Source organism: Alosa pseudoharengus, unplaced genomic scaffold, assembly GCF_046254945.1.
Source record: "Alosa pseudoharengus isolate Yale_2024_CS ecotype anadromous, Long Island Sound unplaced genomic scaffold, YU_APseudo_1.1 YU_APseudo_1.1_scf_18, whole genome shotgun sequence".
Classification (NCBI taxonomy): Eukaryota; Metazoa; Chordata; class Actinopteri; order Clupeiformes; family Clupeidae; genus Alosa; species Alosa pseudoharengus.
The window spans coordinates 18,954,354-19,098,532 of NW_027468650.1; the positions used below are offsets into that span (position 1 = coordinate 18,954,354).

Sequence of the window (144,179 nt, forward strand, 5' to 3'; positions counted from 1 at the left end):
TGTTGGCTTAGTTAGTAGCCTACATTACGTCGAGCTGTTACAAACGCGAGAGACGTCCTGTAGGCTACTGCTGATATACCCTAGCCTCTCGGGTACCAGCAATCAGAATTACACGTCCTCCATGCAAAACGTTTGACCATGGTTATCCGTCGAGGTTTTTTGAGTTAATAAACTCCATAAATAACCATTAATTTGTCATTTTATGCCTGCTCCCTGTTGTTTCCTATGGAGTTGTCCGAGCTGATGTCCGCTGAGGTCCCATTGAGGCTGGACTGTCATTGGCTCATCAGCGTTCTAAAGGTTAGCGACAGGTCAATAGAGTGTGCCAGTGACTTCCGTTTTACTTCCGCTACAAGGGACCTGTCTTTCAAAAAAATGTGAACGGGAGTTAATGGAGAGATAACAATTATTTTTTGGTCCCATTTGAATTGTGCCACGAATTTCACATATGATGTGTGTGAATTTAAAAGATAATTTTTCACGTCAAGAAAGTACTGTTGTTCGATAGACTTCAAAAGTTATGTTGGTTTTGTACGAATCCGCTCAGTGGACTACATCTCTCGTCTCGAACGATGTACGTCACCAACATAATGAAACGATAAGATTAGAAGCTAGCTGATAGCTGTTATGCTAGTTAACGTTGCATCTTGCTGCCTGCTATGTCACTTAACAGTATCTAAGGTACAGTCTATGGACGAATACAACTTACCTGATGTGTTTAATCCTCTGACTCATGGTATTTTCATCGGCAAGGAAAGCCCAATTAAGACCTGTTGCTGGTATGCTTGTACAATCTAGTGTGGCTGTGAATGAGCTAACGTCACTAGCGCGACTGATGGGTTTGTAGTCGTTGGAATTACGATCTTTCACAATGTTGTAATTCAGTAGTTACGAAACAAACTGCAAATGTCTTTACATGAAAAATTGTCTTTAAAATTGACAAACATCATATGGGAATACTTCGTGCATTTAATGAACATTTTGTGTAATAATTCACGGCAAATTAATAAACTGAATATGGTGGTCCAAGAGCAGACCATGCACCAGTCCATGCATCAGCCCGACTGAGCAGTGATGACAGCATAGGATGAGTCAGGTAACGTTACAAAGCACTGCCGTTAACGTTAACCGCTTTCACACACAATATATAAAATACACGATGATATATATAAAATTCAATATCAAAACACTATTATTTACACGATTACTCCTGAAATAACTGCTATTAACTGCACATTCACTATATAAAAATCACTGTTTGGAGGAAAGGGTTCGCGTGCTGTAGCCGGTTTTGAAATGATTTCGCGCGGTTCGTGCATTGCTTATATATTATTCAGTGAGGAGCGGTGGTTTATGGGATGAGTTCCTTTGCTCGGAAATGAAAATATGTACACAGTCTTGTACCTTTGACTTTTTTGGGATTTTCTCTTCGTTTTTTCACTCGAAATGATATGATATGTTGTATGCTTATGAGTTATGCCGTAGCTGGTTAGGCTAAGACATGCTGTAAAACTCTTTAGATACGGATTTTCCAAACGTCAATGGGACAAATGAATGGGAATCTTACATCTGGCACCTAACCGCGTTTTGGCTGTGGGCGGGACTGTGCAGCTCTATAGACCTCTCCAGAATATATCCCGCCTCCTAACTTCCGTATCCATCCAACTTCCGGGCGTGGATTGTCTATGAGAAATAACATGGCGTTTTGAAAGATCGTACCTGTCAAACTCTGTAGGTGACAAAGTATAAAAAGCTGCTGGGCAGATTGGCCTACACACTTCTGCCATCTAGTTTCCACTGGATTTTTTGATTTTCGGTGCCGTTTGAGTAGTATAGTCTATCGTATACTCCTTAAACGGCACCGACAATCAAAAAATCCAGTGGAAACTATATGGCAGAAGTGTGTAGGTCAATCTGCCCACCAGCTTTTTCAACTTCGCTACCTACAGATGTTTTACCGGTATGATATTTCGAAACGCCATGTTATTCCCCATAGACAATCCACGCCCGGAAGTTGGATGATACGGAAGTTACGGAGGCGGGACTTATTCTGGAGAGGTCTATTGGTGTAGACTAAATGTGTAGACTAAACCTAAATACACCTGTGAGCAAACAAATCTGATAAACCAAGACCTCCTAATTCGGACCGCCTTCACTCGCCACCTCAAGCCTCCACCCCCAAAGAAAACATAGGCCTACATTTTAGCCCCCAACTTTTCATCACCAACATTTACAGCCACACTTCAGCACCCACCAATCCCCTGAACATAATCACCCCAAACTTGGTTTATGCAAAGGTTCACCTTTCACCTTACTTTCACAAACTCTACATGGGTGAAAATGGTAACACATCACGCACACGACTGAAACAACACTTTTACTACACAACATAATAAATATAACAGACATATCGTACAACATTTTCAAACACACAACATTACTTACCTGTAGGTTGTGCCCTTGATGGGAATCAGGCTGGACCACCCTACAAAGAGAGCAGAACCTTTGTGCATTTTAATAACACTTTTTCCGACAGGATTGAATAAGAAATTAAATTAATAAAGACAACAATATGTTTTCAGTCTTCATGGGCATTTTATCTAAAATAACAATATATTTTACTGACCTACTTACTCCTTTTATAGACTTCACAGTCTAGAGAATCACCTTTTTATCCTCTATTTCTATCTTTATTCATTATTTATTTATTTATTTCTGGCACAGTACTATGTTTTAGGACCAGTACCTTCCTTTTTTTTTTACTTACTTTAATTAATAAATATTTGACCCACCTCACACGACTTGTATCCATGGTTGCAGTGTTTGTGTTACTGCCTTTTGTTGTGACTTTTTATGCACTTTATGACTTCTTAGCACTCATTCACTTCATAATTATAGCACTTAAGTACTGGCTGGCCCACACATTTCACTGAGTAAAGACTGCTTATGAATTTCCCTGGACCCCACCTCCTAACCCACCCCCCCCCCCCCCCCCCCCACACACACACACACACACACACACACACACAGACACATTCCTCATCTGTCCCTTCCATGCCACTGACCCTTACTATTAAAGCAAGGGGAATCAGATGGGGTACCAATCGGCTAGTGCACTTAAAGGACAATATTCAACCCATTCAAAACTATCCTTTACTAAACCTAACCCATTTACATACATTTCCACCAGAGATGTAGTGGAGGCTAAACGCAAGTAAACTCAGTTTGTCCACCTCTGAAATGTCAGAAATAGAGTTTATCCACCTCTTATTAGAGTTTATCCACCTCTCAAAAGAATTTATTTACCAATTGCAACATTTAACATTCAAAATTCCCACATTCACAATATGTACACTCATCAACACTCTAGAAGCCATTACCCCTGGTATTGTTATAAACATTGGACAATAACCTTCACCATCATCAAACATGTTCTGAATGCCTTTTTTAAAAATTCGAGACCGCAATGACGCATGCAGTCCACCTCACCGAGATCACAGAATTCATAGTTTACCCACCTCTTATTTTACCACTTTCCCTGATTTCGCCAACCCTAACTCTTTGATTGACTGGAGCTGAATAGGATACAGGTGTCAGTGAGGCTGATTACTATGTAGAAACTAAATTTGGTCTCAGTTAAACAACTTTACAATTTACATAGATTTTACAATTGACATCACTATCATTGGACTACTAACCACACTGTCAGTATCAATTAAAGACTAAACATCTGTTGAATTACCATTTGTTCCTAAGGTCAGACTTTGGACATTTTTATACATTTTGACTTTGACAAAACCCAGGGACTCTTGTTAATAGAAATGTGTATCTGCACTGTGCTGTACCTTGGTTTGTTTTTTTGGGCGATTTTGTAAAATGAATGCAAAGGTAACAATAGAGATAGTCTATGTGAGTATCATAGGATATTTACAATCAGAAATATGTCAGTTAAAGCAAAGATTCTGGAAAAAATATGCATGAGAAGGATCTGATTGATTTCACCATTCTTTGTTCAAAGCTTTGATGGTAGTCTGCAAATGTTTGATGTGGGTGAAGGAGAGAACTTTTCACTTTGTTTGTATATGAAAGCACTTCAGAATTTGATGGCTACAAGACACCTTCGATGAAAAATGCTTATTCTTTGATTCAGGCTTTGTGCTGTGTGTGACAAACGTTCCCAGATTTAATTGTATTCATGCATTAATTGTCTCTTTTCATCTGCCAGATTTCATTTTGCAGTTTGTTAATGAATGACAGTGACTTCTCACTGAAAAGGGATTGTAGATACACTGCACTCAACCAAACAGAATCTTGACAGAGCTAAGTAGCAATTTATGCTGATCAGGGGAAATCATCGGAAAACATCAGAAAAAAAGAATAATCTATAACAGCTTTTCATTAACATGCACTGAGTTTTTCATAAGTGAATAGTTTTTTTGTCAAAATTCTAGAGCTGGAAGAAATTAATCTGTTCAATTACAAAATATTTTGGAGGTTGATATGTGTGATAACAGGTTATGGATCAGCACCATCAAAACAGCTATTTGTTTTATGTTACTTTAGATATAAAATACAGTACCTCTCTACTCTAGAGAAAGAAATGCAATCAGGTATGGTCAACTTGTCTCCATAAATAACGGAGAATCCTCTAATGAGTTGATCTTTGGCTGTGTCTCCATCCAACTTGTTCACATATTTATGCGGATTCATGGAAATTCAGCCAAAGGAAATGCCTGTGCACGTTTTTTCATCAACTATGAACTGATTAATTAACAGGCACTCAAATCAAGGGAGAGTGGAGAACAGCAATGGGTCAAAACATGAGCTGTCCAGGGCAACATTAACAGAAACAGTGCTGATACAAATGAACCCGTTTCTGTTTACTATTACCATATGCCAGTCAGGTATGAATCCACCTGCATGCTTCTAGTATATAATTATTAAATATAAAAATATTAAGTTTTATGCAAATTTCAAGCATTTTCACTTTGCATTCAATAGAAATTATTTCAATGTATCATTAGGTATGATAACAAGATATTTATGGTATATGCTAAAAATGTATGAGAATTACAGAGATCATGTATGGTGACCTAACCTTTTTTTTATCAATAAAGCATCTAATTTTCACACATCAATATGTATTATTTTATTTTGGTTCTACCTTACCTCAGTCTTTCCTAGGCTTACTGTTAATTAGTCCCGAGTCATACTCGAATCAGATTCTTGGTGACACTGTAGAAAGGATCCATCTTCAGTGAACCCCCATGGCAGAGAACCTGGGAACGTTAGCAGAACCCAGAACAGCACTGGAAAGCAGCACACACCAGCATAGAATTAAGGCAATTGGGCAAAGGCCATTTGGGCAGTTTTACTCATCTCCAATTAGCTGGAAAAGGCCTTTAATTAAAATGCAGCCCTATATGTGTCCCTTCCCCTCATTATCCACAAGCCTAATTTTCCAATAGAGCTTGTAGGATCTCCCAAGATATGAGTCTGGGATTTTAATTGCCACCACAGTGCCTTTGCCAGATAATTTTTGAAGGACAGGAAAACAGAGGATGGATGTTTCAACCTGGGATGTAGAACATAAAAAGGTAAGAATGAAGCAGACAAACTCTCTTATACCTTTGTATTATTCTGTTTAAAGAATAAAGCGTGTGCATGATGAAAATGAAATGGCACATAATGAACAAAACACAAGGTCAGGGCATAATGAAAATATCTTGCTGTTTTTTCTTTGAGGTATAAAGGCTTCAGGAAGGGAGGGAAAATTGAATGTTAGCCTTACAGATAATCATAAGGACTGTCATTTGCTTTTACCAAATAATAGGGAAAGTAAACTGTATTCTTTATCAGTCTGTTTCAGTTGATTTAGGTTCTCATACAGCTGAAAGTCGAGAAACTACTCTATTATCAGGATAACAAAGACTGTTTGCAATGTTTTTCTTACAGGGACAATAGTGTCTATGCCACAAAATGTATTAATTGAACACTAAACACAGCAGAGTCTTCCTTTTTAAGTGAATGCATTTGTGTTGAAAGGCTTCTGAAGAATGTTTTTGGATCAATTTTGCAAAAAAAAAAAAAAAAAAAGCTCAAGCAATCAACCTCTTACAAATGCAATAGCTTAGTTATGTCATTTAAAATTTCATCACAGAGACATCAGAGAAGTGATGAGACCTCATGGTGACAGGTGGATGTGACAGGCAAACAAGATATTTTGGCAACCAGGCCCCTGAGACTTCTGTGGGTATGCCCTGTCTATATAACTGAATAATGAAACATTTGAGTACATTTTCTGGATTGGAGGGTTCTTGGGAAAATTATGGCTTCTGTGGATCCCAATACCCCATCCCTTGTGACAAGGTGTTGTCCTAAAGAGGGAACATAACCTGGAGACCAGGATATAAGGATGCTTGTAAGGTGTGCCAAGAATAAGGTGGTAAGCCTGGTCTTCAGGTCAATGTTGTCCCAATTGGCTCTTTCCCAATCAAGCCCCTGTGAAATGACTACTGATTAACTTCTACAAAATGAAAATCTGTGCTGTCATATAGGTTGCCCTTGCAGAATTGAACTTGGTGCTTTAAGGCGGGGATCACATTAGTCAGCGGAACGGTGGCAACGCTGGCATAATGCTAGCATTGAACAAGCTGAGTATTGAACTTGGTTCAACTTTCAAAGCGCAACGCGAGCGTATTCAATTGACAATTTGTTTGTGTTGCTTAGGAGCAAGATTATGGTCTTATTACGGTGTGAGCGTTACATTACGTTTGCCGCTGTCACTTGCCGCTGGCTAATGTGATCCCCGCCTAAGTGGTGAAAAGATGAGGCATCCTATTAAATTAATTGCTGTAGTATAGTCAGTGTCTCAATGTTTATTCTGTAATGTTGTTTTACCCATATTTACCCATATGTAATCTGACATCACATAACTTTCCTCAGTTAGATGTCAGATAGGAACATGAACTCTATCTTCTTAGAATATGTCTTATCTGTTGAATTATGTCTTCCAGTCATTTAAGAGTGTTATGAATGTTGTGTGTGATTTCTGTATGCTACTGAGACCTTGAATTTTCCCTTGGGGATCAATAAAGTATCTATCTATCAACAGAGACCAAAGCAGTTGCCCGCCTAGGGATTAATAAAGTTACCTATCTGATCTGTTTTACATATACACACTTACACACACATATGCACACATAATGACCTTAACGAACTAGTAATTTCATTCAAGCACTAGTAAAGTCATTTCAATATATAAGTAATTGCACAAGTCATTTTGCAGTCATGGACTCCTTAATCTTTTTAGTTTTTACAGCAACACTGCAGGATTTTGTTTTCATCCTCTTCACTCTGAGCGAAGACTGCCTCTATACTTGTTAAAGGGAATCGTTGTCCAGAAATGACTGACAGTCTCCCTGGCCCTACTGGGAATAGGTGTTTCGCTGTTGGACGTGGAACTGCTAGGAGGCATCATGGTTTGACTTGCATAATTTAGATCAAAAACAGGTGGTGTACAAGAGAGGCTAGACTTTGTGATCCACTGTCTGCATCACAAGGTAATCAGGCTCTGCTTCCCAGTTGATATTGTAGCAACCAACCTCAGACCCGAACTTGTGCTGTGGTTGGTCTCACTGTGTCTCATTTGCATTATCGGAGGATGCAGTGGAGAAGGCCCTCTATGAATCTGAGGTACACTGAGCTTATAGTTGATGCCCAACAGCTGGCTGGACGGCAAAGGTCTGACTGGTTGACAAAGGCTGCAGTGGATTTGTGTAGCCACATCAACATCAAGTCTACTCTACTAGTGGTGGGAGTTCAAGGGAAGGCCCTGCCCCCAGCTGTCAGTCTCTGCTCAGCTGCTGAAAAGGTCAGTGGTCAACCTGGACCCTCACATGTGTAAATGGCAGCTTCAGTCCTGTAGCTTTGATGAGGGTCCCACAGAATAAACTTTAATACCATGAGAAAGATCCTCAGCACAAACATCAGCTAAAAGCTGTCTCACACCAACTTTTCTCATAGACTGCACTTTTCCCATTCAAATTAGGGCCCAATAAGCAACTTCACTTTGTGCATCACCCTGAGAAGGGATGCAATGAGTGTGACAGTGACAGATATGTATATTTGTGTCTCACAGTCACAGCAGTCTGAATATTAGCAATAGGGATGAACATTTGAATTGTTTAGAATAAAATTACTATTGTGCATGGTTCAAAACATGCCTGACAGATTCAGACATGCAGTTTGAGTCCTTCCTGCAAGTTACAAAGAATGCTACTAACAGTAGCTGTGCATGCAGTCCTGGACATAGACGTTAGAGGAACGGTCAGTGAGCAAGAACAGCAGATACAGTGACTTTGTGAGTCACCAAATTGCAATCGTAAGGTAATAACACCAAGCTCTATTCCTGTGAAGATGATAGGAGTTAGTTAAACAGTTTGAGAACAAACGCTGTGAAAGTAAAGAAAGGAGTACCCCTGCACACTTGTCAGGTTGAAATGGCATACTGCTTCCCTCAGAAGAATGCTTTTCCATATTTCATGTGGAGCTGTCTCGCAACAGCACCCAATCCGCATCTTGACGGGAGGAGACTTTTTAGATGTTCTTTTTCACGGTGCCCCTACTTTGCCAACTATGTCAGATGAACAATGTCACTCATGCATACAGAGTTTATTTTTTCACTGTATAGGACATCTACTCTGTCACCTGAGTAGACATCAATATTAATGTGCGTGAAATACAGAAAAAAAGTATGAATAATTAAATAAATGTTTCAATGGGACCCCAAGCTTGCCCCGTGTCGTCTAATGGGTGAGTGTGTGTGGATGAGTATTACCATAAACATGATGTTCCATGGGCATATGCAAAACACTACACCCCTGCATAAACACCTCTAACCCCAAGAGAGTTTTCATTTTTATCACACACACACACACACACTTACATATTTTTTCACATTTCATTATTTCATTCAAGTCCTCTCTTTACATAACATCAAAGGTGGCATATGATTCAAACATATGATTCATATATATTAATATAAATTAATGGTTTTACTGTATCTAGTTAAAATAATGAATACTGGGGAGAAATCATAAAATGTTCATTTCTCTAGTTCACAGACGGAGAAAGTACATGGTATGTCATGTCAGAACTTGACCATGACATGATAAGAACTGTACCATGGACAGAATTCTCAAACAGAGGAGACTGTTTCAGTTGTCTGACCCATTGAGCCCTAATGTGTCAGGATGGATACATTTCAGCTATCAGATGTCTGAGCTGATGTAATTTTTTATCTTTATTTTAACCAGTCCACATTATGAAAAGGCAAGAGTCTAGTAGCCTTTGAGCAGTTGCATCACCTGTGCACAATGTCAGAGCCTGAAAGACAGTCTAATGTTACACATTGTCTAGCCTACAAATGTCACATAGCCTTACATCTTTACACAAAGACTATTGCTTAAGCTCTACATTATGACAAGCACAATTTTTATCATTCTGCCTTGCTCCAGCAGTTTTATTCAAACTTAATCAAACTATCTTGTATCAAACGCAACATAGAATAGAAATTTCTTATTGTCTACTGGGGGAATGCTGTGCAATCAGAAGCATTCAAATACAAGCTTTGGCATTTTGCCAGAACTTACCAAATAGTTGACAGAAGGCCTTAGTATAGTTTGTAGACCATAACTGCAGCTGCTAGGGCAGGTTTCAATGGTGATCTTTGTATGGCAGTACAGCTCACACTTCTATAAAACATAGGTAACATGTAATGAATTAATAGGCCACCTTATTGGACCTAATTAATCCATACTGTTTGGTGGTATATGTTATTCATGTTATATACACATAGATCTCAGTACAAATTTCAAGTTTTTGCCTGAAATTGCACTGTGCCTACAAGGGCATTGTTCCCACCTCTTTTGGGGCCTACTATCAAATAATGTTGGACCTCTATAGAAAGCTGAGAACCTCTAGTTTTCGTAGGAAACAGTCAAAATAACTGTGTGATGTACTAACACAGAGTTAGAGAGGCTAGAATATAGTTTTTTTTATTTCTGCCGGATTACAAGCATCTCTGAACTGACCACATTTTAGCCCTCTAGGTCACTTGATATCACTTAGAAACACAACTGAGCCCTAGCACTAGGTCTTGTGAAGTTGTGTGCCAAAGTAGATCAATATAGAATGAAAATATGAGTGCTTTAGACTATTATTTGCCAAGGTATGCTCATGTGTTTTGTAAAATGCTTATGGAAACTCCCCATAGGACTTTTTGTTATCTAAAATGCATACTGATAATCAAATGCTTACTGCACATGAACTCCTTTGTGTAGAAGCATAATCCTGGTCTCAAATGAAAGGTAACACCCCGAGGTTTCTTGTGGACTATTTAGATTGTATGTCAGCTGTTCTGATATAGACTGACTACACAAAATATGGAATAATTACAAAAAAGTCTCTATTTTTGCATTTACTTTGTTGGTTCAATGAGTGTGTATAAGATAAACTATACATCTGTACAACTAATATTGGATAATAGAACATGAAGATTCAATTTCTATGGATTCTTGTAAATATTTCAGTACCCAATATGTTGCATCTACTTATGGTGCTGCAGCTACACTGCAGTCAGAAGTCAGGGTAGCACCAAAAGAGGAGGAGGGGGGCATTTTGGATCAAATTTAATTGAGGCATAACAAAATGAATCTGAAAATGTAAAGCACTATACAGATTGTACATGAAAAACGTTGTCATTTTTGGATTCCCAAGAGCCAAAGCTTTGAAATGGTGTATAACATTACTATGCTACATAGCAATATGGTGCATACAATTGATTTAGAATGTTGGGGGGAGGTGGGGAAAGGGGGTAACCGTCCCGCCGGCGGGATATGAGGTTTAAACTGTTAATAGTCAGATTATTTAGCTATCTATTTTTGAATAGTGTTGGAATTATTTTAGATGCCTCTGGCGGAATACCTAATAAAAAGGCAGATACTTGCACCCAGGTATTTATACCAGAATAGCCTATGTGGCCATTTACACCCAGAAGTATAGGAGACATGCAGAGGCATGACAGAGACAGAGACATGAACTTGGGTGTCCATAGCCATCAATGTTACACCTGGGCACAAAGATAAACATTTAGTGCATATCTGTGCATTAAATGCATGCATAAATCTATACATATATAATGTAAAAGCAATTATGAAAATTCCTGTCTTTGATGTTACTGTAAGTCCTCCTCACTTACAGTAGTGCTAATAACTGGACATGCTTATTCGACCACTTCTACCACAACCTTCTTCCTTATCCTGACTATCCCTTTTCACCTTCCCTTGACTTGCATGAACTTTCTTGTGATTCTTTCTTTGTGAGTATAGTAGTACTTATTGCTGCACTAACATGTCCTAGTTGCACTGTACCTTGGTTGTACATTGATTTTGTAAGTAACTATGGATAAAAGCTTCAGCTAAATTACTATGTAAATGTTAATGTAAATGTAAGTACAGTCCCAGGCGCCTGATTGAGATGCTCTTGAAGGCTGCTCTGTTGGCGATGTTTTTGTCCACAAAGGTTGCTTTATTGGTGATTTTGTGTTTGATGGTAAATAGACCTAGCTGTTGATTGGCTGTGGGAAATCCCCTACCTATAGAACAATACATTGAATGGGTGTAGATAGCCTCACTGTGTGTCAAGTGCTATTGGTACCTGGGTGCAAATTTCATCACTTGACACCAGGCTCGGACTGGTAATCTGTACAACCGGGCAAATGCCCGGTGGGCCGGTGACCTCCAGGATTTTTTGCTGCCTGTCATGTAGACCTAGGCTATAAATGCAGTTGCATCCATTTGGATTGGGGGGGGGGTGACAGGTCAATCATTTTGGCCTCTTCATGACAGGTTCAGTGTGTGTTACGATCGCGCCCCCCTGCCCCACCCCTCAAGTGGATTTGTCCAAGCAGCCGCTTGGTTTGTGGGTAAATATAGCCTACGAGTCCATGCATGGTAGCCTAGGCTATATAAGTGCCCTCCGCTGGCTGGTGTTCACATCATCGCAGTTTAACCGTAAACAGCAATCAGAGGTGTCTAGTTTTATTCCATAAATATATTGTTTTTATAGACGTTAGTTGCACGCGCTACGAAGAGCTTCCATTTACTGCACCATGTAGGCTACTGTAGTGCGGTTTGTCTGTCAACATAAAAAAAAAACTCCGGGTAGCCTACAATCTTCGCACAACTGGGTGAAAACCTATTTATGTTTGGACTCAAAAGGAACTTCAAAGTATTTCCCATATAGTAGCCTTTTAGCTCACAACGACAGTGAAAGTGAAACTTGGAAAGTGGAAGTCTCTCCACCGAGTGTTACATTAGATGCACAATCAATCGCGAGTCGATGCAGGTAAAAAGTATCAACTGGTAGGTTAGTAACGAAGGTAGCCTAATTTTGCAAAATGCGATGACAGCCAAACTTGGGCAAAAACGTTTAGTAGCCTGTACACTTGTGGTGATAGCCTACAGTTAATGTGAATCGCTGACTAACCAAAGTAAAGGAGAAGATTTGCACCAAATAGGCCTAAAGGCTGTGGTTGTGTTTCTACAACATGTTGGCACAAATCGTAATTTCTGTCAACTATGACGATCTCCATGCATGTTCAGTAGCCTATATTTTTCATTTAGTCAAGCAGTGTGGTTTAATGCATGGGGTAACATGACGTGAGACAGACAGAAGATGAGCCTGTCTTTAGTAGCCTATCCTTGAATCCCTCTCAAAACACTTTAAAATGGTGTGATTAGCAACCAGAATTAAAAAAAAAAAAAATCCCGGAGAGACACCCCCGGACCCCCGTGTTATTGTCATTATAATTAACCTATAGGTCCAAATCTAAATGTTTCGGTTCAGTTTATGAAGTGTTGCTACAGCATGATACTGTGTGTTTGTTATTTATGGGGGGGGATCGGGGGGATTTTGGTATCGGTGGGCTTGTGTGTGTGTGTGTGGGGGGGGGTCGTCGGTCCAGTAGTGGGCCGGTCCAGGAGAAAATTGCCAGGGCCGAATTTTGTTCCCAGTCCGACCCTGCTTGACACTCTGTAATAAAAACCTAACTGAGGTGTGAGAGTGCTGTGGTGAAAGTTGGTGAATACATTGGTCAGTTTTATTGCACTATGAATGTAATGTAGTGCAGTAGAATGTGTTACATGTGTCAGTGAAAAACGTTAAGTCCTATTCCTTCTTGTGACATGCATCTTGTCTAGCTGTGCAAATATCACAATTGAGCTGAGAGGCAATCTGTGCCAAAATGAAAGCAACTTGCAAACACATTCTAAGCCAAAACACACACATAGCAAATCACCACAAGAATGGGATAAATACATATTTCACTCAATATATCTCCTTTATCAGGTCATGGGTCACCTAAAATATATTTTCAGAGACAGTATAACACAATGTGAGAATGATGGAAATGTTGAATAATGCAGGAGAAAGCACCAGTGTCTCCCTTCAGCTGTTTATGTGCAAATCACTGTACCTCCAAAACCCAGATTACTGCTGAAAAATCTTTGAATTTATGAATATGTCTTGGACACATGAGCAAATGTTGAAAAGAAAAACTCTTGCCAAATAAGTGTTTCAACAACATACAAACACACACACACAGAGAGAGAGAGAGAGAGAGAGAGAGAGAGAGAGAGAGAGAGATAATTCATCTAAAAACAAACAGATAATAAAACAGCCAATTGAAAGTTTAATATATTAATTTATCAACTGCATCTATTACGAACTGGAAACATGCCATTTTGATTTCATTATATTCATCTTATATTGATCAATACATAACTTACAAAAACATTTTTTGCATTTAATACAGCTTCAATAAAATGTGTTGATAGGAGACATATGAGACCATGAGATGAGATATACTGTACATGAAAATCTCTCCTTTTCCAAAAATAGCCAAGAGATGCCCCTAAACCCTGCACCCTGTGGGTCAGGTATTCAGTTTCTAGCAGGCATTGTCTACATATTGTAGAGATTAGAATCTGTCCATCAAAGTGTGTTGTGCAGCTCACTGGCGATTAAACAGGATGAAGCTGTTGGAGTAGAGGCTTGATTTATTTCCTCTGAGGACACTAGCAGATGTTTCATAATTACAGTTACATGGGTCCTACGGTTAGCATAATCCACCAGCAGCAGCATGCATCCCAGGGTGCTCCAGCACTAGGATATTAGCTATGGTCCCCTGGGAAAGAGAACAACACAAATACATGTGTATGCTTCAGGAATGGACCACACAGGGATGGGAGAGGAAGAGCAATGTTGTGCTCTGCAGTTCAGGTATTCTAAGAAAAAGAAAATAATATTTTCCAATGCAATAGAAAGATGTAGAGGTTTTTTCTTATGAGCAAAGATTGCGAATAATATTTATTGATCTCTCAATGAGTTGATATACCAGACTGGAAAACATGGATGAGTGCAATTGTGCTTCTGAATGTGGTTTCAGCTGTGAATGATATCAACTATTTTACACATGAACACACATTTCCATTTCCATTCGTTCATTTAGCTGAGGCTTTTGTCCAAAGCAACTTACAAAAAAAGAGAGAAATAAAATAGAGAACAAGGTACAATGTGAACAAAAATTTAATAATAAGTATTACCTTGAATAAGAAATAGAATGACAGTTCAGAGTCAAGTTAAGACAAGTTCAGAGTTAAGTTAAGACAAGGAATGTAGATAAAATGGACAGACAGGATAGAGAAGAAGGTCATAGTAAATGTAAGTTAAGTGTGTTATAAGTGTGTTAATACATGAACACACATTTATCTGTAGTCTTGATTTTATATGTGTTGCTGCAGCATGTTGAACAAATATCTTTGCAAGTCAGATGCAGGCCAGTTCAGGCTTGAACATCTCATTTTATGATGGTACTCCTAACCTCTGTGACTGTGGGAATAGCTGCAGTAGTACAGTTAGAAGATTGGAAAAGACCATTGTTTTTTTGTCATTGGTATCCTTCAGTTAACTATATTGGGTTTGTCATAACATTACCCTCAATAATGACCTCTTTTATTTATTTGGACAGCCAAAAGTCAACAGCACCAGCAAAGGTATAGCTGTGAAGCACCCCTGAGTCTCAAAATCATTAAGTTCCTCAACTTTCAGAGTTCAATAGACTACACAGACATGAAACAGCAGCCCATATAAAAGTGGGCATGCATTTAATGTAGCGCACAGTGCGATCTTACTTTCACCAGTGATACCTCAGCCACCCATCCCCAACCATGATATTATTTTTAAGTCCTCCGTCACTTTGAAAATTACGGAGGGTGATTAGCGGCAGTTCGTTGGGAGATCTGCCGCTCCCCTCTCTGCAAATGCCACCCGTTTGATGTTGTTGTTTTTCACTTTCTGCACCTCCCCATCATTTGAATATCACAGGCAGAGGGGGGCTCTCGCCCGGCCACTCGCTGCGCCTTTGTTGCCGTGATTAAAGCAGGTGTCGCAGAGGGTTGTGTTTGTTAATGACAGTTTGCATTTAAATAGCTGTCACTTGCCTGTCAAAGGAGAGGGAAAGTGTTTGTTTCTAGGCCTCAGAAGAACTCGGAGCGCATCTCTTTTACATAAGCTTAACCCAGCTTTGCAAACGAGCCAGGCTAGTTTGTTTGTTTTTCTTTCTTGATGCATTTTCTTTTCCACACAGTTCGCTTTCTTCCTGGATGATTCTTGGAGGAGTTGTGGGGAGTTATCGAGTGCCAAGTGATGAAGATGATGTAATACTACAGTACAATTCAGTTAAGGTTTTTAGAAATGACTCTTAAGGAGCACCGCAGCAAAGCGTGCTCGAGCACATCCCAGGCCAGAAGAGTTTTAGGTACATACGGTTCATAGCTGTCCCCTCTCTATGAGATAGGTAGGCTATACTACTCCATTCAGCATTCTGTTAAGGTCTCAAACAGAGATCCAAGGAGAGTCCATTTCACCTCTCTGACATCCGTGGAATAATCAGTTCATCTCCCTCCTCTCTCTCCAGGCGTGACACCAACACAGCATTTCTAGATCTGTCTCGCCAACTTCAAAAAAGGATTGTCCGTGGCCCCTTTGATGGCTCGAGTTGCTTGAAGTTGCAGGCAGTTAGTGGGTTTGCCCTCAGCGCAGTCTGCTTTTCATGAACTTTGCCAGCAGTGAAGAAGTTGGTGAAAAATAAATAAGGGAGGCAGACTTGCCTTCAGATGGCAATTAGCTCCAATCACGCTGTTCCATGGCCATTGGTGGCTTTCCTCCTAATTACTGCTTGCATAATAATAATACAAAAAACCCAAGGGTATGCAGAACACCCTCATGATTAAGGGTAGTGGCAGACATTAGCTTTGTTTTCAGAAATTCCAGGAACGGGAGAGGGAAAAATCACATCATGTAACCTTGGATGACATATAATTTGTTTCTGACTTTGAAATTAGTTTAGCAGGCCTGTTGTAGCAGGCCTGTTGAGGTTGACTGACCCACGTCTGTGGCCTAGGTACTCCCACTGCAAAAAGTATCTGAATTTGGGCATTCTCTTATTCATTTATGTACCCAGTTCTGATTCCATTTTATTATCTGTAAACAACCTGTGCTACTCATTATGCTGGCCTATTGATCGGCTGTTTCCTGCCAGAAAGGAGATTAGTGGTTAACTCTTAAGACCCAAATCAATAATAATCTCCCTAATTGGGTATTAGCAGCTGGGAAAACATCCACAGCAGCCTGACAAACAAACTCAGACAGCCCCCAAAGTTTACCAGTGAGACTGCCTGGGGCTAGACTGTTATGAGGCCACCTCCAATTTTTTGCCATTTGATGTAAATTACAGTCCTTGTGTTTGTTGTGCTTGTTCTAACCTGTTTAAAAATGCAAGCCCAGGGATCAAGGACAACTATTAAACATGTTCAACAGCAAAATAGCTGAAGCTTTATGTATACAAAATAATAGATTTGTGTGTGAAGATGATATGAACAAATATCATGCACATTTCACCAAAGAGAAGATGCAAGATAGCTGCAAAAGTATATTTGAAACTAATACTTATTTTACAACATCTACGTTTCTGACATGATCTGCAGTATCTTTCAAATTCAATGTTAATATTTAATAGAAATTAATACTGTAAAAATAATTTGTATAGATGTGCTGAGAACTGTGTTGGAATAAACCCTCTTCAATGCTGAGAGAACATTCCTGAAAATCTATTTTTACAGAAGCAGCACTTTCAACATTTTTGCCTTAGGTTCAAAATCAGCAGAGCACAGAGATTTGAAATGTTTTTTTTTAGGAATGTTTTACATCACCCAGCAAATTCTGTTTACTACTACCAACCGTGTATATGAGGTGTAGGAAAGGATCCATCATGTAATTCTAGCTTTATTATTACGAAAATGGATACTGTTTTTTTGTCCTTATGTGTCAAAAACAGGTAAAAACCATCATGGAAATATTCTGTTTAATCAGCCCTCTCCGTGGTGTTTTCCTTGCCTTGACTGCATCCGTACTGAGGGACATAAACAGAGCTAAATTGCAGAACTGGGGTGGACCACTGATTGCCTTAACAATAACACCTTTTCCCAGGATGCTTTCTAAACCTTGGCCCTCACCTGACCCACAGAGTAGAAGAAACTCCCAAACAGAAAGGCAAAGTGAATTGAAATCAGGGGGCTGAACCGGGAGTTCATTCTCGCTAATTACCACCGCAAGCCGGCCTGGTCGGAGCATCTTCTCAAGAAGGAAGTGAGAATAGGCCATGCTATTATCCTGCTGGGCAACCATCTAAAGCCTCCGCTTGGGTAATTACTATACTGAATTATCTTTTTACTATACTGTGTATCTTATGAAACAAAAAAGAAATCAATATTAGTCTCTTATCTGTTATTTGTTTTTGGTTGAGGGCATAAAGTGGTGCTACTGTCATGGGAAGCTCTGCGATAATCTCATTTCTCTTGATCCAGGCTGCAAATGAGGCCTGTGAACTTTTGACTGTTTCTTTTTCGGTGTGGCACCAATGAACTATATGCTTGGAAATGATGGCAGTGAGCATGTGGATCACAGAATTGCTCATTACAACTGGCTCTGTTTCCAAGCAACAGCAATGTGGCACAAACTGAGATTAGCGGCAAGGGGATAGCCGTCCCCCACTGTCTGATCTGATCTGGGAGTACGGTTGGAGATCCTTGCTCCACTGTGACATCCCCATGGCTGACACAGCTGCTAAACTGACTCCCACCTTCTGCTGTTGTTGTGCAAATGCATTGAGGTCAAGTTATTAGTGTGTGTGTGTGTGTGTGTGTGTGTGTGTGAGGATGATAGTAGTTTGTGGTAAATGCAGTCATTATAACACTACCATGGTCTTAGATGGCATTTGTTCCAATATTTTGGTAGAATCTGGTCAAAATATTGTAACATCTGGTCAAAAATTGTAATAGCAATTAGGTTCTATGGCACTGCATTACTCAAATTGAAAGTGATCCTCAAAAGATATGCACTTTTATTCAATCCATCAACATCTGAAGGGTGCATGTCTATGGGTAATCATTGTGTAAGACAAATAAAAGCCTTCAAGGTCTCCTTTTAAACATAAATTATCGGTCATATCTAAGGATGTTATAAACAACTTTTCAACATTCCGAGCATAAGTGTCCATGACAAGTCTTTAGCCAACACTGTAATTTGCTTTGAATACTTATGTTTGACCCACTACTTACAATAAAACAAATATGAATAGAACAAATTGATTGAACATTCTATTAGAATGAGCTATCTCTGTAACACACAATGGTTGCTTAATGCAGATCTAGCCTAGTTCAGTTATTAATTTAATAATTGAGTTATCAAGAAAGAATTTACAGCTGAAAACTTGTTTACAAAAACAGTTGAGGCCTCTGATACCTCAAATTCAAAAAAGAAAAGCTCAATGCACACACGATTACATGCTGGTTATATGTATAACATTCCACAATCCCACATTTTAATATGCTTTCTGTGAAGAAGTGAATGCTTTTTAGTTTTTCCACCTTGAAATGCTTGCCGTGGAGGTTTGTATTCTAAATTAGCAAGCTTACTGGAACTTTGCAGCAGTTAACTTTCCTTCATTTCATTGGAGGCATGAACCATGACAGTTAACAAGTCTGAGGTGTGCATGGTGCTAGTTGTCCCACTAGATTCTTAGCTAGAAGTGCAGCTTTTTGTTTCAGAAACGTTGCACTGCCACTCTGACACTCAGTCTCCAAGGATTCCAGTGTTCACTGCTCTTCACTAGTGACCAGCAGAAAGGCAGACTCATTTTGTGACAGGCTGCCAAGCCCTTCACTACAGAGTGGATATTCTTTGTCCCTGTCTAAATGAAGCAAAATTATTTTGTATTGGTTTTGTTACATCCCAACAGGACCCCTGCCAGCACATGTTATGGTAGAACACCCAGTGTCTGACTTTCACCAGCTTTATTTATTTATCATTATTAAGGGTTACAGCCCGCTGGTCCTTTTATACAAAAACTGTTGACTCTGACCTGGATCTTGGTGTCTTGGTGTGTGTGTGTGTGTGTGTGTGTGTGTGTGTGTGTGTGTGTGTGTGTGTCTCTGTGTGTGTGTGTGTGTGTGTGTGTCTGTGTGTGTATCTGTGTGTGTGTTGATCTCTTGTCAGACTCACTTGAATAAACCCAGGCCGACAGAATAACAAGAGCTCCATGGCCTGAGGGTGAACATGGATGGGAGAACAGAGAGGCTCGGATAGTCATTATGGCAGGCCTTATTTAACAGGTGAGCAGCTCTTTCAATCCACAAAGGTACTCGCTTAGAGGAAAAATAAATCGTAAAGCATGGCAGTAACAGAAGGCTAGTGAAAGATGAGCTTTTGAATCATTATCACAAACATAATTATACATTTATAAGTCAATTAAAAGTCAAAGAAGAAGTTGAAAAGAAATATAGATGACAACCATTTACCACTTATAATGTGTTGTGTGTGGTGTCTTTCACAAAGTGTAGCCAGATCAAATGGTCAAATGACTGAATTGTGTAAAAGGTTTGACAAGCACCCTTCGACAGCTTTTATGTGATGAAGAAAGTCAAGGCTCCATGATTCCATGTTGACATCCTGGTCTTGTCGGGTCTGATGTGGTCCTGGTATTGCAGAACTTGTGTAGCCTATCAAAATATGTACAGTTCAATGGTCTACGTCAAAGGACTTTCAATTTGACACACTCTCGGATGACAAACAAATGTATAACACATCATACCCCTGAGAGAGTTAAACATTATATAAATGATATTGCTGAAATTTTGGTAATTTTTTTTCCAGCTATTAACATTTTAGTTTAATTGGATAGTATAATTAATAATAGTCCATTACCACTAAATGCATCAGGTGCGAAAGTATTGATTCGAAATTCTTGTTGGATGGATCTAGGATGCATTGTGCATTCTATGGTCCATTTAATGTAATTTTAGGAAATGTTATCCCCTGTTTATGTTGTCAATTAGCATGCTGTCGGAGAAAGAGACCAGACAGTTTTCTGTGCTAATTGCTAAAGCTTCCATGAACATTGGTGGGAGATTGATTTCTCTGCCTAAGACTTTAAACAGGTTGAACGACACATAGAAATCAATAGAATATTGTCTCCTCAGGTGCATTTCCAACTCTGAAAAAATGTTGAAATTGTTCCATTTGCTGGTTTTCACTTGTTGGCCTTTGATGAACAACACCCCATTTTTACTGCTGGAGAGAGAGACAGAACCCTCACCATGCTCCACTTAAAATAATCAAATAAATGAAAAAATGCATAAATAAATAAATAAACTCCAGTAAATGTAATTAAATGAGGAGTTTAAAATGCGAGCTGGCAACGTTTTTGGGATCAATTTCAGTAGATTGACAAGATGGAGGTGAACAATTCATCACCTTACATATTGACTGGCCCTGCTGCAGGAAACCAAACTTGTCATCTATCACATTAGTCTAACGATGGAGATGGGGATCAGAAACAGGCACAAACAAACACAAAGCTTTTATGTTGCGTGTGTCCAACACATTTGCATACCCAGTGACATATAATGGAGTCTGGCAATTGCTGTACATTAAAAGGACTGTCTTCTCTCTCCAGACAATCATATGAACCATCATTTTGGTAAGATTTGCTTATGAAAAGAACAGAATTAGGCCTACACTTTCAGTTCAGTACATTTGGCAGCTTGCATCTGTAGCTAAATGAGAAGATTGTTCCCATATTGGTGAGATAGATGACAGTGAAGTTGATATCAGCCAGGATGTACACTTTTGTTATCCTGATCCCACACGCTTGATTTAAAAACAAAAAAAACTTGATCACTGTCTATGTGTAATTCTATTTAAGATAATTATTCAATATGCTCTAGCAAGCTGCGATTAAAATCTCCATGTCTCCATATCAATGCGCAGGTGCTTCATATATCATTTTGCACGGAACAATTGCTTTAATCAAGGAGATAGAGTTACCAGACCACAATCTCCATCTTTGCAATATAATTCTCACATCAAACACCTGCTCTACTCGCTTAAGTGATCATATGAGTCTCAGATGCATACTTTAGCTTCCTCTCCACCATCAACACAGGGCCACTTGCAGTTGGCAGAGAACAGTTTCACATGTGAGGTTTAGGCTATTTTGTTGAAGCACTAGCAGCAGCCTACTTATTTATTATTCATTAAGATTTGTAGGATGTTTGATGTGAAGTACGATGCTTATTATTAAATTATCTGTAGCTGTCAATAGCATATTTAACCATATTCAAATACCCAGTCACTTTTAAACCAGTGTCTGTCCTATTCAGTGAGGTTTTTAATCAGGACCTTTATTGTGAATAGCTGTGTGTGTGTGTGTGTGGGGGGGGGGCCTGCATGTGTGTGTGTGTGTGTGTGTGTGCGTGCGTGCGTGCGTGCGTGCATGTGTGTGTGTGTGTGTTATATACTGTATCTCTCTGTTGTAAGTTAATCATAATGGTAACAAAATAATGGCATATGACATTGTCTGTTTTATATCTCGGCAAAAAGAAATTAAACATAAAAAAGAGTGGCACACAACTGCACACATAAACTTCAAAGAATTGCACTTTTCTTCAATAGAACACCATGTGTTGTGCAACACTCCCCCCTGCTGGCTGAATCTGCACAGCATGCAGTAATTATATGCATTCATTCCTTCAACTCAGGCTTCAGCATTGCTCATTTGACCAACTGTGGAGGCCAGCTAGGGTTCAAAAGGCGTTGTTCCGCATTGGCACAGAAGACAGAATTCACAATGACTACTCGAAGATGCCATGCTGGCAACAGAAAAAGGATACTGACAAGAAAATTAGTGCAGTACAAGAGTGAAATAAGATCCTTTCAAAGTATTTGTCCCCCCTTTGCTCCAAATGAGGCCATGTTAATGGAAAATGTATTGAACAGTTCTTTTTTTTAGAAAAGGAGACAATTGCTTGCCAGTTTATCGTTGTTTTTGATGATTAGGGCAATTACGTGTTCAAGATGTAGTTGTCAGGGTGAAGTAGGCGGGAATAGGAAGACTGAGAATACAAAGCTTTTTTATTATTATTATTTCTGTTGCCCATAATATATCTAAGACTAAGGTGGGTGTACACCAAAAAATATAAAAATGCAGAGAAATGATTGCATTGTTTGAAATATATTGGGTTAATATGTCAATCAAAAATATTTATCAAGACCCTTATGGCACTGATAAATGATTTTTGGCAAAAGATGTAGCATGTATCATCTGATTTCAAGTCTTTGCTACAACTAATTTGGTGGTTTATTTGATGCATCCTGGACAAGCAGGGTGGTACTATTTGTAAATGTCTGAGGATATACTTTTACACAAGGAAAAAGTTCTGATGTGACAAAATCAATAACATAGGAACATAAGAACTGCTTTATCATTTATTTTTAGAACACTCAATGTCATATCAACATTACAGGTTTTTTTTTCTAATTGCTAATGCCCAGTTAAACATTATTTGTATGCAGTAAAAAAAAAAATTTGGCAAACAGTAAAAAATAAAATAAAATAACATTCAACAATGCATGGTCTGCCGTGAAATGCAGAGGACAAAACTTCTTTACGTTTCCTCATCTAACTTACGACGTCACAGGGCTTCAAAGCACCAACAGTAGTTGTGAAAGTCTATAAAAAGTGGCAGTGATAAAGGAGACATGGCATTAAGCCTTCACTTCTTTTTGGGTGCATCATCCCTCTCTGCAGGAAAAATTTCGATCTCTTTGACGATCCTCTCAGCAATTGTTTTATTATTTGCTGAAACCATTCTTCTTGACATCAAGTCAAATGGTCCTCCTAGACAAAAAAAAAGGGATTTATGAAACTTTCATTAGAACAGCTGAATGCACTTCAAGAGACAACTCAACAGTTCTATTTATGAACATATTTGTATGAACAAAAAGCAACAGAAAAAAGTTTAAAAAATCACTTTGGAGACACTGATTAGACATATCACCAAATGCCGTCGTATACTAAACATATTTAATCATTTAATCAATATTGTCTTAATGTTGACAGCTGCCCTACCATCCACATCCATGAGGACGCCACCAGCCTCTGTCACGATCACTGCCCCGGCAGCGATGTCCCAACAGTGGATCCCAATCTCAAAGAAGGCCTCAACTGCCCCTGATGCAACCATACACATGTTGGTGGCAGCAGTGCCTGAACCACGTATCCTGGACAGACAGGAACATGAAAGAATTGTTTTTAAAATGTTTATATCATAGGAATAGATGATATTTACCATATACATCTCAATGAATATGTGTTTGCCAATGGGGCTCGGAATCAATGGTGCATGTGGTTACGTAAATAAGGTTTATGGCTTTTTAAAATAAAAGAGATACCTTGTTCTTTACCTGTTTAGCTTTACAACTCATCAACAGAACAATGACACACCCCATGTGGCTTTTAGCTAAAAAATGATCTATACTTAAGAATAACTCTACATGCTCTGACAATCTAATGTCAAAGGAGAAAGAACTCACCCGTGCACTGGGATGCAGAGGATTTTCTGCATGGTGGAAAATATCTTGCTGACCACCGCAGGGTCTCTGTTTGACCCAAGCTCACTGATGATTATAGTTTTTCTCATGTCTGGTAAACATACAAAAAAGCAGTGTTCAACTCTGTTCTGTGCAATACTTGTTCTAAGAAGAGCGGAAACACATACCGGTACATAAAATGTGGCTTACCTGTTTGGTCAGACACCTGCAGCCTCTCTCCATCACAGAAGGCACCTTTGCCTTTTCTACCTGTGTACATTTTATCCTCCAAACAGCTGTATACCACACCAAACTCAAGCTAGAAAACACATATTACAGAGACTTTAAGACATGACACTACATCAGTGAAATGTGATGTTTAGGTAATGCTATTTTCAGTTTACATTTGACTAAGATAAATCAGGTTTGGCATACAATGTTGCTTGGACATACCTCTTTGTTGACAGCAAAGCCAATTGACACAGCTACAAAGGGAAACCTGTCAGAGATGGGCAAATGTTGGGCACATTTAGTGTCATTATCTGCATGTGAAAAGTATTGTCAATGTAACTGCACATTAGTACATGACTAGATATGGGATGGGTCAAGTGGCATGACGACCTATTACGGACTTCTGATCGGCAATAGATAGATAGTTAGATAGATAGATAGATAGATAGATAGATAGATAGATAGATAGATAGATACTTTATTGATCCCTAGGGGAAATTCAAGAATATAATATAATATAATATAATAGAATAGAATAGAATAGAATAGAATAGAATAGAATAGAATAGAATTCAATAGAGATCTGACCACCATTGACAATGTTTCCATAAATGACCAGATGACAGAGCGTTATCCCAGACATAAATTGTGCTACCATTGTGCTAGTCCTCCTTAGAGGACAGGCAAGCATACTTTTTTCCAGTTGTCCATCTGTGCATGCCTGATTCTGTCTGTTATTGCAATGCATCATATCTCCCATTCTGGATTGCAGGATCATCATCAAACTTTGCACATTTAAGTAAGGGTATATGGACTCATTAGATAATCAAGGTCATGGGGTCAGGGGTCACAGAAACATGGGTTGAAAACAGAGGGTTGAAGAATCTTCTTCAAACTTTGTACAGTACAGTTAATCACAATTTGGCTACAGGGGATTCAAGGTTGTGGTGTCAAAGCTAAAGGTGACATGGTGTCCTATACAGTGTGTGAGATACCAGAGAATGTCTAATAGGTAGAGAATTGGCACTGTCTAGTTACTTCCGGTTTCTGGACTGGTTGCAGTTCCACCTCAGATTCCACTTGAGGGCGCTCGCAGGCGAGCGCAGAATGCATGGAGGTCTTTGGAGCTTTACCCCTCAATATCCACTTTTCTCTGGATATAATTTTTTGAGTAGTAATTTGAATGTTGCATTCGATAGGAGAGGCAAAGAAAATACACACTGTTGATTATTATATTTTTTATAGTCACATAATACTTATAAAAAGCCTTTCAAATATGTCAATGACGTCATTCATTAGCACAATGCTAGCGTGTTATGGGCAACAACGACCCAATCTGTAAGAAATGAAAAGGACATAAGTACTCGTTCATTCAACTTTAGATCTAAAATCTACATTGAACTTGCATAAACTACAATAAAATATGGGATTCTTCCACGACAAGCAGGTGAAAGAGATAAATTTAGCCGTCTAGCTCCAAAGACCCCCATTCAATCTGCGCTCGCCCGCGATCACCCCCAGTGGAATTATAATGGAACTGCAACCAATTTCGATACAATGGGGCTTAATAGGAAGTGCCAAGGCCCTCCGTAGAGGGGCTCTGGAGATACACAAGTGATATATCACAGGTGGCTTGAGTGATGTTCATCAAACCTTGCATGTGACCTCTGTGAAGTTGGCACCCCATATGATGAAAACATGAATACAAGTTGTTAGTGCATTGTTTGTGCACGTTTGTGCAGGCAAAATAAAAAAAATTGTGCTCAAATCATGTTAAAGAAGTTAACCTTTAATGTTGCATAAATGTTTATTTTGACTGCACAAATGTGCACAAACAATGTACAAATGTATTACGGAGTCGTTTTGGCGTCAATGGGGTGCTAAGTGACACCAGGTCAATAAGCAAGTTAAAGTTACATTTCTTTACGACGGTAGGGGCCCAAATTTTTATTTTGCCTGCTCAAACGTGCTCAAATGATGCACAAACAAATCAAAATACTTTCATCAAATGGGGTGCCAACTTCACAGAGGTTGGCATGTGGCTCGCATGTCCAACCTTGTCCCTACAGCTGACTCACATCCATGGCGATATCTGCTACCAACGCTACTCTCACACATATGTAAGGGATAATGGACGACACGGTGGTCTGTTCACAGAAATGAATGCACGGTTGAGGTTGTAAAACGGCCCTGACGCGAAGCGGAGCACCCAGCCAGCCAATCAGAAAAGAGCATTGCTTCTCTCCAGGTGATAATGCTTAATTAGGTGCACTAGGCCAAAGGACCCAGGGGTCACATGTACAACAATGTTTGAGGCTAGATACACTGACAAGGTACTCAAGGTTGTGGGTTCAAAGATGGGGGTCACATTTGTTCAGAGGTCAAGATCAAGTTCATTTCAGGGCCACGCAGTTTACAGTAGGTGGAGGCCAGCTCAACCACATTGTGTTGAGTTTTATTTCATTATAAATGTATCGATTCAAATAGTGCATTAAACAAAACTTACACACTACAAATCTGGCTGGAAATTATCTGAATTGATGTTAACAGAATTACCTACCCATGTACAAAGTTTGTCGTTCCATCCACAGGATCGACAATCCAGGTGGGGTTGTCCGTTAGAATGCAAGGTTCTCCTGCAGATACTGACTCTTCTCCAATAAAGCTGGGTAGGAGATCAATACACAGGCATTCAATTGAAGCCAGTAAGCTAACAGACATCAGGATACAGTGAGGGCATAGTGTAGCAATGTCCTCTCTCTCTCTCTCTCTCTCTATTTTTCTCTCGGTCACATGGTTTGCATGTTACGTGTAGATTGGTTGTATTAACACAGAGAGAGAGAGAGAGAGAGAGAGATAGAGAGAGAAAGAGAATCTGCAAGTTTGTTTCTATGTGCAATGAATGTGTGGCAGTGGTCGCACCTATGCGTGGGGAATTTTTCTTTGACAGATTCAATTATGATCTTCTCCACCCTTTGATCAGTTTTGGTGACCAGGTCCACAGATGAGCTCTTTGTCATAATCTTAACCTCATTCTGAAGTGCATCTCGGATAACCTGGACAAGATACATGGAGAAACATTGTTAAACACAACTAAAACTCTCGCCCAAATGATCTACTTTCACTTTGTTCTATAATGCAACCTGAGAATGAATACAGTATGTGTCGATATATTTAGGCACTTACTGCTCCAGCTTTCCTGGCCACAACAACTGCATGGTCCATTGATTCTTGCCAAGGATCTGCCATTTTGTTCTTCAAGTATTCCTGCTAAAAGGGTTCATGTCAGGTGTCAAAAATTATATGAAATGATATGAAAATAGTTATGAAGTCAAGAATAAGACATGTTTACAAATGTTCCCCATAACCACATAAAAAAACCAAAATCTTTAATGGACATATAGTAGAAGCAAGTTAACCCAAAAACCGACTATAAAAACGGTACACTGTAGGCTATGCAGCCACACCTGTTTCGCAGGTATAACAATAAGAAGTGTTTGAACATTGTTATTGTATGCAAAACAGGGGGGGGGGGAAACTCAGGCACTCTCTTTATTAAACAGATAAAAACCATTATTTTCACTGCTTGGTCGTTTTAAACTCTCGTGCATTTCAGAAACCCTTCATCAGGGAGTCAACTTTCAATGATTAAACACATCAGTTTTTAAAGGTGTAGTGGCCAAACCAGGAAAACAAATTCTAAGGAATCATAAAAGTTGTTCCAGAGCTTTTTTCCCTAACAATAAAATAAAGTCTCATGGGGTAGCCAGAAGGAAAGGAAATGTTACGTAATCTATTTGTCTGCAATCCTGTTTGTGACGTATGCTTCAGTTTCTTTTAGCTGGTCTTCCCAAGATGAACCACAAAAAGACAACTTAAACCTCATTTTGTTTTTCAGTTGTACAATAACAATCACAAAATGTTGAAAATTAGCCCTTCCTGGACTCCAAAGATTTATATTTCAGCTCTTTGGGCGGGGAACACTGAATATCCAAAACAAGAAAAAAAATATCCAAGGGTGTTTTTTGTTTTAACAATTAAAAAGCCTTTACATTCTCTCAAGAGCAATGAAATGTCAAAATAATGCCTGCACACTTCCGTATCAAAACGTGATCAAAATCAGTGGTTCCATGTTGGTGGAATGAGTTGCCCAGTGCTCTCCGTTCCTGTGATAGTTTTGGGTCGTTTAAGCGGGGTCTAAAGACATTTCTGTTCAACATGCACTTAGTTCTTTAAGCGCTTCTTATGCATTATGGTTTGTATAATATTGCTTTATTTTCATTAGGCTGTTGAATAATTTGACATTATTGTTTATTATTGATATTCTCCTTAATGTAGTCTTAGTATTGTTTATTATTGATTGAATGGACATTATTGCTTATTATTGCTATTCTCCTTATTATAGTTTGACCAACATTCTAATCTGTTTTAAATATTATATTGTTTTTGTATTTGTATGTCGCTTGGACAAAAGCGTCTGCCAAATCCCATAACCATAACCAAAACACTGGTGAGAGTCAAAGCTGATAGCCATTAGACTTAGTAAAATAAGATATGTGCACCAGTTTCAATATATGGCCAAAGAACAACACATCAACATAGCATAAATATATAATCACCATTAACAGAGAATAGAATGTGCAACAATGCTCCTCTAATCCCCTCACTTAGGCTTATGGGCAAAAGGGCTGCACTGGTACTTCTTATATTGCCCCATTCTCCGTGCATCTGCACATACATTTTTTCTATTTGAATAAATATTTTACTGACAAAAATGGTGCTCACGACTGTTCACATGAGAAAATCCGTATCGGTACAATCACACTTGATCGTATGAAATGGACCAGAGCAACGCCAGCATCGTTTCCGTCCTCAAATGAACTTTGACGCTGAACAGAAACTTTACAGTAGATAGCAACCAACTGGATTTATGTTCATCTACTTACCTCTGTCAGTGTCGGCGGGCTTCGTACTTCAAGATCCTCCAAAATGTAATGCAACTGAACCAAGAGGAGAGGAAATAAATAGCTGGCACGAAACGATAAAAAGGAAAAGTACCAGTACCGCCCTAAATATTTCCACACCATACCAACCTAACTGCATGCACATGTGCCTGGGATATGAGTCAACATGTTGCGTGGAAAAATACTCTTAAATAAACTAACACATATTTGTTTCGAAATCATTGCAATAGTTTATTTCTGACGTGTTATCACTTTAGGAGACATGCTATAGATCTCCATCGCTGATAAGAGACAGGAAATGTGATGCACAGTAGGCCTTAGTGGTCAAAAAAAGTGGGTGTTTGAGTATGAACCAACAACATAAGCACACCGTGCTCCATCGTCGGGGTAGCCATTATTATCCTCATGGTAAACTAATCAATCTATTAAACAACTACCAAAATAGGTAGGTTATTGGCTATGCCCACTGCCTATGGCAATCTACTAATTATTATGACCGCCGCTATCATATAGGGATTGTCAAATTTTTTTCTTTTTTTTTTTTTTTTTTTTTCTTCGTCATCTACTTCCTGAATTTTTGGTCAACGATACCCGGGACACCGAACCACCGGGGCACATGAACTTTGGTGGGTATGTAGCCCCACTAGACTTTTACGGAAAAATTTCGTTTCGTCCCTGGGGGCCACTCCCTCCCCGTGCTGGGCCCCCCGAACCGCAAAAAAAGCAGTTTTTCCTAAATAACTGTCTGAACCGTGGCACTGAGGATGAAGAATCTTTTATGGTATAGTATGTTGGTCTCAAGGGCCCACATCAACCTGGCCCATAATCACTCATTTGTGATTTGCACCCCCCCGGTAAAAAATGAAAATGCAATATTATTCTGCTTTAATCGCCCCTATCTTCAGTTAAGATGTTCAGAACTGCACCAAATTGTATGTGTATGATTGACCTGGCATTCTCTGGGGGTATGCCAAGTTTCATAGAATTTCATCCATGGGGGGGTCCTAAAAAAATTAGGTTATGTGTACATTTAGTGACTGTACACTCATTGGCCTGTAGATGGCGGTGCACACATATACACATGCACACACACACAGGCACCCACATACTATCGGTATTAGAACGGCCGATACATAATTACAAATTCAGTAGGATTAAAAGAAAGCCAAAATAAATATTCATCATCATCATCATGGCTGCATTTCCAGTATTGGCGATAAGTAGTCGTTTGTCCACTAGATGGCGCATTGTTGCAGTGAGACGTAATTTTGTTGGAAGTTAAAAATGGGTTGGAAAAACAATGGACGCTTCCTACAAGGACTGTTCACCGCAGAGAACGTCTAATAAGGATAGGACAATGTTCACATGAAATGTAATTCCCATTTCTTCTTGAAGCCGAAATAAATCTGAGGATGTTTATCGGACATGCTTGGTTTTTACTGCAGGTACGTTAATCTTATAATATCAATAAGGACCTAGGTAATGTTACCGTTAGTGTTGGTTGAGTGATGGAGGCCAATTTGATTGATTGCATTTGTAGAAAACTATAAATGCGGTTATACCAAGCAAATTGATAGCAGCACTGTAATTGTATCTTTCGACTGTCATTTGTTGCACGTGCTACAAAAATCATTCTGTGCAATGGAAGATTTACCAACGTTACACCGGTCTGATACAGTTTTGCCTATACATGCGTGAGACTGAGAAGCCTGTTTATTTTGTTTTAAGTGCGTGCAGGGTGTGAGAGGGGAATCGATGTGCTTTGATTCCAGCTTGGTAGTTGTAGTCTGTGAAATTAAAAAGCACGTGTGTGTGAAGTATCCAAACAATGACACCTTCATTTCATTATGGCTGCTTTAGCAACACACCTTAAAGGAATTATCCGGAGTAAAATGCACTTTAGATCCAGGGGCGTCACTAGACCTTATTCACTGGGGCACGTGCCTTAGTAAAAGTCTCCAGTGCCCCAGTAAAATTCTAGCGCGGCTCTCGCTGGAAACGGCATTCATGAGCGCATCTCCGTGCATGCTTTAGTCATGACTCGAGCCTGTCACTTACCAGTCAATAAAAAAAAAAAACAAGGAATAAAGAAAGGGGCCATAATAGCCAATCAGGAAATAGCACCTCCGTAGCTGGGTAAGATTGAACGCAACAACCAATGAAAATCGTTCACATGATTCTTCCGAGTGTTTTGTTGTAGGCCTACTGCACACACATACACTGTGGAATCCGCTGGAGCGCGTTACATCACTTTGAGCAGAGTAAGTCGTCCCCTGTTTAATGTTACAACAAATTCACAACTTGTTTGCTGTTAGAGAGTGTTGCCCACATAACTAGCATCTGTTTTTCAATGCTTAGCGTCATTGTAGCCTAAATTTAGCAACAGTTTACCTACCAGATTGTGCTCTATCCCTCACACACACACACCATGCTACAGTAGGCTGCATGCACACATGCGGACAATTAATAATGATTTATACGTATACTGTAGAGAGTCCTGTAAAAGTAGCCTATACTGTTTGTGAAGCTGTCCTACTGTAAAACTAAACATAGCCTTCTGATAAACTATTCAGAGATGGACATCAGAAAATTCTTCCTGAACAGAGGCAGAGGGAGAGGAACAGTGAGGAGGATGAAGGAGGTATGACAATTTTGCCCACATTAACGGTAACATTAACATTTATGCTGGTAATGGCCAGTGCTGTGATTTGATTAATTGTTTAATGGCAAACTTAAATAAGTTTACTGCATTTGCAAATGTAGCCTAAGAATCAGAATAGACATCTGTGTAGATTATTATAGGCTACATTTGCTAATTATCACCAAAAGTCAGTATGAAGGCTTTAGTAGGCTATTTAAGCTACAAAGAACTGCAGTATTGCCAGGATGTCTATAGGACCCTTGCCTGGGAGGGAAGTATCTCAATTTTGACTAAAAATAAGCTTCCCTTGTGTTAGTAGGAAAGCCTATTAAATTCATGCAGTGAGTATAGGCCTACTTATGCCTATGTGTTTGGATGTTGCTGGATAGTGGCTGCTACAACAATTGAGGGAGAGAGTGCTGGAGGAGGAGAAGGTCGAAGAGAGGGAGAAGAGAGGGGAGAGAGAGCACAGGCTGGGCAGTCCAGTACCAGGCAGGGGGAGGAGGAGGAGGAGGAGGAGAGACATGCAAGAGACGGATGAGGACATGATGGGGGCTAGACGTAAAACTATTCAGAGTATGGAGGAGGATGTCTGTGACCTAGGGGAGATATATGATGGTCCAAATCAGGCTAGCCATTTATTTCATATTGCGCACACAGTTAATTTTTTTGTTTTTTAATGTATTGGGAGTTGGGGGCCTATGCCCCAGCAAAGCTCTAGGTCTAGAATCGCCCCTGTTTAGATCAATTTACGGATGATTGGGAGTACATACGTTGAGTTGACATCCAAATCATGTCATTTGGATGTGTTTTGAGAAAGTTCGATGTTACCGTTTTTAGTCAAAACTCGTTAGCGTGGAAGTGAGAAGGGCATATTATTATTTCGCCGCTACAAAACGCTATTTTTATACCTCTTCTACAGTTCCAAACAACATTACACTTACGTGGTAGTGAGTAGAGGGTCCCTAAAGCCAAACCGAAGTATCGTTTAAAAAAAAAAAAAAAAACATAGTCCAGTCCATACAACTTCATTTCAATTTCAAAAGAAATACTGGACTATGTTTTTTTTTTTTTTTTTTAAACGGCGACGAAATTGTGAATTTCCAGAGCACACTTGGCAATCGACCCCTACGGACTTTCCCCTAAAGATGACAGCAAAGATGGCAACAAAGATGGCAACATTTCCGGAAAGGTACTGGCTTGATGAAATTCATTCTGGACTCTCTATCCGACCACATAAAGACCTCGGGATACTTCGGTTTGGCTTTAGGGACCCTCTACTCACTACCACGTAAGTGCAATGTTGTTTGGAACTGTAGAAGAGGTATAAAAATAGCGTTTTGTAGGCGAAATAATATGCCCTTCTCACTTCCACTCTAGAGCTTTGACTAAAAACGGTAACATCGAACTTTCTCAAAACACATCCGAATGACATGATTCAACGTATGTACTCCCAATCATCCGTAAATCGATCTAAAGTGCATTTTACTCCGGATAATTCCTTTAAGCTACTGTGTAGTGGGTCCCATTTAGAAGTGGCTACTTCATTCGCGCTTTCCTTGACTCATGGAGCTGCGATTTTATTACAACTTTTCGCCACGATATGGCAGTTTAAGTCCGCTTGATACTGTAAGGCGTAAGCCATTGGTTTCCAAAGGAGATTTTATTTGTGTCGCCAGCATAGCCTATTGACAATTTATGTTGTAAATAGGCCTACCTTATAAGCCTACCTGTAGCTTAGGGAAGCTAACAGCTTTCTATTAGGTTCTAGTTTGTTAGTTACAGTTTTGTCATAACTCCCTGATGCATTTTTGCATTTAGAATAGCCAGAGCGTGGATATCTCAATCGAAAAATTAACCAATATCGGGTGCCTATGGACTAGGCTGGGTGAACCCAGCCTGATCGGCCCGCTATTTATTTTTTGATTTCTTAAAAGATTGAGCTTGGTCTGGTGAAAGCCAGACTAGCCATGGACCTCAGTTACACAATGCAAGGGAACATGAATCAGCCTATATTTGCACGAACAATAACGGACAACAGCTCTTCAACTTTGGCCCGTTAAAATGTGTATGAACAGTCTAGCAACGCATTTCATCAAGGCCCATTTGGACATGTCAGTTATTTGCACCACTGGTTAGATGTAAAACAGCATTTCGTTTCAGACTACTGTTACTTAATTTGTGCATTAACAATAACGTTTCAGACTAGGCTACTGTTACTTAATTTGGGCATTGACAATAAAGTATTACATGAACTAAAGATGACTAAAATCTTATGTAGAAGAAGAAACATTCACAAAAAATCCATCCATCCAAAAATGACCTTTGTTTTTGATAGCTGTTGAAAACGGCATGGAACTGACAGAGATGTTTTTGTTTATTTATAAATAAATAAATAAATAAATAAAATTATGCTGATACCTTTTGCTTTTCCCAAATACAATGTAGCCTACAGGTGTAAGTGACCTTTCATCAATCCAGTTGCAATGGATGAACTGTGATGAACTGCCCTACTTGTGATTGTTTAGAGATTTTAAAGGTTTTATAACAATGCTACATCTTCTTTGGCTATTCTACAATCTATTCACCTTTTCAGCACCAGTAGGCTACTTTCTGTGCAGCCACACACACACACTCAGGCATGCCAAACAAGCATACACAAAAGTTTCAAGAGTGGGGGATGGAGTAAAATATGGAGACACATTGAAGTGTGATTTATTATCGCGGAACGGATGTAAAGGACTGAGCGGCGGTCATATTTTGTACCGCTATGTGGTACATCTAGTTTATTAAGGATTAACTAGAAAGTATATGGTCTTCAAGAAGCAAATAGGCCTACATGAAATGGCAAATAACCATAAATGTAAAAATGTAAACTAAGATGAAAGCACACACCATTTTCATTGTGTCCTGCTGAGAATAGAGCATGCAAGCCCACACATTTGCATGGCATTGCATTTGCATTCAAAATAAACTAAGGATGGATGCCCCTAATAGTCAGTCAATGTCTATTGAAGAAAACCTTACAGATTACATCCTTAGCAAGCAAATATTTGACAAAAAGAAACTCTAACTAGGCAGTCTGATAAAAATGTTTTTTTTTTAATACCGTAGCATTGTGTGCACAGCTAGTGACAAGGGAAGTATGTTTGGGTAACATACATACTGTATGGTATGCTTGAGGAAATGTTGCCAATAGTTTCTTAAGAAGACTAACCACTTCCTAACAGGTTTTGTGTCATTTACAAGCATTTCAAATGGCTCAGTAAGATAGACTCTCACTGGTTTTTGATCATTGCATGTCTTTGGTTATGCATTACATAGACTGTCTTCTCTATTAGCACTCTTGTCATAGAGTAATAGAGAAGACAGTCCTTCATGACATTCTCATAGTTCATACTTTAGCAGCACATTTCAAAAGACAGCAGAAGAGTGTGGACAGGTTCAGGCACAACACATCATACCTTACAAAACCCTGCCCTCAGCATGCTGTAACAGACTTCTCGATTCCCTCTCAAGGTATTGTGCACTTACTGTAAGAGCATACTGCACATGCAACCACACCGGCTTCACAATGCACATTTTCTGACACGATTTATTTTGTCTTTCTGTTCAAGATTGTTCAATCTATGAAACATTACCAGAATTCCCATTATAAGCTTGACTAAGAGGGGGAAATACATTCCCATAACAGCATGGAAAAATCACAAAAAATAGCTTTAACCCTTATTTGTGGTTTAGGTTATTGAGGTTATTGGGTTAGCAGCAAGAAAAGAAACATACAGTACTTGCAAGTTTCACACACAAACAATTAAATAAAGCAGGACAACTTTAAGGGGCTTTATTATAACTTTGGCAACATGACACAGCCTGTTCACAGTGTGTCACACAGGACATGGTAAGCAGTAATCCAAACATCCCTATGGGAGATACCAACATTAAACATTACTAAGTTAAAACAAGGCTTACTTCATCATGATACTGTAAGAGTGCAAAACAAAGTGCATCATAATCACATTTATACAAACTAGAACTCATGAGGTATAAACTCAGAGTGTGATTTAAATAAAAAAACTCTTACGTGGCATTTTTGATAAAGACTGCAATAAGTTAGCAGTCGGAACATCTGAAGGTAAAAATCTAAGAATTTCTTAGCCTGCACATAAGAACATGTAAGATAAAATTTAACTAAACTGCGCAAAATTCACTTGGATTAGGTCTCCCACTTATTCTAACATATCTTGAGGTCAATATACTCAGAAACAAGACAGTCCTACAACTGTGTTTGGAATACAGACAAAAACAGCCTTAGTCATATTATCTGCTAGTTCACTTCAGGCAATGGAAATGCAGTTAAGGCTAGCAAAAACATGGCTTTATCAAGGAAAATTCTTACTTATTTGCACTTCAACATACTGGGCCCTAATTTAAACAGTGGGCAAAGTGCAAAGTCTATCAACAAGCCAAGCTCTCAAGCATTAGCTATAACTATGGAGTGGCATGTGGGGGCATTCAGCTGATTGAGTGCAATATTTGCTGTTAAGGTCCTAGTCCATTTTGATTTAGCCTAGTTCTTAAATTAGCTGGTTAAACAGACTTTGAACTTTGCCCATCATTCAAATTAGACCTACTGTGTGTGTAATGTATGTGTGTGTGTGTGTGTGTGTGTGATTGGGGGGGGGGGGGGGGTAGAGGTGGATGGACTAGTTTTCGGTGTCATCTCTTCCACATGGGAATGGCTGTATTTTCTGAGTGATGTGCTCTGCTATGGCCTTACTGCTGGCTGTGATTAACCTCCGTGACATCAGGTCAAACGCTCCTCCTGAAAGATCAGAAGTGATTACTGTGCAGAAGTCCAAGATTTAGGACATTCCATGCTAAACAAGTAATAAAAACACTTGAACATGTAAGTAATAATAAAAGATGTAAGAGTTCTTCTATGCAAACAAAAGGCTTATTTCATTCCAATTTTGTTCTCAAATGTGTTGCTTCATGCAGTGCACACTTGAGTTGATGAGGTTATTGATTGTGCACTGCACAATATTAGTTCACCCTCATTACCCCCTTAGTTATTGTTGCTACGCCTGACAAACATTGCAGAACTACCCAGAAGTTAACCTGACTCTCGCCAGATGAATTTCGCTCCGCCTAGCTCCACTCACATCCATCTGGGATCGGTTCCGTTGAGAGTGATTTCAGCACAAGATTGTATGGTAGAGCCAATCAGGACGCAGGGCGGGAGTTTCATAGATGTGACGTAGCGTAGAAGCGACTGTGAGACTGTTCTCAGCGTCACGGGTTGGCTTCGATGTGAGTGGTTGATGTAGCACGTCAATAGATGACGGACAAGTGGCTTATCCAATCTTATGCAAGAAGGCCCAGCCTTCTGAAGCACCACTCCAATGGATCGATCCCAGATGGATGAGTGGAGCTAGGCGGAACGAAATTCATCTGGCGAGAGTCAAGTTACCCAGAAGTAGCCATAGACAGTAAAAGTTACCAGCTGGAAAACAGACCATGTTCAATTTTCCAGAGAAGATAGGCTGGATGAGATTGGACTGACACATCTTTAATATCATCCCGTGCAAGGCAGAAGGGATTGTGCTGAGACATGCATTGGCGTTTGTAAAACGTGAGGTGCACTATGTTTTCTTAAAAACGTGAATGACATTGGGCACTTTTTCGGCTTTGAGTTGAATTTTTTTTACATTTTCAATTCGAGACGCTCAGGGCGCCTCTGCATGAACACATGAGGCATTCAGGGCGCATCAGCAGCACGCAAACTTACTGCCAATACGAAACAACATTAAAAAGGCGACTCCCACTGCAAAAACCGCATCCTGTCTGATGGTGGCTTTATAGTGCCCATATTGGGGACACCTCTCTGCTATACTGTTAGCGTGAATTTGGGTAATCTGGGACATTGGGTAATGTGGGACACTTAAGCTTCAGCATGTTTAATTCCTGTTCTAACTAAATGTAGTCATCAAAACTCTTACTATAAGTTTACCATAGATATCATGTGACTGAAATTGCATGACTTCATGGTAGTGAGGTCACAGAAATATGCAGGGCAAGTGTCTTTCAGAGCCTCGCCCCCTGGAATGATATGACAAGTCCAGTGACTTACAATTTTGACTAGATTAATGTTAAGGATCTAAATCTGTCAGAAAATAAAACAAGGTTCCTAGGCGAGGATCACATCAGCCAGCGGCAAGCGGCAGCGGCAAACGTAACGCAACGCTCAAACCATAATAAGTTTTATCTTGTTCCTAAGCAACACAAAGGGTTTGTCAATTGAATACGCTCGCGTTGCACTTTGAAAGATGAACCAAGTTCAACACTCAACACTCGCTTGTTCAATGCTAGCGTTACGCCAGATTTGCCACCGTTCCGCTGCCGAACCATAGAGAACAATAGGAAACCTGCCACTTGCCGCTGGCTAATGTGACCCCCGCCTTATTGTTATTGATTTATGTGGGTGATCTGTTCAAGAGACAATATGGCGGGGATCACATTAGGCAGCGGAAAGCGGCAGGTTTCCTTTTGTTCTCAATGGTTCGGCAGCGGAACGCTGGCAACGCTGGTGTAACGCTAGCGTTGAGCAAGCTAAGCGTTGAACTTGGTTCAACTTTCAAGCGCAACGCTCGGCTCATCAATGTTCAGGTATTTTGACCAATCAGATTCATCTAAGGGCGGGACGTTTGAAACATCAACGAGACCGTTTATTCAACTATATGGACATCACCGAGAAACCGATTGTCTCTGTCTCAAACCACCCGGTGTTGTATGACATGTCGTCTAAGGACTATCACAACATAATAAAAAAAATTGGAGTTTGTGAGCCATGTTGTGGGAATTTCTGGTTAGTGATTTTAAGTCTGTTCTGTTGATTTAACCAATGTAGCCTACTTGCTAAGCTTACTTGCTAAGCTCGTTAGCCTAGCTAAATAACGAACTAAACAAAAGTCAGCTGATGTGCCTAGCAACTGTTACAGTATGTATCTACATTGGTAACGTTAACATGTTATTCTGATATGTATGTTCATGATAGAAAAGGTGTGTAAGACTAAATGGAAATCTCTCAGGGATCGCTATAAGAAAGAGAAAAATGCGGAGAAGGAATTAAAAAAGAGTGGGTCAGGTGCCAGTTACAACACCAAATGGCAGTTCATGAGTATCCGGTCATTTCTGAAGCCTTATCTGCAGGACAGGCAAACCACATCCAATATGTTGAAGAGCCAACCAAATACAGTAGAAAGCCTTCTACTCCCTATCATCACCACAGAAAGAGAGGTTTGATTGCTTTTGATGCTACATTAGTTTCTTTATTTGTCCTTGTGTAGTTTTTGTGCTAGATATTACTTATTAACTTATTATTATGACCGCCGCTAGCGAAGCTAGCGAAGCGGTCATATAGGGATTGTCAAAGTTTTTTTTTTGTTTGTTTTTTTTTACCCCGTCATCTACTTCCTGAAATTTTGGTCAACGATACCCGGGGCACCGAAACACCGGGGCACATGAAATTTGGTGGGTATGTAGCCCCACTAGACTTTTACGGAAAAATTTCGTTTGGTCCCCGGGGGCCACTCCTCCTCCGCGCTGGGCCCCCCGAAACCCAAAAAATGCAGTTTTTCCTAAATAACTACCTGAACCGTGGCACCGAGGATGAAGAAATTTTTATGGTATGTTGGTCTCAAGGGCCCACATAAACCTAGCCCATAATCACTCATTTGTGATTTGCACCCCCCCGGTAAAAAATGAAAATGCAATATAATTCTGCTTTAATCGCCCCTCTCTTCAGTTAAGAAGTTCAGAACTGCACCAAATTTTATGTGTATGATTAACCTGACATTCTCTGGGGGTATGCCACGTTTCGTAGAATTTCATCCATGGGGGGGTCTAAAAAATGAAGTTATGTGTACATTTAGTGACTGTACTGTACACTCATTGGCCTGTAGATGGTCGTGCACACATATACACACGCACACACACACACAGGCACGTATACCATCAGTATTGGCAATTAGAACGGCCGATACATAATTACAAATTTAGTAGGATTAAAGGAAAACCAAATATTCATCATAATAATTTGGCTGCATTTCCAGTATTGGCGTCCCGTAGTCGTTTGTCCACTAGATGGCGCATCGTTGCAGTGAGACGTAATTTTGTTGGAAGTTAATCTAAAGTGGGTTGGAAAGACACGCTTCCTACAAGGACAAGACAGTAGGCCTACAGTAGTTTACCGCAGAGAACGTCTAAGGGTAGGATGATTTCTGCATGACATGTAATTCCCATTTCCTCTTGAAGCCGAAATAAATCTGAAAATGTTTATCGGACATGCTTGTTTTTTACTGCAGGTAGGCTACGTTAATCCTATCAATAGCAGAACGTAGGTAAAATAATGTTACCATTAGCATGGTTGAGTGATGGAGGCCAATTTTCAAGGATACAAGGATACAAGGAAGTTTATTGTCACATGCATATAGTTACTGGAAGTAAGAAATGCAGTGAAATTAAGTATGGTGTCAGCCTATTTGTGCATTTATGGGGGGGGGTAAAAAGTGCAGTAGAAGAGGGGTTTAGTAGATTAAGTGGCAAGGGCTGCATAAGAAAGGTGGGGGAGGATTGCGATTGGGGGGGGGGGGGGGGCACCAACAAGGAGCACCCAAGAGCAACAGGGGCAAGGAAAAACTCCCTTACCAAGGAAGAAACCTTGGGCATATCCACGGCTCAAGGGGCTAACCCAACTGCCAAGGGTCTTGGTGTGTGTGTTGGGGGGATGACAAGGGAGATGGGATAGTGTGCTGTGTATGTGGGGAGAGGGCAGTGTGCAATATGTGTGTTGGAGAAGCTTCCTCATGAGACAATGTGCTGTGTATTGGGGGGCGGGGGCAGTGTGCTGTAAGTATGTTGAGGATGTGTGTTGGAGAAGCTTCCTGATGAAATAATGTGCTGTGTATGTAGGGGAGAGGGGGGGGGGCAGTGTACTGCAAGTATGATGTATGTGAGTGATGACAGTGAAGATGTGTGTGTGGGCGGGAGGGGAGTGGAGCAGTGACTGTGTGTGTGTGTGTGTAGTGTGTGTGTGGGTAGGTGGGGGCAGTATGCTGTAAGTATGTAGAGGATGTGTCTTGGAGAAGATCCTGAAGACAATGATTTGATTATTGATGTATTTGTAGAAAACCATAAATGCGTTTATAGGCTACCAAGCAAATTGATAACAGCACTAATTGTATCTTTCGACTGTCATCTCATTTGCTTATGACCATAACCAAGGCTACTAACAGGAGCTAAGTGAGTTAGCCACAATATGTTCGCTACGTGATGGTTTTTAAATGGAAAATATATAGGCCTGAAAGATAACCTGTCTATGATGCATCCTAAACACCGGCCTGGGACATTTCTGCTCGAAGTCTCAAAAAGCAGTCAACGTTCATTCCCAAACACCCATATAGGCTACTTCAATCCTCTATTTTCAAAGGTGATTCAAGTAAGGAAGAGCATGGCTCAAAGTAAAGTAACTGAAACTACATAAATTCGTCAAAGTGAATAATTTGTGTCAACTCGCGGCAATGTAGATTTATTAACGCACCCGTGATGATCTACATCTCCATTTAAACCAGATGTTTTAGAGCGCACGTTGAGATGTATTCAGGGCAGGGCTGTACCTACACATATTTGTTGCACGTGCTACAAAAATCATTCTTTGCGATGAATGATTTAGTACCAACGTTACACCGGTCAGATACAGTTTTGCCTATGGCTATATCGTGAGACTGAGGCGCTTTTTGTTTGTTCGAAGTGCGTGTTTAGGGTGTGAGAGAGGAGTCGATGTGCTTTGATTCCAGCTTGGTAGTTGTAGTATATGCGATTAAAAAACACGTGTGTGTGAAGTATCCAAACAATGATAACGCTTTCATTATGGCTGCTTTAGCCACAGACCTTGAGCTACTGTACAGTGGGTTGTGTTCCATTTAGAAGTGTCCACTTCATTCGCCCTTTCGGTGATTCACACAGCTACTTGAAATGTATTACTACTGATATGCATAACTTTTCGCCAAGAGGTGGCAGCTTGATACTGTAAGGTGTAAGCCATTGGTTCCAAAGGAGATTTTATTTGGGTCGCCAGCATAGGCTGGTGACAACTTGTGTTGTGTAATAGGCCTAGCATAGGGCCTACCTTATGTTTGTTAACAGTCACGGTTTTGTCATAACTCCCTCTATGCATTTTTGCATTTACAACAGCTCTGAAACCGGGGGGCGAACACGTCGCAGGGGGGGGGGGGGGGGGGGGGGGCGCCAGTGCGTGGATATCTCAATCGCAAAATTAAACAATATTTCTATCGGGTGCCTAGCATGGACTAGGCTGGGTGAAAATCAAAAGATTGCGTCAAAAGATTGAGCTTGGTCTGGCGAAAGCCAGACTAACCATGGACCTCATAGTTGCAAAATCCAAGGGAACATGAATCAGCATATTATTTGCACAAACAATAACGGACAGTAGCTCTTCAACTTTGCCCGTTAAAATGTGTAACAGTCTCGCAACGCATTTCATGAAGGCCCTTTTGGACATGTCAGTTATTTGCTCCACTGGGTAAAACGGCATTTTGTTTTAGACTACTGGTATTTCATTTGTGCATTGACAATAAAGCTGAATATCATATGAACTACATGACTAAACTTGAATGTAGAAGAAACATTCACAAAAATCCTTGACATGACCTCTCTTCTTGATAGCTGTTGAAAACTGCATGGAACTGACATGGATTGTTTTGTTTAATAATAAATAAATGAATACATTATGCTGCTACCTTCTGCTTTTCCCAAATACAATGTAGCCTACAGGTGTACCTTTCATCAGTCTAGTTGTAAGGACTGTGATGAACTGTTCTACTTGTGATTGTTTAGAGATTTTAAAGGTTTTATAACAATGCTACAAATGTTTTGGCCCAGAAACAAATCTATTCATCTTTGCAGCGCCAGTAGGCTACTTTGTGTGCCAAACAAGCATACACAAAAGTTTCAAGAGTGGGCGATGGAGTAGAAGATGGAGACAAATTCATTAATATGATTTATTTTCGCGGAATGGATGTACAGGACTGAGCGGCGGTCATATTTTGTACCGCTATGCGGTACATCTAGTTAATAACCACCAAATGCTTTTTTTTACCCCAACTTGACACAGTGATATGAAATGTTCAAGTGCGAGTTACAAAACCTACAGTCAGAGGATGGCCCACTTGAGTCCTCAAGGGTTGGTCACACATCCAGTGAGACCCAGGACAGCACCTGCTTCTCTCTAGTTTCAATTGCAATCTTTGTGGCATTGTTGCTGCTGAGTCTTGAGATGTTTAGCCATGATAGCTGGTGGTAAGTTTGCAGATACGAACTTGGAGGCATCTACATCCTTTCTATCTGAGTGCCATCAAAGGAAGTTGTGAAGCATGTATGTTGCTTTAACTACTGATTCAGCGACCTTTGGTGATACCCCTAACATTCTTCTGTACACTCGCCACTGGTTTGCAAGAATGCCAAATGCACATTCAACCATTCTCCTGGCACCAGAGAAACTATAGTTGTACATGCGCCTCTCTCCCTTAAGCCGTTTCACAGGAAATGGTCTCATCAGATGTCGCTGAAGAGGGAAGGCTTCATCCCCTATAAAGACATATGGCATTGCTCGAAGTTCTTCGGCACCGGGAAGAGGTGCATCTTCGAGAGTAAGGTTCCCTGACGCAGTGCCCTTCCAAAGATCGATGCTGATAGGATCCCAGAATCGCTGGTCTTTCCATAAGCACCAACATCTATCATGCGGAAACGATAGTGGGCATCCACAACTGCCAACAATACAATTGAAAATGTTCCCTTATAATTAAAGTATAAGGAACCACTGTTAGCAGGGGCCAGGATTACTACATGCTTTCCGGCAATTGCACCAACACAATTAGGAAAGTCACAGAGCCTCCCATAATCCTCAGCAATAGCTTTCCACTCTTCTTTCCCTGGTGGTGGCATGTACTCCTGCACCAAACAGGTCCAGATAGCCTCACAGACCTCCTTCGCAATTCCCACCACAGTGGAAATTAATTAATTAAGGGGAAATTAATTAAATTTAATAACATGATAATTTAATACCATGTAGTCTAAATTATATTCGTAGCCTACATTGTATTCAAACTTTTATGGATAGGCTACTGAGGTTCTTCTTTAGAAATGATGAACATGTAATGCCTATATCATTGAAACATGATCTTATTTTGCATTTCACTTTATGTTTTAAGACTTACCTTAGACAAATGTAAAGACGTTCAGCTGGGCTGATGGCTTCTCTAAATTTGGTGTCTGCTTTTTGTATCTTTGGTGCAATCATTTGCTTGTTCAGTCGAACATGCATGCGAAAACAGTCGTCAGCTAGGCGGAGCTGCACCACTAGTTAATGGTATTCCCCATAATACTTTCGTGATAGCAGCGTGTCATGAACCGAAACTGAATGCTTTTTTCTTTCTTTCTCCCTTTCCTCTCCTTCCATTCCTAAAGCAATCAAGAGCAAATTTCTATTGCTAGCATCCATTTTGCCAGCTAGGAACGTAACAATGTTGACCGCTAGTGTAACTTAGAAACGAGATAGAACGTCTTGGATTATTATTATGGTCTGAGTGTTGTGTTACGCTTGCCGCTGCCTAAAGTGATCCTCGCCTATATGCACCAATGTGTTGAAAATCAGTTTTAATGTATTGTTTTAAGACATTTTTTTGGCTGTCCCACTTTATCATGTGTTTGATAATGTGGGACAGCATGTTTTGGGTAATCTGGGACAGTCAATTAAACTGTTTAATTTAGGGAAATATGCATTAGGGACTTCATGAAGTTGCAGTAGTATAAACTAAAACATAATTTATGGCAGACATTGTCTAACAGTCTGTTACTGTCTATATACACTAAAAGTTAGTGCTAGGCTAGCTAGCTTTTCCCATTATAAATTAGCATCAACTAATATTCCATTGGATTTGAATGTCCCAGATTAGCAAACAACCGGTCCCAAATTATCAAATTCTTCTCATTTTTGTTTTGTTGGTGCAAGGAACACTAAAAGGTGTGTAATGTCTCCTCTGGTATGACATCTATTTTTTGTCTTCTGATTTGTGTAGAAAACATCTTGGGGATTACAGAAAGGTATAGGATGTTGATCTCTTTCATTAGATATAGGCTATATTGTAATTAGGCGCAGAAGTAAAATTTGCAAAAATTGTCCCAGATTACCCGAATTCACCCTTAGTTTGGGAAAAGGGAAAAACACACACCTGCCTCCAATCTCTATGAATATCAAGTGTTTGAATTACATATGCACACCTTTTTGGCATGTTGCCGATTGTCCAATAATGACATAGTTTCCCTGCATAGAGGCCGTTGGTTATGCAGGATTAGACACAAAACGTTTTGGGGCAGAGTCCTGCAAAAGGTCAATTAGAACCCTATCGTACACAAGGGGGTAGGCAAACGTTCGGCGAGCATACGCTCCAGTGTTTCCCATAAATTGACTAATCTGTGGCGGGGCGCCTCAAAATAAAAATCGGCCGCCACAGATTAATATTCTATGTTTAATTTAATTTAATTTAAATTAAATATAAGGTCAAATCCTTGCATTGCCATTGAGCTGCGCTTTTTACGCACGCAGCCTTTCCTTGCCCCGGCCCGCTCTCTCTTGTAGCCGGCTGCCACTCCTCTGTATGTGCATTAACAAAATATTCACGATTGTTGAAGGATTGTTGTTGCAACATAGAAGCATTGCATAGAAGACGTCAGGCTAAATTGCTATTAAATCCGCTTAGCATCGTGACCATGCTGTGCAAATTTGTTCAAAACTGCTGCATTGAAGTGAACTCTGCTAAGGTCTTATCACAACATAGTAGGCTACATTGAAGAGACTAAACTAAGTTAAGTTATGAAATCAAGCAGTATCTCAAAGCTAACGTTATATTACTGTTTGGATGTTGAATTTAGCATGCTTAGCCTACTTACAGCTGCTTGTCAATTTTGTTGAAGGGCTCATTTTATTGACTCTGACACTGAATGTTTGCAAAATCCCGATCTAAATGGAACAGTGTTTTCCAAAATTCAAAAGTGCTTGTCCCAAGGAGAAGTACGATCCTTTATTTTAACTATGTAGAAAACGTTATGAATTGCATCCACACATCAGCAGCCTTTCAACTGTTACAATTGCAAGGGTTCCCTCAAACGTCTTAAAGTGACAGGCACTCAATTAGACCTATACACTACCAAGACGATCTTAACCAACGCTGAGTAATAAACTTTCTTCCGAAAACAATGCTAAAATTATGTAATGGGCATGTGACTTTGCGTCGTACAGGACAGAAGTAACCGTATTCTATGGATAAGAAACTCGAAGGCAGCCGGAGGGAAGACTGCAGGTAAGATATTAAGGAAAGCATCGAGGGGTTAAAAACAATTAAGTTTTGGCAACTATGTCAGAACAAATCATCACCAAGAGTTGCATTCGAACTCGGAGCACATTATCAATTTTTATAGCACAGCTACCAGATGACTTACTGTGTTTCAGTCTGTTTCTTATAACGTCACATGTTTCTTACTCGCCTGGACTGAGGATGCGCAGAAACAAAGTCGACCAGTCGGGTTCAAATTGACTTCACTTGCCTCTACCGAAGTCTATGGGGCGACTCTGTCCATTTATTTTACTGTCTTTGGTCATACAACACTGACATTTGGAAACCCCTCACTCCCTGGACACCATTGTCTGTCATCTGCCCGATACTGTGTAAACCGGGATACATCTGTGAAGAGAACACTTTTCCAAAGTGCAACACGCCATCGAAGGTGAACATTTGTCCAATCAAGTCAGTTACGACTGCAGTCAGGCCAACAAGCACTCAGATGGCCTTCCCCGAGATGGTTTCTGACCACTTGTGCAGAAATTCTGCCCTTGAGCAAACCGACTATTTCATCAGCTGTCTGGGTGGCTGATCTCAGATACTATAATCTCTCAGATAAAAACAATGTGACTGTCCTGGTCTGGCGTGGTTACAGTTACATTGTTCAGAAGCAATGTTAGAGGCAGCTTATGGTAGTGAAATGAACACTCATTTCATGAACAGCTCTCTAAGACATTCCTGCTGTTAGCTTGCTAATTGCCTACTCCCTCAAAACTGTGGCATTGTGTTGCATGAGAGAACGACATATAGTTTATAGTGTCCTTTTAATGTGACCATTAAACACCATATCATCATTGATATGCCTCACCTGCCTGGTGGATGGATTATTTTATTGAAGGTGAAGTGCTCACTAATAGACTTTCAAATAAAAGTAAATAAAATCTGAGAGAAATAAGGCTTTTGTGTGCATAGAATACAGTGTTTCCCACATAGTTGAATTCTATTTGTGGTGGTAAGTTAGCAGAATTAACTGGAATGCAACATTTTTTAACAAATTAGCGCAGCGTGGTTATGATGCTAATCAGATTTAAGCACAATTTAGTACAACCTGGAAAATCATTGTGTGGTGGTCAATGTTGATATTGTGGTGGGCCGCCACAAATAAGTCAATGTATGGGAAACACTGGAATAAATCTTTAGATTTGGACAAAAATAGGAATATAAATAAATATGAAAATAAAAAAAGACTGTTGGGTTTATATTTTTGTTGAGTGGGAAACTGGGATTGTTGAGGAGGGCCGGACCCAAAATACCGAACTCAAGTCTGAACTCAATTCTGTTCAATTCTATTCTGTTCTTGTATAACATTAAGTAAATCATATGGTTTTGTTTACTAGTCGTAAGAACAGATGAAAATGTGAGGGAGACAATATTTAATCTATGTCCAGTATTTAATCCTCATTCTCGAAAATTATTTTTTGACATGACATTTTTTTTCAGTTTTCAAAGACTGATATAAAAAAGTACTACAATATCTATATAATTATTCTAGGTCATAAAAATGTGAAGGAGTCAGTACAACCGATAGGCCAGTGCCACCATTTCATCAACACTCAGCAATATTTCATCATTAAATCATTACCATCATTAAATTAACTCTATGCAGAATTAGACTACGAAAATGTGGAGCAGACAATAATAGGCTGTCATTAGTTAATCAACATGCACAAAGAAAACTATTTTAAAAATGTAGGCTATGTTTTTGCTTTAACTTTATGCACATAACTGTGATTGGTCAACTCGCTCTGTGTGTTGAGCCGGCTGCTTCAAGCAACCTGTGGGTAGTAGCATCATACTAGTTCGCTAACATAAGCTTTGCAAATAAACTCAGACATTTGGTTACAATTACGGGGTTATCCAATTGTAAACTGTCTATCTGCCAGTAACGTTTTGAAATGAACACTTCGTATCGCCAACGAGCAGCAGTAGGAGTTCGTTCTAACAACCTTTGCGGTGGTGAGCGACGCAGACATAAGAGACACAAAACTTTGAAAGGTTTACGCCGACGTATGCATGCATTATCTCTATGCTAGGCTCTTGACTATTGTTCTTTCACAGACCTTACGCGGGCCGGTCAGGGAAAGCCCACGGGCCGGATGTGGCCCGCGGGCCGTATGTTGCCCATGTATGCATTAATGTATTCATTTATTATGTATATACTTCCAAACTTGACTGCATTCTACAATACAATGCCCATTCTGAAAACACACACATTTTTACTAGCTGCCTCCATACAGCAGGTGTTCTGCTGACTCACCTGTGATATCCATGATTACTCCCCCTGCCTCTCTGATAATAGCTGCACCCCCTGCCATGTCCCAGCAGTGGATGCCAATGTGATAGTACGCATCAGCTGCTCCACACGCCACCAAGCACATATTCACAGCAGCACTGCCTGGGGCCCGAATCCTACCGTGATGATTTACAATCAGTAATGTTAGCTCATACAAGCTCATAAGAAATGTAAAATAGTAGTAGTACAATAGTATATGATTCTGTGGTTGACATGATCTGAAGTCGTGACTCCTTATACTGACAGACTAATTTTGTTGAGTTCACTTTGAAACACATTCTTCTTTCAAATGATGTATGGTATTGTAAGGGATGTCATGTTCAGACCAAATGCACTTAATGTTAGCACTCACCCATGCACAGGGATTGTGAGGATAGACTCCATGTTGGTCATCATTGCTCTAAAGTTCTGTGCATCTGGTTTGAAGCCCATTTCTGTTAGCACCAGGGACTTTGTGATATCTGAGTATAGAGGAGAGGATACATGGCATTATTAAAAACCAATTGACATGTTTCAAGGCGCACATCTGCCCAACAGAGCTCAAGGCCTGATGGAACTGAACAATCCCTGTGTCACACCAATAAGCAAATTAATTAGTCTTGAAATGTACAGCCATTCAGTAAGTCTTCCCTATTTGTCACAACCTTACAGTTTGGACAAATGTACAAAAGCTGACTGCACTATGCAAATATTTGCTTCTGGACAAATATGTCCCTCTTGTTAAATGTCGCATCAGTATAGCATATGCTAAACTTACAGTATAACTGAGCAATAGTGTGAAAGCAAAACTACAGACTAAACCTCAGATGGTCTTAAGCAGTAAGACAGTCATCACAGAGGACCCCTGACCATAGCTGAAATCAACCTGTGTAGACTGACTGACCTTGTTGACCAGACACTTTGATGGGGACTCCGTTGCAGAATGCTCCTTTTCCTTTGCGAGCTGTGTACATCTTCTCCTCAACACAGCTGTAGACCACTCCAAATTCTATCTGAAATGTAGGTTAAAAAAACTATTCAGATTGAAAACATTGTGTCCTAATTAAATGTTTACATTAAAACTTTTAGGATTATTAAAATGTTTTTTTTTTAACAGTTATTCTGTAAGTATCAGAACTTACATAAATCACCTGATTCATGCTGTATTAGGAATTATCTATCACTCCATCTATCTAGCCATGTACACTGTAAACTTTAGATATCAATAGGTAGTAACAAAAGAAGCATACCTCTTTGTTCACTGTGAAACCAACTGATACAGAGACAAAAGGAAACCTTGGCAGAATGGGGGAAAAGACAAAAAGAGGAATAAAGGCACTTAACATGTTTCTGCTGCTGCTGTGTAAGATGCAGTGCAGTGACTGTTTGATGGATTGTACCTCAAGGTCAACTTCTCTTTACAGTAAAAGACACCAAGGTACAAGGAAACTATCAATTTCAGAACAGATCAAGTGTTGACAATGCGGGCATAATATATGCTAAACATCAACCATGTGTGATTTCAGTCTGTTGAGAAGCTACAGTCAAGGTTAAGTTAAAGGTTGTATCAACGATTTCAGGCCCAAAAAAGGCCCACACATAAATTATCACATTAATTTAATCTTTCGCAACGATCTGCTAGCTGTCTGTCCCATAAGCAGGCCGTCAAAAAAATGTGTCTCTGTAGGCAGCCTAGGCTCCAAGATCTGTACACATAAACAATTGCTACCAACAAGGGTTGGCAACCCACTCAAAGCCAAAATAAAGTGTTTCAACCAATAAACGACGAGATGCGAGTTTAGGAGTTTTAATTGCACGGGAGGGAAGGGGAGGGAGTAGCGAGCTAGCTCTCTGTTTTGTTTGAACATCAACAGAAGTGACGTATCCCCGCTATCGCTGATACAACCTTTAAGTTATTAAGAATGTACATGCCTAGCAAAAAGACTGACATACGTGCATACAGAACTTTAATTACGTGTATGCCAGTGGAACAGTGAATATGCAAGAGACGAAGCATGGGTTCCAGCCCCCCTGCTAACACACCGACCCCCCTGTATCTGTAGTGGTGAGTTTGAGCCTAGGATTTGCTTTCTCACAATGGAGGTTACATGGATGATAGTTCACATACATATAAATAAAATCTCAATTCATTAGTTCCACAGCTGTGATTTTGGCTTCATCTCTCAGCCATATACTATATCCTGACTAAAATGAGTGAAATTCTAAAAACCCCATCCCCTCCCCACCTGTGAACAAAGTTGGTTGTTCCATCGATGGGGTCAATGATCCAAGTAGGATTGTCTGTTAGAATACTGGGAGCCCCTGCAGCAACAGACTCCTCCCCTATGAAGCTGTAGTAGACCAAATGCAGATAAGATAGAAAGTAAGGCTATTTAAATGAGAGGAGAGAATATTGTCAAATTATGATCTTTTTATACAGTAGTGTTACAAATTTTGGAATCACCCACAAATGTTTCTGAAAGGAAATGATAGTTTCACTCACCATCCTGATTAAACATTGATCTGATCATGATTGGTACCTTATGGTATAGAATAGTGTGTTTTTTATATGACCGTTATATGAATCGATTTCACCATCTAACGGCCTGGTATGGGAACAGTACACAGCAAGACCGTAAAGCCCTGCAGAGTGTGGTGAAGTCAGCAGTGAACACAACTAGGAGTACACTACCCTGTCTTCAGGACATTTACACCAGGAGATGTCAGCTCAGAGCCAAGAAAATAATCAGAGACTCCAGTCATCTCAACTTTAGCCTCTTCTCTATTAATTAACCGAACCAACGGTTCAAATGAAACTGGTCCGGACCAAAGGGTCTGGTGTGAATGTGCCCTAACACCATGCTTTAAGTAGTGGAGTTCTTTGCCTGCACTTCATCCTGTATTTAAAAATATCAAAACACCCTCTGGCAAGTAGACTGGGCTGTGTGAAAATGCAAATTCTAACTGTGACTGGCTGACAAGCCACACCACATCAAGTCACACCACCACATGCATGCAGAAAAACACAACGAGATGGACATTGGACCCACAATGGCCGCCTGCACCACTCCACTTGCACACTTGTACACTTTGCAACTTGTTGCTGTTGTCCTGAAAACACAACACTTCTGCTGCTCTTACATAACTTGCACCACTATGCCACTTTATTTCTTACTTAGGTCAAACAGAACTACCTCAGCCTCTTATTGGCCTGACTTTGCACTAGTATTTTATTTTATTGACTGTCTATGCACAATTTCAACCAAATTTTGCTGCTCTTATTTTTTCATTATATGTGCCCTCTTATTTACTTATTTACTTACTTTTTTGTTTACTTGAATGTTATGTTTGTCTGTGGACTTAAAATTGGTAAAATATGTCTTGTCTCCACCGTGGGATAGTGAGAAACGTAATTTCGATCTCTTTGTATGTCTGGAACATGTGAAGAAATTGACAATAAAGCTGACTTTGACTTTGACTTTGACTTTGAACAGGCTGAGCAAGAAGCCTGGCTCTGTACAAGGGACTTCTTGAGAGCTCTTTGAGTTGGTTATGAAGAGAAGGATGTTGCACAATGTGGACAATGTGTATCCTCCACAGACTATTGGTCAGACAACACAGTTTGAGGATCTTTAAAGATGATGGTATATGGGGCAACTTGTTGAGCAATGTTGCTGTGCAACCACATAACCAGTTCCATTTATTCTGACTGGATGATAATAATGATTTGTCTACTGATAATTTCTTAATTTCTCCAGAAAGACAGTCTTCTTCTGAGTTCATGTACAAAGTAAAATGCATATTTAATACACATTTAACTCATTGAATGCCAAGCTGTTTTCGGGAGCTTTGTCCTAGAGTGCCAGCAATCTAGACCATTGTTGATGATTTTTGTACAGCCACAGCATATTCTGTGTTATATATGTGTATTTCTACACGCCTCTGTTCCTGAGAAATCCCAAGCTAAACAGTGGCTAGTTTTCATCAAAATCGCTGTTTTTTTCTAGAAATGGAGATATAACGTCTTTCATGAAATATGAAGTGTTGCCTGTTACTTACTTGTGTAAACTTTCCGGGAAGTGATCAGCGAGACCTGGCGAGACTGCCACCTAGTGATAGACCCACGAAAATGTCCTGGTTTTGACCTGACGTGCATGCGTCACTGATTCGACCCAAAGTGGCAACCGAGTTATGATAAAATGTCCAGATAAAATGTCCAGATTGTGCGTTTTCATGAGTTTCACGATTGTCATATATTTCATTTCCATTCATCACAGAGTTCCCAAAATCACATATAAGGTGTGTTAGAGTGTCTAGTTTCGCAATTTAAAAAAAAAGCTAAAAACGTAATATTACGTTTTTGGCACTCAATGAGTTAAGTGTGCCCAGTGTTTTTTGCAAGTCCATTTCTATTTTTAGTTCATTGTGCACTGTAGTTATTTTAGACCAAGTTGGTCTTATTCTCTAAAGATAATATTGATCATAAATGAATGTAATTAATTTCTGGAGGATTCCTAAAATTTAAGTAAGCACCATCAACATAATACATCAATTAAGCAGTCTCAACATGGTACCTGTGGTTTGGGTACTTCTTTTTAATAGAAGATATTATCAGGGTTTCCACCTTCTGGTCTGTCTCTGTGACAAGATCGACAGGAGAACTCTTCTGCATGATGGAGATGTCCTTTAGCAACGCCTCACGGATCACCTATGCAACAGTAGAACAGTGAAAAACAGAGGCACACTATTTCCTATGAAACACAGCACACTATCATGATATTAAGTAAGCATACAAAAGCTACATTTGTTATTGTCCCCCACCACAAAAAAACATTGGTATTTTGACGCATAAATGTCAGGAATCTATGCATGAACCGATCCAAGCATTATTGTAGCCATACTGTCTGTCTGTCTGTCTTAATTTTCTTTTTTCTGCATGACAAAAGGTGTGGGTAAGGTTCAGGCATCCTTTTTAAGTATCTGTACAGATTTTGTCAATGCCTTTCAGCTATACAGCATGGTACAGCAGACAACCTTTAGCTAATTCTGTCAGTAACACTTTACTTGAAGGTATCTACATTAGAGTGACATGACACTGTCATAACCCGACCACTAACCACCACTAAACCGAATGACACTTGACAGAAGAGAGTGACAGAAGCGTTATGTCATAAACATTTATGACTTGTTTATAATCTGTATGACACGTTCATGACAGTTTCATGTCACTTTTATGTAGATACCTTCAAGTAGAGTGTAACCCTTGTGTCTATGTTGTGCCGTGTTTGAGGTGTGATTGGTTGCATGTGATTTTAACATCCCTTCACCAATATTGTATCAAGTAAGATGGACGAATGTGCAGCTTAATACACTTTGGCTTAGAAGGATTTTTAAGAAATAGGATTTCAATAGTACGGAGACCCTAAAGGGACATGTGCAAAAAATAGTTTTTTTCTTCAAGTTTGGCATGCACGCCATATACTTTCTCCTGTTCACCAGGAACTCAAAGCACATAAGAGGACATGGGTAAAACATTTCTAGTGCACACCAGATAGTTTCTCATGCTCACCAGAACCTTTGCACATGTCTCTTTAGGGGCCCCTTACAATGATCTACTAGCTACTATTTTGGGCAAATTGTTAATTGTTAATGACAATTTGTTACAGCTAATGGCCTTGGCCTATTGGCTATAATTTAGTGTATTGTATAGGCAATAGGCTACAGTCTGTCAACTTACCTTCCCCGCCTCTTTTGTCACAGCAATGCAGTGGTCCATACACTCCATCCATGGATCATCCATGATGATTTTAGTCTATGCTATACCCTATAAAAATAAAACATATTTAACAGGCTTCATGTTTGGGACACATGAATCAGGCTCACTGTTTTATTGCTCAGGAAGCAGTAAGGAAACATAATCATTTTTATGACTTTATGTAATTTTATGTTCTGATGAGTTCTAGATATTGTTTGCTTTGGCAACACTTTCTTTATGAATTGTCATGCCAATAAAGCTTTTTGAATTTTGAACATAGAGCTATATTTCAAAGTCATAAAGCCTACCTACACTAGCAATCAGGACCCGTGTTAGGCTATCCAACAATATTTTCCTTGGTCACCACTAGTCTTCGATTTACCGTATTCGTTGACTTCCAGCCAGATCTGTGGAGATGTGAACTTCTGAGTGACCTGCTGCAACTGAGGTCTGGTGGGAGTGTCCTACTTTCAGGCTCGACGTACCGCCCCCCAGTTGGTGGGGCAGAGTATCACAGTTAATTTGTAGTGCGCAGGCGCTAACTTTAATCATCTAGCATGCATTCAGGACAACAGAAATTGGAGTATGCTTCGTGTACGCGTCAAAAATGACGCATGTCTTCGACACGCGCAAATGTGACGGAGGAGTATACAGTACCATTTCCTTCAAGGCAGAGCTGCAAGAACTACCTGTCCATTACTGACATGCTGCCAATCATCCGTGTTGTGTCACTCAAATCCTGCCGGTGCTTGGCTGTCCCAATGAGATCTGCTTTTCTCTGACATGACCAACGACAGACTGATAGATACAACACGGACAACCCGATGAATGGCAGCATGTCAGCAATGGACAGGTTGCCTAGTTCTACCAATTACCTCAATTGCCTCAAACAGAAGGTCACTGTGATCATACACACCTACCAAATATTGTGTGGCGGTGAATTGCAGGCAGGGTGGATCAGACCATACGGACCAGTCCACATGTGCATCAATGAGCCTTGGTCACCCATAACCCCACTGTTAGTTCACCACTTTTCCTTCTTTGGACCACTTTTGATAAGTTCTGACCACTACAGACTGGGAACGCCCCACAAGGAGCTGAAGTTTTGGAGATGGGCTGACCCAGTCATCTATCACAATTTGGCCCTGGACGAAGTCAGTCAAATCCTTATGCTTACCCATTTTTCCTATTTCTAACACATAAACTTTGAGGACACAATTTTCTTACTGCCTAGGCTATAGTATATCCCATTCAGTGACAGCCTTAATAACAACATAGGCTAATCAGTGTTCTTCACTTCACATATCAATGCTCATACTGTAATGGCTGATCTGTGCGTCTGCATAGGGAAATCAAGTAATTTTCTCGAAATCCATTCAATATACATTTGATTTATTCATTTGGACTTGTGTATATCAAGGTGAAAACAGAGAATATGAAACTGTTGATAGAATATATGCCTGCCTATCGTGAGATATTAGAAGTTCACATTTCCAGGACCAGGATGTAAAACTCGGCTGGAGAAGGTAAAAGTCCTAGGTCATAGTTCTACCTGTGCAACTAAAACAGGTGATTTCACAAAGTAGCTCATCTACCTGGCTGAAGAGTTCAGCTGATAAGAATCAACAAATTACGTGATATAACTAAAATAGTCAACGACGAACACGGTAAAACGAAGACAAAGCTACCTAACTACTAAAATGCCGATGGCACCATGTCAGCTTTTAACTTTCTAATGACGGAAACTGCCAATCTCTGCTGCCCACTTTATTTCGTAGCCTAACATCTGATGACCTGACAGGACTTCTATGCTACTTGAACAAGCCGCTCCTATGTGGACAACGTAGCCTACTAACACAGGCTTCAAAACAAGCTGTTTCTGTAAACTTTTAACAGTCTACTACCGTAGCCGAACCTTTAACATTATTGTGAAAGCACAAAGCTTCTATCCGCCAGCAAGTAGATTCTGACACTAAAGCAGGCTCCAGACTTAGCTATGGCGAGCTAGCAATGACTGCTATGAGATGTGGTTAATTTAGCCCATACGATTGACAAATATGAGAATTGACATTAGACGGTTAGACGTATCTTCAGCAAAGTAGAGGTGTTACATAGATAAGGAACAGCTGCCGTTCCTATTCATTTTCAAATCTTACCTGAGGAAATTAATTCTACGAGAGTCACTGGGTTTTGTAGGCTAAGCTGTCAACTCATTCACACATGCGCACTGGCTCCAATGTTAGTGTTGCCGATGTGTCAAATGCTGGTTACAAAGATGCAGGTTGTGGTAGTTTACACTTAGGCTACAATAGCCCATGTCATCCTGAAGCCTTATTACAGAAAAATATCCTAATTGCTTCTCCTATCTTAACTTAAAGCAACACCAAAGAGTTTTTTGTACCTTAAAATAATGTTTCCAAAATCGTTTCAGTGGTTCATCAACTCGTAACAGGGTGAACGGCAATTCTGCATTCGCTTTCGCGGCCCTCTATCGGCTATAACCGCACTATGTAAGTTTGCCAGGGGGCATGCCCCCCTGCAAGAAAACTTAACTAGCGTTTAAATTCATCAATCTGGTGCACTTTGAAAAGAAATTCAGAGGTTAGATTGGCTTATATCTATCTATCTATATCTTTCTCTCTCTCTCTCTCTCACTCTCATCAATCTGGTGCACTTTTTTCAGAATTTTAGCCATACACACACAGGTGCAATAATTATGATGATACTGCAATAAGTTCACAGCCACCACATTTCAGCACTCCATGAAATTATGCAGAAGTGGTCGCCTGTGTTGTTCAGCTAGTTAATCCAGAGACTTTCTTATGAGGAGACACAGCACTCAGAAATCCTGCATAATGCATGGGGCTAGTTTGCAGTTGCCTATAGGCTACACCAGTGGTCCCCAAACTTTTTCTTCCGAGGGCCAGCTCATGCAGTCAGCAGAGGCCTCTTACATTGTTTGCAGGTAGGCCTACTATTAATTTCATTCCGTTTTCGATGGCAAACGCGAAACAGCGCCAAAATAACCACCAGTGGACAAAAATAGTATTACACGTGTCATCATCATGTGGTGTGTTGTGAATACATCGTGCCAATCATGTGTTGTGATCTCGCCGCTGGAGCAAGGTTGGTGTTGTGAAGTCTTGCATGCGCATTTCTGCCGAAATCGATGCCTGATAAGTGCCCCAAAAGCGTTGCAATATGGCCGCCGAGTGGAGGGACTTGCTTAAAAGAACTTTGGTTAATCTAATTATTATGTGATTGCCATCTATACATGCTATATCTTCCTTTTTCAGGACAGTCTGGGCTACACATATATGTGTAAGTGAAATTGTCTGGAATCTGGCAATATAAGATCCATGACATGGTGGTGTATGGCTAAGCAATTTACAAAGATGTAGACTACCGGTCAAAAGTTCGGGGTCACTTAGAAATGTCCATTTCACTCCATTATATACAGAATACCAGCTGAGATCAGGTGCATTGTTTAAAAAAAAAAAACACAGGACAGCACTTTTTATATTAGCCTACATAATGTGCTTACATAATTGCAAAAGGGTTCTCCAATGTTTTATCAGTTAGCCTTTTAAAATAATATCAGATTAGTAAACAGAATGTGTGTTTGGAACATTGGATGAATGGTTGCTAATAGGCAATGTAGATATTGCATTAAAGATCAGTCATTTCTCTCTACAACAGTCGTGAATCCTTTTGCATATATATTCTCATAGCTTATTGCTTGTCCAAGTTTTCACTTAATTAACCTATTTAGTGAAATATGCTTTATGCAAACAGCCATGTTCCTCATCTTGTCATAGGCTAGGCAACAACTGTTGCAGTCAGTTTTGGCAGTTATTTTGAATTTAGGACAGGGTCTGTGCCATCTTAAGTTAGGAAGTTCTTGAGTTATGGTTCTTTAATGGCCAAATTCCTATCTTAAGTTGAGATAGGATTTTTTCTTAAATGCAGTTAGGAACATGCTTCTGTAATACCAAAAATCCTAAATGCCATTGTAAACTGAGATAATATAAGATTTCAGAATTACGAAGTTTCTGTAATGAGGCCCCTGATATCTTCTGATGATTATTAATTTTAGGCTGTAGATGTTGCTATCATTTGGTGTTATGCAAGCAAAAAGCAAAAGGCTTATATTTGAATTATATATGTTTAGTATAAGAACTTTTAGTTTTCTTCCATTAATATATTTTAGGACATAAATAGGCCTAGGTCTTGTTTATAATCAGCCAAATATAACGCATAGTACATTCACCTGCAGGCTACGCACAGCAAGAATCTTGGCACCGCCTGGTGGTGGGTGGCACACGTTACAGCAAGAAAACCACACCCACAAACAAGCTTCAAAGAAAACGAAACTTAATTGTCTAGTTGTCTAGTTTATCATCAATGATGGCAGCAGATGCCTCTGTTGCGGCCATTCTGCATCGGTTCAACTGTTCGGTCTGCTTTAATCTGCTGAAAAACCCAGTTACTATAGCTTGTGGACATAGCTACTGTGAAATCTGTATCAGTGGGCACTGGGATCAGGAGGACGAGGGCAATGTCTACAGCTGCCCACAGTGTAAACAAACCTTCTCAACGCGGCCTGTTCTCAACAGAAATGTAATTTTCTCTGAGGTAATAGAGGAGTTGAGGAAGACACATCTTCAGTCTGCAGGCCAGGAATGTGATGTAGAGTGTGATGTCTGTACTGGAGGAAGACACAAAGCTGTGAAGTCCTGTCTTCAATGCCTGGCCTCTTTCTGTGAAATCCATCTACAGCCTCACCATGGATCATCTGCATTTAAAAAGCACAAATTGATCAAGGCCTCCAACCAGCTCCAGGAGAAGATCTGTTCAACACACAATAAACTAATGGAGATTTACTGCTGCACAGATCAGAAGTGCATCTGTTACCTTTGCACAATGGATGAGCACAAAGACCATGCCATTGTCTCAGTTGCAGCACAGAGAGCTGAAAAGCAGGTATGATAGACTATATGCGATTAGGATAACTAGGCTAGGCATTAGGCCTAGGCATCAGGCTTCTGCTGATATTAATGAATGAAAGTAGGGAGAAATAAAGACTAAATATCTTTGCATTCCTCTTTGCTTTGGTTACATTTTTTGTACAGAAAGAGCTACAGAAGACACAGCAATCATCTCAACAGAAAATCCAGGCAAAAGAAAATAGAAAAACAGAATTTAAACAAGCTATGGAGTCCTTGACAGTAAGTTTCAAAATTATACATACAGTATGTATTACTGTTAATGTAAATGCTGCAGCACTCCAATATTTGTGTGTTTTCAACAGAATTCAGAGCAGGTAGTGATGGAAGACACTGAAAAGGTCTTTGAGGAGCTGGTCCGTATGGTTAAGGAGAGGTGCTCTGAAGTGAAAGAAGTTATCAGAACCCAGAAGAAAGCTGAACTAAGTCAGGCAAGAACACTTTCAGATCAGCTTCATCAGGAGATCGCAGAGCTAAGGAAAAATAACTCAGAACTGGAAGAGCTTTCACAGATCGAAGATCACCTAGATTTCCTGCAGGTAATTGGCTATATGGATAATCTAAATTCAAACATATACAGTATGTCTGATTGTGAGAACCCCCCTCCCCCTCAATTCAATTCAAAAGGTGCTTTATTGGCATGACAAATAATTAGCAATTGTTACATAAATGTATCTGGACATAAACAATTACGCAATTAATTAATATCTCTCTCTCTCCTGTCTTTGTGTCTGTGTGTAGACAAGCCTGTCATTCCGTGTTCCCTATGAGCCTAAAGATGTACCTGGGACAAACATTAACCCCCAAGCTTCATTTGAGAAGATCCAGCCATGTCTCGCTGAACTGAGGAAAAACATGGAGGGTCTTTTGACTATGGAGTTTAGGAACATATCTGATATCAGTGGGTATTTTGAAGTTTATAAAACAGGTTGACATCACATGTATATTTTCCAGTAATTGTTTACAGAGGGATGTTTTTTTTTTTTCAGTAAAGAGAGACCATATTGTACAAGCAGCACCAAAAGAAGGTAAGTGTATGTTTGCACACTTTTGCACACATTTCATGGCAAATATTACATGCATTGTTGATAACTGAGACTTTAGGTTGTTTTTTTGACCAAGTACACAGTTTATTTAACTGTCATCATTCCTTCTATTACACTTTAGAGCCATATGCAGTACCCACAACGAGAGAGAGCCTGTTGAGATGTGAGTGTGTAATATTTCTCTCTCTCTTTCTCTCTCTCTCTCTCTCTCTCTCTCTCTCCTAAATGTAAAATGTAAATCAGGTTTATAGGCCAAATTTGCGTAGACAAGGAATTTGATCTCTACATTTATCCCATCCGTGAATTAGTGAGACACACTGACAGAGCACACAGTGAACACACAGTGAGGTGAAGCCCACACTAACCTGGAGCAGTGAGCTGCCTTGCAACAGTGGCGCTCGGGGAGCAGGAGTATAAAAGTTCTAAAGAAACTTTGTTGTCATGTTATAGTTGAATGTAAAATAAATGAGCAAAAAAGTACAATATATATATATATTGTATATATATATATATATATATATATACATATAGAAACTAAAAACATATGTTTATATGCTGGAGTTAGATAGCAGGATGACAACCGACAGAAAGTAGAAAGCATTAATCTGCTCCTCCCAAGAGAGGAGCCTCTCATCCGTATTATGTTGGCAAGAGTATACTGTAGGAAGGACTTCTCAGAATAAGTTTTTGCATATTTTTTCCAATGTTTCTACAAGTTTCAATGGTTACTTGGTTTGTTTTCCACAGATGCCTCTCACCTTATACTGGACTCAAATACAATTCAAGGACAAGTCTGCCTGGTGAATATAGGAAGAGGCATATCATCTAATTTTGTACAGTCATCAAGCCATCCCTTTTCAGGAAATGTTGGTTTCAGCTTTGGGAGTTCTGCCTTCGGGACAGGTGGACTGAGTAAAGGGAGTGCCGTTGATCAGATGTTAACCTATAAAAACTATGGCCATGTGTTATGTGCAGGGAGGTTGTCTTGTCACAGTTATTGGGAGGCTGAGTGGTCTGAAAGTAATGCCGAGGTAATCATGGCTGTCACATACACAGGCTCCGGCAGGCTCGGAGAAGACTTAATGTCCTGGGCCTTGCTGTGCTCTCACTCAGGCTATAGCTTCCAGCACAACAATGTAAAAACTCAACTTACTACCTTACCAGGTGGGATATCCCTTTTTGGAGCAAAACAGTTCACCAAAGTTGGTATATATCTGGATTTTGATGCAGGAATTCTGGCTTTTTATACAGTCTCTGATATAATTTCCCTTCTCCATAAAGTTCAGACCTCTTTCACTCAGGCTGTCTACCCTGCTTTTGGTATGACGGGGACTGGCAGTGGCACCTGTACTCTCAGTTCAACTGTCCCAAGTATGTTTGGGGTGGGTGGGTTATTCGGCAATTAAGCAAAATCATTGTTTATAAATTGAGTTGACAACAGTCAAATAAAGCCACAGATCTTGGAAAATATCTCATGACATAAAATTGTATTCATTCATTCATTCATTCACTCATTCATTCATTCATCTATCTCGTTGGTTCTTAACCCCCAGAGGGGTCGCCAAAAATATTGGCTTCTGATACGTTTTCAACCCTGCATTGTGCATACATAGTTGAAAACATATCAGATTCTCAGAAATAATCACGTTATGCAGTCAGCTTAAGATGGCTGCAGGTGGCTACATGAAGTCAAATCCCCCTAATGTGATGTATAAAAGGGAAATAGTTACATACAGTGATGGCCAAAAGTGTTGGCACCCATGCTAAAGTTACCTTGGCCTTTGGAATTAAAATAGCCCCACATCATCACATGCCCTTCACCATACCTAGAGATTGGCATGGGTGTTAATTTCAGTTAGCCTATTAGCTGGTTTGATACTATTTTAATTCCAAAGGCCAAGGTAACTTTATCAGGATGCACAGTATTCTGGATCCATGAAATAACTGGCCTTTAAAAATAAAAATCTGCCTGTCTCTATGGGAATTTAACATAGGGGTGTCAATACTTATTACCCTGTATTTTAAGGAAGAACATTTATTTATTTATGATACATTATTCATTCACTAAGAAAATTGGTGTCCTTAAAGGTTACAGTAGATATTTCCTCATTTTTCACTTAAGGCATTAAGATCAATTTCCAAAAGATGATTTTATATTCCTCTTTTCAGTCAACTTTAGCATGGGTGCCAACACTTTTGGCCATCACTGTATGTCTGAAGTAGTTAAGTTGTGTTACACATTCTGTTCTTTCACCAGTAGAGGGCACCTTTGTTTTTCTCTACATGATCTCCATGTGGGTTCTTCAAATAGTTACAGAATTTATTTTTCCTCTTTGTAGGTGATCATATACAAAATGTAAAAAAATGATTGTGTCTAGTACTGTATATATATATTTATCATAACCACTGTTGTCCCACATGTCCTTCTCCTTCAACCATACAGTATATCTTCTTCACATCAATGCAGAATTTATCTGACATATCTGGGACGTGATAAACAGATCACTCCCTGCATTACATTCCTACAGGAAATAGGTGCAGTCTCAAATTTGAATGAATGATGAACACTGTACTCTTCATTACCATTCCCCATCTAGCCTATCTGTCTTTGTTCCCATTGTATGAGGGGTGCACTCTTGACTTGAGAGGAGCTGGAGAGGATTGACTAGTCACATATAACCATCAGCTGTTGTAGATGATAGCGTACTGTGCATCAACATTAACCTGTTCATTCATATTCTGGTTGTCTTGTCTACAACAGTCACAAATACAAGTGGACAAAAACTATGCCAACAAGCATTGCAGCCAGAGCTCAATTTCACAGTTCACATTGATTGGGTTATTACTGTTTATTAGTACAATTTTGTGGGTCATCATCAGCTTTCTTAATAAAATATAAAGAAGCAGACCACCAGCAACATTCTAAAATGGTAAATGGGCTAAAATCTAATTCCAGCAAAACAAAAGTCTTGTGTTTATCTCTTGGTAACATAAAATGAGAGTCATGTGAACCTGGAATTAGTGACAGGAGGCTTTCTGTTTGTGTGTGTGTGTGTGTGTCTGTGTTTATCAGAGTGGTTGTGTGCATGGAGGCACATGCTTTGTATGTCTCTTGCTCTCTCTCTCTCTCTCTTCTAATCTTGGTTTGCTTAAAGGAGCTTGATGTCTACAACTCCTTCAGATGAAGCAACTGATGAGGCTATGGACAAGACTGCCTTTACTTTTGTCCGGATGCTGAGTTTTTTATCGTCATGAATGTGTTTGCCAACTGTCATCATGGAGTAATGGGTGAAGTTTTGTTTCTGATTTCAACACATGCTATAGGGTAAGAAACTGGATTGTTTACTGTTTTATAGTATTCTGTATGACGTTCATACAAGAGTTAACTGGTTATCTATTTACTTACGAATCTGAATTGGTATAATGTATTTTCTTTATGTAACATGATTTGAGAGTGTGAATGTTGGGGGTAGCCTACCAGCAGAGTATAAGAGATTAGTATGTCCCTCAGAGACAACTGCTATAGTTTGCATTCCTGTTTCTGATGAATTGAACAGCATGCAGTTGTACCAAACCCACTTAGTATTTCCTGAAACAAGCCTGGTCAGTTACACACTGTCATACCACTGCACAGTCTCTCTCTCTCTCTCCCCCTCTCTCTCTCTCTCTCTCTCTCTCTCTCTCTCTTTCTCTCTCTCATATATATACACATACATAAACACAAACACAGGACAGGAAACACACAGGACAACATACATGAACTGCATTCACAATAATGGTTTTAATGAGGTTGCTATTCTACAGTCAGGCCACTGGGTGGAGACAACACCTTTTCAATCTAATCAACAACCCATCATGATATTAGGTGAGTTAACTCTTAACAATTTTAAGTTTTTCATGCTCTGGGCAATTTCTGATGTGCTTGATGTATGCACAGTTCTCAGCTCTATGTGTATCTGTCGTTTAGGACTGGTTGCTGTGCTTTTCCTCGTGGAGGAATTGAATGCAGAGTTGGGCACAACCCCGAACTTGAAGCACATTGTCATTGGGCGATGCTACAATTATATCACCTTAATCAATCCCAGTTCCAGGTAAGGCTAAAACAAGATTTTTTCTTAAAAAAAGAGAAACAATGTGTAAATATGTTCCATACCCTTATCCAAATTTAAAAATAACACTCACTACTTTTCAAAAGTTTGGAGTCACCCAAAATGACAGCGAAAACAGCAAAGACAAAGTAATGTGAAGAAGATCCTAAAATTAAATTTATGAAACATTGTACAGCAAAACAATAAACAAAAACAACAATAATAATCTTCAACAAAGACACCCTTATCTCTAGCTCAGGCATGCACAGGGGTCATCTCAAAACTCTATTTGCAAACGGCCTCTCTCCTCGGTCCTCCTGCTCATGCCCCGGAAATCTTTCAAAGCTCGACGTCATCGAGGATGTCTCATTTATCTAATTGCAACCAGAGGAGGCAAGACCGAGGAGAGAGTCGGAATTGTGCGATCATTGGTCCAAGCTGCCAAGGTAAAATATTCCCTCCCATGTCTTGACGTGTGAGTGAGCATCTCATCTCTCATCTGTCTCTCCTTCGTTCCTCCATCCAAGGAAGGAAGGGAGGGAGGATAGAGAAAAAGACAAATGATAAGAACCCACAGTGTAGCTGTCAACAAAGGGACATAGACAAAGAGAGGAGAGAGAAATCATCTACACTTCTGTCAGGAGAGGAAAGGGAGAGGAACATGACTCCAGAAAACTAACTCTCAATGTTCAAACGCACAACCATCACACACATACACTTCTCAACTGGTGTGCTGTGGGCAAAGCAATGTGTCTCTCAACTGAACACTGCATAGAAAAAATATGGACATAAGAATGAACGCCCCTGCTATAGCCTATAATAAAGGTTGGGAACCCTTTGACCTTTAGGCCTACTTTCCAGTTATGGTTCACGGTCACCTCAATGCGCTGTTTTTTTTTCTTTTTCTTCTTAGATATGACCTTTGACCTTTAGGCCTACTTTCCAGTTATGGTCCACGGTCAGCTCAATGCTCTGTTTTTTTTTCTTCTTAGATATGATTGTGAAGGGATCTGGAGAGAGTTTGAGGAGGCAGTGGTAAGAAGGACTCCCTGTAGTGTGCGTGTAAAAGACTACCAACGCATGTTCCGAGCAACTCCACAAACGCTGCCCTGTGACAAGGTAGGTGCCATGGTATGGATATAACTAACACTAACACATGGTCATTAAATATAATAATAATAATAATAATAATAATAATACATTTTATTTAAAACGCTTTTCAGGAGCAATACTGCAATACACTCTTATGGAATCCTTTTTGGAAGTAGAGCATCTTTATTTTAAACAAAAGTTTTAAATGCAGTAGTTTTCAAGGTTGTGACTGGTTTCTGAGATTTTGAAAATTGGGAAGAAGGAGCAAGATTCGTCTGGTCCCCAGGTAGTGCATAATGCAGTTATGAGTAGAATTAACCTATCATCAGTCAAAATAATGCAATTATTAAACAGAATTCACCTATCATCTTTTAATGTGTCAGTTTTGACCATTAAAATGCTACCAACAACGGAAAACATCTGTCGGGAAGGTTCATATGTGTCTTTATGGGACAGTAGATGCATTAGATTTGTGAATATTGCAGAAAATATAAGTAATATGACTCCATTTAATAAGTTAATGACCGACACTATTACTAAACAGTTTATTAACCAAATAGCAGCAATGGCTGCAATACATAGAAATGTATCAGGTTCCTTTGTAACACCAGTATGGCACACATCTATGGAGTCAAAATAGGGTCTTTAATATTGAGAGCTTGTGAAAAGATGTTCACATGTGTAATAAAGTTTTGCAGCTGTGCAAAAGGAGTTCTGCATGTGAAAAGAAATTTCGTACCTGTAGAAATATTTTGTACATGTGTGAAAAAATTATGTACCTGTAGAAATATTACGTACTTGTGTGAAAGAAATGTGTATCTGTAGAAATGTTTTGTACATATGTGGGGGGAAAATGCGGATCTGTAAAAATATTTTGTACACGTGTAGAAAAAATATGTACCTGCACAAATACTTTGTACGTGTGTGAATCTCCTACGCGATGCTTTCCTGCGCAACACTGAAAGTACGAGTGTGAAACTGAGATACAAGCTTACGGACTTTTGACCCTAATTTTACTGCCTTTCTGAAGAGCCAATCAACACATTGCTTACTGCCAACCAATCAGCGTTCCCCACCGACCACCCAGATTTTGCCGCTAACCCACAGATCTAGTTATTAAAACTGGTGGTAACAGCAAGGGCAGATAGGTGGTAACATTACTGTAAATTAACACCCATAAGTATTTCTGGACTAAAATATTGCAAAGCGATTTGGTTACTTTATTTGTCATGCTTTTATCAGTTGTAACATAGTCAAAACGTTAAGAATATCATACCAGAACCTGAAATAATAACTGTATGATAGCTGCCATAGCTATCCTAGCTGACGTTTATCGTAGCTCATAGTGCAAGGGCTAATGTAACTCGTCAGTTTTTTACGTTGCCCAGCGAATAAGTAGGCTTAATTCTTACATGTCTTAAGTTAAAGAATTGAAAGAAATAGGAAATAAAGAAAACGCTTGAACGGGTTTATCCATTTACATTCAGATCTTGCCATAGACTTTGCCTAAGCGCTTGCTTGCTTGGTAGTCTACCGTCCTGTTCAGTCTATGGTTGCTATAGCAACCGCTGCTGTGCTTCATAAACTGACGAGATAACCGTGTGGTTAACATACTCCCCAAACACAAAGAAAACAAAACTATGTAAGAAAATGGGATGTTGTATTCCAAACAACAAACCAACAGTCCTGGAAGGGCATTACTATAATCTCACTCACTATAATCTCCTAGCTGTGGATGTCCCATTACAACCCATTCATTTGATTCGTCTTTTTGCCGTCCACTAGGCTATTATTATAGGCTTGCAAAGGGTGATAAAATAAACGTGTTCTCATATCAAATAATAATAGCAGATAAACATAAATGTGAATGACACCACTGAATCACCCTTTCGGAAATGGAATGAATAATTCAACTATTTCGTCAACATTACTGCTAGCTAGAAGCTAACCTATAACGTTACAGTCTAAAAAGCGGATGGGATAGCTAACGTTAACATTACGGCTCCGCTTCAACCCTTTTTGCGATCACAGTATAAATTGAGCTACCACGTCACTCTTAATTAAGTTATAATTTTGCAACCCCAATCAAAGAGTATACCAGAGAATTTCTAATAAGACATTATAGACGGGCTCTGAGTATACTCTTCGATATGAAGCCAATCTGTTTAGCACCAAAATCTAGGTGGTCGGTGGGAAACGCTGATTGGTTGGCAGTAAGCAATGTGTTGATTGGCTCTTCAGAAAGGCAGTAAAATTAGGGTCAAAAGTCCGTAAGCTTGTATCTCAGTTTCACACTCGTACTTTCAGTGTTGCGCAGGAAAGCATCGCGTAGGAGATTCACACACGTACAAAGTATTTGTGCAGGTACATATTTTTTCCACACGTGTACAAAATATTTTTACAGATCCGCATTTTCCCCCCACATATGTACAAAACATTTCTACAGATACACATTTCTTTCACACAAGTACGTAATATTTCTACAGGTACATAATTTTTTCACACATGTACAAAATATTTCTACAGGTACGAAATTTCTTTTCACATGCAGAACTCCTTTTGCACAGCTGCAAAACTTTATTACACATGTGAACATCTTTTCACAAGCTCTCAATATTAAAGACCCTATTTTGACTCCATACACATCCCGCCCCTTCCTGTAATGTAAGTAACCAACCGCATTTTTGTTTTTTTAGCCTTGGCAGTGTTTGTTGTGGGTTCAATTCCCAGCTTACCCCATTAATCAAGGCCCAGCAGAGATTGCATGGGACTAGTTGGGTTATAAAACTATTTATAACCTTTTCATTACAACTCAGGTGATCAGATCATGATCAGACTGCTGCCCATATAACAAGGATCAATTAAAGACCAAACATGAATATGTTTCATTAATACACTGTACAATTGCTCACCAATACACTGTACAATTGCTCACCTTGAAGCTTTCTGTGACCCTGGTGCATAGAACCAGATCAAAGGATGCAGAAGATGCCATTCAGATAGATAGATAGATAGATAGATACTTTATTGATCCCTAGGGATCCCTCCCTATCAATTCACAGCACTGTGACCAGGCCTTGGGTACTTGATATAGACTAATCAGTCCATGGATGCAAACAGTTCAAGTTGGGAAGCTGTAGTGTAACTTGCCTCCAGCGTGGATTTTACCTTACAAAGTCTTCATCTCTGTCTTCGTCTCAAGCTGCTGTTCTGGAGTAAGACACACGATCTGGTACACAGCTACTCTGCAGTTACTCGTCGTTTCTGGACCTTGGAGGACACGCTGGTGGGTTACATGTTCAATGACCTCATCTGGTGTGGGAAGGAGGAGAAAGATAGAGGTACAATCTAAACTTCTACACAGTGGGCCTAAAAATATATATATATTGTCATTTATCTGACTTTATTCTCATAACGTTTCGACTTTATTCTCGTAACATTACAACTTTATTCTCGTAGCGTTACGACTTTAATCTTGAAGTACAATACTTTTTTTTTTTTGCGTGGCCCTAATGCTCTTCCGTAGGGTTGCCTAATTTAGCCGGGTAAATTTACAGTTGTGTTAATTGTGTTTTTTATGAATCCGCCTAGGGACAATAGATGTAAATTCGATATGGTGCTAACTCTATCATATTTACATTGTGTACTGATGTCCATTAATATGTGCTGTCCCTATCTAAATAAACAATTAAATAAATAAAAGACCCGTTGTACATACATACCTTATACAACTGGTTAAAAAAGATCTGGAGGGGGTTCATTTTGTTGTGTTTTTGGTTATCAGGATTCAATTTCAGTGCCTGTCCTGAATGGTCTGAGTGTGTGAACCATCCTGTTTATTCTCTCTGGAAACAGGCATCACAGAACGTGAGAGTCTACATTTTAGACATTATTTTGTTGCATTTAGAAATTGACTATTCAAGTAAGTAAGACTGTTTTGTAGTTTGCAGAAGCCGCTTGTGGTAACATCACTGTCATACTTAATGGATCCATTAAAGATGCATTTAACAGGAAAAGGTAGGCCTAATTTTGGATTCATGAATTTGAGAACTATCTGCATTGGACTTTCATATTTCATTCTTGTGCAAAGTTCACAAATGTATGTAATTTTATCTTTCCTCTTGCCCTCTCAGTATGTTTGGGGGTGTGGAACTGGACAGTCTGAACCCGAGAATGGTGAATCATGTTAACATCAAGGTGGTAACCAACTTGGAGGGACCATTCATGTGAGACTCTGGATGCAGGGTGTGAGAGATATGTAATTATGTAGCACGGTGTTACTGACAACACAAAGCAAACAACAACTGCATTATGACTCTCTCTGGTCTTTGGACCTTCAGCAAACCTCAGAATGACATATGAATCATGTTCAAATGACACTAAAGGCATACCCAGTAAGCTAAAAATTATGCCAAGCAGATTTTCATTCACATTGAAATCGTTTTGTGTCTGGGACATTTTTCTCTTCTTTTCATGTATGATGATTTTGAACAGATTAATTTAGTAGACTAATGGTTTTGCTTTCTTCACCAGAGAGTCTTGTACAGAGGGATCCATTGTGGACCTGATCAAAATCCTCCAAACCAGAGGTTTCCGGTGGACCTGCACTGATTATGACCTGTTAGTTTATATATTTATCATAGACGGATGTTTGCTTCATGTTGTTGTGAGGGGAAAAATGTCAAATCATTTATCGAAATCTGTGTCTTCACTCTCTAGGACTCTAATGATTCTCCAATGTATGAAGAATCCGAAGCAGTACTCCTGCCTCACCTGTGCAGACAGCCTCTTGAACAGGAAGAAGCCAGTTCTGTAATGTTCCTGGATGCATAGTCATTGTTACACATTGATTGTGCAAATGGTCAATTAATCGATTCATTAATTGAGGATACCTTGATTATAGTTACCTTAACTCAGAAACCCTACATTAACTTAATAGTGATGATTAGGTTTTATGGTCTTTGTACATTTGGTCATTGTTTTTTCATTTTCAAAACAAACATGAGAAAACAAAAAAGGCCTGTTGCTTTGTTGTAATGCTACATTTTTATATTGAAAAAATATAAAATAGAACACAATCAAATAATTAAATGGCTAGACTGATTTAAAGACTTTTATTGGTTATTAGACTTTTGCTGTGGAAATTGTCATCTGATCAGTCATTATTACCACTGCAGAAGCCTGATATAGAAGAATGATAGTAGGCCTATAGTGAATAAGTGGCCAGAAAGGGGTTTTCTGCCCTAAGAACCGTGAGGAGATTCTGTGCTGAGAATGTAGTCTTTCAAAAAAGTAGATATAGCTGTCACATGCTGGTTTTCAAGTTAATTTCCCAAAGAACCTTGTTTTTGAAAAACTGAGGCTTGTTTTTGGTCGTCTTCTGTGTAACATCAAAGGTACATTTGAGTTCTGGTTCAGATATTCAAATAGTATATGAGTCCAAACAAAAGACCAAGTCTGCACAATGCAGCCCAAACTGAGAACCTCCATATCTTCATTTAGGACACTGTGTTCATGTCCTTACAGGAGAATAGAACACATTGACACGTCAACTTTTCTAGTGAATTTGTTATTGAACAATTGAGAAAGGGTGGCCAGCTTTTTTATTCCTCTACAAACTTTGAAAAGACTTCAAGTTAAACAAAGTTCTTATCTTTGCAAGGTAGAGATTAGTGTTTGATGGTGAGAGGCCCAATGCAGTGAACTTGGAAACCAGTTTGGAAAATGGTTAACTTGAACTTGCAAGAGAAAGCCAAGCAACAGACTGTTTACCCTAACCCTACTGTGATTCAATATTCAATTGACTGAATGCAATTAATGCAATTGTTGCATTGATATATCTGTGGTGCTTCACTTGTGCATAGCCTAATGGTTGTAATGCAAGTGAAGAGATAATATGACAAACCCAAGCATGCATAGTGCACACCTAACAGTCACAGCTCACATTTCTTACTTGGAATGTATCATATCAATTTGCATGTGATAGATGAGACACTGTACTCAGATGGCCTGCATTCCAGGGTCAGTTATCTTGTATAAAATGAACTGGCTTGCCATATTTAAGCAACACTGACAAAAGCACATTAAATATCACATTGATGACACTGATAATATTCATTGATTACATTCACAATGACAGGCCTAATAAAAGGTTAACAAAAAACATCCACACTCAGGTAAGTTATAATAAAATAACAGGGGCGAAGGGGAGGTGATTATCTGAATAAAATAGCCTACTGGGTTTGACACCGCTAGAGAGCTAGGGGGAGAGAACCACAGGGGATCAGGCTGAATGACAAGCATAGCTTTCTTATCAAATAGTTGATATTGCGAGAGATATGCCTACTGTAATTCGCCAAATTCCGAATCAAATGCAGAGCAGCGTATGCGCCCTAGCTGGATATAAATAGATTGCGCCCAAATGTGATTCACATGTCTCGTGTCAAACATCGACGACGAAGGGGCTAACCTTTGTCCCTTCTGCAGTTAGCAAGCATGTGTGTTGAGTGAAACGCTGGCATTGACTGTTATTGCTCCTGTCGCTAAAGGGACAAAGTTGTTTGGAAAACGGTCTGCTCGCCCGCTGCGTGGTGCAGTAACAAAATGGTTTATACGGAGATCAACCGAACCTCAAGTCCAAAACGGAGAAATCATCTGCTTATTTGTCTATGTGTGGTGTTAATGGCCATAGTTATCCTATCTGTTACACTTGGACTTACTCTTGGAACTAGTTCGTCCAGCAGTCTAAAGGCAACATTTACGAATAGATGCCAAACTTATTTAAAAGACAACGGCGCAACGACGAGGTAATGACAATTTCAACAGCCACATTCAATTTAGATTTTATACGCAAATAATATGAGTTACTAGAACAAGCTAGCAAAACATTTGTTTTAAGGCTCCCCTTTGTGTCCGGAAGTGGAATATGGTCAATTTGGATATGTTTAGATTTTGTAGAGCGCCACTACAGATCGGATGGTATATGTGCCTGAAATGAGACAGAGTTTTCATATTGAAATTGCAGTAGATGTTATTGCATGCTTGCCTTGCAAAAATATAGTGGAAAAGCCAGTAACAACACAAAATTGCCTCCAACAATTATGGTTATTGTAGGCCTACTATTATTATTGGTGTTTTTATTGACGTGTCTATAAGTGTCTGCATACAAACTAACCACATGAGAGCATGGAAATGGTAATCTTTGTAGAACATGTTTAGTCAAATGTTGCCTTAGTAAAGTAGTGTCGTAATGGACAGTTACCTGTTTTATGAAATATCAAAAAGTGATGGGAATAGTTAACATGCATACTTTCAGTCAAAATGATTGTGAGAAGATTTGGGAATCATTCAAGCAAGCATTTGTGGGAAGGAATCCATGTGATGTCCCTCCAGACGCATATGACTCCCTATTACACAGAGTGTCCCACGATCCAGCATGTAACCGGGTAACAGGGATCTTTTTTGTTTTCTTCATCATATATATATATATATATATAATCATATAAATATTAATTATATATATATATATATATATATATAATTAATATCATGCATGTCATGCGTTCCTCTTTTATTAGATGTTATTCTGGAGCAAAACTAAAGAAATAGTTCATGCTTTCACTGAGAAAAGGAGCTGTTACTTGACTTTAGAGGACACTCTACTTGGCTTCACCTTGGATGGACTCACTTGGTGTGGCAAAAATGAGAGCCAAGGTATATTAGCATTTGTTTTTTGCAGACACTGAATTATATAAAAAAAACAGGATATAAAAAGGTCTTAACGTGTGTGTGTGTTTGTGTGTCTTGCAGAAACTTTCACCACAGGCTGTCCAGGCTGGTCAGATTGTGTGAACAACCCTGTTCGGTCATTCTGGAATGGAGCCTCAGCAGCAGTGAGTGCTTCTGGCCCGTAGTCTGACATACCCTTTGTTCCTGTTCTACAGTGTGGGTGAGAATGTCTTCGCCACAGCAGCTGAGCAAACAAACGTCAACACAAAACAGGAAAGCTATAATGACAAGAGACATCAACTGAACCCAATGATTGTGTTAATATCAAGGCCAGTTGTCATCTCTGCTGGGAAAGGTTTTTCTAGTTCCATCAACATCAGTACAGCTTTGTTTGGAAATGCATGTTTACTTTCTCTCCAGAAGAAACAATGAATGAATGTATATTTGGGAAAGACTCAAAGTCAATTTTGTTTGTTCTTTTTTTAAAGGTTACATGGTCCATAAGCTTAAGTTAAGACAGGTACTCTCAATCATGCTTCTGGATGCTGGTATAAAACCAGTTATATCACTGTGGCTGATAATGTAGTTCAAACATCCTTTTTTTGTAACATTCAATAACATTTCTAGTGTGCACTGTCCAAGTGCTATGCCTTTTATCAGTATTGAATGCTGTTATTTCATAACAATGTATAAAAAAACCCCTCATGTTTGCTTTCCAGTTTGCAGCATCTGCGTGTGGTGATGCCTCTGTCATGCTGAACGGGTCCATAGATATGCCTTTTAATCCAACAAGGTATGCGGCTATTATGATCTGTCTATTACTGTAAAAAAGGATTCATTGTTAATATGTTATTCAAGTAGAATGATGATGTAGGCCTACACTACAGTAAAACCCAGAACAAGCTACCAAACGTTCCCCTCCTCAGCCTATTTTTGTTACTAAACATTTATTTTACTCTTTTGTAGCATTTTTGCATCTGTAGAAGTGAAACATTTCAACTCCTCAATCATGAATGGCTTGACTGTCTTACTTGTTACCAAGGAAACAGACACGTAAGTTCTTTGTGTTTTTTGTTCATTTGGTGGCTACATCTGCCCCTTTGCTACAGCATTTTAGGCAGTGTTTGAGTATTAGAACTTGTTTGGCATAATACCACATGTCTGAGAGTTTATACTGTATACAGTACTTTCTGCACAGTTTTTGAGCTATATCATAGAAACAGTTTGACAAGAGTTAATTGAGTCCAGAGGAATTTATGGAAAGTGTATATGGTATTTGACATATGTACTGTATACATTTAAGCAATAAGCCCCGAGAGGCTGTAGGTTACAGTGATTTTAGAACAGCTAAGGGGCATTGTTTAGCACGACGTGCAGTGGAACCCCCGCATACAGTACAGAACATGGAAAGATTTCACAAAATAATGACAACGATAAATGTAACGATTTATTCATAGATAATCATTCTTCCGGCAGTAGTATAGCTAATATAGAATGAAATGTGGTCTTATCCTGGAGTTTACAATGGCATTCAACATGACAACGCGATTCAGCCAATCATAATTAAGGGCCAAAACTATCCGTTTTAAAAAAGTGTATTTTCCATATGAAATTTGACATTACGGGCCCTATTTCGATTATCTAAATGCATGGTCTGAAGTGCATGGTGCAAGTGCATTTAGGGTGTGTCCAAATCCACTTTTGCTAGTCTGACAGCGGAATAAATGGTTGTACTTACATGTACATTTGTTAATTAATCATGGGTGTGTTTCAGGTGTAAAAGGCTTAATCATTGAGAGTTCCATCTTCCATTCCCTTTTCAAAGTCAGGAGCATTTGCACCACTAGATGTTTTTATTATAATCAAAGTCAAAGTCAAAGTCTGTTTTATTGTCAATTTCTTCACATGTCAAGACATACAAAGAGATTGAAATTACGTTTCCCACTATCCCACGGTGGAGACAAGACATATTTTACCAATTAGGTCCACAGACAAACATAACATTCAAGTAAACAATATAAAAAGTAAATAAGAAGGCACATACAATGAAGAAATAAGAGCAGCAAAATTTGGGTTGAAATTGTGCATACAGTAGACAGTCAATATAATAGTGCAAAAGTCAGGCCAATAAATGGCTGAGGTAGTTCTGTTTGACCTAAGTATGCAAGTGGCATAGTGGTGCAAGTTATGTAAGAGCAGCAGAAGTGTTTTCAGGACAACAACAACAAGTTGCAAGGTGTGCAAGTGTACAAGTGGAGTAGTGCAAGTGGAGTAGTGCAAGGCAGCCATTGTGGGTCCAAAGTCCAGGATGTTATGTAGCTGAGGGTGGAGAGGGGAGAGGGGGGAGAGAGTTCAGCATCCTAACAGCCTGGTGTATGAAGCTCTTGGTGAGTCTGGTGGTGCGGGAGCGCAGGCTTCTGTACCTCTTCCCAGAGAGCAGGAGATCAAACAAATTGTGAGCGGGGTGACTTGCATCACTCACAATTGTGGTCGCCTTGCGGGTGAGGTGGGAGGTGTAAATGTCCTTCAGGGAGGGGAGTGAAGCACCAATAATCCTTCCAGCTGTGTTCACCATGCACTGCAGGGCTTTCCTGTTGTATTCAGTGCAGCTTCCGCCCCACACAGCGATACAGCTGGAGAGGATGCTCTCAATGGTGCCTCGGTAGAATGTGGTCATGATGGCTGGTGGAGCACTTGCTCACCTGAGTTTCCGCAGGAAGTACAGGCGGCGCTGAGCTTTCTTTGCCAGTGATGCAGTGTTGGTGGTCCAGGAGAGGTCTTCACTGATGTGCACCCCCAGGAATTTGGTGCTGCTCACTCTTAATAGTGAAATAGTGAAGGCTTTTACTTCAGACCAGATATACCAGACCCTTTTAGCTGCCTCAAGATAGCAAAGAGTCAACAATGCACCTGGAGATACCTCATGGTGTCTATGAAAAACCTGTTAGATAGATAGATAGATACTTTATTGATCCCCAAGGGGAAATTCAGGGGGTCTCAGTAGCATACAGACATCACACACAACATGCACTTACAGCAGAAATGGTAAATAAAAGTATAAGTATAAACATATAACCAAACTCCACTGTACAATAGAGACAGTAGGAGATAAGAAAAACTAACAAAACTAAATACTAAATATACTAAATAAATTAAATGTACTGTAAGAAATCCAGTGTGCTTGAGGGTGATCAAGCATGAGACGCTTGTAGTGACAGGGCCTGTAGTTCTGTGTGCATGGTGAGGTGCTCAAGAGAGTGAGTGTCATGGTGAAGGTGCAGAAAGTAGTCCAACATTAGTCCAACAGTGCAACAGTGCAATAATAAGGTCTAGAGACCAGCATAATTAATATAATATGGATAAATAGGAGAGTAAAGTATAATGTAGACAAGGTAATATAAAAAACGATGTCAGTGCAAGAACAGGTTGAGGTAATAGGGTTACAGCCATTCAGTATTGTAGCAGAAGCCATTGATCATGTGTGCTAATATAGCATGAAAAACAGTGTAGCAGGAAAACAGTAGTAAAAACATTAGGCTGTGGACATTAGTACAACAGTAGTAAAACAGTAGTAATGCAGTAGTGGGCAGTCAGTACTCAAACATGGAGAGGGTGGAGAGGCAGACAGACTAAGCAGAGAAGTCTATCTCTCCTCTTCCCTTTAGTGAAGCATTGAACAGTTCAATGGTCCTGGGGACAAATGACTTCCTCAGCCTTTCAGTTGTGCATGGCAGTGAGCGAAGTCTCCAGCTGATCAAGCTCTTTTGCTTTTTAATAGTGCTGTAGAGTGGATGGCATTCATTGTTCAAGATGTTGATCAGTTTGTTCAGGGTCCTTTTGTCAGATATTGAAGTGATGCACTCCAGTTCAGCTCCCACTACAGAGCCAGCCTTCCTTACCAGCCTGTCAAGTCGCCCAGCATCCTTCTTCTTTGTGCTTCCCCCCCAGCATACCACTGCATAGAAGAGGAAGCTGGCCACAACAGACTGGTAGAACATCCTGAGGAGCTTGCTGCACACATTGAAGGACCGCAGCCTCCTCAGGAAGTACAGCCTGCTCTGCCCTTTCTTGTAGAGTGAGTCAGTGTTGGCCGACCAGTCCAGTTTATTGTCCAGGTGGAGACCCAGATACTTGTAGGTGCTTACCACCACCACATTGACCCCATCAATGGAGACTGGTAGCAGAGCGGGCTTAGACCTGCGGAAATCCACCACCATCTCCTTGGTCTTTGAAGTGTTGAGTTGAAGGTAATTGAGTTTGCACCATTGGACAAAGTCCTCCACCAGGCTCCTGTACTCCTCCTCTTGCTCGTCCCTGATACACCCCACAATTGCAGTATCGTCAGAAAACTTCTGCATGTGGCATGACTCGTGTTGTAGCAGAAGTCAGATGTGTACAGGGTGAACAGGACTGGAGAGAGCACAGTTCCCTGTGGCGCTCCGGTGCTGCTGATCACAGTGTCAGAGAGACAGTTCTTCAAACTGTGGTCGCTCGGTCAGGTAGTCTGTAATCCAGGTTACCAGGTGAGCGTCCACACCCATCTGCAAGAGCTTGTCTCCCAGTCTGAGGGGTTGGATGGTGTTAAAAGCACTTGAGAAATCAAAGAACATGATTCTCACAGCACTTTTCCCCTTGTCTAGGTGAGAATGTGTCCTGTGTAGAAGATAAGTGATGGCATCGTCCACGCCCACTTTCTCCTGGTATGCAAACTGTAACGGGTCTAGTGCATGGCGTACCTGGGGTCTGAGTCGCTCCAGTGTCTTCATCACATGTGATGTTAGAGCGACAGGCCTGAAGTCATTAAGCTCACTGGGGTGTGGCTTCTTAGGGACGGTGGTGAGACATGATGTCTTCCACAGTGTTGGAACTTGTCCGAGACGTAGACTCCAGTTGAAGATGTGCTTCAGTGGCTCCCCCAGTTCAGCAGCACAGGCCTTGAGTAGCCTTGGACACAGTCTGTTCATTGTCATTAAAGGAGAATTTCGGTGATTTTTCACATAGATCTGCATAGGTTTGTTGAGGTCACCGAGTATTGTCGGTACGAAATAAAACAAGTTATATTTTTCTATATATAGCTCGAGTTGCTGCAGCCAAAGCTAGAGTAGCCAGGCAGCTACAGTGCTACACTCTGGGCGCATCTTTAACATCATGCCCCCGATTTTTTTACGTTTTATTTCGTACTGACAGTACTTGATGACCTCAACTTTTCCTTTAAGGATGAAAACTATTTCATCATTGATATATCGTAACAAAAAGTCTGAGTCTGCCACTGGTGCTGACTGTAGGATAGGTTCTGAATAGTCCTGCAATTGTAACTACTTTTTTTGTCATTTCATCATTAGCAAAACGTGTGGGAGTGATGCCTCACTGAAAGATCTACAAAGTCAGCTGGATCCTAAACTGAAATATACATGCAAAATAGTTCCCCAGTGAGTCCACGTCTTCTGTTTTATTTGCATACATGTGTTTATTTTATGGTTTTGTTTGTTTGCTGACTCTCTCTCTCTCTCTCTGAATATTCCAGGTCAAAAATTAAGAACTGCATCTCACAACCACAGATAGCCTGTGGTGACTGCTGGTGACATCTTTTCAGTCTACAAGTGGCTTACATATTAACATATCCATGGCCTATCCAGAGGCTTACCCCGATCATTTTCAAATTGTCTTAAAAATTCTGCTAGGGAGTCATTTTGTTTTAACGTGACATGTTATTAGGAGAAAAGTTATTGTGAGGTGTCAGAGAAAGATTGTAAGCTCTAGATTTGGTGTCTATTCCATAGCAGTCAGAATGATCAAAAGATTATGTACGTAACAGTTCACCATTATGCATTTACCTTTGACATGCTATAGCCCATATATATTGTTTCTGTAGTAAAGCTTAATAGCAGCCACAAAAGATATTACAGCAACTTTTTTTTACCTCAATAAGAAAGATAACCAGCAAATAACTACTTTGTACAAATAACTGTTTAAGTGGTCTTTCTTATTCTGTTTTGTATTTTTGTTAGATTTATTGTCATTTGTCAAAGACATTTTAAATCCAATAAGAAACATGAAAGCTCAGTGTGATATGTGCTAGATTCTTTATAATGTGAATTATAACAAGCTGCTTTAGGAAACCATATGTAGTGACGTACGTATGAACTGTCAATCAGGGGTGCGTTTCTACAAAAAAGTTCCATCCTTGCACTCAAAGATGAATGAATGTACATTTAAAACATGATAAGTGAAATACTCTGTTGGAGGGTGTTCAGGTATGAACATAGAGGGTCAATCTAGTCAAACTAATGTAATTAAAATGTTGACAACCGCAAAATATCCATGAATGATGCTTCAGGAACTATACTCTGGACCTGTCATTCCAACTACCAAACAAAGCCCATGTTTGCAATTGAAATGTGTTGGAGCGAGTGTTGGAACACCAAATCTAAGAATGATGGTTCTAACTCCGGAGATTGCGATGGAGGTTAGCCAATTACCCTTTCTAAAAATGCACCCTAGAAATGATTACATTACATTTACATCAGATATGCAGTAAACTTTCCGGTCCAAAGTACCTGTAACTTGACACATTATATGGGAAACACCTGACGAAGACCCACATTGGTCGAAACATGTATTAAATCACTTCGGGAACAGCAGCAACAGTGTGCGGGTATCTTTCTTTTCTTTATCAACTTTACCCTGTACTAATGTGCGTGCACCTTCTGCTACTTTAAGCATTACCCAACTCACATCATTTAATATAACTTAATTTGACATAACTTAATAAATAAAGTAAATGCAATGTATTACTTAAGGCACTTGTAATGGGCTTTCGTCAAATTTAGGCCTCATTGAATTTTTATGATGCAGTTCACTAAATAAGATTTTCAAAAACAGCTTACTTAAAAGTTTTCTAAGCACGGTTGGATGACGTCACTCCTATTGACAAACAGAGCTGCTCGTAATATTTGAAACCTGCTAAATTGTGAATGTGCTTCATGTGTTACATTTTGATTGTGCTACATATTTTGTATACTTCTGAAAATATTATATATTATGTGTTTTGAGGAAGGGAAACTAGAGCCTTTGTACATATTATAGTTTGTCTATCAATCTGTCTTAACAGTAATAAATCCTGAAGAGTTGAAGGCTTATCTGAATCTGTGTCATTGGAAACTGCAGGTAACCTCTTATACTGAAGGTTATCCTTTCCCATATCCTTTTCCTACTACAATTGAAGAAGTGTGTGTGTGTCCACTTTTCCTGCACGCCACAGTCCTCCAGTCTTGCCCAAACTTACCACACTTGAGCTTCGCAATCAGTGTTAACCAGAGTTTATAATTTTGCAAAGCATCTGATCTTTTTTTCAACAATGTTTGCATCATGCCTTAACATTTCCATCATGCCCTGCCTTAAAAAGTGCAGAGTCTATAAATTGTTATGGCAAAAAAGCACAAGCCAGTTAATAACCTATTGAATAGAGATCAGTGCAGAGTGCAGACGTTTGCCAGTGTCTACAATTGCCACATTACTATTTTGTCTCCTATGTTATGTATAAAGTACTGTTAGATGCCAGCTCACATTACATTACATTACATTACATTACATTTGGCTGACGCATTTTTAGCCAAAGCGACTTACAACATGGTAACAATTTTAAGTTTTAAAGCGATTCTCAACAATTTTAGGACCATTTAAAGAACAGTTTAGAAACAGTAGAGTACAGTAAGAATAAGTGCATCGGTGAGTGCTGTTATGTCTCAGTTCAAGACGGCTGGTGAGTGCTAGGATCAGCAAGACTTGTTGTGAGTGGTGCTATGAGAGGAGATGTTCTCTAAAGAGCTGGGTCTTCAGGAGTTTGGAGAAGGATGGCCCTGCCTTTGTAGGAACTGCCAGTGTGTTCCACCAGCGAGGAACAACAGATGAGAAAAGTTTGGTTTGGCCTGAGCGTACCGGTGGTAGAGCTAGACGTCGTTCGTCTGAGGAGCGCAGCTGTCTGGTGGTAGTGTATGTCTGTATGAGGGCATTCAAGTAGGTGGGAGCAGAACCGGAGACTACTTTGTAGGCAAGGGTTAGAGCCTTGAATTTGATGCGGGCCGCCATAGGTAGCCAGTGTAGCTGGATGAGCAGTGGGGTAACGTGCCCTTTTGGGTTGGTTGTAGACCAGGCGCGCCGCCGCGTTCTGGATCATCTGAAGGGGTTTCACTGCGCAGGCTGGGAGACCTGTCAGGAGGGCGTTGCAGTAGTCGAGTCGTGAGATGATTATTGCCTGAACCAGGAGTTGGGTAGCATCTTGAGTCAAGTAAGTCCTGATTTTCCGTATGTTGTAGAGTGCAAAACGGCATGACCGGGCGACTGAGGCAACATGATCTGAGAAGTTCAGTTGGTTGTCGAGAACAACTCCTAGATTTCTTGCAGTCCTGGTAGGTGAAACAGACAGGGAGTCAAATTTGATGTTGATGTCGTGGTGTATGGTAGGTTTAGCTGGGAGGACCAGCAGTTCAGTCTTTGAGAGGTTCAGCTGGAGGTGGTGTGCCTTCATCCATGTAGCTATGTCTGAGAGGCAGTCCGAGATCCGTGCTGAAACCAAGGGGTCATCAGGTGGAAAGGACAGATAGAGCTGTGTGTCGTCTGCATAGCAGTGGTATGAGAAGCCATGCGAACGGATAATCTGTCCCAAGGAGGTAGTGTAGATAGCAAAGAGAAAGGGCCCAGCACTGAGCCCTGGGGGACCCCTGTTGTGAGATGGTGAGATGCAGATAGTTGACCAAGCCATGATACGTTAAACGACTCACACATCAAGGGCAGTCTCAGACCCACTTCTTTCCATTGTCATAATTATGACGTGTGGAATTGAGATGGAGGGCAGGAAGCACGAAGAATCTATATTGTGAAAATTGGAAATGGAGGGCAGTATAAATTTTCTGCTATGTGCTACTAAATGAACCTGCTCAAAACACCTCAGACCGCAAACAATCATTGAAAAACATTTTGGATTAATGCTCTACTGTTGACATTAACATCTAAATGTCAAACTCCGATGTTTATCCAAAACTGTGATCAATGCCGTTATCTCTTGTTATAAAACTCTGACTAGTTCTTCCCTTTGCCTTTATAACTTTAATGACCTGCCAGACAATAGGAAGCCCATCACAGCACCCACATCAAAGACTGGTCCTGGTGTGGAGAGGCCGGGCATGTTGCAAGTCACTGCCGAGCCAACGTCCTGTAAGCATGTCAGTTGGGCCAGGCTCACCTGCTCTAGACATTCCATGTCAAGTCCCAGTCGACAGACAGTCCATCATCATTTAGATGCCTTGAAAAGCACCATATAAATGCAATATGTTGTCATTGATGTTGTTGTTGTTGGTATATGACTACAAAGATTGGCTTAATGAATGGCAAAAATGAACGGCAAGAACACTCTGCAAGTGGTCATCGCAAAAGAGGTCCATTAGCCATTCAGGCTGGCTGACATTCAAGATGACTGCTTCATGAGGCCTGACCTGCTGACCAGGAGTAGTGCTGCGGTGGATGCATGAGATGAAGAGCTGTTGACCACAGGGGTTATCCTGGTAAGCACGCCAATCCAGAGAACCCCGACGCCAATCCAGAGAGCCCTGACGCCACTCCGCAAAGAAAAGCAAGCCACCAATCCAAAGACTCAACAGACTGGCCGTGCAAGACTGTGCCAGTGTCTTCAGAGATTAGCCACTTCAGGAAAAGAATCAAAAGCGAAAAAAAAACAGACATCTCAGAGATTGCAGTCAACAGCTGAGACGAGTCATTAAAGAGCTATATTAACAAAGACTCTGCAGTGCCAGATAGTAAAGCTTCTGGTGCGGTTCACTGACATCTTCACTGAAGAAAGTTAATCCTTTTCAATCCATGGAGGATAATAAGCTTCTGTGTGGTTTACCTCTATGACATATTCGATGCAGCTGAATTCCTGCATGCCCTGGTGAATCTGTGACAGGTTTTCTAAGCCTTCTCCTGAGCTGGCTTACAGCTGTATCTGAAAGAGTGTCACTTGCTCAGATGATAGCATTCCTGTAGCCTGGCATTCTCTCATATTGGGAGATGTTTCCAACCCTAGTTTCATAATGGGCGTAGACTTTGCGTTTTTAAAACAATTGTTCCAGCCTAACCAATTGCATTGATCATGGAATTTCTAACGATAACTTCCTACTTTACATAACCTTTGTAGACTGATAATAAACTGCATTGGCAGTCAGGAAACATTGTATTTACCTTTGCTGTTTATATTTACATATTAACTGCAATTTGTGTTTAATGTTTGCAAGCATTGCTACTACCGTTTACCACTTACTTTTGAATGAGAAATTAACATCATCCCCTCCCATAGCTGATTGGTCCGACCTTTGTTTGGGTAGTGCTAATGTATTGAGGGAGGCTAGGGGCCGGTTCCCCAAAACGTTCTTATCGCTAAGTAGTACTTAACCTATTCCTTAACCTCTCTCTTAACGTTATGGCATGATTCCCGACACGTTCGTACGCTAAGTATATCTTCTGTAAGTCACACTTTCGTAAGGTTGGTCTGGACCATTCGTAGCTCTCTCTTAGCGTTGTTTGAGCTCTCAAGGCGCTAGTCGCCGCCACTGTGCAGCAGTCTTTAGAAATCAGCGCAGCAGTACAAGTCAAACTATGGTACAGTATGTTGATGATGTTGTGGCTCAACGATGATTTTATGATATGGACATTTTAAGACTAATAATAAAATATGTTCGCAATGGATGCAGGCCTATTTATGAAGTTTACTTTATTTGGTATCAGAACTAATATGGTGGTAAGCCTAGGCTATTTCGTAATGTCATTAAAGCGTTCAAATTGGCAATCACTTTTGATAATTAAAAGCTGGCAAAGAATTTGCCTCTAAATGGCTAAGATCTATAAATGGGTAAGCATGGTGGTGTTCAGTAAGCGACCAACTAGGCCTATGGCAGCGATCCAACGTGTCCTTGTATTGAATCAAAAACGGCGCCGGCCGCGGAGCCGTGTAGTCCATGTCGCTCCATAGCTCTTTTTTGTTGCTGTTGCACAAGTTATTCCGAAAGCTGGAAAACAGTGTCACCTTGTGCAAGCTCACCTCGTCCAGCACAATTTCAAGTTCCTCTGACGAGAAGCTTGGTACCCTTTTTTTACGTTGCTTCCCCACCATACTGTAGGCTATCTAACTCTCTCTCTGTTCATTGTAGATAGGTTGCTTTTTATTGAAAACATTAACCAATGGCAATCAATACCGCATTAAACAGAACTGCAGCTGCTTGCCAATCAATTCTAATTGTAAGGTACCTTACCATTAATATAAAAGTGTATCACATAATTTTTAGAAGTCGTTAAACCCATCAAGAAGCGGCACAAGTGGCACAACGGGATAAGGAGGGTGGATGATTAGCGAGGGATACCCGGTTAGTCTACCCGTCACAACATATCGTGTGAACATATTAGGCTGCCAATTTGATAATTTAGTTAATAGTTTATATTTTACTGATAACTTAAACTATGTTCAAATAAATGTTACTGGAATAATTTGAGGAATGTTTTATTTGCATAGAACGTGTTGTCTTTCTTAACGCCGTCATGCACCTTCGCGTGAAGTAGAAAATCGATTCCTGAGCAATCGATGCCAACTAATTCAGCACCTTCACTTGGGACAGCGCCTTTGTAACGTCGAACGTAAGAGGCAGTGTGTTAAGAAGCTTCCTAAGGGACACTTCGGGGAACACACTTAGAAACATAAACAACTTTGGAAAGATATATATTTTGAGTCTTCTTAGCGTGCTAAGAGTGAGCGTTATCGGGGAACCGGCCCCAGAATAGTATCTCAGTGAGACAAAAATAAGAGACAGGTGGGCCAGGTCAGGCTAGCGTTTCTGGTAGGGGTGTAAAGATTAACAATAACTTCCTACTTTACATAACCTTTGTAGACTGATAATAAACTGCATTGGCAGTCAGGAAACATTGTATTTACCTTTGCTGTTTATATTTACATATTAACTGCAATTTGTGTTTAATGTTTGCAAGCATTGCCCATGTATCTAGATGCGAATCGTATCGTCTTTTACATGAGAGATTCACACCCCTAGTTTCTGGGCCATGCTGCCAGTGCTACTGTCATAAAAACATGTAAAAACAAAACAGAAAAACAGAAAGGAGGAAATGGATGTTTACAGCTCAGTTCCCATAAGCTATAAATAAGTGAATTGCAGCAATATTTATAATCGTGACCAGAACAAGGTCATGTCTAATCACAACATTACCTGGATGTTAATTTCAGACTGATAAAGACATTCACCACACCAGCCATGTTTTACTTTAGTTCTACATGTCCACATCCGACATGTGGAATATGCACTTATTATGACCGCCGCTAAGCTAGCGAAGCGGTCATATAGGGATTGTCAAAGTTTTTTTGTTTTTTTTTGTTTTTTTTTCGTCATCTACTTCCTGAATTTTTGGTCAACGATACCCGGGACACCGAACCACCGGGGCACATGAAAGGTATGTAGCCCCACTAGACTTTTACGGAAAAATGTCGTTTCGTCCCCGGGGTCCACTCTCCCCCCACCCCCCCGTGCTGGGCCCCCCGAACCGCAAAAAAAGCTGTTTTTCCTAAATAACTACCTGAACCGTGGCACCGAGGATGAAGAATCTTTTATGGTATGTTGGTCTCAAGGGCCCACATCAATCTGGCCCATAATCACTCATTTGTGATTTGCACCCCCCCGGTAAAAAATGAAAATGCAATATTATTCTGCTTTAATCGCCCCTATCTTCAGTTAAGATGTTCAGAACTGCACCAAATTTTATGTGTATGATTGACCTGGCATTCTCTGGGGGTATGCCAAGTTTCGTAGAATTTCATCCATGGGGGGGGTCTTAAAAAAATTAGATTATGTGTACATTTAGTGACTGGAGAGAGAGGAGTAGTTCGCACACTGAAATAATTGACTTAAACAAAGTCTACCAAAAGAGTTTTTCCATTTAATTTTAAGAGCAAGAGCAGACGTTTCAGCCATCCGGCTATTCTCAATGCTCCTACATTTAGTGACTGTACACTCTCAATGCTGCTACATTTAGTGACTGTACACTCATTGGCCTGTAGATGGCGGTGCACACATACACATGCACACACACAGGCACCCACATACTATCGGTATTAGAACGGCTGATACATAATTACAAATTCAGTAGGATTAAAAGAAAGCCAAAATAAATATTCATCATCATCATCATGGCTGCATTTCCAGTATTGGCGATAAGTAGTCATTTGTCCACTAGATGGCGCATCGTTGCAGTGAGACGTAATTTTGTTGGAAGTTAAACGTGGGTTGGAATAACAATGGACGCTTCCTACAAGGACTATAGTTTACCGCAGAGAACGTCTAATAAGGATAGGATGATGTTCACATGAAATGTAATTCCCATTTATTCTTGAAGCCGAAATAAATCTGAGGATGTTTATCGGACATGCTTGGTTTTTACTGCAGGTACGTTAATCTTATAATATCAGTAATGTTACGTTAGCGTTGGTTGAGTGATGGAGGCCAATTTGATTGATTGCATTGTAGAAAACTATAAATGCGGTTATACCAAGCAAATTGATAGCAGCACTGTAATTGTATCTTTCGACTGTCATTTGTTGCACGTGCTACAAAAATCATTCTGTGCAATGGAAGATTTACCAACGTTACACCGCCGGTCTGATACAGTTTTGCCTATACATGCGTGAGACTGAGACGCCTGTTTATTTTGTTTTAAGTGCGTGCAGGGTGTGAGAGGGGAATCGATGTGCTTTGATTCCAGCTTGGTAGTTGTAGTCTGTGAAATTAAAAAGCACGTGTGTGTGAAGTATCCAAACAATGACACCTTCATTTCATTATGGCTGCTTTAGCAACACACTTTAAGCTACTGTGTAGTGGGTCCCATTTAGAAGTGGCTACTTCATTCGTGCTTTCCTTGACTCATGGAGCTACGTGAATTTTATTACAACTTTTCGCCACGATATGGCAATTTAAGTCCGCTTGATACTGTAAGGCGTAAGCCATTGGTTTCCAAAGGAGATTTTATTTGTGTCGCCAGCATAGCCTATTGACAATTTATGTTGTAAATAGGCCTACCTTATAAGCCTACCTGTAGCTTAGGGAAGCTAACAGCTTTCTATTAGGATCTAGTTTGTTAGTTACAGTTTTGTCATAACTCCCTGATGCATTTTTGCATTTAGAATAGCCAGAGCGTGAACAATATCGGGTGCCTATGGACTAGGCTTGGTGAACCCAGCCTGATCTGCCCGCTGTTTATTTTTTGATTTCTTAAAAGATTGAGCTTGGTCTGGTGAAAGCCAGACTAGCCATGGACCTCAGTTACACAATGCAAGGGAACATGAATCAGCATATTTGCACGAACAATAACGGACAACAGCTCTTCTTTGGCCCGTTAAAATGTGTATGAACAGTCTAGCGACGCATTTCATTAAGGCCCATTTGGACATGTCAGTTATTTGCATTAACAATAACGTTTCAGACTACTGTTACTTAATATGTGCATTGACAATAAAGTATTACATGAACTAAAGATGACTAAAATCTTATGTAGAAGAAGAAACATTCACAAAAAAATCCATCCATCCAAAAATGACCTTTGTTTTTGATAGCTGTTGAAAACGGCATGGAACTGACAGAGATGATTTTGTAAATAAATAAATAAATAAATAAATAACATTATGCTGATACCTTTTGCTTTTCCCAAATACAATGTAGCCTACAGGTGTTAGTGACCTTTCATCAATCCAGTTGCAATGGATGAACTGTGATGAACTACCCTACTTGTGATTGTTTAGAGATTTTAAAGGTTTTATAACAATGCAACATCTTCTTTGGCTATTCTACAATCTATTCACCTTTTCAGCACCAGTAGGCTACTTTCTGTGCAGCCGCACACACACACTCAGGCATGCCAAACAAGCATACACAAAAGTTTCAAGAGTGGGGGATGGAGAAAAATATGGAGACAAATTGAAGTGTGATTTATTTTCGCGGAACGGATGTACAGGACTGCGCGGCGGTCATATTTTGTACCGCTATGCGGTACATCTAGTTTTCTTTTATTTAGTTTACTTGTATCTAAATAATTATACTGTATGGAAATGACCAGACCTAGGCACTCAAACTTGATTGTTATGCTCAGTATTGTGCTGCTGGTGTTATTTCCCAATGACCTCAACTAAACCGATAAAGGAGAACAATCTTCATTGCCAGTGTCCTTGCACCTTTTATTAGTAAGATTAGTGGTTAGGGGTTTAACAGCATATCTTTGCACCATACCTAATAATGAAAGATTCAAAGGTCTGGTGTGTATCAAAGAGAAGCTCAGCCATATGCAGCAGAGTGGACTACTATAATGGCCTCTGGTCTGCCCAGCTGCAGCTTATTGAAATGCTGCTGCTAGTTAAATCCAGTTCTAAGAGAGCAGAGCACACATTCGTTTTAAAATCTTTACACTAGTTTCCAGTAAAGCATTTAATAGATTTTCAATTGTTGACAGAATGATTGTTGACAGAATATGAAGAATATAAGCCAAGAAGAGCTCTTACATCCTGTGACACAGGCTAGATAGTGGAGCCGAGTCCAAAAAAGTTTTGCACGCACACCAAGGTGTCCCCTTAAGTGCTCCATATAGATGTGCCCTAAATAGCCTTTTTAAAATGAATGTTGAAAATATTTATCTTGTGTTTCACATGTGTCCATAATTGAAAACTAAATATCTCATGCACTCTGTTCTTCCTGCACTTTACTTTTAACGGATTTCCATCACTTCATTTTATTATGAACGGTGTACTTTCTTTAAAGAAAAAAATATTTAGAACTTTGTGTTCATTGTTCTTTTGTTTAATTGCATTATATCAAGCTATCCAATTCAATGCTTTGGGTCAATGGATATTATCTACAGGTATTGATATCTGCACTGTTAGACTTACAGTACTGTAGATGTAACCCCCACAGAATTGCCAGTAAAATACCATTTTTTTTTCAGTATCACTAGTGTACTTTGCATTGCATTAATGTAGCGTATATTTAAATGTTTTCTATGCATTTTCACTGTTTTACATGAAGAACAGCCAGTGACTGGACAATCTGTGAACTGAGAGGGATGGGAAGAATGCACCCAGGAAGCAGTACAATCTGGACCTGAATCCACCCAGGTAAAAAAAAAAACTATTAAAAGTATACTTTTTGAAAGTGTACTAAGTACCGTTTGTACTTTTTTCGTCAAATCCAAGTGTAATTAAGTGTATTGAATTATGTATTAAGTGCAACTTAATACCAACTTGACTATACTTTGAGTGTAATTAGTGTGCTAAAATGGAACAACTTTTTTCAAACTTTAAGTGTTCTTAAGTACATTATACAAAAATATATTTTATGAGCATTCGAAACACAGTCGCAGTACAATTTTGTAACATCCCAAGTGTATTGGAAATGTACTTAAAATGCATTACAATATAACTAATAATAGTGTAGTAGTGTATTTTGAATACACTCTTATCATCCTCATTTCTATTCATTTGGCATGCTTCTGTAATATTTGAAATTAACTTCAAATGTTCTTCCTGACTACAATAAGTGCCTTGAAAGTTTGCAGTTATGTTAATAAAAGTATAGTCTTAAGATACTTTAAGCATTATAAAGGCATGCAATTTAAGTATAATATTAGTGTGCTTTAAAATTGTACTATTAGTACTCTCCTACCTATTCTGTTACATGACAAATTACACTTTGATTATGAGAAAAACATTTTATTGACATGAATGAAAACAAAACATAATATTCATCCATAACAAAAGTAAAACATTTTTCTGAAAGTTATGGATCTCTTGAGCATATCTTTTTAAAGTGGATGTGGTAACGCGATAAAACATGCATTTGGTCGTATTATATTATTTCACATGCATAGATTTTTCGAGTGGCTGTTTGGAGCACTGGTCAGATTCCTCCTCGCTCGCAGCATTTTTTTCCATGCTTGGGGAGCAGTTTCCTCTGAGTGCGCACGCGCAGAGAGAATTTGCGTGCACACATTTAATATCTACGTGTGTGAAATAATATATAATATAATACAACCGAATGCATGTTTCATCGCGCAAGTGCTTTTTGCCACTATTGTGTCGCGATACTCTACAGCCTCATTGGTAGACCATCAATTCAAAATGCAGATTTCATGAAAAACAAAAGTTGTTTACCCTCCTAGGTGAGAGAATTTGCCCTCTAAGCTTGAAATTGTTTACTGGATACCCAGCCTACAGCCAACAACTTAACAGTCTAACATGGCTAAATGTGTAATGCATGATCATTTATTGCTTATTTGTTTGCAAAGTCTTCTGGCCAGGGATTAAAGTGAAAAAAAAATCGTTTGACTGAACTTTTTTCAGGCCATAAGTCATACGTTGTTCTTATCTACCTATAGAGAAAACCTATTGGTTTTTAATGTACAAAAAGATGCAAACAGCAAAGTAAAGGGAGTATTTGCCTTATTCACACGGCGGCCATTGTTTAAACCAAAACGAGGCTACAGGGTACACTTACTATAAAATTAATGCCACCTACAGGTGAATGCATAGAACATAACAATCCTATGGGTTGTGTACCCTGTAGCCTCGTTTTAGCTGCCAATGGCCGCCATGTGAATAAGGCGAATTGAGAGTGTTCTTGATTGAGATTGAGCTTTCCTGATGAAAAAAAATATATTTTAGTACCATCCCTGACCATTGCTGATTAGCCATTGCTGTTCTTTTCTACTGCAGCAATATTGTAGAAAGGCTTTAACACACTCTTATTTAATTACTTCAGGCCAAAAGTGTTTAAAGGGGAGATTTTTTTCTTGTTAATATGCAATTCAACACCAAGTAAAATCTATAAAATCAAGTTTGCAAGACTTCCCATTTCCTCATCAAAGTAACGAATCAGAACATTCTAGATATTTTTCATATTTCCATTTGTTGCCTCATCCGCATTTAATGAAAACATGGTAATTTTGAGTTTTACAGACAACTCAGTTTTCCAATGAGCAGCAATACTGTGTGTGCTCATGCAGGAGGTCTGCGCATTTGATAACGACAATCTGGAGACGGTGCTTTTGTCTTCAGCAACAGATTGTATAAGGATGACAAGAGGTTGCGATATGGTGAGGGACAGGTCGTGTTGCGCTATGAAAGAACATGCGTAGCCTACTTTCTAAACGTAAAAACGGTCAGCCATAAACGTAGCCTACCTCTGTCGTGGTGGTTAGTTGCACCAGGTAGGGAAGATGTCCTGAAGTGCACGAACGTTAACCTTATGGCGGTCTTCTGATTGGTGACGTGCTAAAACGTTTTCCTATTGCATCCATAAACAATTTTCTTGCAGCGAACCGCGCAAAAGCAAACCCCTGGCACTTTCATTTCTTTACACCATGGCTTGTTAGTTCTCCCCCGTTTCCAACAGCTGCCCATCTCCATTTATTTTTAAACTTTTGACACCTGCCTCTCTTTAGCAACAATGCATCCATGACAGCTAGTGGCCTTGCCAAATAGACGCACACAAATCATGACGCTAATATGCGAGGTTCTGGTAGGCCAACTGGTTATGGTTTTGTGCTATAAATTAATAATATTTTATAGCAAAGTTTTAAGTTGACTATTTTAATTGTATGGTTATTTTTTGTCAACGTACACTCACAACCTACTGTCGTTAAAAGTGAGGCCTAAGCAAAATAGGCTACAAGGCTGTCTGTGCTTCACAAACAGACTGACCCCCTTTAACAGTTCGCGATGATGACAGTGATATATTTTTTTTATGCTAACACGCTCAGTCAAAACCTTCCATCGCAAATTGTGAAAAACATTGTTGTACATGTCATAACAGACGGGATAATAAATTGCATAGGCTACGGTTTATATTGCTTCGCTTTACACATAATGTTAGTTGCATTGATTAAAAACTGTAACAATAATAGTAGCCTACATCGGGTGGCATAGAAGGCTATCTGTTCAAGTCATAGGTGACACCCAAAATGAATGACCTCCCCTGACAAGAGTTCGCAATAGTAAGAAATTGTCTACATTGATGCACGGAAAGAACACAGCCTACGCTTCTTCTCCGAATTCGCACATAGAGCTCACAATATCATATCCAAAAAAGTTAAACGGATTGGCCAACCTCATCAGCTGTATCTAATGTGTCACTATAATCCAACTTTTAGACCGTTATAGTCCTCCATACGTGTTCTTTGGAAAAGCAAAGGTGATAGTCTCCCCCCCCCCCCCCCCTCATTTTTTTTCTCATCGGATCTGCATCGATCTCAAATATGACATTTCTAAAATCAAATTGACGGAAATCCGTCCTATGACGGAGAACTTTAATCCTTGCTTCCTGCCCAGAAAGAAAACCATGGTGGTTACGGATCATGGCTGAGGAGGAAAGGTACAGCTGGTAGAGTTGTGCAGTGAGTGAACTTCCCTCCCAATACTGAGATGTGGTGGCAAAAGCTGTGGTAGCTAGCTTCCTTACTAGCACACCATCTTCCAGTCCAAGATGCATAAAGTTTTCAGTGGCAACCCGGGGCTGGACAGCAGTCAAATGCATTGACCTTGGTATTAGAGAATTTGTCTCTGTTGTCTGTGAACAGAAAGAAGATGGAAAACATTTTACAAGATAAACAATATTTTACACAGAAATCCATTGGCAATGATGAGATTAATACAGATTATCTGTACCTATTTGACATTTACTTTTTATGGGTGAAATAGGTATTGACACCATCTGTTTGCCATCCTGGTATGGGTAGACCTGGCCAGGTAGTCTTTCCTTAAAGCATTGTGCACCTTGGCACCGATATGAGTGCAACCACCCTGTTTTCTGCATTTGATTACCTTAGATTCCTTTGTTTCCAATACAACCGTATTATCGTTTTCGGGTCAAATGGCATTTTAAATGGGAGTCGTAGGGGCACTAGCCTACTATTTTGATGCATGAATCAAAATCATCATGTATCAAAATAGTTCTGCCCCTACGACTCCCATTCAAAATGGCATTTGACCCAGAAACGACAATACAGTCAAGCTTAATGGTGGCGCTTCTGACTTAATTATGCTTTCAAACGAAAGTTTGACTCAGGTACATTCACAAAAAGACCCTAGGTTGCATTTTGGCTTGAGTTATGCTTTAAGAGTAATGGGATAAGGTCCTGGATGAAGAATATTTACCTTTACTGCTGATTATTTGAGGCGTTCAGACATCTCGGTTTCAAAACTGTCCAGGAACACCTGTAAAAACATAGTTAGGCTACAGATTAAAACTAGGTAAATTACAAACACTACCATGAAATGAACTTGAATGCTCTGTCAAACACAAATAATAAAAAAAAAACTAAATCTATCGCATAAACCAAGGCATAATATCAATCATGTAGCCTAAGCTTCATAGCACTAACTTAGTAGAACACCAGGTTTAATTCCCCCTCTAATATCAATGGTGGAAAAAAACGTTCTACTTCATAAAATGCATGTAATTTGTCCTGTAGACTCATTTTAAAAGATGTCTCCACGATTAAAGAAAAAAACAGCTACAATGTCATTAGCATGCCTAATGAATGTGAAGTGTGACTAGCCTAAGACTATCCTCCTTTCTGTGAGTTAACTTAGCCTACACCACACATAATATTAAAGAACATTGGTGAACTTTAGGCAAACGTTGCTTAATAAAGAACACACTTTCTTCCATCATAGTTTGTCTAACGTTAGTGCTAGCCAACACTTGTCAATAATCCCACAAACACAAAGCAGGCTAATGTAACATTAGTTTTCTTCTTGATAGGGATCTGGTCGACGTTTATGACGTTAACGTTAGCTAAATTAGCTAACGTGATCTGGCATTGCTAGCTTGTACTAGCAAGGATAAAAACAAACTCTTGAAAGATTGCTAAGCCATCAATTTAACTTCTCCAAAGACTACCGAAGGTCATAAAGAGTAAGCTACATCAGAATCATTTAACAATATGCTTTGGGACTCACCTGATAACGAATAACCTGGCACTTTAGATCCAACTGGCTTCAGTCCTTGTTATCTCATACGACGAGTCCTTCTGACTCTGTAGGACCAACGCATAGATATATATGTGTATATATCTATGGGACCAACGTCTCTGGCATGACTAGAATTTATGTTATCTTTAATTTGGACAAACCTGTAACCTTATACGGACCGTAAACGTATGCATTTTCTGGTCTCTACAGTCCATCTGTCTTGCAAATAAAGTTACAAGCATAGACTGTATGAAATAACGTTAATGTTTGCTCACACCACGTTTTGCTCCAAAGCTGCACAGATCCGCCCACTCCATTTCAAATTCAAACAGCCATGTTATTGGTCAACTGGACTGCCTATACATTTAACTGTGTTGCCTATAAATTTAACAAAATGCCACATTCATCCTCTCACAACCTCTACTACATCACAAACGTATAGGCTACTACCTTACTAAGACACAAAATCAACAAAAGAAAAAATATTATTTGATGACCAAAACTGATAGATCAATATGTCTCTAGGCTAGGTTATTGCACATTGCCATCCATGCGGCTGACATATCAGGCCTAAAAGCTACACACATTAGTATTTTATTAAAGGTGAGATGACTATGAAACTATACAAACAATGTATTAGGCCTACCAAAAAAATATACTTTCCATAAGTACACTATATTACAACTGTAAGTATTAGCAATTTAATACACTTAAACTAAATAAACTTCTTTACCATTTAAAATACACTACAACAAAGTACACTTTTAAAAACTACATTACAAAAACACTTTGAATATTGCACAATAAGTATATTTAATTTTAGTACACTGAAGTTGAACTTAATACTATGACTATGAAACTATACAAACAATGTATTAGGCCTACAAAAAAATATACTTTCCATAAGTACACTATATTACAACTCTAAGTATTAGCAATTTAATACTCTTAAACTAAATAAACTTCTTTACATTTAAAATACACTAACAACAAAGTACACTTTTAAAAAGTACATTACAAAAACACTTTGAATATTGCACAATAAGTATATTTAATTTTAGTACACTGAAGTTGAACTTAATAACATCTACTTTGAAGTATACTTTCTAAAAGTACACATTAAACATACTTTACATAAAGTACAAAACGTGTAAGCATACTTGCTTTATACTTCATGTACTTTAATCATATTTCTAACACACTAAAGTATACTACTTTTTTACCTGGGCATGGTCATGACTTTATCCCACAAATATTAAGAGTCATCCACAGAAGTGAGTAATTACTGCAAATACTATTTGTTATTTTGTCAATTTGTTTGTTTATGTCTTGGTGTCATGGATATGCTGGCGATTGTGTCAATGTCTTGTATGTGGAGCACTTTGTGTTGCACTCTGTACATGAAAAATGTGCTATATAAATAAATACTTACTTACTTACTTACTTACTTCACATGTGGACTGTGTGAGCAATCCATATTTACTAACAAGGAAAACTACCAAGGAATATACTGTACTAGACAAAGTCTTTGCGTCTCATTTCCAAAACCTGGCTCCCATATGTTGTGCACAACTGATTTGTTTTAATAATATGGTGATTAGCATGGCTGTAAAGTATTTTGTCCCATTAAACAAGTTGTTAGCCTGTCCATCAGCAGATTAGATAGATAAACCCATGACCATCTCTCACACATTTTCCCTTTCTTTCTTCACGTATTTATTGTCAACAATGTGCCAGCAATGGGTCAGGATTGAAGACAAGCCTACAATGGACTTTGTAAGCTCTGTGCCTGTATTACAAGTCAAAACAAAAAAAAAAACTTTGTTATTCTTTATTTTTCTGTTCTGTAAACACTTTCATTCACATGATGGGCATATAAGTTGAACTCTTTCACAATTGTGTGTCAACTTACTAATGAAACCCACAGAGGTGATACAGCATGTTAATATGTGTACTCCGCAGGACTATTTAAGCACGAAAGGACTCATGTAATTCAATGCTTTCAATGTGAAGATGTTGTGCATGCTTGTTAATTGTAAAGAACAAAACAACCGAGACACTATCTGATTGGGGGATGATGAGGGCATATGCACATGTCTCTCTCTTTTATTGTGTTCAATTGACTTACTGTCAGTTTCTGAAATATGTTATATTATGAGTATTTGAAAAAGTATTTTTGAAAAAGCTACTGTATGTGTGTAAGTTTTAATGGTAAAGAATAATGATAATAATAAAAAAAGTATTACTATTGAACGTTGACTTACGTCATAGAATTTGAATTATAGAATTAATTAATATTGAATTATCATACTGGAAAGTTGTGGGGTAATAAGGGTATTATTTTCCGTAAAATAAAAATAAAGTAAGGGCATCATGCGGTACATTAAAATTTTGGTACGGGTATCATACTGGAAAACACATCTACAGTAAGGCTACTGTAGAATGTTAGTTCCAGTAACTTTCTGGCAACAGTTTTGCCAATGAGTTACTGTAAACATAGAATAAAAAGTCTTAACAGTGCGGCAATCATTAACTTACACACCGTACTTAATGATGCCAACTTCTGTGAACTGTTACTTGTCATCACAGGGCACAGTGTCAGAATGAAGTTTACTGCTGTTTTGTTTTTGCTGTGCTATGGTTCATCAGGAGTCAATGGAGACAATAATATAAGTGAGAACGATATTAGTCAGGATGGTCTGCACAACAGAAATAGTAATACCATACCCAGGAACCAGGCCCAGGAAGATGGAGCCGAGGCAACTCTGTCATCTTCTACCAAATGCACCCAAACTGACGTCCATGCCGTGCTGAGGGAGATGACTTTGCTGGCTGATCAGAGAGCTGAGCTCAGACATGTAGTGAGCGACCTGGAGAAGCTGAGGACTACATATGAGGGTAATGAAACACAAATCATCATACATTTTCACATGGCTTGCTTTCAGTGCTAATATTGCTAAAATTATTTTCAAACTTGCTTTTCTTTTAGCTCAGTACATCAATCTAAATGCAGCTGTGGAAAAACTGAGAGGGGAAAGTGAAGGTAAACATTTGTGTAAAATGATAGCTTTACAAATATTGCTGAAATCATTTTCAAACTTAAAATCTGTTTTGTCTTTCAGCTCAGTCCATCCATCTAAATGCAGCTGTGGAAGAACTGAAAAGGGAAAATAAAGGCAAATATTTTTGTAAAATGATAGCTTTGCAAATATTCCTGAAATAATTTTCAAACTTAAACTTGTCTTTCTTTCAGATCAGTTCATAATTGCAGCTGTTGATGAACTGAAAGTTCCTCTAATTTGTTTGTGAACCTAATAGAATTTTAGAACAAGCAGCTCAGCTCAAAGCTATGAAAGCCTGGTCCAACACTACTGAGACGCAAGTCATGGCCCTGGAAAGAGAGAATCGAGGTAACAAAAACAATACAATGTGATTGTATATCTGCCTTCCTTCCTGGTCACTGAGGTCATTTTAAGCAATAGTCTATAGATATAACCAAAGGCAACCACTGGTTGTTCAGGTTGGGGCAGCCGTGGCCTACTGGTTAGCGCTTCGGACTTGTAACCGGACGGTTGCCGGTCCGAACCCCGACCAGTAGGAAGCGGCTGAAGTGCCCTTGAGCAAGGCACCTAACCCCTCAATGCTCTCCGAGAGCCGTTGTTGTAGCAGGCAGCTTACTGCCTCGGGATTAGTGTGTGCTTCACTTCACTGTGTGTTCACTGTGTGCTGAGTGTGTTTCACTAATTCACGGAATGGGATAAATTCAGAGACCAAATTTCCCTCACAGGATCAAAAGAGTATATATATACTTATACTTATACTTACTATAAAAAAAAAATAACGTCATCAAGTTCCTCTTGAAAAATTAAACGAATCTGCCATCCTGGGCGTGTTTCCCAAAACCATTGTTTCAACACTATCAACTTTGTTGGTTGCAATGTAATTTCCCATTGTCAACTGGTTAGCAAGTAAGTTTTGGGAAACGCACCCCTGTATTGCATGATTTCCATATAATTATGCTAGTTATTAGTTTACATTTTGTCACAGTTATTATTTATCCATGTGTTATTCGTGATTGACAGGGAGGAAGGTAGCTTTTTCAGCTGCAATTTTGGAGTCTGTTTAACTTAATACCGGACCCTTCAACCGTGACTACACTTTGGTTTATAAGCATGTCTTTGCAAATATTGGCAATGCTTATAACCCAAGCACAGGTACTGTAAAATTGATCACAAGGCTCTATATTTTACCACATTAACATATCAACAAATACCACATCAACCTATTAGTCAATCAACATCAAATCATCTCTGGTATTTATTCCTGATACAGGCATCTTTACAGCATCAATGACAGGAGTCTATCAGTTTGACTTTAAGGTCTATGGTTCTGGTAGCAGCTCCACCCCATCAGGAGTCAAGTTAGGGAGAAATGGGCAGCATGTGCTTATTGCTTATGGTAGCCAAAACCAAGGGATTGTCCACGCCTCTAATGGAGTGTGTCTGCTGCTAGAGGTGGGAGATGCGGTCTATGTGCAACTCTACCCTGGTGCATGGATATTTGATAATGGAAATCATTACAACACCTTTAGTGGTCATCTGCTTTTCTTAATGTGACAAGTGAGTTGAAGTCACAAAACACAATCAAGAAAAAAAAGTCTCAATTGAAAAATGTATTCTTCTGATGTATTCTGTTTTTATTATCTTCTTATGTTTTTATGTCCACTGTTTCGTGAGCACTCATGTTGTATTTGTGTCTATTTGTATTATGTCTTTATGAATATGCTCTCTCTGCTGGCTGCATAAAAATTGCTCTCTTGGGGATAATAAAGACACCTTGAACCTTATTTGTCTCTACTGTTAATGTGGTGCAGTAGATCCTAGATAAAGTTAGAGAAAACTGATTGCAATTCTACTGCAAGCTCTGATTGTACTAAAAACTTTGTGAAGCAAACACATTAAAAGAACAGGAAATACACTTGACCTATATCAAAGGCTTAATGGAATTACTTAGAGATCATATAGACTACATACAATCATATAGGCTACATGCATACTGCACATAAATACACACATACATATAGTACATACATTCACCGGACACTTTAACCCACTAACCCTTTGCTACAATTGGTGACCAGGCTTTCAAATGCGATTCCAATGTGAAACATAACATTAACTGTTAAGATATTACCCAGGATATTGTCACAGCTAAACCTAGCTTCTGTAATCTTTCAACCAAGGTTAGGAGTTGTGCACAGAATAGAAGTCACCATGTCACTGACCAGTAATTGGACTACCAAGCTTGCAGTGGCAATACACAATGGATCCGAGACATTTTCCTGCTCCTATTCTGTTTATGTAGGCTAATGTATTTGTGAATGTAGCCTGCACAATGCAAATAAATACAAGATAAACCATAGTGCATTTCCATACAAATAAACATTGTGAGACACGTATATTTTCTATGATCTCATCCCAGAAAGATTTTCTTTGACTTGTTAGTTTTTTGAACATGTATTTTGTCTAGTGACATAGCAAACATGATGAAATTCATCCACATAGCCTTGCACTATGCAAAACTATTTTTCACTAGCCTAAAACCATGAGATTGAAAGCTAATTACGTTCACGTTCATTCTGAAAGTGACAGACTCAATTAGACGTATACACCATAAATTGTCTAAAAATGTAAAAATATCCATATGATGTATTCAAATGACTAAATATGTTTAGCTATTAGTAATTGTGCAAATCATAAAATACTGTAAATTAACAAAATATATAGGCTAGGCCTAAAGTTTATATGAATTCCAAAATATGAAATAAAAGTGACATTCATCACTTTCTGTGTATGTGTGTGTGCGTGTGCGTGGGTGTGTGTGTGGAGGGTCAATCAAATTCTATGATCGCCACTGATGTGAAGGATCACACACTATTCAATATTACTAATGCCGTCAAGGTGGTGGGGGCGCCCAAACCAAATCAAATTTTAAAAAATCTCGAAAGTATCGAAATCGAGATTCTTCACTTGGTATTGATATTGAAAAAATAATTTTGATATCGTGACAACAGGAGTTGGGGATGTGTCCCCACCAAAGCTGAGACCAAACCCTTAACTGATTAGATATTTGCATTGCATTAATGCACAGTTGAGGTGTATCTAATAAAGTGGCTGGTGAGTGTACTGTATGTATAGTCTATAAACAATACATACTATGTGTACACACAGGCATATGTACAATTAAAGTTTTTGGAATTGCAGTAAATTATATGAAGAAAGTGAAGAGCTCTCTCTGCTGGTTGTTTTATAGAAGTTGGCCTACTCTGAGCCAGAGACATAGAAATCATGTTTTTTAAGGTTAGCTTACATGTTGAACTTTAAAATGTCATTCTATGGTGATGTAAGTCAGTTATATTCATTTATATAATTATAGGCCACTATAAATTACATTTCATTATATGATTACAGTTTTCTATTTGAGTCTAAAACCAAAAATACCTATTTTATGTTAAATAATCTAGAGGAATATAATGCTCACAAATAGTATAACTATATCTCTCACTAATCATGGATAATATACAATTCTAGTTTGTATTTTAAATAATGTAAACGTCAAATGTGAAGTATGGTAATAGTTGTCTAAAACATATGCTTTTAAAAACTTAAAAATAAAGGCCATGTAATAAACTAAAAAAATGAAGCTAACGTATGTGTGTTCTAAAATAGAATTCCTTAACTCTGCATATGTGGTGCATCATTGAGTCACATGACTAATGCTGAAGTGGTCAATTTACTATAGTGTGTTTGATCTTTCCAGTGTGAACATTAGGGAACTGCCACACCTGGCAGAGGTGGTGAATGGACACATGCTATTCTGGAATTTGTGAAGGTCAAGTTGATGACAGGCCTGATATTTAAAGTGAAGTAGCATTAACAACAGTAATAAGAAAGCGCTTTCAGACATACGTGTAAGACCGGAGGTTCTGCCGATGTTAAACGGTGGGGCCGTATATCTGAACGACATAACCGGTCATATGGAAGTCCGAATTCACCCGGTGTTTATACTACTCCCCCCCTAGTATTTCCTCCGGACATTATGTAAATGTGCTGTGTCTGAACGAGAAGTTGAACATGCGGTTAACATCACACCTAGTGAGAGGGCGTGTTGGTGACGTTTCTTTCGTGCGTCCATGTGGTTAGATCTGACTTAAATACATGAAGGGAATGGCACGTTGTAGCCTACAACTGCATGGCAAGGCCAAACGAATTCAAAAGACTGAATCATAAGCAGAAGGTGCTGAAAAGGCAGTATAGCCTACAGCGACGTCGTTGACGACAATAACAGGAGTATTTAATAAATTGTTAGACAAAACACGGTTTTCTGTTCATTGATAGCCTTAGGCAGAATTAGGCTACAGAAAATATTACAGGATTTTTTTTCTCTCCCGGCAGTAAAGACAGTAGATTCGTGTTTAAAATCTAAATGAAAACTAAAGGTAGGCTATAGGCTATGCATATGACCATCCAGAGGAGGCTGGTGATCTGTCAAGAATGATGAAGATCGTAAGATACAGATGGTTTTATTGTTGCTGTCATTATTACCACAAACACGAATTGACAACGAAACCATGGCGATCGTGGGTTATATCTTGCCTGCTTATTAGGCCATCAGTGTTGGGCAAGTTACTTCAAAATCATAATGTATTATGTATTACTTATTACTGTCTTTTAAAAGTAATTTGTTACATTATAATATTACTGTCTCTGAATTGTAAGGCATTACACTACTATTGCATTACTTTTAAGTTACTTTCACCAAAATATCTAGAAATATGGATTTGCCATTCTAAATGCAGTTTATTACGCTCAATGCAGCTTGCTCTTCCAATGGAGGGAGATGTGGTTTAGCATAATGAATGAGCTAGGCTTAAGGCTAAGAACAGTAGAATGCAATAGGCGCAGTGCTCATGATGCAATACAAGGAACAATCATAGTCAGAATTTTGTTAAAAACCGACAAAAGGTCAAAGTCTGCTAAATTGTGATAGAAATACTGTAACTTTAAGGCCTAGGCCTACTCATTAAAATCAATAGAGAGCCTACTATATTGTAAATCAAAGCTTAAAGGAACCATATGTAAGATTGTGGCCAAAACTGGTACTACAACCACTTTTTGTATATACACTTTCTGTATATACACTTACTGTAGAGCGGTGTATCCCCTTCCCCTCCCCTCTGACTGGCAGAGTTGGCAACCGGATGACGAAACACTACTGACTTTGTGATTAGTAGATAGGTGGAGGGTGGCGCATTAGGCCAAAACACAACATGACAACATCAACATTAGTTGAGGGCTGCAACTTCACTTTTTAAATGACAATATCCTGGCCAGACTACTGTTGTCAGTGATATAAGTATTTGAAATGAACATATCTTAATGTCTAGTGACATATCAGGGCAATTTTATGATTAATTGAAATACATTTTTTACATACGGTTCCTTTAATAAAGACATGTCAAGATGGTGGCCTGCTGGCCATTTCGGTGCCCTAAGTAAGTGGCTTTGAGTGAGTGACATTTAAATGATAACTCAAACACCTGTGTGTATTTAAACATTAATTTCTGAAGAAATTATGTTTTACCTATAAATGGTGCACTGTCACTTTAAGAGCATTGATCTTTACGTTGTCATAATGCCCTTTTGCCAGCTCTTGTTTACAAGCCTTATTTGTTTGAGTTACATTGATAGCACAATATTAACAATAATATGCACAATGTTAAGTTGTTTGAAGCAACCTTCATTGCTTTGGAAATGGAAGTATGCAATGACATGTTGCTTCACATTTCGTTTTGCGAATACAAGTGAATTATGAGCCTGGTATCCACCTAGCTATCTGAATGGAATGCGTTTCAGTCGACTCAGCATATCATGTGCTTCATGTAGCCTAAATGCTTGGAAAACGAATGATTGAAGACCCACCAATTCTAGTACTACGTGGTGATTGAGAGAACCCAAAAGGTATCAAACTTGCATGTAACATCGTGTTAGTGCATTTTGACATTGTAAACGTTATTGATGAAGAGTGAAACGCAGTTTGCAATAAAGCTACTATTAATTGGTTACATTTGGGTGCCCCCTCTGTCCTTTGGTGCCCAACGCAAAGTGCGTGATGCGCGTGGTGGGAGCGGTACGTGGCACTGCCAGGCTACACAATCTTTTTCTGCATTTCTATCCCGTTATTCTCTTCAATTCAAGTTCACAGCACAAAGCTGACATGCACAACAGCATAGTTTGTGTTTTATCAAGAATCAAAAAGATTAGCGTGGCACTACTTTAGATGTTTCATTAATTTACTTGTGCTATTTCGCGAGGCATAGAGAGATCTTTCGGTTTCGCACACAAAGTGCACTAACTATTATGTTGTCCATAGCCTTGTCTCTGACAAGCTGAAAATAATGAGCGTAGGCTTATGTCCATCCCGCAAATAGAGTCCGCCTGCGAGTCTGCTGCAGCAGTCATATTCAACCAGTATCAGGAGATAACGTTCTACTATTTTGCGCTGATTTTTTCTCCTCTGTTGTTCTCGTGTGGTGTTTGCGAATATGTATCAAAACAAAACACCACTTAATTTCGGGTTAAATGCATTGTAACGCGCGTTACTGAAGTTTGTACCGAGTAAAATATTACCCAATTTTTTTTTGTAATGCCTTACATTACCACGTTACCGCAAACAGCAATATATTACAGTAATTACATTACTTTTGTAACGCGTTACACCCAACACTGGCTATAGGGATGAAATCGGTCATTTTTAACCGGAACCGTGTTAGAAGGTTAAAGCAGTCAACACTCTCAACTCATTTCTGTTTCTGAAAATGTTGTCACTGAGCCAGAATGAGAGTCAGGACATTTCGTTTATGTGTCAGCGTGAGTATCCTGTGACTCACGCTTCTCACATTAGTTTTATAATGCCCTTGCCACTCCGACTCATCAATAAAAACTGCGCGCACACACACCAGACCACTTGACTTTACATCATTAAACTATTTCAGTATATTGCTTTTATGATTGTCAAAACCACACCTAACTTATGGCGTCTCCACTCCACAGCAAAAGTGTCCTAACCACGTTACAGCTGTTTCTATCTGAGCGACTCCAATAGTGAAAGGATTTCAGTGTCATATTTCGGTGGCACTAGCTAAGCTGTCGTGGAACTCGAGATGACATGTCTACTGATAGGCAACAGGTCTCACCCACACGAAATTCTAATTGCAAAAGATGCATCCTACCTCATCTTTTGTAGGCTACTGTAGTTATTCGAAATTGGGCTTTTCACAATCCAACGATATATCCAAAGTGTGAACTAGTTGGTGATGGTCTATGAAAACTGCCAGTAGGCTATGTATGCTACACGGAGTTCTGACAGGGCTGTGCATGGCCTACAGTGTTGGGTGTAACGCGTTACAAAAGTAATGTAATTACTGTAATATATTGCTGTTTGCGGTAACGTGGTAATGTAAGGCATTACAAAAAAAAATTGGGTAATATTTTACTCGGTACAAACTTCAGTAACGCGCGTTACAATGCATTTAACCCGAAATTAAGTGGTGTTTTGTTTTGATACATATTCGCAAACACCACACGAGAACAACAGAGGAGAAAAAATCAGCGCAAAATAGTAGAACGTTATCTCCTGATACTGGTTGAATATGACTGCTGCAGCAGACTCGCAGGCGGACTCTATTTGCGGGATGGACATAAGCCTACGCTCATTATTTTCAGCTTGTCAGAGACAAGGCTATGGACAACATAATAGTTAGTGCACTTTGTGTGCGAAACCGAAAGATCTCTCTATGCCTCGCGAAATAGCACAAGTAAATTAATGAAACATCTAAAGTAGTGCCACGCTAATCTTTTTGATTCTTGATAAAACACAAACTATGCTGTTGTGCATGTCAGCTTTGTGCTGTGAACTTGAATTGAAGAGAATAACGGGATAGAAATGCAGAAAAAGATTGTGTAGCCTGGCAGTGCCACGTACCGCTCCCACCACGCGCATCACGCACTTTGCGTTGGGCACCAAAGGACAGAGGGGGCACCCAAATGTAACCAATTAATAGTAGCTTTATTGCAAACTGCGTTTCACTCTTCATCAATAACGTTTACAATGTCAAAATGCACTAACACGATGTTACATGCAAGTTTGATACCTTTTGGGTTCTCTCAATCACCACGTAGTACTAGAATTGGTGGGTCTTCAATCATTCGTTTTCCAAGCATTTAGGCTACATGAAGCACATGATATGCTGAGTCGACTGAAACGCATTCCATTCAGATAGCTAGGTGGATACCAGGCTCATAATTCACTTGTATTCGCAAAACGAAATGTGAAGCAACATGTCATTGCATACTTCCATTTCCAAAGCAATGAAGGTTGCTTCAAACAACTTAACATTGTGCATATTATTGTTAATATTGTGCTATCAATGTAACTCAAACAAATAAGGCTTGTAAACAAGAGCTGGCAAAAGGGCATTATGACAACGTAAAGATCAATGCTCTTAAAGTGACAGTGCACCATTTATAGGTAAAACATAATTTCTTCAGAAATTAATGTTTAAATACACACAGGTGTTTGAGTTATCATTTAAATGTCACTCACTCAAAGCCACTTACTTAGGGCACCGAAATGGCCAGCAGGCCACCATCTTGACATGTCTTTATTAAAGGAACCGTATGTAAAAAATGTATTTCAATTAATCATAAAATTGCCCTGATATGTCACTAGACATTAAGATATGTTCATTTCAAATACTTATATCACTGACAACAGTAGTCTGGCCAGGATATTGTCATTTAAAAAGTGAAGATTGCAGCCCTCAACTAATGTTGATGTTGTCATGTTGTGTTTTGGCCTAATGCGCCACCCTCCACCTATCTACTAATCACAAAGTCAGTAGTGTTTCGTCATCCGGTTGCCAACTCTGCCAGTCAGAGGGGAGGGGAAGGGGATACACCGCTCTACAGTAAGTGTATATACAGAAAGTGTATATACAAAAAGTGGTTGTAGTACCAGTTTTGGCCACAATCTTACATATGGTTCCTTTAAGCTTTGATTTACAATATAGTAGGCTCTCTATTGATTTTAATGAGTAGGCCTAGGCCTTAAAGTTACAGTATTTCTATCACAATTTAGCAGACTTTGACCTTTTGTCGGTTTTTAACAAAATTCTGACTATGATTGTTCCTTGTATTGCATCATGAGCACTGCGCCTATTGCATTCTACTGTTCTTAGCCTTAAGCCTAGCTCACTCATTATGCTAAACCACATCTCCCTCCATTGGAAGAGCAAGCTGCATTGAGCGTAATAAACTGCATTTAGAATGGCAAATCCATATTTCTAGATATTTTGGTGAAAGTAACTTAAAAGTAATGCAATAGTAGTGTAATGCCTTACAATTCAGAGACAGTAATATTCTAATGTAACAAATTACTTTTAAAAGACAGTAATAAGTAATACATAATACATTATCATTTTGAAGTAACTTGCCCAACACTGCTTACCACAGGCAGTGTCCAAAACGAGACAGTTTCGCGCCGTCCTGCTGGTTTCAAACTGAACAGTTGCTCTGCTCGTGGCTCTTCCACATGTAATGGGCCGACAGTCACTTTACAGAATTGGGCCATGTACGTTTAGCGTCTGGCTGTCGCTAAATGTTTCATATTTGCCGCCAACAGCCGCGATACTGATCATTGTTCGTTCCTGAAGTATCGGGCCACACACTGTATGAAATCCGTCTGCCGAGATTGATTCGAAAACTGGCAGTAGCCCATCAAACCCCAATCGGGCCAAATAAGACACTCAGAGGCCGTTTACACGACACCGCCGGGTGGATTTGCTCTTACCGCTTTCACACCTTTAACGACTCCGGCAAGAAAAAACCTCGCGTGTACACACGTGTAACCGGCTAAATGTGCTGTAGTGCATATGCCAGACCAGTCGATGGCGCCGCTGTGCAGAAGCTTCACGATATTTTCGCGTGAATCGCGTAGAAGAAAACATTGTTGACACAGTTTGTTAAGCCAGAGAATGTCTAATAAGTGCTCTGGTTAAGCAGTCGCATGAAATAAGGAGACTACAGACAATTCGGTTTTCAATTCAACTGTTAAACTAATAAAGTTAATTTTCAAGGTATGTGACTGCTATGTGAAATTTCAAATGCTTAGCCTACGCATTGCATTAGGTCTGAGCACCACTGGAGATAACATGCAGTAAGCTAATGTTTAACTAGGTTAAGCTAACGTGTGCTTCTAACTTAGCCACTAAAGGCTGATAGGCATATAAATCATGACAGGGGAAAGAAAAACATTTTAATATGATAAATAAATGGTTCGGTTTGTTTTGACAAGCAACATGTCAGGTTGAGTGCCGTGGCTGGGTTAGGGGTGGGGCTGGCTATGTCGTCATAGGATTGCCGGCTTCACACGTCTACACAGCACGGTCTAGCCGGCGGTTTCAGAAGTTCCCACTTCGGAAGCCGGTTTCAAAAGCTATAGGTTTCAGTCTCCTAAACTGCCGGCGTCGTGTACATGCAAGGCGTAACCGTTAACAAAACCTCACCGGTTTCACAAAAACCGGCGTCGTGTGCACGGCCCCTCAGTAATCAGCCCAACTACTGCGTGTCAGTGTCGGCCCATTCAAGGGGACAGTGCCTCAGCCGACCTGAAACTCCGCCGACAGTGGCAGCACTCAGCCAGGATCGGGCCGACTGTGTTTACTGTGCTTCAGCCGACACTGCCAGCACTCAGCCAGAATCGGGCCGACTATGCTTGCTATCTGGGTTGCACTTGCGAAACTATTTTTCAGCATTCACGTTCCTCTTAAAGTGACAGGCACTCAATTAGATTTACACACCAAATGTGATGATATAGACAAGTGTAGCCTAATAATTTAAATATCAATATGATGTAATCAAATTACTAAATATGTTTAGCTATTAGTAATCATGCAGATCATAACATACTATAAATAATTATCAATATAAATGTATAGTTTATATGACTTCCAAAATATGAAAAAGAAACCTATGACAACCATCACTTTCTATGTGTGTGTGTGTGTGTGTGGAGGGTCAATAAAATTCTATAATTCTTCACTTGCTATTGGCATTGAAACAATAATGTTGGTATCGTGACAACAGGAGTTGTGGATGTGTCCCCACCAAAGCTGAGACCAAACCTACTCCCTTGGGTGTGTGCCTGTTCACCTGGGGTATTTACTGACATTTAAAAAATACCTTCAGCTTGTTGGGACATGAACTGCCATTATGTCCTTAATGGCTATCTGGGGCGCATTTCCCAAAACCATAGTTGCAACTAAGTGAGCAACTTTGTTGGTTGCAATGCAATTTCCCATTGCCAACCAACTAAGTTGTTTACAGGTTAGCAACTATGGTTTTGGGAAACGCAACCCTGCACAGCAGCAAAGGTGTTAAGCCATTTAAAAAAAAAAAAAAAAAAAAAAAAAATCAACAACTATAATGACTGATGCAGATCATTTTAAGAAGTTGTTCTCTTTCAGTACGGAACCTGTAGTTAAAAATTCACAATGTGCATATTTAATTTGTGGTCTTTTAAAGTAATGACCTTATTCGCAAAAAGGAAACAAATTGGCCTTGCAAACAGCAACAAAAGATGGGAACGGATAAAGGCAGGTTAGCCTATAGCTTGCTAACTGATGCATGTTTCGGATGAACTCCACGGTGCAGTAAAACTGTTCTCACATTTTTGCTGGCTTTCAGACTTAAATCACAAAATGACATGGCCTGGATGTGTCATAGTCTTCCTTAACAAAGTATAATAAAAACACATAATTGTTTGTGAATGACCTTTCAGGTGCACAGTAAAGGGACTGTTGGAACATGTCCCTGCCATTATGTTCTGAATTAATGGAATGAGCTACACCAAAGTAGGAACATCCCCGAAACCGTAAAGAGGGAGTGTCAAATATGTGTGCTTGGTTTAGCACTTAAATATACCTTTTTCATGAATTTGTATCATGGGAGTAAAACTCAGCACTATAATATATTTTCAGATAGTTCTCGTGTATGTGTGTATTTATGCTGAACAACAAATAAAGCAAAGAAGATGTAACATAATGCCTGTAACATACATAACATAAAGCTAACACTGCATAAGATCACACCTGACTACGGATGAGTTCCCACTGTAAATGAAAAACAAACAGTAGTAGAGTAAAGTTCAGCTCAGTTAAGTTGAGCCACACCCTGTTTTGTGTTTTACAATGGTGTGGATAGGACCTGGAGGTAATAACTTGGCAAAATTGTAGTCTTGAGGGGTTTGAATCTCTGACATTTGAAGCTCTAAAACATGTTTTAGCATGCATAATCCCTGAATTAAGAGTTCTCTCTCTGTGTTGTGATTGCTCACATATTTTCCTTACAGGTCGAATCATAAAAAACAAAAAAGTGGAAAGGAAAACATTCCATTCACCTCTGAGCTGCTGAAATCACCATTGCATGTGTAAGCACCTGTAAAAATGTTTATAGTGTTTATTACCGCACTGTTTAATTTTTGTCACTACAATGACCATAATGCTTTATGTTTTTGCAATATGTTGATATGGAATTCGGTACAGACCAATCAGATTTGTTTGTTCTCTGTGTTTTTAATGTTTAATGCCCGCAAAATTGTGAGCTCTGAACATTCTGACCTGGGTAGCTAGCTGACTTAGCTCCTGTTGCATTCTCCTTCGGAGACGGACTCGATTTGTGCGAAAATGTCATAAAATGTCATTGACCATGCCTAAAGGTCATGACCTTGACCTTTTACAGTAATGGCAATGTCATAATTGGGTTTACCACACCTTAAAACATAGAAATCCATGTCTCATTTGTTATTTGTTATACTGTTTTTAGATTTTCAGCTATGTCAGTGTTCTGCTTAATTTATACGCATTATTTTCTCAAACGCCATGTCTGATATAAGACTGAAAATCCTCCTCATCAGATAATATGGGTAAATGATACATTTTCTGAATCCTTATAGGGTCATGCCAGTATTTCAGTGTTTGGATTTTGTTTCTCTGATGCTCCCTGGTGCCACAGGATTAAAAGACAAAAGATGACTTAGGCGGAAATGGCAGGAAAATGTGTGTGATTAAAAGTTTGAAGAGCTCCAGGGTTGGCTGTACTTATCCAAAATGTTCACAAAATGATTTAAAGCAACACCAAAGAGTTTTTTGTACCTTAAAATAATGTTTCCAAAATCGTTTCAGTGGTTCATCAACTCGTAACAGGGTGAACGGCACTTTCTGCATTCGCTTCGCGGCCCTCTATCGGCTATACCGCACTATGTAAGTTTGCTGCATCGGGTAGCGGATCTGTAGTTCGATGGAATGAGACATGAGAAACTACAAATTTGACTTGCATCTGATGTCGCAATACATCGTACTTTCATAAAATCATGCAACTTATTCTACCTTGTCTGTGGACATTGTTATTTGCAAAGCCGGTGCTGGATAAACAAATAGTGCGTGCGACAGATGAAAAGTTCTTTGGTGTTGCTTTAAATGAAAGCTCAGAGTCTCCCCTTTAAAATGATACCAAACATAACAAAATAAAATATTTCAATATGTCCAATATAGATTTTTCAGCTATGTCAGTGTACTGCTTGATTTATACACATTATTTTCTCAACCTTAGTTTACATTATGTGTGATAACTCAAAACAGCTACTCTTGTCAGATGGCCATACATCATTGAAAAGCTGTGATTCCAGGCTTTCAGAAAAGGTATGGTAGCCTTTGCCACTTTTTCGGTAACGACCAACCCCTCTGTCTCACGGACTATATTACACCGCTGAGAATTCAGGATCCTGTCACGCCATTGTTTAGTGTAACTAAGTTAACCTTTACTGTGCTGAGTGATTAGCACTCGTTAAAAAGGGGTTACACATGTTTCAGTGATTTAATGTCGGGCATCTTAACCCTTTACTCTTTAGACAGCACAGAATGGCATAATGCTTTTTAATTCTGTCATCTGGTATCTGATGGAGGAATGTAACAGCTATATTTTGTCTGCTACAGAATTGTAGATATTGTAGATTGTAAAAATGTACATTTTGCACTGTATTGAAAGCTCTGTTTGGGTGCGGATGGGAGGAAAGAGGTGAGTTTGCAGAAGCGGGAGAAACATGATTTACACTCCCGCAAATTATATGTACGTAAAATAAAATATAGAAATTATTAAAGTAGTGTAGGCCTACATAATTATAGTTGTGATATAACTAACCGTGGTAGGTCCGACCGTTAGACTGTGGAGCTGAGGTGAGTACTAGACACGTCCCAAGGGCCCAGGTGGCGTTCCATACAGATAGTAGGGGGAGTCTCTTCAGATGTCTGAACTTATACAATATTACAATAATGTTGGGAGTGGGACTAAAAATTATACATTTTTGTGGGAGCGGGCAGAATATTGTTGGAGCGGGCGGTAGCGGGACTGAAAAATCTGTCCCGTGCACCTCTAGCTCTTTTGTAAACTACAAATCAATAACTTTATTCTTGACCACTGTGTCTCTCTAATAGACTATGCGTCTGTCTGTTGTGTCAGCCTCCCATTACTATTACAAAGATATCACGTATCATGTTTGGGGAATGCTTTTCCTAGTGTTGTCTTTTGTATAGCAATCATTTTGAGATATTCAGGCTAAAAAAAACAGTTAAAAGCTACTTCTTTTTACGGACATAGTTAGTAAATGCTTATGGTTATTGTTTTTAATGATGACTTGCTCATTTATTACTGTTATGTTGCAAGTAGCTTTAGATAAAAGTGTAAACATAAATGCAAAGATGTGTAATTTCAGTGAACTTCAATGGACTCTGTCCAAGCCACTCCTCTTCATGTACATGATATAAAGTCACCAGCACTCACGAGTGTTGTTACATCCTAAAAAGAAAGATCCTCTTTCAAACAAAGATGGGAATACCTTTGATATTCATTACTTTGAGCTGCCTGTTCTCTGGAGGTACTATACAACATTTAACTTTTAACTTTTGTAACTTTTAGGTGTAATGAAAATGTCTGCAGAATTGTTGGATGTTTGAATGACATTTTGTGTGACTGTTAAATAATTAGACTAATTCTGTGATTCAATTGTACTAAAGAAAAAAGTCTTCTTCATAATCTATAACTTGTATATAATGGTACTAACGGTCCTACTATTTAACAGCCACGCCTGGTATGCCAGGAAAACAACAGTCAAATACAACAATCCAATGTCTAAAATGTTTATGGAAGACAAGGCTGACGCTGTTGCTTTAATATCCAAATGTGACACAACTTGAGCTGTTGGAAATTTCCAATACCCTTTTCAATCATCATCATTATTTTTTTATTTTTGCTGATTTCTTCCTTTCAGCCCGCTCCTTGTCTTGCTATCAGTGTATGCCTGATGGAACAGGGCCATGCAAAGACACAAAAACGGACTGTCCTCCTACTACTCAGTGTGGTAATCTGAGGGTGGCCACCTTTGCCGGTACAGCTAAATTTTTGCATGTCAAACTGTTAAATAACTTACATAGAATGGTTATGGTTATGGTTATGGGATTTGGTAGACACTTTTGTCCAAAGCGAGTTACAAATAAAACAATAGTTAAATTAACAGTGAGCAGTGTTAAAACGTTGGTATACATTAATTAGAATAGCAATAATAAACAATAATGTCAATGTAATCAATAGCCTAATGAAAATAAACAATGAAAATAAACAAATACTATGATATACTATACTATAATATAATATACAAACTATAACTCTATAACTATAGCTCATGCTTAATTAACTATGTGCATGCTTACTATTTCTTATATTCACTTTTCATTTTCTGCCTATCTAAGGTGGACAGGTGGTCTCAGATATGACCATGAAGAGTTGTGTTGTGCCTCAACAATGTATGGTTGGTTCCTTTAATGTGGGGATGATGAAAACAGTAATTAACAGCAAATGCTGCACAAAGGACAACTGCAATATCGGGGCAGTTGAAGGTATTATTACGTTTTCATGGAGAAACCTCCTGTACCTGATGTGTCAATATAACAGCAAGATAAAAGCATGCTTTTGACTGACTGCATTAATAATAATGGCTAAACTCGTACCATGATGTAATCCAGTTCTCAAAAGGATTCTTCAAAGTCTCATTGTTATCAACTGATGTTACCGTTTAAGTCATTCTCCACTATGTGTGTTTCACTACAGCTTATTAGCTTTGGGCATAGATACTGTACAGTATGTGTTGAAAATAGACAAAACTTTGATTGTAACATCTCTCAAAAGCATCCACTGGTGGTCCCAATGGAAAGGAATGTCACACATGCATTGGGAGTGACTGTTCAAGCAAACTGAAATGTGAGGGAGTGGAAGACCGCTGTCTAATAGCAAAACGTGAGTACAAAAAAAAAGAAAAACAATTAACACCAAGTGTAAGAAAATATAAATTTTACTTTAAAATGTTCTTAATAATACTAATGCAGATCAGAATATCGGAATTACTGTTTTATTTTTATTTTATCCCTTGCCAGTGGATGGAGGTGGTGAGAAAATGACAGTGAAGGGCTGTGCCTCTAAGAGCATCTGCACTGGGCAGATGAAAGATCAGCTGGGCCAGGCCCTGGGGGATATGACATGCTGTGAAGGAAACCTGTGCAACGGTGACAAGAGCAAGACCAGGAGTGGTACAAGTTCAGGAGAAGTTAACAGGAATAGCATAACAATCATGGTGTTGTCCATAGCCTGCTTCCTCTTCTTACATTAAGGTTGTTTGGTAAATGTGTGTCTTCTCCTACAGCTCTCAGGGGTTTCTGCATGTACACAAATGTAATTCATCTTCATAACAATGTAAGACTGGAAAATAACACAGAACATTAAACTTGGCAACCTTCAATAAGTAGGCCATTGAAATTTGAGTTTCAATGTAATGGATGATAGTCCATTGTAGTATGTAGTAACTGATAAGACTTAGTTTTCACTTGGAAATATGTACAGTACACTGCCTACTGCTTGCCTTCTACTACTACTACTACTAGTAGCAGTAGTAGTATGCATGGTGGTACACTGACACTGAATTTTGCAATATAATAAGTTATTATTATCATTATTATTGCAGTCCTTCTGTAGGCTACATGGAATGAGTTCAATGGGATGTAATGTGAAACAATGTTAAATGGCCTATTTTCAAAGCCGTTATTGTCTGCTCACACACACATACAACCTTAGGTTATCCTCATCCTGCTTTGAACACAGTTGTATTATATAGCATTTTAAGCACCACCAGTTTGGGAAAAGCCTGCGCTGCACAAGTGCTGACCTACCAAAATAAGTTCAAATGCGCATCCGAGGGTTTGGGTTGTCGCGCACTATGCAGAAGGTTACTCTTCAGCTGATAAGGTGTTCCAGAGAGAAGTTGCATGTTCGCAGACAAATGAATCCATAACACCATGGACGTCAATTCCGATGTAAACATACTGTTCAAATAACTCAAGTCGCTGCTACGTACGGTAGGCTATTTGGAGGTTTCTTTATCTGGTAAGTGAAATCCGCATTTTCCTCTCGAGTTAAACGTGAGCTTGCTCGTGCCAAAGCTGCTACTGTATGTAGGCCTATTGGTGTTGTGGCGTGCAGCTATGTTGTAATAATGAGAAATTGATATAACGAGGCTTTTGCGCAATAGGCGAAAAAGAGCAGAGATAAAATAAACAACAATGCGCTTTTACTGTAGTGGAGCTTACGAGATGGAAACGAAAGGGAAAAGGCTTTTAAGATGCCCATTTAAATTGTAGCCAATGCACTCTTGTGTGTTTTATCATATATACGAAATAAGGAGGAATGTGAGGAGGCTCCTATTAACTGTAAAGAATGCATCTGCAATCTAAACATGAAACACAATTGCTGGAAACACAGCTAAGGTCGGGAGACGTTAGATTAGAAGCAGCAAATGTGCATCTGTCATATTGTCTGCAGTCCTTCATTCAAGATCAACAGAGTAACGCAAGTAACGAACCCTTTGAAATTTCAGTAATTGTAATTGCGCTACTTGATTTACAAAAATACTTCGTTACATGCTCATTACCACTAAAAGCAGCGTTACTTTGTAACTCATTACTCCCAACACTGTTTATGAATAATACATAATAAACCATTTGTATCTGTGTATCTACTTGATACTGTTAATTTCTTGACACTATGATGATGGGCAGTTTAAGCATTTCAAAATGTACTAAAAATATTAAACTGGCAACTTTAAGAAGAAAATAGCCTACATATATTTGGAAATATAGTCTTCATAGTCTTAAACCCTATTCGACGGGATTAGTTGGGTAAAGTAATTTCACCACAGGATGTCTGTAATATAAATGGCCAATTTGCACGGGATTAAGAAATCTCTGTATTCAGGAGTGGGAGGGATAACTCGATTTACGCACTGCCGTAACCTCCCTGTCAAATAATAATGATTAGCCTATTGCCTACAGGATGGTAGTTAGTAAAATGCTGTTAGTAATCTATTTACCTAAAACAACCAGAAGTGTCGTGCCTCTAATAAGTGGTCTTCTTTTTGATTGATCTTCGTCGTATATCCAGAACGGTTTGTCTATTTTGACTGCCAAAGAAACCGAGTGCTTCTTCAAGCGCCTCCATGCTCAAAAATCATGGAAACTATGTTTAAACAGGATATGACAGAATATCTGCATTTTTACAGAGGGTCGTAATTACACAGGATTAATATTACGCAGGAGGTATTTCACCCCACAAATAATTATTAGCTTCAATTGTCCTGCTCCTGCAGAAAATTTTCACAGTCTATGCAAGAGGAGAACATAGATAACACACATCATCTTCCACAGTTTATTGGCAGCCCTGGTAAAGGTGAGTAAAATGAGGCACATAAAAAAATCACCTTTTGGCTTTTTGTTCACAATGAAAACAATGAGTAAAAATTCAACCTTAAAGGGAAAATCCTCATAAAGAAATAAAACACACATGCCACAATTAGTGGCACCCCTGGAAAATCTGATACAAAGCCTATCTTTCTTGCAGTAGTATGCCACATTGTAGCCAACTTAAAAGTGTTATAGAAGAATGACCCCTGGTGTCCGTGAGCAGCCAGTTTTGCATCTAGCAGGAAAACCAGAGCAATCGCCACCGCTCCTTGAGGACCATCATGTCTCATGGGGCTGACAAGCCTAATAAAGTGATCGAGGCAGCTAAGGATACAGAAGTGTAGTAGTTCATCTGTCTACCTGGCTATACACCTGTGCAGGGTCAGTATCTTACAGAGGTTCCAAATACATGGAAGGTGTAACAGAGTGGAGAAATAGTCTCGATACAATAGTGCATGTTTGGTTACACTGTAATCTTTGTTCTCTGAGAGAAATTACTGTGAGAGATCTGCACCTCAGGGCCATTCTTTGATCAGTCATGGCCTTCGGATAGACATGCTCCATCTAATGTCTGACTGACAGACTGAGTAGGCCTATCTAGACAAAATCCATTTGTTGAGCTACATTCACAAAACTCTGGCAAACTTGAACAATCGCTTCAAAAAGTTCTAACTGAGCTCAAACTAAGACTTTTTTTTACCTCATACACAAGCCAGTGCAAATTAAAACACAATTGAACATTCAATTACACATTAGGCTACATCAAAAAATTAAACTGAGGGTGCTGAGGTATAGCTCCAGAAAGAACATGTTCATCATTCCAAATGCAGTAAATGTATTTTTTGTTTGGGGAATGCGTGTTGTCTTTTGTATAGCAATCATTTTGAGATATTCAGGCAGTGTTTAAAAAGCAGTTAAAAGCTACTTATTTTTAAGGACATGGTTTGTGAATGCTTATGGTTATTGTTTTTAATGATGACTTGCTCATATTATTATTTTACTGTTATCTTGCAAGTATCATTAGATAAAAGTGTAAGCATAAATGCAAAGACGTGACATTTCAGTGAACTTCAATGGACTCTGTCCAAGGCAAGCCACTCCTCTTCATGTACATCAGAGCCATAGAAAAAGAGAGTTGCGACACTCTTTGAAGTTGCCGCCACGCGGTCACGTACGCTTCAACAGTTCCAAACAGCTCTTTGCATGTAGTGTTATTTCGATGGGATAGACAGCAGCAAGTACGTTATTGGACGGGAAACATTACAACAAAACAAAAACTAGTGTTATTACGTGTTAGCATGCTTACATTATAGCCATAGTGTCAATTAGCCTACATATTGCGAGTATAATTGGTCTACAACCAGTGTTGTCTACAACATTTAATTAAATATGTTCTTTGGTAGTTCTAACACCCCCCCCTGTACTGGACCCCCCGAAAGGAGGGTAGGGCAGACACAGTTTTCTGTGAATATCTTGAGAACCGTAGGGCCTAGGATGACCAATTTTTTCCGTATGTTTGCCTCCAGGGATCATGTTAACCCATTCCATGTGTACACATGTGCATAAACAGATACACACGCACACACATACATTCACAGTAATCATACGTATGACACATACTCACACAGACATATGTACGCATACATGCACATGCACAAACACACATACGCAGGCAAACACACAAGCACGCATGCACACACACACACACACACACACACACACACACACACACACACACACACACACATAAACATAAACGTGTACACGCACACATGCACACAATTCAAGAATTTCTCAGAATTATGAACAGGCAAGATGGGGGTGGGGTTGTATAAAATTAATTTTACATGTGAAATCTATGAACTAATCATGTTTTGGTACTTGTTGTCTAGCAGATACCAGTGAGAATTGAGTGTGACTAATGCAATTTAGTTTGACAGTTAGAATCATATAGGCCTTTCAGCGTGATTTATTTTTGTGGAAAAAATGTGCTGGACTGGGCGGCGGTCATATTTTGTACCGCTCTGCGGTACATCTAGTTTGTTTTCAAGTAGCAGGGAATTCAAGCCAAACCGTTGCAACTCTGCCATCAATCATTATGTTAAGCCCACCTAACGACTCTATACACGATTGAATTGGCCCGGATAAGTTTCGATATCTGGAGCTCACAAGCCAACGGAGAGTTGCTAGACTAGCCCTAGGGGCGCGTCTAGATTTCTAGGCTAAGAGAAGGGTTCTATCTTGGAAGGGTTATCATGGTAAAGAAGGGCTAAAAGACTGTAGACTGACGGAAATGTAGGTTACAAAACGTCACGTCATGCACAAGCCAACTAAGCTACAGTAGCCTATATATAACCTATACGATAGGCTACTGGAAGACACAGTTCATGTACTGTTCCAAAATGTACCAGCAATGTAGATAGGTACATGTAGTATAGCCTACAGGAATAAAATATTTCCAGCAACAGGACTGAGCGGCGGTCATATTTTGTACCGCTATGCGGTACATCTAGTTATCTTTAAGCTAACCTCTCTCCACATCAAGGTTTGCAGGCTAACTTTTAGCTTTGAAATTTCGGTCAACATTTAAACTATATCAGTTAAACAAGCAGCACAAAATCCTCAAAGAACAATACCAGTAGGCTCTACTAGTTCAGTTGGTAAAGGAAATGCATGCCAATTGAAAAAACGTCGTACCTTCGTCTACTTACCACTGACAATATCAGGCAGAAAGCAATGGAAGTGAACGGGGCTAGAGCCGTGAATGTCAAATGGTGCATTCAGAGCACCTCGGAATGACAAGGACCGCCCCCATGGCTACTTTGTTTTTCCGACAGCAAGTGTTCATGTGCTTTGCCATCGGAATGTGTGACAAACACGGATGCCACAACAAAGGTTAAAACATACACTCACTAATCCTAAACAAACAACTGTATTTGCTTAAAAATATAGTGTAAGATGCTGGTGAAAGAAAGATATGCAGCTTTCAAGTGACAAAAACGGCAAATTCCCAAGTTCACATTAAACTGTTGGACATGAAAGGCCACATGGACTACAAACGAACTACAACGTGATGACAAAAGTGATGACGAGCCCCTAACTGGGCAACTCTGTTAGCAAAATCTAGCCCCAGTTTCCGACCTCTGACTCACACATTACATGACGTGAATGACGCGGAATGATGATGTTTTCACTCGGAGAAAGGTTTTTACGAAGCCCATGAACGCTAGGAAAGTTAGGAACTTATGAGCTAAGCATAACGCGGAAGTAGCCTGGAAAAAGTCTATGGGAGTGTCGCCACTCTGTTTTTCTACCGCTCTGACATAGGCTAAATGATATAGTCACCAGCACTCACGAGTGTTGTTACATCCTAAAAAGAAAGATCCTCTTTCAAACAAAGATGGGAATACCTTTGATATTCATTACTTTGAGCTGCCTGTTCTCTGGAGGTAGGGTACTATATAACAGGCTTTTGTAACTTTTAGGTGTAATGAAAGTGTTTGGTTTTTTGAATGACACGTGTGACTGTTAAATAATTAGACTAATTCTGCGATTCAATTGTAGGCCTACTAAAGAAAAAATCTTCTTTATAATCTATAAATATAATGGTAGGCTACTAACGGTCCTACTATTTAACAGCCACGCCTGGTATGCCAGGAAAACAACAGTCAAATGCAATCCATTGTCTAAAATGTTTATGGAAGACAAGGCTGATGCTGTTGCTTTAAAGGAAAATTCCTTTGAGTCCCTGTTTCTGGTTTGTTTTGGTTTAAAGCAACACCAAAGAACTTTCCCTCTGTCGCACGCATACAGCAGGTTTGCAAATAACAATGTCCACAGACAAGGTAGAATATGTTGCATGATTTATGAAAGTACAATGTATTGCGACATCAAACGCAAGTCAAATTTGTAGTTTCTTATGTCTCATTCCATCAAACTACAGATCCTCTACCCGATCTGGCAAACTTACATAGAGCGGTTATAGCCGATAGAGGGCTGCGAAGCGAATGCAGAAGTGCCGTTCACCCTGTTACAAGTTGATGAACTACTGAAACGATTTTGGAAACATTATTTTAAGGTACAAAAAACTGTTTGGTGTTGCTTTAACTAGAGTGGTGGGTCAGTGGATGGTCCGTGTACCTTCTGTTCATTTGATTTTCAAGGTTGAAACAGTGATCAAAAAACGGATTTGAAGACCTTTACCTAAAACAGTACTTCCCAGAGAAAAATAAAACACAAATATTGAAGCATTTTGTGGAAAAAATAATGAAATATACAATGAGGGTTTGAATTTCAATATTGTAATTTCAATTAGTCATTATTCAAGTTAAAAATGAAAACCCAGGCACACGAGGCCACCACACACTCAACAAGCTACTGCATGCTAACAGCATTTTTTTGCCACTGCCCGAATGGATAATTGCTAGCCTATATGTTCATCAAAGGGAGCAAGATGGTGATGTTGAAGGACAGTGATCTGCACATAGAAAAAAAAATCGCCAGAACATTCCAAGCTTCCCATTTTGATCGATATGTAGGCCTAATTTATGTCCAGGTGTGCTAGGGAGTGGAATTAAGGTTGCGTGCACCCTTCGAAGAAAGAGGGGAAATGTCACTGAAAAGACAATCGACATCATGCATTTATTTCCCTATGTTTTGTATGTATAGGCTTAGCTTAACAGTTTAAACTGCAAAAAAAAAAAAAAAAATCTAACGTCAGTGCGTTTGACTCGTTGTATCGGACTCCCATAATGCCATATGTGCATGTTGGAATGTGATATATCGGTTTTAGTAGGCCTATTGTATTTGCATTTACCTGTGGTGTGTTAGCATGTGTAGTCTTCCCTTGGTTGTACCCATACAGTCTATGGTTGTACCTCATGTGTTTATTCATGTGTGTTGTGTGTGACTACCCGTTGTGCATGTGTTAGTGTTCTATAATGATGTTTTGACCTGTCTGTGTTCCCCGCTCCTGACCCAATAAATGTACTGATTTGAACCTTGTTGCCTCAGTTGTTACAATATGAATATAAATATATAAATAGCCTACGTCCTTCTTCAGCTGGCTATGCTTCCTTAGGCCTTATCACGCCCCCCCCAATGCAAGGACAGCTCATTCTCGATTCTTTCTCCATTACTATTCTCCTTTACCAACATAATACAGGCAACGATAGGCTAGTCGCGCATACAGAACAACAGAGGAGCCCAAATGCATATTTTCGTGCCTCATAGGCCAGTGAATTGTTGTCAGATTTTTTCCAACTCTGGCTCCAGCTCCGGCTTCCACTCCCCTTGCTTCTAGTTGATACAACGTAGGCCTAGTTGACATTTCTGCGTAAGTTAGCTTGTTTACAAACATGTCTCTAATTAAAACATCATAGGTTTCAATGTAGGACAGCCTAGCGGGGATAGGCCAAATGAAAAATTGAGGAAAGTGCCGATTTCACATTATTGTTGTGCGGATTTTGAATTTCGGTCGTGGGGATACAAAGTTTAATATCCAAAACAAAAACACGAGGGAATTTCCTATTTTGTTTTTTAAAAATACAGATATAAGGTCGTTTTTCGATTTTCAATTTTCGTTTCGAATTTGAAAATCAAATGAACAGAAGGTACACGGACCGTGGATCTTCTGGCCAATCGATTTCCGTTTCGGAAATGAAAATTAACAAAACATAAAACGAAGGATTATTTGATTTCCGTTTTAAAATACAAAATCGAAAAACGAGAATCAAGTTGTTTTCCGTTTTCCTAATCGGTTTCAAAACATCAAAAAACAAATACCGAAATTAGTCTTAAATTTCGATGATCATTATTCAATGAAGCCTATTCTTAGGCTAATCTGAGGAGGCCTAGAAGCTCGCATCATATCTTAGGCTAACTTGGTAAAAATACCTGTTAGATATGGCGGCCTTGGGAAGTGTTGCGAGGGATATAGAAGAGATGGTTAAAAACGACATGTCTTATGCAGAAAACACTTTAGATAACTTTTGTTCACAAAGAGGTTACTCTGAGAGGAGCATCTGATGATTTTGCACCCAGCATAATTAGGCATCCACTAACTCGGGACCACCTGGGAACTAAGGTGGCAAAAGCAGTTTGCGAGGTAGCCTAGGCCTTAGGGGATGCCAGGCCTGCGGTCATGTAGCCTACCATGCCTACTGTATGCAATCACTCATTTTACTTTGATGTATTTATTAGGTTGGTCCAACATACAGTACCTCAGAATTATTGGCACCTCTGCTAAAGTTGACTAAAAAGAGGAATGCAAATCTTTTGGAAATTGATCTTAATGCCTTAAGTAAAAAAAATAGGAAACCTATAAGGACACCAATTTTCTTTGTGAATGATTAATGTATCATAAATAACTAAATGTTCTTCCTTAAAATAGGGTATTGGCACCCCTATGTTACATTCCTATAGAGGCAGATATTTCATGGATCTAGTATACTATGCATCCTGATAAAGTTCCCCTGGCCTTTGGAATTAAAATACCTCCACATCATCACATACCCTTCACCATACAGATTGGCATGGTTTTATTTCAGTTGGCCTATTATAGCTGGTTTGATTTGCATTGAGCTCAATGAGCATCAATCATCCATAGTGTCTATTTGTTTACTGCTACTGCTCTACTATTACTATTCTACTGCTCTTCATCCTGCACATACTTATTCTTAATAGGCCTACTATTATATTGTTACTGTTTCTGCACTACGATGGTACTGTTACCACACTGCACATAGCTGTACATACTGTACATATCTGTTTATATGGTTCATACTAAATATCCATATTTATTCAGTTTTTCTGTAATAAAATCTGGTAATACACTGCATATATCTATATTGTTCTTACTACTATAATGTATACTGCCACTACATTGCACATATCTGTACATGATGTTCATACATTGTCCATATTACAGCCATATTTATTCTGCTCTTATAAGGTTACTGCTAATACACTGCACATACTTATATTTAATTTATACTACTCTAAACCACCTTCTGAAAATAACTGTATACTACTGTCTACACTGCACTATATCTTTTCTTTTGGTTAGACGCAAACTGCATTTCATTGTCTCTGTTGTACTCTGCACAATGACAATAAAGTTGAATCTAATCTAATATAATCTAATCAAACCAGGTGTCCTGAGCATCAAACCAGGTGTCCTTAGGCTATAAATTGGATATTTCCTCATTTTTCTACTGGCATCAACTTTAGCAGAGGTGCCAATAATTCTGAGGTACTGTATGTTGGACCAACCTAATAAATACATCAAATTAAAATGAATAAAATTATTGCATACAGTAGGTAGGCTACGTGACCGCAGTAGGCCTGGCATCCCCTAGGGCCTAGGCTACCTCGCAAACTTCACCACCTCAGTTTCCAGGTGGTCCCGAGTTAGTGGATGCCTAATTATGCTGGGTGCAAAATCGTAGGATGCTCCTCGCAGAGTAACCTCTTTGTGAACCAAAGTTATTTGTTAAAGTGTTTGGGATTTCTGCATAAGACATGTCCTTTTTAACCATCTCTTCTATATCCCTGGCAACACTTTCCAAGGCCGCCATATCTAACAGGTAGCCTATTTTTACCAAGTTAGCCTAAGACTATGATGCGAGCTTCTGGGTAGCCTACTCATATTAGCCTAGGAGCTAAGACTAGGCTTCATTGAATAATGACCATCGAAATTTAAGACTAATTTCGATATTTGTATTTTGATGTTTTGAAACCGATTAGAAAAACGGAGAACGACTTGATTCTCGTTTTTCGATTTTGTATTTTAAAACGGAAATCAAATAATCCCTCGTTTTTTGTTTTGTTAATTTTCATTTCAGAAACGGAAATCGATTGGCCAGAAGATCCACTGACCGTGGTGGACACTGACATTTTGATGATTGGTCCTGTCTCGACCTTTCTGACTCGTTTTGAATCGCCTTTGACTACTCAGTGCCTGCCAACAGCATATAGGCTACTCAAACATGTCCTAAAACAACCTTTAACGTCCGTTTTCAAAACTGTGCAACTCACCGAGTGGTTAGTGGTGTGCGTTGATGTTCCAAAACAAGTAGCGTAGCCTATAGCGAAATACAGTGTCGTGTTTTATTTGGCATTTTGTAAAATCCCATTGATTTCTATTGGAAGACTCATTGCACGTTGATATTACTGCACCACCGTCTATACTTTAGGTTGTGAGGTGTCTAATAAATAGTTCCACTCATTGGCGGAGATAGGGGGTGGCTTCGGGGGCTCAAGCCCGAATCTTTTTTCAAAAGCCCCGAATCTTTTTTTGTAGGCCTAGCCTATGTGTTTTCAATTTCCAACTATTCTAATTTCTAATTTAACTTCCCCTCGGTTTCTCTATAACTGTTACAACATGTAGGCTACTATTACTGAGCATAGGCCTATCCCTTATTTTCAAAGTCCAATATTGACAGATAATCTGATTTCCCACACGATGAGTTTAGGCAATGCCAGCCACGATGTAGCGGTTTACGTCATAAACCTGGCAGGAAAGTTCAGAGCGGCCCAGTCAGTTTAAACTACGGAGCCCGGGAGAGCTCGCTTTAAGTGATATTTTTTCTGGTCTTGATCATTTGTGAGCACGTTTTCCTTTAATTGAGCCCTCGAATTAATAAAACGTGAGCACGTTTTCCTTTAATTGAGCCCTCGAATACAACGTGACCCCGTTGTATTGAGCTCTCGAAATATGTATTTCGTGCTCACATTTAGTAATTCCCGACATTTTCTCACCGCTCGCTGTGCTGTGGTGGCAACTTCGTGTTACTTTGACATGGACTAGGCCTACAGCTGTCTGTAACAGTTCATATTGGTAATGTGATGATAACCGTAGGCAGCTAATTAAAGACTTTAGGTGGTCATGGTTTATAGCGGACTTCTAGGCCTACTCTTTGTAGCAGGGGCACCTGTGGTCTCAACCGCCAGCTATGGAGACCCATAAAGGCTACTCGGGCTCTGTTGTAATGACCGGTTTCCACTATCTCCTGGATTGTTGACTTAACTGTGAGGTCTAGAAGGCAATCGAAGCACATCACAGCGACAAGCTCCCAAACAATTACAACACGTACTGTTGGTACAAATAGGCTACTGCGTATTAGTAGTAGCCTAATACCCACCCAATACAATAAGGTTCCCTCTAGCGCCCGATGGGCCTCACCAACACTCACCATATAACCCACCCGCACACCAATGATGCACACAACGAGGTAAGCTTTGATACGGACTATGAAACGGGAGACATAAACAGTGGCGTTCACGATGCTCAGCTTCTCAGGCTATGTAGCCCAGCTCACACCGTTCGCGATTAAACACCACAGCTCTGCATACACTTGGACCTCAACAAACACTCAAAACTTCGGCAAACATTCTGCCTGTGCAAACACACACAATCATCTGCTCTCCCACCTACAGCCTACCTAACGGGGCTATCCAGGTGCACTGCAATCAATGAGATTCCCTCTACGTCACTACAAGCGACACACCTCCCGACGTCATTCCCGGGGATACCCCTTGACACCACACTACGTTTTTGTGCACACAATTTAATTTCTTCGAGCCCTCGTTTTAATTATTCGTGGGTGCGTTTTAGTAGATCGAGATCTCGCATATACTATAACGTGCTCATGTTTACATGTGTCAAGACAATATTGAGTGCACGTTTTACAAATTGTGGCCACGTTTAAGTAGATCGTGCACACAATGTTCTATAACCATGTTCACAAATTGTGCTCTGTTTTAATAAATCGTGCCCTCGTTTTAGTAAATCGTGCGCTCGTTTTAGTAAATATTGCACTCGTTTAATAAATTGTGCCCTCGTTTTAATATGCTTAAAATGAGAGCTCAATTTAGTAAAATGAGCTCACACTATAGTAAAACGAGAGCACTATAGTAAATTGTGCACACGATTTAGTAAACCGAGCGCACAATTTAGTAAAACGAGCATACGATTTAGTAAAACGAGTGCACAATATAGTTAAACGAGAGCACAATTTAGTAAAACGAGCGCACAATGTAGTAAAACGAGCACACATTCTCTCAACATGCAAAACATTTTGCGATGACCCCTCTAGGGCTCCGTATTAAACAGCAAGCCGGGGTAAGAAAAACTATTGTCAAGACATTAGGCAATTAGGCTACTGTAGCCTACCCCGGAATGCAAAAATAAACTTCAGAAAGACAGAACGTTTGTTGTACTGTATTCATAGAGTCAATGACTGAGTCAGTAGATTTACCTGTTGTCAGTTGAGTTCGTTCAGTTAATTTATTGTAGGCCTAGGCTAGTAGCCTAGTATAGCAAATATGAAAGACTTAGGCCTACTCCAATTAGAAAATCGAAACCAAAATCATGTAAGTGTAAGTGTTCTCTCATTGACGCCTGGGCCTAAAAGGAAAATGCGATTTCAGTTTGTAAAAAGTACCCCCCTCCCCCCAACTGAATTAGTCCCCCTAGCGGCAGCAAATTAGCCTACATTTGCTTCCAGGGCTAGTCTAGCAACACTCCGTTGCCTTGTGAGCTCGAAAAATTAAACTTCTATCAGGCCAATCAAATCGTGTATAGAGTCATTAGGTGGGCTTAACATATTGATTGATGGAAGAGTTGCAACAGTTTGGCTTGAATTCTCTGCTACTTGAAAACAACGAAGATGGATGTTGCTGTTGGCCAACAGTGTGACACAAGTTAAGCTTGTTTTAAGATGGCAAAAGTTTGAACTAGCCAACTAGCTCTGCTTGTGGGAAAACGCATGGGACTCAGCGCTGTCCTATTGCGTGCAGAGGGAATTTGAAAGACAACCGATTGTCCCGCCCCTCGGACTGAGCACTGCGAACGGTGAGTGCCCAGACCCTACATTTTAATGTGGGTCTGGCTCGTCAGGCTACCTATGTGAAGCACTGAAGGGGGAATTCCCCCCCATTTTGAAAAATGTTAAGCCCGGGATTAAACTCTCACATTTTTAAAGTCTCAATGTGTCCATTAGTTTAATTCACTACTAGAAGTCATTATTTAAGGGGTTATTTTTCAAAACTTTCCCCGGACCCCCCTAGCCTTCTGTGGGCTAAGCCCCCAATGTTTCAAATGTCTGGCTCCGCCTCTGTCCACAATAGCAAATAAGACGGCTGGAAATCATACATTGCGCAATATATTTGCTTTTAATAATCAACGAACACCACTAACCACTCGGTGAGTTGCACAGTTTTGAAAACTTTAAGGGTTGTTTTAGGACATGTTTGAGTAGCCTAGTATGCCTGTTGGCAGCCACTCTGAGTAGTCAAAGGCGATTCAAAACGAGTCCAATCGTCAAAATTTCGGTGTCCACCACTCTATTCCATCCAAAACAAACCAGAAAAGGGACTCAAAGTGCTAAATACCGGAATTTTCCTTTAATATCCAAATGTCCAATGCCCCTTTCAATCAACATCATTATTTTGTTATTTATTTATTTTTGCTGATTTCTTCCTTTCAGCCCGCTCCTTGACTTGCTATCAGTGTATGCCTGATGGAACAGGGCCATGCAAAGACACAACGATCTGTCCTCCTACTACTTATTGTGGTAATCTGAGGGTGGCCACCTTTGCCGGTAAAGCTACATTTTTGCATGTCAAACTGTTAAATAACTTACATAGAATGGTTATGGTTATGGTTATGGGATTTGGTAGACACTTTTGTCCAAAGCGAGTTACAAATAAAACAATAGTTAAATTAACAGTGAGCAGTGTTAAAACGTTGGTATACATTAATTGGAATAGCAATAATAAACAATAATGTCAATGTAATCAATAGCCTAATGAAAATAAACAATGAAAATAAACAAATACTATGATATACTATAATATAATATACAAACTATAACTCTATAACTATAACTCATGCTTAATTAACTATGTGCATGCTTACTATTTCTTATATTCACTTTTCATTTTCTGCCTATCTAAGGTGGACAGGTGGTCTCAGATATGACCACGAAGAGTTGTGTTGTGCCTCAACAATGTATGGTTGGTTCCTATAATGTGGGTAAGATGAAAACAGTAATCAACAACAAATGCTGCATAAAGGACAACTGCAATAACGGGACAGTTGAAGGTATTATTACATTTTCATGGAGAAACCTCCTGTACCTGATGTGTCAATATAACAGCAAGATAAAAGCATGCTTTTGACTGACTGCATTACAGCATTGAGTAATAATAATGGCTAAACTCGTACCATGATGTAATCCAGTTCTCAAAAGGATTCTTCAAAGTGTCATTGTTATCATTCAACTGATGTTACTGTTTAAGTCATTCTCCACCTTGTGTGTTTCATTACAGCTTATTAGCTTTGGGTGTAGATATGTGTTGGAAATAGACAAAAAACTTTGATTGTAACATCTCTCAAAAGCATCCACTGGTAGTCCCAATGGAAAGGAATGTCACACATGCATTGGGAGTGACTGTTCAGGAAAATTGAAATGTGAGGGAGAGGAAGACCACTGTCTAATAGCAAAACGTGAGTACAAAAAAAAGGAAAAACGATTAACACAAAGTGTAAGAAAATATAAATTTGACTTTAAAATGTTATCAATAATACTAATGCAGATCAGAATATCGGAATGACTGCTTTTTTATTTTGTCCCTTGCCAGTGGATGTAGGTGGTGAGAAAATGACAGTGAAGGGCTGTGCCTCTAAGAGCATCTGCACTATGAAGATGAGAGATCAGATGGAACAGGGCCTGGGGGATATGACATGCTGTGAGGGAAACCTGTGCAACGGTGACAAGAGCAAGAGTTCAGGAGAAGTTAACAGGAATAGCATAACAATCATGGTGTTGTCCATAGCCTGCTTCCTCTTCTTACATTAAAGGGACACCAGGCAAGCCTGATGCTTTTTCTCTACTAAACTCCCCCTCGCTCGGTCTGAAGCTCTTTTCCTTTTCTTTGCGTCTTCTGTCAAGGGTTTTTGCTGCTTCTTCGCCGGCTCTGCCATTATACACACGTTTGCAACAATCTCTAGCGTTTCGTTAGCCAGCCTGCTTCGGTCGGCGGGTAGGATACACTGAACTTGCAAGCGGGATATTCTTCCTACAGGCAGTAGGGACGGGCGAGAGAGTCTTCATTCCCCCTGTAACAAGTCATTTAACCATATACCGACTCACGAAGATGAGTAATTAACACGAAAACGTTGCCTGGTGTCTCTTTAAGGTTGTTTGGTAAATGTGTGTCTTCTCCTAGCTGTCAGGGGTTTCTGCATATACTCAAATGCAATTCATCTTCATAACAATGTAAGACTACAGGGAAAATAACACAGAACATTATTAAACATTAAACATTTCAATGGAATGGATGATAGTAACTGATAAGACTTTTCACTGAAATTCAGTGGAATGATCCTCTTGTCAATTTTTACTAATATTATTCTGTTTCTGTAAAGGCTACTTTATGAATAATAAATAATAAACCATTTGTATCTGTGTATCTGCTTGATATTGTTAATTTCTTGACACTATGATGATGGGCAGTTTAAAACAGCATTTCAAAATTTACTAAAAATATTAAACTAGCAACCTTTTTTTTAAAAGAAATAGCCTATATACATATATTTGGAAATATAGTCTTCATAGTCTTTAACCCTATTCGGACAGGATTAGTTGGGTAAAGTAATTTTACCACAGGATGTCTGTAATATAAATGGCCAATTCGCACGGGATTAAGAAATCTCTGTATTCTACCAGGAGAGGGATAACTCGATTTACGCACTGCTGTAACCTCCCAGTCGAATAATAATGGTTATATTGCCTATTAACAGGATGTTAATTAGTAAAATGCTGATCGTAATATATTACCTATAACAACCAGAAGTGTTGTGCCTCTGATAAGTGCTTTAGACCTCTTGGCCTTCTTTTTGATTGATCTTCGTCGTATATCCAGAACACTTAGAGCATGTTTGGCTACACTGATATCTTTGTTCTCTGAGAGAAATGACTGTGAGAGATCTGTGCACCTCAGGGCCATTTGGAGACATGTGTCGGTCAATATGAAGCATTAGTCCCACACCAGCAGTTGCTTTATGCTGCATTAATGAGAGCGTGGCCGGTACAACCAGTGTGTGTACAGAGTATCCCTGTAACTCGGTGGGTGAATTCCCTCTACTTATGAAACGTATAATGGGGTGGAGAGATGATCTCATCACTCAGAGAACAAAGGTTGCAATATAACTTATATGATAACAACATAACAATATAACACTAGATGGCAGTAATACATAAGATAACACTATACATCATACAAATGCATTATGCACGTAAGATAGCCCTAACTTCCTTCAATCAATCATGGCTCACTCTGTTTCCAGCCATGGGCATAAATGTAACACATGCATACATGAACACAACCAACCACCTATCCACACACGCACGCACACACACACACACACACACACAGTCCGTTTTTGCTGAGACGTCTGTGCACTCATATGAAGCCCAGTCTGGCCGCTGTCAAGATGGGTGACTGATATGAACATGCAAACATACAGTACAAGCAGCCAGGTAAATTATGAAATATTTGAGCTGCACATTAAGATGTCATGGATCTCAAATACAAGAGCAGTAACAGGGTGATTGTGGGAACTGTTTTCCACCACAGACCCTCAGCTGAGAGGCCTCAATCAACTCACAATGCACTAATTACTTTCCTTTCATTTGACTTAAACTGGCACATGCTGAGTTTATCTCGAGATTGATTACTTAGAAGTGGAGTAAGAAAGTCTGGGAGAGGAAAGAATATAGAGAATATAAGAGTTGGAGTGTGTTCTTCACGGTGAAATATGGTCTGTGTTCTTTGACCATGAAAAGATTTCCAATGCTTTAAATGTGGGGTTAAAAGGATGCTAGGCATTTTACAGAGTTAGTAGAAACTCTGTCCACTCACTCACCCATAGCTTAACCCTAAAGTCACAAAGTCAAGATTGATTGATTGTTTTATAAAATCTGAGAAAGTCTTGCCACTACTCACTAATTACACTTCCATTGCCAATTACACAGCTGATTAAGGTATGGTGATGGATAGAGCGACAATAAGGAATATAAAGGCAACACTTTTTGTACTAAGTACACTCGGTTTTGGAAGCCAGAATAAGTGAGTATGCTACAATATATTATGCATATATAAACACATATTCAAACATCTCTCTCTCTCTTTATCAGCTAAATTTCTTTCAAATTCAAGGAGATAATTCCGGTCAGACCAATTGTGAAAATCATGCATAGTTTTAAAGAAGCACACACAGACAAACACACACACACACATACAGTGATGGCCAAAAGTGTTGGCACCCATGCTAAAGTTGACTGAAAAGAGGAATATAAAATCATCTTTTGGAAATTGATCTTAATGCCTTAAGTGAAAAATGAGGAAATATCTAACCTTTAAGGACAACAATTTTCTTAGTGAATGAATAATGTATCATAAATAAATAAATGTTCTTCCTTAAAATACAGGGTTCATAGGTATTGCCACCCCTATGTTAAATTCCCATATAGAGACAGGCAAATTTTTCTTTTTAAAGGCCAGTTATTTCATGGATCCAGAATACTGTGCATCCTGATAAAGTTACCTTGGCCTTTGGAATTAAAATAGCCCCACATCATCACATAGAGATTGGCATGGTGTTATTTCAGTTATTAGCTGGTTTGATTTGCATTGAGCTCAATGAGCATCAAACCAGCTAATATTGAAATAACACCATGCCAATCTCTAGGTATGGTGAAGGGTATGTGATGATGTGGGGCTATTTTAATTCCAAAGGCCAAGGTAACTTTATCAGGATGCACAGTATTCTTTAGCTGTAGCTGCCTGGCTGCTTTATGTGTTGGCTGCCGCAACTCGAGCTGGGTAAAAAAAGATTTTTCTCAGTATCTTCCGTATCGACAGTACTCGGTAACCTGAAGAAATGGAGATCTATGTGATAAAAATTGCTGGATTTCTCCTTTAAGCTAGGTATCCCCTGGCTCTTAGGATAGCATTATCCCCATATAGTGTGCACTAACGCATGCTTAACGGAAATACTGTTCTGGTCATACAATTTAAAGCAACACACAGAATGGATGGAAGGGAAAATGCTTCAAAGCAGCTGTGATTGACAGCTGTGTGTAGCTGTTAAGCCCTCAAAGAGAAGTCCAGCATATTACAGTAATATGTAACATCATGCCAGAAGGGGATACACCCAGCAGCCTAGACATGTCTTTGTGAGAAAACCATAGATAGAGAGAGGGGGGGGGGGAAGGAGCAAGAGAGAAACAGAGAGAGAGAGAGAGAGAGAGAGGAAGAAGAGAAGAAAATCCAGCCCGGCTGTCCAAGTGAAATTCTTGAAATGTAGACAATGTGACTCTTTACACTTTTATACAAACCAGCAGTGACAACTTAATATAATTCTATTTTATTCTTTGAAATAATGATTGCATTTTTAAATAATGTTTAATCATTTTTACACAATGACAATAAAGCTTCATTTCCACGTTTAGATTCTTTTTTTTTTTTTTTTTGGGGGGGGGGGGGGGGGTGAAATATTTCCAGCATAAGATCCCTTGATACTAAAGCTTTCCTCTCAGCTGTGAAAACATTTCCTCCCCTCAAGCCTCAAACGGAGCCTTTTAAAAGATAAAGGAGCCATTTAAATTTGCAATCATATTCTTAATTGTTCTGTGCAGTGTTATTGCAGATGACTCTGTTTCATGCGTGCTTTCCTGCGAGGCTCTTCATTTGCTTGACTTATTTTGTTTTTAGGCAATTGGTTTTTAATGTTGATTAAAATCTCAATCATTCGCCATTTCGCCAAATAAACCCCCACCAGAAAGTACAGTGCTGCATCTGATTACGCCCCTTCCAATCACTCAGGCTAATGACATCCAAATGTAAAAAGCTTAGCCATAGGGGGCTGTTTGTATATTTGTTAAGTGGCTGAAAGACAGAGGCATCCTCAAACACGTGGTGCAAATTTTGTATAATTTTCCAGAGAGTATTTGTGAGATCATTTACAAACCTGGCATATTACATAGCAAAGCAGTTCACAAAAAACCTTCATGGATGTATGAGAGGAATCCAGTAGATCCTCCTGGCTGAGAAACTGTGATTGTGGCCTCCTGGAGTGTGTTCCGTATGAGAGAGGTGTACAGAGGAGATGCAGGATTACTGGTACCAGTGGATAAACCCAACACAGAATGCATTAAACTATTACTGTAACATTTCATGAGCATGAGTTCATGGGTGGAAAATATAGTTCAATAAAACGTGTTTGTTTGCATGCACTGTTTGAGATGTATCCAAAATGGTCCATTGTAGCTTTGCTGGTCACATTATTGGTGATACCAAGTTCAAAAGCATCTGATTCCAATCGCATAGGACCAAGCCACTGCACTCATAAAGCGCTTTCAGATATAACCTCCGGAGTATGCGGAGGTTTGTCAAACGGAGGTCCTACCCTTCGGATGATTCAGATATGATGCTAACCTGCGGACCTTACTGACCTTATACGGACCTATGTGTGAACGACATACACGCACATTACAGAATCTCCGTGTGGTTGTTGTGAGGGGTGGGGGCGTGGGGGAGTTCACAAGAGGTGAGATATGACGCAGAATATATACGGCCGCTGTCACAGCTTCTGTTTGTTTACAAAGTGTATGCAATATGTAGGCTAAAGAAGAAAAATCTATTGTGCGTATACTTGAAGTAGTCACGTAAGTGCGCACTTGAAATTGACCTACAGTATTTGTATGTGTGCTTCGAATAAACACATTATCTGTTTTCAACGTTATATAGCAGAATTACTTGGCTATGGAACCCCAAATCTGGTTTGCGTTGGAGAGAGCATGCACAAACTTTATGGTACCAGCCAATTCAGTAGGCTAACTCGACTTCAAGGCCATCATATAGCCTACAACGTTTTTAAGCAACAAACAAAATACTAACATAACAGTGAAGTGGTTCGTTTTTTCATGGTTTATTTTCCCAAAAGCATCCTCTCCCCGTGTGTCTATTGCATTTACGCAAGGAGCTTGGAACAAAGTTGGGTTTTCTTCGTTTTCATTTTCTCTAGGCATATTTATGCTCAACAAATATCAGCTCAGCAGTGGATAGAAGGCTATCAATGAACAGAAAACCGACCGGGTTGGCAAACAATTTATTAAATACTCCTGTTATTGTCGTCAACGACGTCGCTGGCTACTGCCTTTTCAGCGCCTTCTGCTTATGATGATTCGGTCTTTTGGATTAGTTTGGCCTTGCGATGCAGTTGTAGGCTACATCAACGTGTCTTGCTGTTCCCTTCATGTGTTCTATCACAATGCTGTCTGCCCTCATGGACAGTAGCTCCGTGATGTCTGCATCTTTCCAGGTCGGAGATTTTCTGGACAGCACTATGCCACTCCATCATAACACTGGCATTTAAGTCAGATTTAACCACATGGACACACGAAAGAAACGTCACCGACACGCCCTTTCACTAGGTGTGAATTTTAACCGCATGTTCTACGCTTTGTTCAGACACAGCACATTTAAATAATCAGGCGCGCCTGCAGGTGTACGTCCGGTACGCACGTGCGTACCATCAGGCTATTCAACAACAAAAGAAAATTTCCCTTGTGTGTGTGTGTAATGTGTATTCACTCCAAATTGGACCACCATACCTTCCCAACTATGCACAGTATCCCATTAGCTGCATGCCATCAGGCTATTTACAATTTTCTATTATGTAACTTGCGCGTGAACATTTATCAAAATTAAAGCGCGGACATTTTGTTTGAGCAGGAGACAGAATACGCACGCAGGCACGTGTAGCAGGGTAAGCAGGCCCTGCTCTCTGTTGTCTGTCTCTCACTGATTATCATGATTGACAGACCCGCCCAGTCATTAGCCTTTCAATGATATATTGGCAGGCAGGTGCGTCCCGTGAGAGCACTCCTGCCTTTTCCCCTTCCGGGGACCTGATCATGGTGTTGTAGTGAAATGCACTGGTTTGGCTGACTGGTTGCCATCCTGATGGGCTGCTGTACAGCCAAGTGGCGTCAAGTGGGCGACGTGATTTGTTCAGTTTGGACAGGGCTGGTCCCTCATAGGAGTTTATTCTGTGTGGCTTGAAGGTAAGCTCCTCCACTCTGATGCTCACCTACTTGCCGTTTTTTTATCAAATAGGTAAAGGGAGTAACTATAATATTTCTATTTTTATAGAGACGGCACATTTGATCGTTGAAGATTGGCCACCTGGTGCATTGCCTGCCATCACCAACGGGCTGCTGTTTTGTCTCTGGATGTTTATTTTCTTTTGTGCAACCGTTGTATTTTGTGTTATTTGTTTGTCCCAGTTCAGTACCACTAGAAACAGGGGGCCTTGACGGTGGTTACAGTCTTTCCCTGGTTTCACCTGGTGTGCCTGACGTGAATTTTCGTCACTTGTTGCAGTGCGAGTGTGAGTTGTGTTGAAGTGTCAACTTGTTTGCAGTGCCATAACTTGTTTGCAGTGCAGTGTAAATTGTGTGCACGATAGCTCTGTCTCTCTCCTTCTGCCTTTCCACCAGTGATCAAGCCCCTGTCCTGTCTTGTTTTATGTCAAATCCTGTAGCTCCATTTGTAAAATAAATAGATATATTTTCTAAAACACGTCTCTGCCCAGCATGTGTCGAACCTGTGTTGCCAATTAGCAAGGTTGTGTGTGTGAATTGGTGACTTATTTCCTAGTGGTGACAAATACCCTAGGTGGCGTAGTCTGCTACTACTTTCCCCTCTTGAATCTGCCACACACGCAACTAGGCTAGGCTACTTGTTATTTTCTTTTACTCGGCTATCTATGGTTATCAGCACACAATGTTGAGCTAATTCACTAACTCAATACTCATCATGGATATCACAAGTTTAAACAACGAAAAGTGTTTAGGTGATGAGTGTGCGTACCATAGCATTAATTCCTGCAGGCGCCCCTGTACATAATGTCCGGAGGAAATACTAGGGGGGTAGTAGAACAACTGGCTAAGGCCTAGTCCACACGTACGAAACCGATCTTTTTTTCCTCAGTCTTCCCTGAAACCGCATCAAGAATATTTGCGTCCAAACGGATCCATCTCAACACGACTCAACACGTTACTTCATACCCCAGGCCTATAGGTGGCACTGTTTCTTTACAGAAATTGACCAAAACTTGCGCTTTACAAACAGACAGAATAGGCTACGACCAAATGGCTAGTGCAAGGAAACCAGAATTGTTTGTGTGGACTGATGGTGAACTGTCAACTGTAGTCAACTGTAAAACTAATAAACTTTATTTTACGGTTTGTGAAGGGTGCAGTCCCGTCCTTTATTTGGCTAATGCAGGTAGGCCTACTACCTTTACTTTCTTTGGTTGTAGGATAGTCCGTGATCCACATTAGTTTTGGCTATCACTGCAATTAGGCTACTAAACGCAAGGCTTACCCAAGTTCTAGGCTATTCTGTCGCCACATTTATACTATTGCTATAAAACCTTCGTTAACAGTCAATACTTTTGCCTGCATCAAATCGCGCATTCGCATTCAGTGTGCTACCATCGGCTTAACGTGAGTTCTAACTAGGGTTGCCAACCGTTCCGTAAAATACGGAATCGTCCCGTATTTGCAAGGAAAAAGATGTGTTCCGTATTGAACTGATACGGAACGCATTTTGTTCCGTATTATTGAGAATCAACTCGTGCAAATCCATGACAGATCAGTATTATAAGTTAGACTATGAACGAAAAATACACAATTTGTATGAAATAAAGGGAAACTTTGCTGCTGTCATTTATCCCTCTCAGTTCGTCTGTCATCACTATCCCAACAGAGAATTTTTCGTTTGAGCCACTGCGAGTCACGTATATTACGCTGATAGCGTAGCGTGAGATGACATGTCTTGTCATGAGTTTTACAGTGCATCTGTGCAAGATAAACAAATAGGCTAGCCTACTTGCTGCAGAGACAGAAAAAAGCCAGAAATAAAATAAGGCTTCACCAAATTCAGAGCTTCTGGAGCTGCTTGTGATGTTCAATATATTTTTTTCTATGACCGTATATCCGCCAGTTCAGTTTTCAGAGTTATTTGGTTTGAGTATAATAGGCTACAAACAGTTATTTCTTTATCATGTGTTTTTGCATCGAAATAATTCTTGTTTTGCACCAGATAGAAAATGAGTAGGCTAGTGGCTATAGAATGTAGTATATTATGTGCGCATTTTAGTAAATAATAGCTCACAATTTTGTAAAATGATGCACTATTTAGTAAAATAATACATACATAATTTCAATACCCCCCCCCCCCCACTAACTGAAGTGGATGCCGTGCCGGTGTACTTACTGAAGTGTATTATCGAACCCCCCCCCGTTCCTTATTTTCATATCAGAAAGTTGGCAACCCTAGTTCTAACCGTCTTTGTATGCTTATATCTGATTTCACTCGACTGTGAATGCATGTATATATGTTGTAAGACATGTAAAATAAATGAATGACACTGGCACTACGCACAAATTAATGTAGCCTAAACTTACACCGCACTTTCCTAATAACTTAAGTTCTCTCGCGTCACTGACAGTAGCTAGAATGCATAAAAAAACACCGGGAAAAACAGTGTTCAGTCCACCAAGTCATAAGCTATCGGCGCTGCGCAGCACCAGTTGTGATATTTATCTTACAGAGTGTAATCGTAGGTAATGTCATGTATGAAAACTAGTATTGTTAGGCAATACTATAAGTGCAAGTCCAGGGCAGCTGAGGTGTGGCAATGACATCATCTATACGCAAGCAGGATGTGCGGTTTCGCTGTCTAAACGAATTCAAACGGGCTACGGTTTCAGATTTCTCCACTCTGGGACCAGGTTTCAGAAAAGTGCGGTTTCGGGCAGTGCGTTTACAGGATTCGTTTGGACGCTCGGCCAAGACGAAGCAAAACCTCTGCGTTTAACCTAAAAAGCGTCTCCGTGTGGACAGGCCCTAAATTCGGACTTCCATATGACCGGTTATGTCGTTCAGATATACGGCCCCACCGTTTAACATCGGCAGAACCTCCGGTCTTACACGTATGTCTGAAAGCGCTTAGAGAAAGGCAGCCCACAGTTAATCAGGTGTAGATGAAATGGCTCTGCAATCAGAGGGGCAGCTCTGAACTTTCACCTGCTGGGACAGCAATCAAGAGTAAAATTGGCTGGCCCTCTCCTCCATCTATGCAAATATACAGTAGTATGTCTCACCCACGAGAAGTAACACTACCTGCAATTCTATGAGCAACGTTATCTTAAGTGGATTATGGATTATGAGATATATGTATGGATCCTATATTTTACTTTCTGATCATCTACATTGATTTCCATTGGTTTCACGTGTGTTACCATATATGTATTTTTCTTTTGTTCTACACAATGTGATGAACAGAAACAAGAAAAGAAACAAGTTCCCCGGGAATGTAAACACAAACAATAAGCATGTGCAATTAGAAATAGATTTAAATATAAAAACCCAGCCTTTTGTGACCCAAAAATGAGTTTAACTAGTGTGCAGTATTGAAGCTATGGAGCCCAAGTTAATTCTTCTGGGAGGAGAAGACTATAGGAGAATACATGAGAATGAAACAGGCTTTAAAAGTGACCAAGTGGAACACACATCAAAGAATAAATTATGAATATTTTCAATCATAAGAATGGGCGGTCAAAGGAGATTTAAGGGATTCACATTGATCCTCATGTAATAAGCTCCCTGGTGTCAACCAAGTACAATCTTGCTGAGATTTTGAAATATCATAGGCAAGAGAAATAGTCCCCTGTTCATATCAACTTCGGTATTTAAATATATGCTTGAGCTTGTCTTATAAGGAAATAAACAGCCTTCTCCCCATCCCCTTTCTGACACAGCCTCCACTCATATGTTACTTCCATCCACACCTTTAGTCTCAAAAATAATCTACCCATGGAAGCTACACACACGCACGCACGCACACACACACACACACAGACACCTACATGTAACTACAGCCCTGTGTTCTTTGCAATTATGTAATTGTGCAAGTAATCACATATTGTTCTTTCTCAGTCCTATTTTTTCATCTTTCAACTATTGTTTTGCAGGTTGTGTGTACAGAGTTTGTACTTCACAAAGTTTGGCACAGATGATCTTCAGACCAAGCCACACAAAGGTTTCCTGCCCATTTCAATAGTGTTCACCTAACACAGTCAATCAAAATCAGTGGCGAAGCCACCAAACCAGAAGTGCGTGTCCACACATTAGTCTGTTGTATTGGTCTGTATAATTGCATAGGCCAATTGCTGTAATGCAAGGGCCAACAACTGCTGTGGCGTGATCACATTTTTTTTTTTTAAGTGTCAAGTTTCAAGTTTTATTGTCGCAATATAGCAAAATTCTTGTGCCACAGTTGCCGTAGTGCAAGGAGGGGTGAATAAGCATGGGGGGGCATTACCTTGTGCATGCAAAGATGCAGGTTTAGTTTCTCACTGCTATCTCCTTGGAGAGAGCTGCACAGGAATAAAGGGTGTTTTGATGCAGACCTGCAGTGCTCAGTGCTGTTTAAAATGCTCTGCCTGCTGAAGTTAATAACAAGACTGAAGGCTGGAAGCCTGACAGCAGCCAGGCAGAACATCAAGGCACAATACATGGCCTGGTAGCAGGCACACGCATACAGTACACATACAGACACACATTTTTATATACATACAAAATGCATTATATTCAATACTTAAAATGCTACTTTAGCATGCAGTGCTACACAAGGTTGCCCTGGCTCCCAACATAAAGTATATATAAAGAATAGAATAGAGAATATCTTTATTGTCATTGTACATGTACATCAAGTGCAAAAGATAGTTCAATAAAATAACTTATAAAAATAGTAATCCTCTAAGTTTAATAAATAATTTTAAATAATGAACATTAAAACTCTAAAAGGAAAAAGTGAATCATGCCACCACCCACACAATACATTCCACATTCTGCAGGCATTCTCACTTCATACGCAAAATCAAGTTTTTGCAGCTCTGGGGTAGAAACAGTTTTTTAGACTGTCTGTGTTTTTATTGCTCTGTAGCGCCTGCCCGAGGGCAGCAGTTCAAACAGACAGTGTCCTGGGTGCGGTGGGTCCTTAACGATGCCATGGGCTTTTTTGAGGCACCAGGAACTGATAGATCTCCCAAGGAGGGAAGAGGGCAGCCAGTAATCTTTTGGGAAAACAGAAATAATACAAATCATCTCTAGAGAAAGCAAATATTATAACATATAGATGACACAAAACATAATTCAACAAACCTTTATACATATAACTCTGTCCTGTCTGTCTCCTAAATTTCTGAGTTACGTTTGTCTTCTTTGCTCTGCTGCTCACTATCTACTGTATGCCTGTCCTCTTTTTGAGAACCCAACCTCTACCCATTGTTCTTGTCTTTCCATCTGTCTGAACTGAGTGGATGTGTTTGCTAAGTAACAAGCAGATGGAGGAAGGCTCCAGAGAGAGCAGAGCTGCAGTGGACACTCCTGGACACTCACCCCTGTCAGAGTGAGGCAGAGAAAGAGATATCTAGCCCCCTTCCTCTCGGCCTCTCCAAATGACCTGCCTGCCCTGTGTGTGTGTCTTACCTGCCATCAAAATGACCACAGCAGGCCTTTTGCTGCAAGCTAAGATGCTGTCCAGATAACAGAAAATACAACTGACAGATTGGACCTGCCATCACAGTGCATTACTTACACGCCTCTCTCTCTCTCTCTCTCTCTCTCTCTCTCTCTCTCTCTCTCTCTCTCTCTCTCTCTCTCTCTCTCTCTCAGAGTATAATAACATACTGTAAGTGTTCATTTGTCCTTCATATATCCTTCAAATGCAGGACATTAAAATACTTAATACTTAAAAAACATCTCTTTATATACCACTCAATGCCACTTTCTTTTCATTTACATAAGTAAGTACATGAAAAAGCACATCTGCGTGTGTGTGAGTGTAGATGTGAGGCCCTTGCTGAGTAGAACAGTAAATGCGGTTACCATTTACCATTTACATCTCAGACAGAATTTTCCCGTTATCTGACTTATAGCATAACAATTATGTCTCACCTCACACCTTCTGATGCAAATAGCAGAAATCAACAGAATTCTTGAATATTCAGTATGCAGGGATTAGATGAAATAAAAATAGGTTATGGATGAGGCAGTTCTTCTGTAAGAGTCTGCTTGACACTTACAAAGGAAAGGTTCTTTCAAAGACTGTCTATATCTCACACTATTTGTAGTGTGGTAACACCATGGCTGTGTCCGAAACGGGGAAAAAATGCTGCCTTTTAAAGGTAAACTATGCAGTATTGGCAATTTCCTTACTGTTTTCTCAGTTTTTGCTTCTTTTTCGCTGGCTCTGTCATGACGAATGTCTGAGAAACTCCATCGCTACCTTTTTCTAGCCGGTGCATGGCGTGTATGTTTATTTGAATGCAGTAAAGCAATTCGTTACACTCGTTATACTTCCTGACACTGAGGCCGTCGGCCCGCCGGCCCACAGTTGCAAGGGTGGTTTTTCCGCTCACAGGCGCTAGGGGGAAGCGAGACGGCCACCATTCAACCCGAAAAAAGTAATATAACCATTCCAATGACTCTGAAGCTGTTAAAAGAAGGTAAATTAAGCTAAACAACTTGCATATTAAAGGGGTGGTTCAGGATTTTGGACATAGGACATCATTTCCAAGTAAGCAAGTGTGATATTTATCAGTGGAGACCGTTTTCAACACGTTTCATCCAGTCCTTCTAATTGCAGAGTTCGCAGGTGCTAGGCTAGCGCAAGTCAACGGTATGTGCTAGCCTGCCACTAAAAACAGTCTTACCCACTCCAAAGTACACCCGAGGCAAATAAATTATAATGCCAGACTATCGATGTAAATGTCTGTTTTGATAGTGTTATTTCTAACGTTATTCTATCCTTGCATTTCAACGATCGCAGTACATTTTGAGGGACTAGTTTCTTAGCAGCGGCGGAATTATACTTGCTCCGGTTAGTAGTACTGCGCCGAAAAGTAAACAGTAAAGCGCACTCCAATGGGGATACCTAGTAGTAGCCTTGGTAATATCAGTCCGCCGCTGAGATGCAAAATGACTACTACCAACTTCAGGGACCAAAGTATAACTATTGCAACGCGATGCGAGGGTAGTTGTATTTCTCACACTATTCTATCAACACAGACATTTACATCGATTGTCTGGAATTTGCCTCGGGTGTACTTTGGAGTGGGTAAGACTGTCTTTAGTGGCAGGCTAGCACATACCGTTGACTTGCGCTAGCCTAGCACCTGCGAACTCTGCAATTAGAAGGACTGGATGAAACGTGTTGAAAACGGTCTCCACTGATAAATATCACACTTGCTTACTTGGAAATGAGGTCTTATGTCCAAAATCCTGAACCACCCCTTTAAGCTAAAAAACCTGCAGTGTGCCTTTAAGATATCTAACAGAGGAGCGAGGCATCGAGGCATGTCCGAATTAAATATTTCTGTGAAATGCTGCCTTCTAAAATACCTTTGTTTTATCGAATTTTGATGGCAGCATAAATGTATCCTTCATGCTACCTTCAACGTCCAAAATACGATTTAATTGTTAGCATCTATTGCTGAAGTCAAACGTTATGTTATTCCGCTTTCTCGTATCCTGACAACAGTGTTCTGTGTTGCTATCTTGCTTGGCTGTCCGAAACAAAGTTTGTAGCCGGTACCTTGATGCCTGATACGGCAAGTGACTCGGTAGAGAGCTGAAGGCAGCGAGACAGCAGGCAGCTTCCGTTTCGGACAGCATGAAGTCTGAATAACATTGAATTGCCAATTAAATAAGTGAGGTATTCACCTAAAGTAACATTGACATAATCAGTTCATTATGAATTCATCATGTGTTCAGTATGTAAACATTGGGAATTATGAGTTAGTTTACTGCTTGTACCTTATGAATTCATCATGAGTTCAGTATGTACATATTAGGAATTCATCATTTATAACAAAGGAAAACACACTGATAACAGACTCTTAATAACAGACTATGAATGAGAAAAAGCATATGTGTTAATCTTTAAGTAATGTTGAAAACATACTTAGTAATGATGAATTAAGTGTTTGTGTAACTAATGCTAAATAGTGTACCATTACTGTAAAGTGTTACCTTTGTAGTTAACGAAATCTCCAGCATCTTGTTCCACCAGTACACACCAAAACGTAGTGTAGACGTATTGGCATAAAACACAGAACTTGTCCCAGTCCTGGCTGGACTGAGGACACACTTCCACCATGAGGTGGCTGACAGAGATATACCTAAACAACAGGACACAAAGAGGCTGAAGATTATGTGTAGGCTTTTATCCTGATATTTTTCACACAAATACACACGGCAAGTTCAAGCTCTTCACTTCAAGTTTAGTAGGCCTGAAAATATACAGGACAATTCCTTCTGCATTTGGGAGACACAGACACAAATAATGCCTTTTGGAGGTGGAGCTGCAACATAGATGGTATCAAGCATTTTTGTGTCACATGGCTTGAATATATTTATTATAAGTATGACCTCTTTAAAACTAGGGAGCTTTGGCATGGGCCTCCCCTATGCATTCGTTAGAAACCAGTGCCCCCTCAACAGATCAATGACGTCTTCACAGGTATAAATAGAAAGAGAGCAGATAACAGGAGCTATGGGGGATGCTCCCATCTGCATGGGTGAAGAATTTCAGAGGGGAAAACCCTTCCTTCAGTAAGGAAAGACACATAGGACTGCTGTTAGGCCCTTCTCGCAGTCTTCTTATTTAG

At 39.6% G+C, this 144,179-nt stretch overlaps 6 protein-coding genes and 1 long non-coding RNA gene across 13 annotated transcripts; 4 read left to right on the forward strand and 3 right to left on the reverse strand.

Annotated features, from left to right (window-relative positions):
* Positions 1 to 22,933: 22,933 nt before the first annotated feature.
* LOC143131044 (inositol monophosphatase 1-like) lies at positions 22,934 to 29,380 on the reverse strand. Of its 2 annotated transcripts, none has more exons than XM_076290410.1 (9): positions 29,229 to 29,380; positions 27,469 to 27,552; positions 27,205 to 27,338; positions 26,843 to 26,947; positions 24,505 to 24,550; positions 24,262 to 24,370; positions 24,055 to 24,163; positions 23,591 to 23,742; positions 22,934 to 23,359 (listed from the first exon to the last, which is right to left on the reverse strand). In XM_076290410.1, the coding sequence occupies exons 1-9, from the start codon at positions 29,367 to 29,369 to the stop codon at positions 23,235 to 23,237; spliced, it is 1,005 nt and encodes a 334-aa protein (XP_076146525.1). In that variant the 5' UTR covers positions 29,370 to 29,380; the 3' UTR covers positions 22,934 to 23,234. The 2 variants fall into 2 exon arrangements, with proteins under 2 accessions (XP_076146525.1, XP_076146526.1); XM_076290411.1 differs by having other exon boundaries at positions 27,469 to 27,549; positions 29,229 to 29,340.
* Positions 29,381 to 35,713: 6,333 nt separating this feature from the next.
* Positions 35,714 to 56,846, reverse strand: LOC143131045 (inositol monophosphatase 1-like). 4 transcript variants are annotated; one of them, XM_076290416.1, is made up of 9 exons: positions 56,790 to 56,846; positions 54,371 to 54,457; positions 53,208 to 53,341; positions 50,880 to 50,984; positions 49,884 to 49,929; positions 49,538 to 49,646; positions 49,007 to 49,115; positions 48,619 to 48,770; positions 35,714 to 36,709 (listed from the first exon to the last, which is right to left on the reverse strand). In XM_076290416.1, exons 2-9 carry the CDS (start codon positions 54,431 to 54,433, stop codon positions 36,591 to 36,593), a joined length of 837 nt encoding a protein of 278 aa, XP_076146531.1. In that variant the 5' UTR covers positions 54,434 to 54,457; positions 56,790 to 56,846; the 3' UTR covers positions 35,714 to 36,590. The 4 variants fall into 4 exon arrangements, with proteins under 4 accessions (XP_076146531.1, XP_076146527.1, XP_076146529.1 ...); XM_076290412.1 differs by lacking the exon at positions 56,790 to 56,846 and adding an exon at positions 56,545 to 56,616; XM_076290414.1 differs by lacking the exon at positions 56,790 to 56,846 and adding an exon at positions 54,771 to 56,532.
* A 1,919-nt stretch (positions 56,847 to 58,765) lies between these two features.
* Positions 58,766 to 61,908, forward strand: LOC143131046 (tripartite motif-containing protein 16-like). The gene is made up of 7 exons (XM_076290417.1): positions 58,766 to 59,371; positions 59,521 to 59,616; positions 59,700 to 59,933; positions 60,136 to 60,295; positions 60,384 to 60,422; positions 60,562 to 60,603; positions 61,188 to 61,908. Exons 1-7 carry the CDS (start codon positions 58,793 to 58,795, stop codon positions 61,844 to 61,846), a joined length of 1,809 nt encoding a protein of 602 aa, XP_076146532.1. The 5' UTR covers positions 58,766 to 58,792; the 3' UTR covers positions 61,847 to 61,908.
* Positions 61,909 to 63,624: 1,716 nt separating this feature from the next.
* Positions 63,625 to 70,581, forward strand: LOC143131047 (ADP-ribosyl cyclase/cyclic ADP-ribose hydrolase 1). 3 transcript variants are annotated; one of them, XM_076290419.1, is made up of 9 exons: positions 63,625 to 63,765; positions 64,245 to 64,531; positions 65,521 to 65,647; positions 68,823 to 68,961; positions 69,405 to 69,487; positions 69,564 to 69,637; positions 69,754 to 69,846; positions 70,154 to 70,240; positions 70,340 to 70,581. In XM_076290419.1, exons 2-9 carry the CDS (start codon positions 64,296 to 64,298, stop codon positions 70,434 to 70,436), a joined length of 936 nt encoding a protein of 311 aa, XP_076146534.1. In that variant the 5' UTR covers positions 63,625 to 63,765; positions 64,245 to 64,295; the 3' UTR covers positions 70,437 to 70,581. The 3 variants fall into 3 exon arrangements, with proteins under 3 accessions (XP_076146534.1, XP_076146535.1, XP_076146533.1); XM_076290420.1 differs by having other exon boundaries at positions 64,245 to 64,305; positions 64,408 to 64,531; positions 70,154 to 70,581; XM_076290418.1 differs by having other exon boundaries at positions 70,154 to 70,581.
* A 261-nt stretch (positions 70,582 to 70,842) lies between these two features.
* Positions 70,843 to 80,604, forward strand: LOC143131048 (ADP-ribosyl cyclase/cyclic ADP-ribose hydrolase 1-like). The gene is made up of 8 exons (XM_076290421.1): positions 70,843 to 72,426; positions 72,936 to 73,065; positions 73,198 to 73,333; positions 73,430 to 73,512; positions 74,068 to 74,141; positions 74,315 to 74,401; positions 78,691 to 78,777; positions 78,873 to 80,604. Exons 1-8 carry the CDS (start codon positions 72,224 to 72,226, stop codon positions 78,928 to 78,930), a joined length of 858 nt encoding a protein of 285 aa, XP_076146536.1. The 5' UTR covers positions 70,843 to 72,223; the 3' UTR covers positions 78,931 to 80,604.
* A 31,750-nt stretch (positions 80,605 to 112,354) lies between these two features.
* On the forward strand, positions 112,355 to 115,639 carry LOC143131050 (ly6/PLAUR domain-containing protein 3-like). Its single transcript, XM_076290422.1, has 5 exons — positions 112,355 to 112,457; positions 112,851 to 112,967; positions 113,329 to 113,475; positions 113,765 to 113,872; positions 114,010 to 115,639. The coding sequence occupies exons 1-5, from the start codon at positions 112,409 to 112,411 to the stop codon at positions 114,240 to 114,242; spliced, it is 654 nt and encodes a 217-aa protein (XP_076146537.1). The 5' UTR covers positions 112,355 to 112,408; the 3' UTR covers positions 114,243 to 115,639.
* A 24,717-nt stretch (positions 115,640 to 140,356) lies between these two features.
* On the reverse strand, positions 140,357 to 143,684 carry LOC143131660 (uncharacterized). The gene is made up of 3 exons (XR_012988161.1): positions 143,542 to 143,684; positions 143,105 to 143,189; positions 140,357 to 140,582 (listed from the first exon to the last, which is right to left on the reverse strand). It is a non-coding gene; the product is annotated as an uncharacterized LOC143131660 (long non-coding RNA).
* Positions 143,685 to 144,179: the final 495 nt, after the last annotated feature.

Coding starts and splice junctions, on each gene's coding strand:
- LOC143131048 (XM_076290421.1), top strand. CDS start 72,224: ATGGTTTATACGGAGATCAACCGAACCTCAAGTCCAAAACGGAGAAAT. Junction 72,427..72,935: donor GACAACGGCGCAACGACGAG/GTAATGACAATT, acceptor GCATACTTTCAG/TCAAAATGATTGTGAGAAGA. Junction 73,066..73,197: donor ACGATCCAGCATGTAACCGG/GTAACAGGGATC, acceptor CTCTTTTATTAG/ATGTTATTCTGGAGCAAAAC.
- LOC143131047 (XM_076290418.1), top strand. CDS start 64,296: ATGATATTAGGTGAGTTAACTCTTAACAATTTTAAGTTTTTCATGCTC. Junction 69,638..69,753: donor GATGCATTTAACAGGAAAAG/GTAGGCCTAATT, acceptor TTGCCCTCTCAG/TATGTTTGGGGGTGTGGAAC. Junction 69,847..70,153: donor AACTTGGAGGGACCATTCAT/GTGAGACTCTGG, acceptor TTTCTTCACCAG/AGAGTCTTGTACAGAGGGAT.
- LOC143131044 (XM_076290410.1), bottom strand. CDS start 29,369: ATGGTGTGGAAATATTTAGGGCGGTACTGGTACTTTTCCTTTTTATCG. Junction 24,551..26,842: donor ACGACAAACTTTGTACATGG/GTAGGTAATTCT, acceptor CATCTCTGACAG/GTTTCCCTTTGTAGCTGTGT. Junction 23,743..24,054: donor CTCTGCATCCCAGTGCACGG/GTGAGTTCTTTC, acceptor CTGTCTGTCCAG/GATACGTGGTTCAGGCACTG.
- LOC143131045 (XM_076290416.1), bottom strand. CDS start 54,433: ATGGATGATCCATGGATGGAGTGTATGGACCACTGCATTGCTGTGACA. Junction 49,116..49,537: donor CAAAGTGTCTGGTCAACAAG/GTCAGTCAGTCT, acceptor CTCTATACTCAG/ATATCACAAAGTCCCTGGTG. Junction 48,771..49,006: donor CTCACAATCCCTGTGCATGG/GTGAGTGCTAAC, acceptor TCATCACGGTAG/GATTCGGGCCCCAGGCAGTG.
- LOC143131050 (XM_076290422.1), top strand. CDS start 112,409: ATGGGAATACCTTTGATATTCATTACTTTGAGCTGCCTGTTCTCTGGA. Junction 112,458..112,850: donor GAGCTGCCTGTTCTCTGGAG/GTACTATACAAC, acceptor TCTTCCTTTCAG/CCCGCTCCTTGTCTTGCTAT. Junction 112,968..113,328: donor GAGGGTGGCCACCTTTGCCG/GTACAGCTAAAT, acceptor TGCCTATCTAAG/GTGGACAGGTGGTCTCAGAT.
- LOC143131046 (XM_076290417.1), top strand. CDS start 58,793: ATGATGGCAGCAGATGCCTCTGTTGCGGCCATTCTGCATCGGTTCAAC. Junction 59,372..59,520: donor CACAGAGAGCTGAAAAGCAG/GTATGATAGACT, acceptor TTTTTTGTACAG/AAAGAGCTACAGAAGACACA. Junction 60,604..61,187: donor GAGAGAGAGCCTGTTGAGAT/GTGAGTGTGTAA, acceptor TGTTTTCCACAG/ATGCCTCTCACCTTATACTG.